The sequence below is a fragment of the Centruroides vittatus genome, unplaced genomic scaffold, assembly GCF_030686945.1.
Source record: "Centruroides vittatus isolate TY-2023 unplaced genomic scaffold, ASM3068694v2 contig_563, whole genome shotgun sequence".
NCBI classification, from domain to species: Eukaryota; Metazoa; Arthropoda; class Arachnida; order Scorpiones; family Buthidae; genus Centruroides; species Centruroides vittatus.
In genome coordinates this window covers 153,254-297,432 of record NW_027122334.1, presented here as the reverse complement: position 1 = coordinate 297,432, position 144,179 = coordinate 153,254, and the positions used below count along the sequence as shown (strand labels likewise).

The 144,179-nt window shown below is 28.2% G+C and overlaps 1 protein-coding gene and 2 long non-coding RNA genes across 4 annotated transcripts; 1 reads left to right on the top strand and 2 right to left on the bottom strand.

The window, feature by feature from the left end:
- The first annotated feature begins 11,814 nt into the window (after positions 1-11,814).
- LOC136978902 (uncharacterized) lies at positions 11,815-13,104 on the top strand. Its single transcript, XR_010881304.1, has 3 exons — positions 11,815-11,884; positions 12,842-12,931; positions 13,021-13,104. It is a non-coding gene; the product is annotated as an uncharacterized lncRNA (long non-coding RNA).
- Positions 13,105-20,850: 7,746 nt separating this feature from the next.
- On the bottom strand, positions 20,851-22,749 carry LOC136978899 (uncharacterized). 2 transcript variants are annotated; one of them, XM_067274734.1, is made up of 5 exons: positions 21,511-22,749; positions 21,381-21,448; positions 21,117-21,206; positions 20,948-21,038; positions 20,851-20,870 (listed from the first exon to the last, which is right to left on the bottom strand). In XM_067274734.1, the coding sequence occupies exons 1-3, from the start codon at positions 22,537-22,539 to the stop codon at positions 21,182-21,184; spliced, it is 1,122 nt and encodes a 373-aa protein (XP_067130835.1). In that variant the 5' UTR covers positions 22,540-22,749; the 3' UTR covers positions 20,851-20,870; positions 20,948-21,038; positions 21,117-21,181. The 2 variants fall into 2 exon arrangements, with proteins under 2 accessions (XP_067130835.1, XP_067130834.1); XM_067274733.1 differs by having other exon boundaries at positions 20,862-21,038.
- A 41,266-nt stretch (positions 22,750-64,015) lies between these two features.
- On the bottom strand, positions 64,016-142,529 carry LOC136978898 (uncharacterized). Its single transcript, XR_010881303.1, has 2 exons — positions 142,264-142,529; positions 64,016-64,613 (listed from the first exon to the last, which is right to left on the bottom strand). It is a non-coding gene; the product is annotated as an uncharacterized lncRNA (long non-coding RNA).
- Between the last annotated feature and the right edge of the window lie 1,650 nt (positions 142,530-144,179).

Genomic DNA, 144,179 nt, shown 5'->3' with positions numbered 1-144,179 from the left:
CGCAAGTCGTTTGCCTCTAGATGTTCATTCCATTCTCTCGTTTGGTGTTGCAAGTTGTCTCGAGTCTCACTGGTAAGGGCCACATCATCTGCATACGGGAGGGACCACGGGTGGGGCGCTTGTATATCAGCGGTTGCTGTGTTCATACACAAAATAAATAGCAGCGGCGACAGTGCAGATCCCTGAACTCCAACATTAATTGTAAATGGTCGTGAAATTCCCACAGGACACCTGACAGAGCTTGTGACATTGTGATAAAACATTTGGATCCACTTCACATAGACTTCATGGTTTCGCACTGCTCGCCAGATAAGCTCATGTGGGACCTTATCAAAGGCCTTCTCGAGTTTCAGGAATGCCATATGTATGGTGCGGTTCTTCTCCCGGTGTTTTTGAATAAGCATTTGTGCTGCATAGATTGCATCTGTGGTCCCGCAGCTCCTGCTAAAGCTACACTGATTTGGGGTAATGGGCACGATATTGCAGAGGCAATTGTCTAAGATGCGCTCAAAGATTTTTATTGTGTGACAGAGTAGACGGATGGGTCGATAATTTGTACATTCACTGACATCACTCTTGGCTTTCCAGATCGGCACTGTGATGCTTGTCATCCAGCAGGAACTGGAGGCATCTGTAATATGATTGAATAGTTCAGTAAGGGTTTCAGTGCCCATGTCCCCAAGTAACTTCCAGGTTTCAGCTGGGATGTCATCTGGATCTGTCGCTTTTCCATTCTTCATTCTTTGTATGGCGTGATTTTAACTCTTGCGTCATGTAAACCTTTATTTAAATGATAAGAAAATGTTTTCCACCTCTACGAAAAATCATAAGCTTTGTCTTTTTCGAATTAATTGTCAATCGATTATCTTGACAATATTTCCAAGTATGATCGAGTCTTACATTAGCGTAAAGAAGACAGTTATTTTCAACATGAGAAGATAGTGTTATCATAGAGCTTTGATCTCTCAGAAGGTCAGGAAGATCATTCAAAAACAAAATAAAAAGGTTAGGACTCAATGCTTCTCCTTGAGGAATCTCTCTATTGGACTCAACATAATCAGTAGAAAATGAAAAAGCTTCTATAAGATATCTTGTATTAGAGAAAAGACTTAAGTAAATTAACGAAAAACACAGAAAGACCTATACTCCTAAGCCTATACCATGACGGCCGGATGGCCGAGCGATCAAGGTGGCAGTCTACCGCTCTGGGGGACCCGGGATCGAATCCGAAAGGGTCGAACAATCCCCAGGAATTTTTCGGGGGGTGGTCCGTTCGGATATGTCGGGGCCCCGTCCCTCACCACCCGGTCGCCCCATTGTGGGCCTGGCCGAACCCATAATGGGCCGTCTATAAGAGGCCCTCTTAGTGCCCACAGGGCGGAAAGAGTTAAAAAAAAAAAAAAAAAAAAAAAAAAAGCCTATACCATAACAAATAATTATCGACTGTATCGAAAGCCTTTTTGAGATCAATAAAAGCAGTATATAATTTGCTTTGTTTCCTCGAAAGTGATATTTGAATTAGACCAATCAAAATAAACAAATTGTATTTGACACCTCTATTTTTAATAAATGCTCCTTGGAGGGGTGTAACAATATTAAACTCATTCAACCAATCCTGGAAACGATTTGCCATAATAGTTGAAAAACCTCTCTAAAAACTCTAATTATAGCAATTGGTCTATAATTAGTTGACGTCTGTCTACTTTTTCTCTTATAAATCGTCCTTAAAGCAATTTGTTTGTAAGATAAAAGAAAAGAGCAACTAGATTAAAAGTAATTAAACATATCCAATACATCTAGTAATATGAGGCGTGTGTTTAAAATAAGTACAGTTTTTAACTAGTTTTTAACTACAGTGCTACGGTTGGTGTTCCGCGAATTTTTGTTGAGTACCTACATTTGTTGGCTAGCCACAGACGCAATTACGGAAACGTTCGTTCGTTTTACGTTTGTTTGTGTGTGTTTAAAATGCCTCAGACAATTGAAAATCCCGCCGATTGTGATGTACGTGCGGTGATTCGTTTTCTTAATGCAAAAGACGTGAAAGCGGCTGAGATTCATCGGCAGATTAGTGAGGTGTATGGAAAAAAACATTCTTAGTCATGAAATAGTAATAAAATGGGATATAGCATTTAAAGATGGCCGTACTAATGTCCATGACGAGGAGCGTAGTGGGCGACCGTCTGTCATTAGTGAAGACTTGGTGCATAAAGTTGATGCAAAAGTTCGAGAAAACAGACTCTTTTCGATTTTTTCATCCAAACAAAAGATGTGGCAATCTCAGTAAGGGGATTGTTTTGCTTCATGATAATGAAGCAAACCACATGTGGCTCACGTGTGGCTCCACATGTGGCTCAACGAACCCGAGACCTTATCACATCATACGGCTGGGAACAACTTGATCACCCTCAGTATAGCACTGATTTAACGCTTAGTGACTACCACTTGTTCCTCCACTTGAAAAAGCATCTAGGCGGCCAGCGCTACGACGACGATGATGATGGCAAAACAGCTGTGCTGCAGTGGTTGGCAAATCAAGTGGCAGGTTTCTATGGGGATGGAATTCAGAAATTCATTGTACGATAAGTGCCTTAATATTAGAGGAAATTATGTTGAAAAGTAGATTAAAATACAGTCTTCATGTAAGAGTAAAATTGTTAAAAAATTGTACTTGTGTTTTTTTAATATAAAAAATATAAAATAAATATAAGTAAGTACCTTACTTAAAAAACACTTGTATTTCTGTAGAAAGGTATTTTATCATTTCATTCCTTATGTTATCAAAACCGGGGGCCTTAGATGATTTTAATTAATTTTCTGATTACAGTTTCCAATTCATTCAAAGTGATCATCCAAAAGAGGAACATTATTACCAAAGCTTAAATCAAAATAAATTATGTATTAGATCCAGCGAAATAATCTCACAAATAATTCAGCCAATCCGAGAGGATATAACATTTTCATATAGTTTCTTGGTTCAAAATGTATTAACTAATGACCAAAAAATATTTAGTATTTTTAGTCCTCAATAGATGTGCGTTTATTTTAGCCAAAATAACCTTTTCTTCGCCTTACATAGCGACTTATAGCTTTTATTTAATTTGCAGGTGTCGTCCAATAGATTTCTAATTTTATTTCTACGAAACATTCGTAATACTCGGTTCTTTGTTTTCTTTAAAAGTAGACACTGCAGATCAAACCATTGTTTCTCAAATGATAATAAAGAAATATTTTTCTTAACCATTCCACCAAAGTTAACAAAGTCGTCAATAGTTCATCATAATAACTCTGCGTATCCAACAGAAAGGTCGTTTTAACCGAAATATATAACGAACTGATCAGAGATAAATAATTATTCAATCTTTTCTATTTCCATAACGAATTTTTGGAAGTTTCTAAGTCAATCGAAAATCCAAACGATATTGAAATCGGAAAATGATCAGAATTAAAAATATCAAGAACTCTAAAATCTAATACTCTAATAAATTCACATTTACTGTTCTTAAAGACAAATAGTTGAATTGTAGATCGTAACAGTAAGTCGTAAAAAACACGCCAACAACCAGCACTTAATATATTTTTATAAAACTTTATTTGTTAAAGTATTTTGCATTGATGTGCTATTTTTTAATTCGTTTCCAACTCTTATGTACTGCACACATGTCATTTTAAAAATAAAAAACATGCATGCAAATATAACATGATGTATTACATAAAAATCCGAGGTTTAACATACAGATTAATATATTTGATTAATTAAATGACGGTAAATGAAATCAGATAAAGAAAATATTTTTATTTGCTTAGTTATACCTGATAGTTTCTTCTTCCTGATCACTACTTATCGAGCTAATATTGTATTATTATATTAAAAATATTAAAATACTGTATATGTTTCTTTACTCTGCCATTAATCGATATAAAATGTTTACAAAGAGAAATTTATCGATTGAAACATCTTTTAATAGTGCAGTTATAGAAGACAGTTGTATAAGATGCAGTCGCACATTTCATCGGAAACACTGTGCCTATTTTGCATATTAAAGCCTACATTTTTATATCTACAAAAAGTTGGAATGTCGGGAATATTTCCTCCCTCTTGTTGCTTGGAAAGGCATTTTATTAGTCGATTTTACGAATTATGTGTAACCATTTTCCATTGGCCTTATATTATTTATGGAATACACGTAACAATTTTGGCAGTAAAAACCGGTGAACCAATTCAATTTAAACTAAGAAAGATCATGGAAGACGTCTGGAAAGTACGATTTCATATTTTCGAAGCTTTAATAATATCACTGTATATCAGACACGCGATTATTATGTTCTTGTTCAATTTTAATCGCGGAAGACATTCCGTTCTGATCAAATTTCAACAATATTGGTATTCCCTCAAGAAATTCTATCCAGAAAGCATTTACGAGGATACTGCAAATCAGCTCAAGAAGTTCCAACAAATTTCAATAAAAGCATTGGGATATTTTCATAAATTCTATCTCATTCTCGAAATCTTATTTGTATTTTACGTACTATATTATTATAAGGATGATTCGGACTTCATTTCCTATATTATTGAAGTGGCCATCAATTTTTTCCCATTTTCTGTTGCTACTATAAATGCTAGCAGCATTCTTTTTTACCAGTTGGTCATTTGCAAAATTTTATGTTTGAAATTTAAAGAAGTGTCCAAACAACTTCAATTGCTGAAGCAGAATCCTTCTTTGATTTACAGATTTAAAGAATATCAAAAAGCTCACAACGAAGTTTGCGAAATGGTGGAAACGGCCGATCAGTTTGCTAAATATATAATATTTGTTTATTATGTATTCATGATTCCCGAATGCTGCTTTGTATTACATCAAGCTATAATTTTAAAAGAAGGAAATTTTTATATTCTTATGGTGGGATGGTTTATCTATTGCCTATTTGTTATTATATTTATTACTTTATCGGCAGGCAACATAGTTGATGCGGTAAGACTTTTCATATTTCAAACTGCTATTCATAAGTAATTAAAACTCTATAAGTTTATTTTTTTCTTTTAGTATTTAATCGGCGATTCTTTAAAATATTAATCATTAACTAATTAAATATTCTTTGTAGCCTATTAATACCTCGATCTTAATATAATGCACTTTTTACAATGCATTTTTATTGCATTTCTTAATAATGCATATTAAGATCGAGGTACAAATAGGCTACAAATAATAGTTAATGATCAATGTAAAAAATGCAAATACTGTCAGTAGTCAGTACGTTCAACTAGAATTTTTTCATACATACGGTATATACTGGATGATTTAAAATTTAAATATTTTATTTGAGTAGTCTGTACAGTACTTCATTGTATTGATATTTTTAACATTCTAGCCTACAGGTTTCTTGACCTTGGTTGTAAATGGCTTTAAATAAAAGAATATACATAATAATTTATTGAATTACAGGTCAGTGGAAAATATTAAAGACAATTTCTATACCATTCTTAAACTTTCCTATAAGAATTCTGGATAAACACGAGAATTGCAGAAACACAGCAAAATAATGCAATGATGAGAAAGATATCGTTATTAGAGATTTTTATTTTTCACGTTAAGGATCTGGATTAAGATGATTTAATAATTAAGCTACACTACTTAGCCTGCATTTAAGTATAGGACGACAAGAGCAAGATCGAAAACAAAAGCTTATTATTTTAAGCTTGTTTATCTTTCTAACAGTTCTGCTTTTGTTCCTTTTAAGACAAAAGCCAAGACGGCTCCTAATTCTTATAATTTCTTTCTTGATTCAGAAACGTTACATTCTTTAAACTCATGTTTTTAAAAGCAGATTAAAACTTTTCGCTCAGTTTCCACTATTTTACGCACTGCCAGAAGTTAAATATACATCAAGCTGACACTAGCGCCTATAATGACGTGATCTAAACCGTGCATGTTCTACTTTCGTTCTTTTCGCCCTGTGAGCACTAAGAGGTTAAACTACAAAATTTATACATGATTAGAACATTAAAATTATAAAATTAATCGTTCCTTGAAAGTTTTTGCAAACCTAACATAGTTCTCGTTTATTTCAATAATTTTATATACGTTTTTTAAATAACTCTTTCCGCCCTGTGGGCACTAAGAAAGCCTCTTTACTTTCTTTATCTGACGATAACTACATAATTTTGCCATTTTAAACAAAATATAAGTACATTGTTTTTTTAATGTGGCCGATAGGAATGAAGTAACTGCCTAGTGGCGCAATAAGCATTACGCTAATTGTATTTAATTATTCGTAAATAATAGTTTTGTTACTTCTTGTTTTTAGTTGTAATGTTTTTGTGGTCTGAGATTTCATGTTTGTGGGTGCGAAACTCATCAGGTAATTGATATAAAGCTCTGTAGTCTTAATTAGTACTGGCGACAAAACCGGTTGGCCGATTTTCAGTAAAACGCGGTTTTAGCAAAAACCGAAAACCACTTTTGAATAGACAATGAAATCGGTATCATTGTGTTTATTGGCATTATTGACATTTAGTTAGCACTAAAGGTATCCCTAGATTTAAGATGATTCTATATAACTGATGTATTATAGGCTACTACCAGAAAATTGCAGTGTAACATTACAATTTGTATACGACACCAATTTATCATCCTTGATTAAATTAAAATTAAAATCAGCTTAAAATCTAGCGTGAATTAATTAAAATAGTAGTATTCAAAATCTATTTGTTGAATACTTAAATTTCAACATCGAAGAAAAAAAAATTCGACACAATTTTTCATCTGAAAAGTATATTCATGTATTCAATCCCCTTCATATCGTAGGTAATTTATTAAACATGCGGTTTTGTCACAAAGAGGAAACATTCAGAAAATAAATTCTAGAGTAATTTCTCCATTTATTTATAATTATGAAAAGACAAAAATGGATTTAAATTAAAATATAATGAAATGAAATGAAAATGTAATGATTTTATTGTATGTTCAGAATGTAAACTGTGATATGGTTATACATCATATTAGACAGAAAATTGTCTGCAGAAGGATATACTTGCAGACTATTTGTATGTATGTAATTCAAGAGCTTCGAGGTTGTTATCAAATATATTATTTATTAATTTATTATCTCCAGGAACAAATTACGATAAATGTACGAACGTGAAGGCTTTAAAATATTTTTCCTTGCAGAAACGGGGGAAAAAAGCCTTTTTTTTTTTTTTATTCTTATTACGTGCTCGGCATAAAAGTAGGTCGACAATAGAGTACTAATAGGTAGTGAGGGAATTGTCGACGTATCCGGATCAAATATATGAGAAAATTTGAGGTTCCGATGAGAACCCGAATCAGGCTTTCGCAGATTAACAAGCCGATGCGTTTACGGACTTAAATATTTCGCTATCTAACACGAAGGCGGTAAAGTTTCCACTATTAGGCTAAGGGCGATTAAAAGCCCATGACATCAGAGAGTTCAGACCAAATCCTGGAACTGTTTCTACGGAACCGTAGATCTATATGAAGAATTTTTAAATTATATAAGATAAATATTAATAATTTTGTGTTCTGACTAAGAACGATTAAATTTAAATAAACGTATACTATTTATTTTTAAACAGTTTTTACAGTTTAGTTTTTCCGATTACACTTATCATTTTTCACCGTTGCAAAACGATAATTTCAAAATCCTGAGGTTTGTAAAAACAACGTGGTCTGATTGTATTTAGCCAATAATATGATAAGAAAAAAATATGTCGTCTAATGGCATTGTTCATACGAGATATATTTAATAAAAATAATAGATTTGGTGGACATGGGGTATATATTTGCATTATTTAGCCATTAATCCAAGTATTTAACCGAACTGGCTGTAAACATTATGAGATTGCTGTAAATATTTTTATAACTTCTTTTGTGATTTTCCTTTAGAGATTTTGACGGTTTTTTATCTTTGTTACTTTTTTTGTTAGAATTAATCATTTTTATTTTGTTTATAAACTTTTTGGAGATTACTTTTGGAATGTTTCTTCCGTTTTATTCGATACTAAACATACTTATATATAATATTTTCTAAGAACTTAAAATTTGAAAATTAAAAAATTTTGTTTAAATTTCTTTATCATCATGAATGGGGAGGGCTTGCCCTAAGCATAGGCCCTAAGCCTAGGGTCAAAATATGGCCTTTTCTATATTTTGTTTATAGGAATAAAATTTTTAGTTACGACTTTTTCAACGAATAAAAGACTGAGTGTAGGGTGTGGTTATTCTCAAAAAGCATATTTTTATTGCTCTAATGTAGACAAATCTACTAATATTGTATAATCACGAGAGAAAATTTATAGAAATATCTTTTATATAAAAACAATTTAAAAAATTTTTTTAATATAATAAATATTCACTTTTTTTACTACTTAATTCAAGATTAATCGAAAATTATGCTTATATACGGTTAAGGGTTGTTTTTAAATAGAACAAAATTTAATAGTTTTACAAAAGGAAAAATTATTTTTGCTTTAAAATTGACGCTATCTATCAATAATAAAATAAAATACATTTAATATATTTATATTTGAATCAATTTTAAATTCAACGAACTTAAAAAAAATTAAATGCAAAAGTTGATTTTCAGCATCATTAACTTATATCGATTTTATAATAAAATGTACGACCATTTTTCAAAGTAACCATTGTATCGTTCTTCAATATTAATGTAGGTTATATACATTAACCACTTATTTTAGCTTTTTATATGGAAATTTCACACAGAAATAGCATTTTGAATTAAGTGTTCTAAATATATTTATAATTCAATTCAAGTTTATTAGCAAAAGGGAAAGATTTCCTTGTTACAGGGGGTGATACATAGAAATGAAATTAACTAACAATTTTAGTTTACAAAGGTATTATATTAATAACAAACAATCATAATTTAAGAAAACCGTACAGTCATTTTGCCTTATATCTTATAGACACGAACGTAATAAGTAAAAGATACTATATTAGGACATTCAAGTTTTATAATAGTTTTTATTTACTATTAATAACTTTTATGTGATTTTTTAAAATTTTTTCCGTGATTTTAACAAAGTAATTATACATTTTATATAGATCCTTTTTATTGAGAAAGTTTAAATTTATTTTGAGTTCAAGAGGTGAACTACAGTTACATATTCGTATGATATCATATTGTTCACTCAAAGTCTTTTAGAAGGTGGAATGCTGAGAAGTCTTCGAATTGACATAAGCAACAATGGGTATTTGAAAAATTTATGTAGGTACAGTATTATTAACAAAGAGAGAGTATTTGTTAAGGCGTAGCTGGGTTATTAGTCGTTTCACGTTCAAATCAATTGGTTGCCACATGTATGGCTGGGAAGATGGAATTTCGAATAAGTTGGTGTACAGGGATGATGATTACTATGGTTTAAAGAAAGTTGATCTTTATTTATAGATCGGGGTATGGCAGAGTTTAATAGAAGAGTATAACCGTATTTCCAGTCCCGAATGATATCTTTAAATAATAGTTCTGATACGCCAAATGAATTCAGAATTTTATATAATTTGTATTGCCATAACTGCTTGTAATTTATGTTTTTGGGCTCTGCTTGACTATTTCTTGATGTAGAAAAGTTATATTATTGTCACTTTTGAATTTGAGTCTATAGTAAAATTTAATTATACTTTTTAACAGCAGAGGAAAGGACCAGGTACGATTTGTTTCATGTCGGAGAGCGTAACCGGGAATTGTTCTTTCTAAATGAAATAATTTACGTAGAAAATAGATATGAAAGGTCTCGAGTTTATATAAGTAATCCAGACTGCAGATAGGGCTTGCATAATAAATGATTGGGTTAATTATAGAATTATACAGTTTCATGTAAATATTTAAATTAGAGATTTCAGGGTTGAGCTTAGAAATAAAAGGTTGTCGATAATCTGCTTTACTTTGATGTTAATTCTTGAGATTTGAGCTTTGAAGGTTACGTTCCAATCAAAGACGACACCCAGATAGTTTACTTCATTAACTGTTGTAGTAGAGGCATGGCATATATTAGTTTCTTTTTCAGATATTTTGCTAATATTGCGGAAAATAAATAACGTTGGTTTTAGTCGGATTTATTACTAAGTGAATTGATTTAAAATAAAGATTTAGCTGGTTAATTTTTCTTTGTAATGAAATTTTGGTGGGTGCTAGTATTACTAGATCATCTGCGAATAATATGTAGTGAAAGATTCTGTTGTTTATTTCAATGCCATCAGTTGAATTATGGAAAAGTTGATCAATGCCGAGCAGATAGAAGTTAAATAAATATGGCGAAAGGGGATCACCTTGAAGAACACCACGGGAAAGAGTTAGTGAGGGAGAAGAGTCTTGCCTTGTTTGATCTTTATGTTATAATTTGAGAAGAGCTTTTTTATAGTAGTTGAGAATCGAGTACTTGCACTGCAGGCTTTTAAGTTATTTACTAGTAGGGGGATATAGATTGAATCAGAAGCTTTTTGTATATCGATGAAAGCAGCATCAAAGAAGATAAAGATCAAACAAATGATTTCGTTAAAATAAACATGAATAATTATCAAAAATTCATAAAATTCACCGAATGGCAGTTTTAATATTAATTAAAATAAAAAAATGAAGGCAGAAACAATCAAAACAGTCACCTTTTCATTCACTTTTTTATGTTTCGGAATACACTCAATGACGACCTGACCTTCCTTTTTAAGGCAATTAATCGTGGAATAATTTTAAAATTCTCTTAAAAACGTGAAAAATTATATTCAATTAAAAGGATAAAAACTTCTTCCGGACATCTTTCATTATTCATCCATCGGCATTGGGATTATTGCTTGAAATATCCCGTTCCAGTTTTGGAAAGTTTTTAACCTTTTAATCGGATATATTTTTTCACGTTTTTAAGAGAATTTTAAAATTATTTCACGATTAATTGCCTTAAAAAGGAAGGTCAGGTCGTCATTGAATGTATTCCGGAACATAAAAGTGAATGAAAAGATGACTGTTTCGACTGTTTCTGCCTTCATTTTTTTATTTTAATTAATTTAATGAGTAAGTATCATTCCCGTAACCATGAATAAATCATTGGGGACTATATTTATAAATGAGGAACAAACTGAAAAAAATTATATAGGACTATAAATAGGCCGAGTATTAGTAGAATTGCCTACATGAACACCTTAAACTTTATAATTTTTCCGCTTTTCCATGCTTGATTTGGATGATTTAATCTGCTAAAAATAAGTCTACTTTATCGAATAAACCAAGAGACGAGGGTTAAACGCAGGATGCAAAAATTAAGATGTAAACACGACAGAAAAAATGAGGTTGTGACGAGTGACTGGTATATTTCTCTTTTGCAGCTACGGTCCACGAGTATAAAAAGTAAGTGGAGTAAGTTCGCGAAAGCATATGTTATATATACTGCATACGAGGACTGCTGCATTAAGCTAGGGACTGCTATGTTTTTACTGGGTTTTGCCACCTCATAGTTCCGGCACTAGTAACGATGCCCATTTAAAAATGTTTAAATAATTTGCACTCATAGACTTCGACTTTTTATATTCGAAATAAAATTGTATTTCTTTAATTAATATTATTCATTAATATAATTTAATATTATATAACACAAATATGTTTTTAACTAAGAAACTTTTATTCTTTTAAAATTAAATTTTATAATAAATGCCATTCTTGTATAATTTGTTTTTTCTATTGATTACTAGATGGCGCTGGCTTATTTGCCATTGTGTAACTCATATAACAGTTATAATTGGAAAAATAATTATATTTAATTATTCTGAATATTCTTTCAAAATGTTTTCAGGCTGCAGAACCAAAAGAAACATTACATCAATTCACTTCAATAGAAAAAAATGCAAAAATAAAATTTCAGGTAGACTTAATACTGTAATTATTGTTTGTAAGAGTGACAAATGACATTTTTTCGTTCATATTTATTTCTGAATAGGATTGTGAAACATGGAAATTGCAAAAATGCAAAGTTTAACAGGAGATTTTATTCTTCTGAAACATGATATAAAAATAGAATGTTACTCAAGATATAATTAAAATGTAATTAGAATAAAATATTTAAAATATAATTATATTAATTAAGAGTAAAATTAATTTTGTACAACATCAGGTTTTTCTTTGTTCAATGAAGCTTGATATCATTGAAATTGCCAAATACTTCTAATAAGATAGAGGCCCTTAATGACAATTGATATTAATATAGATGCAGTTTTCATATTAGTTTTTGGGCTGCAATTTGAAGAAATTGTAGACCTATAAATTTCCACTGTCGTCCGTCCGTCCGTCCGTCTGTCTTTCTTTAATCTCGAGAACGATATCAGATAAATGAAATTCAAGAGCAGACACGGAAAGCCGAGGGGCAGGAGGCCCCGTTTAAGTATATATGAACTTTCGATGCGAACTAGAAACCACGTTATTTCAATTCATTATATTGTAAGATTTTTGAATATAACTAAAGTTTTATCGCTTCATTTTAAATTCATTACTTCTTTGTATCTCCGGATCTGTCAGATTAATTTGCATATATTAAAATTAATAATATTATGCATATTTTAATAAGTATTCCGATTAGATAAGTAATTTTATTCAATTTAAAAAACAATTTTATCTTAGGAGAACTTTGCCACAATACTGCAATTTCCCTGTTAAAATATTAAAGTCATACTTTAAAAATATATAAATTAAAAAATTAAATTGATAAAGTTAATTTAAAAAACGGTTTCTTTTAATTTGTAAAAAATTATTAATAATGTTACGAGAACGTTTTGAATATTTATAAATTTTGTGAAAAATATAATGTGGTTTAAATACTTTCCAGATTAGCATCTTCTTGGAGAGATTTAATGGTCCAAAAATAGGCTTGAGTTTCTTGAATTTTTTTGTTGTCACTAAAGGATTACTGACAAATGTAAGTTTTTTTTTTTTGTAAATAATAGTCTTTGTGATAAAAATTCTGAGATTTTTATTAACTTTTATTATTTTTTATTATTATTTTAGATTGCAAGTATGATCCTTACTTATCTATTAATGATCTTACAATTTCGTCAAATGATCAAATAGTCAAAATAAGAAGTTTTTGTTCAAGTGTTTTTAAGTATCGACGAAATGTTTATATCCGATAATAAAATTACTGTATTAATCTTTTAAAAATATCAAGTAATATTTTCAAGTAATATGAGAGAATTTTTTACTATAATGAATATTATTTTTATCGATGAAAATCTGTACAATGGAACCTATTTTTATCAGGAATCAGTAGATTTCGGCCGACTTTAGAATAAGTTTAGCGAAAATAAAAATCAATTGCGGCGAATGAAATTAATAATTACGCTTCAATTACATCCTTAAATTCATATACTAGATGATGAAAATGAAAGGAGTGAAACAATAATAATATTAATGACAAACAAAACAATAGTTATTTTATAATGCAAGTTTATTATATTTTCATTAAATGTATATACATTAATATAACAATGTAACAATATCAATTATTGATTTTTATTGTATACAATATTTCGGAATGCAAATGTGTAATGCAAACAGATTCGTCAAGGAGGTAGAGCGTGTTTTGCATGTTAACTGATCCCTTTAACCTTTTGTTTTTGAACAAATGAAATGCATAGACTGTCTCTTTATTAATAAAAAGCAGTTTTAAAGATTATATTTTCTGTCAGTAAAAACGTTAATTTTATAAGTTGGAGTCACTACGGGTCCCTACGTTTACTCTGGGCACGAGTAAAAATTCCCATTCCCCTCTCTGAACGGCCTTGAATGCAAATCGTTCTTTAATCCAGTTCCTTTTTTTTTTTTTTTTCTTGGGCTACAGTGCAGAAAGCAATAAATCGGAACACAAAAATTACACGCTCATCAGTGCTCGAGTACATAAAACCACTGAAACTGGTAGTAGGTCGCGGGTTTGCGCTTGAGTGATGTGGGATTTCCGGGTTAAACACACGATTTCTTCACGTGCTTACCAATAGGGGCTAGTTACCCATTTAATGTTCTCTTGAGAGGCATCCTCTTGGTAAATTACCCATGTGGTATGCTGTCTTCTTTTATCAATCCAGTCCAAAAATCACCCAACACCCATTCATCCCGTAAACGTTAAATAAAAATCGCATTCGAGTGTGCAGTTAAAAAAAACTTTCTAAAATTGAAGCTTAACACGAAGAATGCTAAATTAAAGTTTCGAAATTAAAATTAGATTATTTTTATGGAGAAATAAAAGTCGATACAATTAAAAATGAACATAAAATCGGGGTAAACGTTAAAACGGGATTCTAATTACATTAGAATAAACAAGATGAAACAAAAGAAATACGTATCATCTGTCATAACTTATTCGTACTTGCAAAACTTCAAATGAAGAAAACATTTAGTCTCAGAATATAATCTAAATATTACTATAAACCAACGTTTCTTCACTAGAATCCTGCAGATTTCTGGAATATCGTAAGTCGGCCATGTTATTTAAGTAAAACTTTTCAGTCATGTATACGGATATCATAATATATAATAATTGTTAAGTAAAAATTAAATACAAAAACATGGCCGTATTTATATTTTATATTTATTAAAAATAATAATTGTTGACAAAATTAAATTTCAGTAGACATATTTCTTGCTTGTATCTCCTCCTGTTAATTTTGAATTCAATTCAAATTAACTCCTGTTAATTTGAATTCTATTTACGAAAGAATTTTAAAAGTGTTTGCAGAATTAACATCAGTTAGAGAGAAGAATTGTGTTTTATAATATAAAGAAATACTGTTGTAAATTATATTTTAAAAACATATTTGAAGAATTGTTTAATGTGCTTCATGTAAAAATACCTATGGATTACGAGTGATGTAGGATTGATATTACAGTATTTTTCAAGATTTCTTAATCAAAATTTCTTCTTCAAATCTTGAAAAAATGATTTTTAAATACTGTATTTAAAAATTCTTGAAAAATAAAGTTATTTCCATTATTTATAATTTTTATTATTTATGCGTAAATTTCTCAATTTACGCATTTTGTCACGTAATAGTAAAACAAACAAATATTGAAAAATATATTTTTTCATAAACAGATACAAGTAATTCATTTATATCCTAAATTCAACAATACATATAATACACTATACGAGTAGTGTATAGATTAAGGCTGAGTTCCAATTGATTTAATGCAATGTGTAAACAGTTTCATAATTTTCTGCATAATCCCTTTTCTCCTTTATTTGGAACTTGGAAACTGGTGATTTTTCTACTTGATTCGTTATTTTTTTTAACGAATTAAGTACGAATTTCAACGAATAATTCGTTATTTTTTTTTTTAAACAAAAGCTTGTATGATAACATTATAATAATTTATTTTAAAAAGTAAGATCTGTCGCAAGAAAACCGTGATATAAAACTGAAACTAATAATAAAATAATTCTTAATATTAAAATTTAAAAAATTGCAATATTATTATAATGAAGACGGTTCTCTTCTTGACCAATAATCAACGCGTATTTAGTTATATTCTTGGTAATCGATATTAAAGTTGAACGGTCGCTTTAGTAATCGGTACGTTAATGCGATAGACTAAACTTGGTTGTATTATATTAATGTATGAAGTATTATATCTAAGTACTGTAAGTAGCAGTACATGTCGAAGAAATTTATTATGATTTTTATGAGAATTTTATTAAAGTTTATTTTTAATACTATAAGAATCTTAGTATTATTTTTATGTTGTTTATTTATAGTAGAAGAAATATTCTGGCACTATACTAATGATCTATTGATTATTACGAACAGAAAAAAATTATATTGTTATTATTATGTACATGAAAATACAATTATTTTCTACTTTACATAATTTAATAAATTTTTAATAAAACCAAAAACAACGTAAGAAAAATATAATTTAGAAAACAAAATTTCTATTGAAAATTTCGAAATTTTTGAATATTTGGTTTCAATTTCATTATATTCGAATGAAAATTTCTCTTCTCAATTTTATAAAATTGTAAAATAAGATTTGTAATTTTATAAATATTTCAATTTTTAATTATTAATTAGTCATTCGGGTTTAGGAAAAGAGATACATCGATTAATTCGAGTTATCTACATGTGAATTACAACATTTATTAGCAAACTTTTAAACTGACATAATGTAGTAATAGTAAACTGTAGAAAAATATTTGAAAGAAATAAAATTACTCTGCACGGATTTTTTGATATGATAAAAGTATGATTCAATTTCTTATATTGAAAATCTGCTGAGAATCATCTCGAATGACTTCCTAAAATTTGATAAAGAGAGGAAAAGTACTTTCGTTTTTTTTCCTGTGATATTCGAAGATTATTATTGGATTTTCTGCTTTAATACATACACGAAAGACATTTTTACTCGTCAAATTGCTGAAAAATGAATGGCTAACAGACATTAGAATTATTAAGAGATAATAAGCAGTGTTTAATTTTAGATTATGTTTTATAAGTCTAAAATCGTAGATCGATAACAAATTAAAAAATAGTCAAGAAATATTTTAGAAAACATTTAGTGTAAATCTGAAGTAAGGAAAATTATAAAGTATACTGTATTGAAAAGATAATTGGCAATAAAAAATAAGGATACTTTGAAACATCGTTTCCTTAAATTAAAATTTTTAAATTAATTATCAGAAAAGACAGATGATGGAAAAATAAATAAAGTACGCATACAAGTTAAAAAATAATTTATTCACAAGTGCTTTCATTTTCTACAATTAATAGTCAAGTGAATTCTATAATTCGACAAGATAACTCTTATGAACATATTTAAAGTTTTGTAGTTTAACTAAATACATTTTACATATATATTTACCTACAGTTTTAATAAATAATAACTGAAACTACGAATTTTGGCACATGGCATTCGAGCAGCAGTTAAGTCTGCAATGAGTTGTTGTTGCTTACTGTAATTGCTTATTTTTCAATTCGAATAATTTCACTTTATCTATGCATGAAAATATTTTAAACACAAAATATTTAGATTATTTTTAAAATTTTAAAATGAAGTAATCAATAATATATTACAATAATTAGTTTTTAAAATAACCTTAATAATTTAATGTATAGTAAGAAGTCGATTTGCTGTATTTATGTAGAAGTTTCAAAATAATTGACCTTAATTTAAGTTTTAACAAAAAACAGAGAGAAAAAATCAATAATTTCAAATACCTCATTTTATTTATATTTACTGCAATTTACTGCTATTTTATCTGATAAAATATTCATTTATTGCTCTCAAATTATTAATTTTTGCAAAAAATCTTAGAACTTAGTACATAAAATAAAAGTTTTGCTCATCTAATTTACACAGCGAAAGTTTTGATCATTAAAACTATTTATAAAATATAAATTTTTGAAATATTCCGCTTATAAAATCAAATCAATTTTTTTAATACAAAATGAATATATTAATATTTTATTATATAGTAATGCTATATTTATATGAAAACAACGTGAAATTATTTGAATTGAACTTAAATATAATTTGGTGAAGATATAGGTCTATTAATTAATATGTAAGTAAAAAATATAATTTATACTAAATGCAATTATAATATTGATAAGTGCGTAAATATGCTAACCAAAAAAAATCTAAAGTGTAATTAAATGTGTAATAATTAAAGATATATTACTACTATTTTTACAAGAAAATTATAAGTGAATATAATTATGTAATGAGAATGCTTGAAATACTATACTATATTATATTATAAAACTAGTATACAGCCTATAATTATCCTAAAGAATTAATATTTTTTTCCAATAAAATACGTGATAATTGATTATATTATTTAGTAACGTCAGTGCCTTTCAATATCATTACATTTACATAATAAATAATGTAATTTTTACAGTGTTAAAATATATACAGTAATTGTACTTCTAACAATGTTAATATAGAATTAATAATAAACAACAATACCGAAATAGGATTTTACATAAGGACAATTTTTTTAAAAATTTTATCTAAAAATCTGATATTTGATTAACAACATATAAAAATAGAGTACTAATAATAGTTTTAATTTAGAACAAATAGTTTTATTTAATGTACATTTTTAATATTATAGGCTATTATTTATCAGATTTTATATCAATAATTGAATATAGTAATTTTTTTATTTTGATATCAGATTTAATAAATTAATCACGCTCTCTCAAAGAATTTATATCAAAACAATTCGACTTAAATCACTTTATGTCGAAATATTGCTGAGATAGTTACTTACAGTCAGGCTACAGAATATTAATATTCATACTTAACTCTTAATTCTAATTATATAATACTACATAAAAGAATTTTTAATTTAGTATAATGTAAAATTCTGATTAAAATTACCGTAATTGATTCAAAAATATGTTAAGATCTTTAATAATGCTATTAAGAATCGACCGATTCTCATTCTAGAAATAAATATAAATCGAAATATCGATTTCTGCAAGACCTGTACTAAAAAATTTAAATTAATTTCCAATTTTGAACAGTCATCTTATAATGAATTTGCTTATTTATATACTGTACACGTTAATATAAACTAGGCTTATTTATTTAAACACGATACCAAGATAAAAATATTGATTTTGCAATGCAACTAACTTGTATTATATAAGTAAAGCTAGGACATTTAGGCAGTAAGATCATAGAAGTTATAACATATGAGCTATATAAGATATAAATTATAAAATTTAACTTATAACATAAGATTTTTTAACTATTTATATAACTTTTAATACCTAGTTCTAGCTGTAAATATAGGCAATCGATGGACTAACAGACTTATACATTATTAGATATAAGAACATTGTAGAATAAAAAATGTATTTAAAAATTTAATAATCTGAAGATGAATAAAGTATATTAGAATTTTAAAATTTTATAAAATCCTTATTTTTTATGAATTATTTTATAAATATAATAATAATGAATTATTAAGATATTTCAAACTAAAGTTTTTCGTATTTAAAAATTGAAAATGAAAAGAGAAAAAATATTTTTTTAATATATTTGAAATGTTTATGTTTAAGAAAGAAATAAAAAAATAAATTAATTAAGATAATGAGAATTTTAATTAAGAATTAGAATATTAAATTAATTAGATTATAAATTTAAAGCTAATTAAAATAAATTATTATTTTAATTTAATAAAAATTAATTTTATTATATTTAGAAAATTTAATCAATTTTATAATATTTAAATGCGAGTGAATATTATTATACAGATTATTATTAATTTTACACGGTATCTTAACACGTTGCTATTAATTTGCTTAATAATAAAGAGTTTAATCTGTTTTAATAAGATATTTTACTATTTATTCAAAACAGTTTCATTGCCATTTATAACCACATAAAAATATTTACGAAGTTCAGTAAATTATAAAATATTGAAATTTAGATATCAGCTATTTATAATCATTTGAAATAATGGTAAATAATGAGCCAAAATTATTTTATCTAACTCTTTTTTTGGCAGTAATTTTTTTTTTGTGCTGTTCACCTGAATTTGATACGTGTTTGTTAATGATGGGATGAGCGCAAAATGAATATTTCATGCGTCCTAACAGTGCTTTGTTTTCATTATCTCGAAACACGTTAAGCATCTCTCATCGTGACTAATCTAATAATTATTTTATATCCGAATAAAACTTTAAATTATCGCGTATAAAAGTGAATAGTAAGTTGTTTTCGGCATCTTGATATAAATATAAAAACATTAAAGTGATTAAAACTGGGGTTGTAAAAAATGGAACAGTGGCCTAATGATATTAATAGGGATGAGTGCAGAACATTGTAATGCGCCTTAATTAAAGCTCATGAAATTGGGCTTTCATCGTTGACTCAATAAGCTTGGAATTAATTTATGATTTGCTATCAACTAACTGAGAAAAGCGCAGGAATTTCTACATAAATTGTCTCTTGCCTTAAGATTTGAAGAATGTTTTTAACTTAAAAATATCTTTATAAATAGTTAATTATTTAGAATTATTTTTTACATTTTATATTTTTAGAAAACTTATTTTTATATATTTTATTTAATATCATTTTGTAACTTCTAATATCTTTTTTTCATTAATATATTATTTACACTACATGTTTTAAATGTGCTATAATTTTCAAAATAATATATTATTTTTTATAAAAGGCAAGATTAAAAAATTATAGGCGAATGAGATAATTATTTTTGAACTTATCATTAATCATTCACTGTTCATTTTAATATATTATTATTACCGAAACGAATGGTTATTGCATATTAAAATTAATATTAACAGATAAATATTTCTGATTTATATTAAATGTGCTAAAATTATTACACAAGCTATTAGTGAATGGAATTTAAAAAAAATCTAAATATGTAACATTGATTCGGCTTTATGTATAACACAGACCTTACTTTGATGAGCGATTTAAAGGATTTTTCCGACATAAAAATTAAAATAAATGAGTGAATTAATTATTTTATATCATAAAATTATTTAAAAATTAAAGAAGAATTAAAAATTTTTATAATAAAAATTAATAAAATATTATATTTACCATTGCCTTTAAATGACAAGACTATTATTCATAAAAATTATAATATTAACTTTTAATATGCTTAATTTAAAATGTTGAGAAGTTGTTTTTAAAGTTCGTTGTATATAATTAATGAAATAAAGTTTAAAACTTTTATGTTTAACGCTATGAAACAATAAGAATTACTAAAAGAACAAAAAGTTATTTTTAAGAATTGGATTTTAAAGCTATTTTTTAATTATTGTTGTTTTAAAGTGAGCTATTTTCTTTAAAAACGAAAACGCTGTTTACTGTAAATTTTCCTGTAAATAACAGTAAAACAATTTTAAAACAATAGTAGTAATCTATAAATATTTAATCAGCGCTATCTTCCACTTACTGAATCTTCAGATTATTTCGTAGGATCAAATTTAAGTTGTACTTCTGAATTGCAAGAAAATCAAGAAGTATGTAACAATAGCACTAAATACCTAAACCCAAGATAATTAATTATCATTAGTAATTATTTCGTTTATTATGAAAATGATGAAAAATAATAAATCACTTACGCTCAATACGACTCCTTTAGTTATAACGAAGAAATCCATACATGATACTCCTATAGTTGGGCCATTCAGTCTTTCCAAGAATAATGTAATCTATAAATAATTAATTATCATATTAAATGCCATTTTGATAATAAATATTAGGATTGAACACGTTAAAAATAACTCTCGTTATAACAAAATAATTATATTCGATTAAAGTAAAAGACTTTTCCTAATACACAATAATTGTTAATTATTAATAATTTAAACGATTACTATAAATACCTTGACTCTTTCATGCAAAGGAAGTTCGGTAGAGATAATCCATGCAGAATCTCATAGGGACGGTGAGCCTAGTAAAAATTTTCAATTAGACAAAATATTAATTAACAAACATTATTCAAGTGATACTTACTGCAGAAGATACGCCAGCAGCATTCAAAGAAGTCAACAAAAGTGTCATTACCAGGAGAACAGTGTGGATACCTAAGAGTACTCGAGAATCAGTCGATTGTTCGGGCGAGGTAAATTGGTAAAGAGAGATGCAGGAGCCAGGAATAAGGACCAGATACGTGGTAAAGATGTACCACCGCAAAAACTTATTGATAACTTTGACCATTCTGCAACCTATGAAATGCTTCACTTGCATGGGTTCGAACGTGTTATCTGCCGGTTTGTTAGCTCGTTGTAATTCGTAGAGATAATTCAACTGATTAGTAATCTCTTCGAATCTTCTGGATAGACCTTTGCACACTACGATAAAAAAGATGGCAGAAGACAGCCAAGAAGTGTAAGCGAAGTAGAGAGCGATTATCATCAACACGTAGAGAAAGATATGCCATACACTGTCGGGATAGAATCTTAGAGTACGCATATAATATATATAGCTTTCTGTAATCATAACTCCCACGATGACAAAAGGAAAAACGAAGTAGCAAGTGATTTTTTGGTAACGGGCGATCTTCTTTTCGGTTCTCTGCGGATCTTCGACACCGAATTTACTGAGCCTGGTTATGTCCCAAAACGCCCGATATGGCGTTAGTAATTTTACTCTGGGACCAGCGAGATTGAAGACCGTCGTCGAAAGAGCAGCTTGCAGATACGATTGAGATACGATAGTGTAAGATTGAAGCCAACTCTCTTCGCCACTCAACTCGGGTGGAAGATTCATCATTCTGTAAAACCATTCGGTAAAAGCGATCCATAGAATTATCATAACTGTCCTTTCGTAAATTCTCTCGAATTTTTCGTTATATCTGGTTCCAGGTTTGCTATCTATTTCATGAATTGCACCACTAACTCCAAACCATTTAGCCAACTTCATAGCTGGGTGGAAAAGACAGTTTAAACAGTGAATGCATCCCGGTCCTATGCATATCGCAGCATCTTCCATCTCCCTGTTGGGATGATAAATACTTTTTCCAAAAATCTTTATGTCGATCATGTTTAGTGACTGTCTTCTCGCCCGATCTTCCAGTTACGATAAGATTGCAGTCTTCGATACAGGAATCGTGGTTATGTAAACCTTGGTTATTGGTTGGATGAGATGTTCTACAAATATGACGACCGTCATCAGCTCTGACGTCATTCATATTGCTTTCTAAGATATTTTTTAAAACACCTTCTCTAATTATAGAACTTTTGAGATTCAAAATATAAAGTAAAAGTATAATACTATAATCACATTTCTAATTTATTTAAAATAAACGTATCCATATTAAAAATTTACAAAGTTTTTTTGATTGAACTTTTTGATTTAATACCGTAATATTTCAAGCTAAATGCAAATCCCATTATAATATTTAATTATATTTTTAAAAATTAACTTAATACTTTAATTTATTAAATAATATTTTCATATATGGATTATTTATCTGATCGATTTATTTGTGTTTCGAGATGATCGATTTTTACCTGTATCGAGCAGTATCCATGGTGATTCTATTCTAAATTTTTGTCTTTAAAAATGTAATTTAATAGAATAAAAATAAAGAAAATAATGATGTAGTTATTTTTATGTATATTAAAAATTATTTTTAATAGTAATTTAATATATACTTTCATAAAAATGTTCAATACAAGATTATTTCTTACTAATTAAATGTCATATGAAAAGTAAGCATTTAAAATAATATGATATTTTTAAACAAATAAAACCTAATTAACTAATTATAAAATAAAAAGTATTGCATAATTCAATACTTTTATTCGAATCATTTAATTACGCTATGAATTTTTAATAATAATTAACTGAATAATTAATAATTTAATAACCGAATTTTATTTGTGAAAATAATAAATAATTTGACAAAAATTAATGTAAGATTTAAATATAAAGTTTCAAAATAAGTCAATACGATATTTAAGTATGATTTACCGAAATATATATGGATTTTTGTACGTAGAGAAACTAAGCTTTGTAGCATCATCAATTTTTCTTTGGATGTCAGAGTCCATTTGTAAAAACATAAAGTCTAATATATCAAATACGCTTTATATCTGGAAAAATCATCATATTTATCTGAATAAAAAACAAGAAATTTATAAGGCGAAAATAAACCAAAAGATAATTTATTCTCTTCTTAAACAATGTTTGTTCTTTATCTGATATAACGATTCCAACTATCTTTTAAGCTTGGTATCACTTTTGCTCTTTATTGAAGAGATACGTAGAACTTTCTATATAACTAGAATTGTCAGAAAAATCGAAATAACAAAAGTATAATGAAATTAGCAGTAATGTAATGTAATAGTTAAGAAATAATCTTCTATAACCATAGTAAATTTATTATCAGAAGATGGATAAAATTACTTAACGTTTTTTCCGTGATTCCGACAAAAACACAGGAAAGAATAAAACTATTTTTTAACAGAAAAAGATCGATAAAATGTTTTATCTTATATGAAATACGATTTAATATATGAAAGTAATATTTTGAATTGATAAAAAAGAAAACAAATAATAAATATAAAATATATATTATTTTTAATGATCCTGTTAACTTTTGAATTAAATTTGCTTAAAGCAAATTCAATTCATCTTAACTAAAAATTTGCTAATTTATCTGTTAACAGAATCATTGAATTTAATATATATTTTATTATTATTATTATTATTATTTTGAAACTTTTTCATATTAGACAAAATATTCAGAACATAAAGATAAATTTAATATTGTAAGACAAATGACAAAAAACTGATTAACAAAATAATCGTTTTCTTTTTAGTTATTAATTTGAAAGTTTTTATTTAAATATATATTTTAAAAATTACTTATGTAAAATGTTTAAAGCGATAATATTAAACATTATGTACAGTACAGTGTGTTCAAATTTCTGTTCAAATAATATGTTGGATGGGATTACCGTCCTGTTGCATATAGAGATTCAGACGGGTCATCCAATCATTCCACATACGGCCTGACACGCATGTGTAATTCTGAACTTGAAATGGGTGACGTGTTCTGTTAATAAATGAAATTTGTGTCCTCTCTGTGAGTTTGAGAGTTGAACTCCTATCATTGAAGAAAATTCATGGTGTTATCAAAAAGTCTATTAATATAAACTTTAATTTGACGATGTCACAATGCCGGGCTGTAATTTTTAATTATATTTTTAATTTATTTAATTTAAAATATATTCTCTCCACCTCAAATTAGTAGTGGCTTCCCCCTGTACATTATACTTTCCTTTTAACAATACAGTCGTGCCGGTCTCGTTTCAGGGGAAAGGTTTTGAATTAAAATAACGTGACTTCCGGTATGCATCGGAAGTTCATATATAGTTAATAGGGTCCTGTTGCCTCTACCTGGTCTCGACATTCATCTATCTAACACCATTCTCAAGATTAGGAAGGACAGAGTAGGAATTTATAGATCTACAATTTTTTTCAAATTGCAACTTGTAGGTATCTTCTTAATGTTATTCTGTATATACTAAAGGTATCCGCTGATTAATCCTTCGATCCTACTGCGCATATCAAAATGCGCGTTAATTAAAATACGGTAAAACAAATATCAAGCAATGGGATCGGTTATTGTATATTTAAAAAACAATAATCTTTAAAAAATTGTAAAAATTCTTTAAAAATAAACGAGTTTCTAAAATTAACTCTTTTCTATCCGACTTCGAAAGAGCTAAGAACTGAGATGGACACCGTGGAAATTAATAAATACTTCTTACTTTATTATTCAACATCCATTGCGTTATCATTCAAAATATCCAAATGCATTTCGCAAAATTTTCCTTTGCCTCTTCAGTGGATATTACACCTTTACGACAGTATTACATTTATATTCTATCAAATTTTCCCAGCATGCATCTACAGATAATCCGGTATTCAGGTTGATGACATTTGCATAATTTTTTATACAATAATGTTCCGCGATACGTCTTGTTACAATATTTTCAAATTTATACAATATTTTGATACTATTTCTATTTATGATACAATTATTATTTTTACAATGTTGATACCATGGGGATTCACTTCGCTTCAGGCGAATTGCCGCTTCATGCTCTTTAACACGTTGTTCAAGCTGTCTTCCCGTTTCTCCAACATAGATCTTACTTTCTGGGCATGTACATATTAGTTTGTAGACGACTCCTGCTGTTTTCAAAGGGTCTTGTGCATGTCCTACTATTCCTCTGTTTACCACATGAATACTTTTGCTTAATCTATTTTTCTGTTCGCCCACTAAGTTGACAGAACAATTATTAAAGTTATTTTTATATTTTTCATAGAACTTTTTAATATATGGTATTTTAATGTATAGGTTTTTACTTTTTTCTTCTTTTACATTATATCTACTTATTGTATAACAATTATACCACTTACGTATTACTTGTTGAGGGTAATCGTTAAGCAGATATTTTTTAAACAGATTTTCAGTTTCAAGTTCTATATACTTCTGCAATGTCGTTCTGTTGAGGATTTTTCTTAGTTCCATTATAAAAACGTTTCTCTTTATACCTAAAGGACAGTATGATTTATAGTTGATTACTTTGTTATTATTACAGATTTTTGTATACTTACGAAACAGTAGTGTTTTTTCGTTTCGTGTGATTGTAACATCTAAATAGTTAATTTCACTATTTTTCTCTTCCTCGTAGGTGAATCTAATATCATTGTTTAAACTGTTCGCATAAGTTTCGATGTTTTGGGCTGTGGTAATATTGGAATCATATAGGATTAATATGTCGTCTACATACCTGGCGTAGAAGGAAATACCTTGGAACTGGAAAATCTTTTGATCTAATGATGTCATGCATATATCTGCAATCTTCGGGCCTATAACGGACCCCATTGCTATCCCATCTTTTTGTCGATAAAAGTCTGTAGAAACCGAAAAATAGTTATTTTTAAAAGCAAATTGTATAAATTCTAAAACGTAATTAGGTAAACTATAATTACTTAAACATTCTAAAATAAAGTTCCACTTAATTGATGGGTACATTGATTTTACATCTAGACTCATAAGTCTAAAGGATTCCTTATTTTGACCATATAACAAATGCGAAATTAGTTGGTCTGTATTTTTTATACTGTAGCTAGAATCTGGTATACATTGTAAATAATTTTTTATATAATGTTCTAAATTATACAATATAGAATATTTAAAATCCACAAGAGGTCTATAAACATTTCCTATTTTATGGGTTTTAAGTCTGATATTAAGTTGCGGTATACGTATCTTGTTAAAATCTATTATCTTTTTATATTCTTGATTTGCAAATTCTTTTTTATATTTCTTCATCAACTTCATTAATCCTTTTTTGATATCTTCGGTTGGGTTATTATGCAGTTGTTCATATTCATCAGTAGATACTATTTCTTTTTTCTTTAATTGTAGATCTGAATTCGTAATAATTATGAGTGCATGAGATTTATCTGCTTTTATAATAGAGAATTGTTTATGTAAAGACTTAACTAAAATCTGTTTAAAAAATATCTGCTTAACGATTACCCTCAACAAGTAATACGTAAGTGGTATAATTGTTATACAATAAGTAGATATAATGTAAAAGAAGAAAAAAGTAAAAACCTATACATTAAAATACCATATATTAAAAAGTTCTATGAAAAATATAAAAATAACTTTAATAATTGTTCTGTCAACTTAGTGGGCGAACAGAAAAATAGATTAAGCAAAAGTATTCATGTGGTAAACAGAGGAATAGTAGGACATGCACAAGACCCTTTGAAAACAGCAGGAGTCGTCTACAAACTAATATGTACATGCCCAGAAAGTAAGATCTATGTTGGAGAAACGGGAAGACAGCTTGAACAACGTGTTAAAGAGCATGAAGCGGCAATTCGCCTGAAGCGAAGTGAATCCCCATGGTATCAACATTGTAAAAATAATAATTGTATCATAAATAGAAATAGTATCAAAATATTGTATAAATTTGAAAATATTGTAACAAGACGTATCGCGGAACATTATTGTATAAAAAATTATGCAAATGTCATCAACCTGAATACCGGATTATCTGTAGATGCATGCTGGGAAAATTTGATAGAATATAAATGTAACACTGTCGTAAAGGTGTAATATCCACTGAAGAGGCAAAGGAAAATTTTGCGAAATGCATTTGGATATTTTGAATGATAACGCATGGATGGTGAATAATAAAGTAAGAAGTATTTATTAATTTCCACGGTGTCCATCTCAGTTCTTAGCTCTTTCGAAGTCGGATAGAAAAGAGTTAATTTTAGAAACTCGTTTATTTTTAAGAAATTTTACAATTTTTTAAAGATTATTGTTTTTTAAAATACGGTATCTTATGTTAAGTATAGACAGCTGGTAAAGCCGCGTAAATTAAAACTTCTGCCGCGTAAATAGACGGATTTCCTGAATTACTTTTGCCCGTTAATCAAAATCCCGCGTTAAGCAAAGGATACCTGTAAAAGATAGACTTAAAGACAATAAGGAGATACGTAATTTCTTAATATTTTATTTTCAAATATCGATATGCGTATATATAAGTAAATCATTATAAGGATTTATTAAACAGATCGTGCGTTGGAAATCTTTTAAATTGAATTCTTACGATATACTGTACAGTAATGTGCTGTATATAGACAATAAGAAAACATTTAAATTTTGTTTATTTAGCATGTCCAGAATTATTTCTTTTTAATTCATCGTAGGTTTCTGCCTTCTAAAATTAAATTTAGATTTCAATATTGAAAATGAACAGCTTTAATGAAATTATAACTTTTGTAATTAAGAACAAAATCTGATAAAGGAAAGAAATATTTAAATGTTAAATTTGAATTGCCAAAAATAAATACAACAGAGTTCTGATTGACATGGTAAAGAAAAAAACTTCTGATTGGCATACAGAAAAAGAAACTAAAATGCTCCGTCGAGTATATATATAAAAATTTTAAAGTAAAGTAAAATTTATCTTCAGTTTAATAGAAAAGAGCGCAAGAAAAAAATAAATAAATAAACATTTTATACAAAATTAAAATTTTATTTGATGAATTCCTACACAAGTGATATGCCTACAATACTTTAATAAAATATAAGTTTAAAATATGATATTTGAAACCAACATTAACACTCGAAAACACTTGATTTGGTTTATGTTTCAATGCTATGCTTATTACGTGCAATCGATACATGACATATGACATCGCATAAATTACACACTTCCACTAAATCGCGATAATTTAGGAATAGCCAAGAAATAAAACGAATTCAGAAGGCTTTTTAATTTTAACAGAATTATCGATATAATTTTTCGGCCCCCCAAAAAGTAATCGTAATATCCCGTTGGCAGAGAATTATTTTTAAAAAAGTTACAAATAAATAATCAAAAAATAGTCTAGCAATGTTTTATCCGGGACATATATTCGGACGCACTACATTATATATACTGTATTTATGTGGGACACATACTGTATATTCATGATCAGTAACGATCGGAACACCTGGCGTAAACTTGGCACAAAATTTCACTTTGTTCAGATATACTCTTGAATTATCTCTTTTTCTCGATTTAGACATTTGGTTCGATACGCACACTGTAAATTTAATAGTAGGTAATTCCGAAATAATTTAATAATACATAACCACTCGTGATTTTATACCGCGGAGACTTCTAGATTTAACAGCGATAGTTTCATTTTGTTAATCAAATTATATCTTAATCTGATATTCTTTTAATTAGGATTAACTAAATTTTACTGCTTACGTAACAATTAGACGACTTGTCACTTTATAGAATGACCAATTACACGCAATCAGTTATGTCACACGTAAAATTATGTGTGATTTTAAAGCCATAAATTTATATATTTACATAATATATCTTCGCAATACAAAGGACGAAGCACCATTCCAATTAAACATTCTAACAATACTAAATTGTTTTTATATATCACATTAAACCTAAAAACACTACATAAATATTTACATAGATTCTAATGCTTTTTTTATATAGACCATGTAATATCGTACTTAAAGTAGACGTTAAATAAGTATGAATATTGGAAATGATAATCAGCATGAAAAACTTAAATGGATAAAAACTATGTATAAACTAAGTGGATTATATTATCAATATCGATATTTTATGTGCATTTTGCGTGCTTTAACAAATTTTTCTACATTACTTTCTGTAACCAATTATATTATTTTGACAATTTTTTATGTTTGAAATGTGCGTGATCAAACTCAACATTAAAATGCGTGTCTGACGTAAGAAAAACTGATTATGTAGACCTATAAAAAATTGTTACATCGATTTGACAGATTAAGGTTTCAGAATTATTATAATTTATCGAAGTTATTTTTTGCGATTATTTTAAGCTAAATATAATTTAAATTTTATTTTAATTAATGGTTAGGTGTAGACTATTTTAAAAAATGCAAATAACAAAGTATCATTTTATTAAATAAAGGAATATATAATTCTCTTATTTTTTGTGTTGCTAAGACACATCATAACATTTATGAAACATACAAAACATTACATGGATGTAAGTAAATATAACATACATTTATAAAATAACGGATATCATTGTTATACAGGGTGCATAGGAAAGTCCCTTTAACCGGAAAATTCTTGCGAACGGAGAGAGCTACAGCTATGCAAGTGAGGTAACGGTATAGTAAAGCGACTATGCCCGACCTAATGCAAACGACAGCAGCCCCTAGTGGCGAAATTTGGAAGATAGGCAGTACAAATCGAAAACGAAAACAGATAGAGCAAACTTCCCAATTACAAAGTTTTAGAGCATCAATTAATTAGTACAAAACGACATGTGGTTCACACGGATAAGATAAATTGTCGCCTGTATACCCAAAAGTGTCCGAAAGCGATGCACGCCATTTTGTGTGACGTCTGAAAGGAATAGCCATAGGTATGAAGAAATACGCACAATTTATTGCATAAAATACGTACTTATGTCAATACAGTTTGATAACATCACACAAAAAACAACGGAAAGGAAAACTGTCACACAGTGATAACAAGTTAATGTCGAGTATGTTCAAAAACTTGTTATCACTGTGTAACAGTTTTCCTTTCCGTTGTTTTTTGTGTGATGTTATCAAACTGTATTGACATAAGTACGTATTTTATGCAATACATTGTGCGTATTTCTTCATACCTATGGCTATTCCTTTCAGACGTCACACAAAATGGCGTGCATCGCTTTCGGACACTTTTGGGTATACAGGCGACAATTTATCTTATCCGTGTGAACCACATGTCGTTTTGTACTAATTAATTGATGCTCTAAAACTTTGTAATTGGGAAGTTTGCTCTATCTGTTTTCGTTTTCGATTTATACTGCCTATCTTCCAAATTTCGCCACTAGGGGCGCTGCTGTCGTTTGCATTAGGTCGGGCATAGTCGCTTTACTATACCGTTACCTCAGCATAGCTGTAGCTCTCTCCGTTCGCAAGAATTTTCCGGTTAAAGGGACTTTCCTATGTACCCTGTATAAATATTGTAATTTATGTTAATACTAAAACAAAGATTTTTATTCCGTTTCATTACTTTAGAAACGGCATAATAATACGTATGCAGTATGTAATTTATTCAATTCATTGCAATTATTATTATTTTTTTTAATATTTACTAAAATTCAATAGGAAATTTGTATTATATTTGAAATTATTTTGAAGAATAACTGCAAACTTTTCAAAGATTAATTTTTCTGATTAGAAAAATGACAAGAAACAAAAGTTTATGTCTGCAATTGATTTCTGTTGTCGCAATATTTATGGGATAAATATTCATGTTCTACCGTCGATTGAACGAAGTATTTGAATATTTCAAATTTAAACAAACGAAAGTAAAAGTTTTAACAACAAAGTTTATGGATTTAAGTTTTAACAACTTGATAGAATATAAATCAATTATAAACTTGTAAATTTTATCACTTACATTGATCTAATGTCAGTTCTATTTATTATTACATTAATCTTAATATATGAGAGTCAATTCGAATAATATTTAGATTTAAATTAGTTCAAATGTAAACTCCATTGATTACAAGCAAGAAAGGTTAAAATAATTTAAATTCTTATTTTTGTAATAATAAAACTATTAGTTATTGTGAATATAGAAAATTTTCAGAAAGTAAAGAAAATATTTTTTTATTTGACTTTTTAAAGGATTTAAATAAATATTTAAGAGAAATACATAGAAGAAACTAAAATTTCTTCACTTTTTGTCACGTCCAATTACCAGAAACAATAGTCTTCCATTGCAGAGAAGACCTTTTATTAGAGATTATTAATATTTTTTGTTAATAGAACAAATGATTAATTTGGAAATTATTACTTGTTATAAGAGGAATAAATATAATTATTTTAAATGAATTATAAAAATTTAAGCAATTTATAATCTTTAAAAATTAATGTTTAAAGACACTTGACAGATTGGTGGATTAATAAAAGTTGATGAATTTTTCGCGATGAAAATAATTCAGAACGTTTAATCGATTTCTTAATTTATTATCTTTATTGCCGACAACAATTTAAAAAATCAGAAATATAAAAGAAACGGTCAAATAAAAAATTGTCAAATTATATAAATAATTCAATTTTTAACTTATTAAAAATGCATTTTATAGACTTAGATTATACAAAAGCAATTTAGATACTTCTCTGTAAAAAAACGGTAGAATATTTTTGTATTTTTATCTTGTATTTAATTATATTTTAATCGCACTTAATTTTTGCTTTCAATTTTACATTCAATGAAAGAACTCGTAAATTTTTATATTGCAGAACTCACCTTTACGGTCTAATTAGCTCCTGGAAAACCATTTTTAAGCGAATTATTGTAAACAGAATTCTGATTTTCTGCAGATTTTACGTGCATAAATTAAAGTTTTACTTTTGTAATTGATAATGCAATTTAAATTACATAATATTAAACAAAACTGATCAACAAAATGCGACATTTCATAATAAAAAATCGAAAATAGTCATAAAGTGGGAGATTTATTGTATATTAAAGTACAGATTTTTCTGTAATAATTTGTAGAAACGTAAATAGAAATATTCATATATAAATAATATATTTTATTATCAACAAAGTACAGAATGACGTATATTTTATTATTGATAAATAATAAAATAATATATTGTTATTTGCTACTTTTACAATGTAGAAGTATTAAACAAAGTTTCGAATTGTAAAACTGCCTATATATTGGAAAAATGAATTATAAATTAATAATCTCACAACTGGAAATAAAGGAATTTGTTTTAAATCCGGTATACGAATAATACTATCCAATTTCAGTAGCTTAAAGATAAAGAATAAGTCAAATGAATGCAGAATTTATCCATGAAATTGAATCATAAAGCAAAGAAGTTGAAATTTGCTTTCGTAATTTAGATTCTGGATTTTTCTGAGAACTGAAAAGATATTTAAAGCTTTACATCATTTTATGAAGAGAGAATCTTTGTCCAAATGGAATGTAAAATTTGCAATATAGAAAAATAAAACATGTCATCGGAATAGAAGACATTTTCAACTTTATTGCTATCCAGAAAGTAGTCTACTTAAATAATATATATACGTTTGTAAGAATGACTTGCTTGATGTTTTATTTGGACTGGTTTGTAGATTGTAGCTTCAAAATAAATCGATTGTCCTTTGCTCAGGGATAAAGGTACGTAATTTTTCTACTAAACCTCATTTTAGCTATTCACTGATATTTTCCTTTTTACTGAAAGTTTCAGGTATAAAATATAGAAATCCTGTTCTGATAAATATAAAAATTGGATTTATATGTCCAAAATAAGTATTTTTATACTCTAAACAATAAAAATGACATTTTTATCTTATCACTTTTCTAATATTTTTGAAGTGTAAAATAAGGATCGGTGCGAGATTAAATTAAATACAAGTTTTAAAAAAATTAAAGAAAGAGAAATTTAATTAATTATAAAAAAGTTGTCTTCTTTATATGTCTCTTTTTTTAAACAGGAGACATATAAAGAAAATTGAAATAATGAGATAGATACAAGTTCATTTCTTCGAAACAAAGTTTAAAAAATCAATAAATTTTATAGTGTGATATCCGTTTCTCGTCAGGTAAATAATATGAAATTGATTAAACATATGAGTTTTTAAAAGATTAATCTTAATTTGAAATATAAGATAAATTGGGAAAAGTTAAAATCGATAACATAACGTACAAGCTTACTACATTAGAGAAATGCGTAAGAATATCTGTTTTTGATTGAGTTCTAGGACTGAAATCACACGTACCACTTTTCTGCGTTTATTTTGCGGTCTTGCTGCAGCCAATTCTCGCAGGAATGGACACTCGCGATCACAGTTTCGTGGTCCATATCGACGGCTAGAACCACATGACAGAAATCTAGTACCAAAATGAATTTCGAAGAACGCCGAAAAAAACAGTGTCTCTGAAACAAAATTTTTGGGGTTCATCCGATTACAGAATATTTAGGTTGGGGAAAAAGAAATCCATTATTTTTACATTTATTTCAGGACTTTATTTAACATGGTTTGGATTGTCCAATTTAAGTCAAATATGCACCGTTTTGTTTTATAATTTGTTGCCATTTTAAAGGTAACTTCATAATGCCTCTCTCATAGAAGCCCTGGTCCCTATTGGCAAAAAATTCAACTAAGCGATTTTCACAATCTTCTCTTGATGCCAATTTTTTATCACTAAGGAAGTTTTGCAATGATAAAAAAAAGATGGTAATCGCTTGGTGCCAGGTCCGGACTATAAGGTGGATGCATCAAAACTTCCCAACCAAGCTCCCGGAGTTTCTGGCGAGTCACGATAGATGTGTGTGGCCTGGCATTGTCCTGATGAAAAACAACACCTTTCCTGTTGGCCAATTCTGGCCGCTTCTGGTCAATTGCTAGTTTCAAACGGTCTAATTGTTGACAGTAGAGGTCCGAATTTAATGTTTGACCATATGGAAGCAGCTCATAGTAGATGATTCCTTTATAGTCCCACCAAATGCACAGCAAAATCTTCCTGGCCGTTATTCCTGGTTTGGCCACCATTTGAGCTGCTTCACCACGCTTTGACCATGATCGTTTTCGCACAATATTGTCATATGTGACCCATTTCTCATCTCCAGTCACCATTCGTTTAAGAAATGGGTCAATTTCATTCCATTTGGCCAAGGCTTCGCAGATGGAAATTCGATCCATCATGTTTTTTTGCGTCAATTCGTGTGGCACCCAAACATAGAGCTTCTTTTTGAATCCAGCTTTATGCAGATGGTTTAAAACTGTTTTGTGGTCAATCTTTAGCTCCTGGGCAATGCTATGACTGCTAACATGCCGGTCTACTTCAATCATTTCCATGATTTTATCGACATTTCTGATGACAGGCCTACCTATGCGAGGTGCATCTTTAACACTGAAATTACCAGAACGGAATCGACGAAACCAAAATTGTGCATAATTGGCTGTGACAGTATTGGGACCATAAACATCATTCACAATTTCAGCCGCCTGGCTTGCATTTTCGCCTTTATCAAAGCAAAATTGTAAAACATACCGAATTTTCTCTATGGTAATTTCCATCTTTTACACCCTATAACTCACAACTGAATCGACCAATCGAAAAACTGTAAAAGAATTTTTTTAGTACAGAATGCCACTTTTCTAACGAACACAAGTCTCAACTTGTTTGATCAATACTTTATGAGATATATATCACTACAGCCATCTAGTGACAAAATAATGGATTTTTTTTCCCCAACCTAAGTGGGCAGATCATTGAACACGGTTCGAGATAAATTTGCTGATTATTTTCTAAATGAAAAAAAATTACAATGGCAGTATAATAAGTGCTAAGATACTGTGTTAAATTATTGAATAAATTGCACAATTACACACTCATTTCTCACTTTTTTTTTATCCTTCCTTTCAAAATTTTCATAAAATTTGGAACAAAAATATTTCACGCCTACGCTTTTTCGATTTGGTTGCTATAAGCAGCATTTGTATAGTCCCAAAGACATGATAAAGTTTGAATTTCTGCTATAAACAATTCTGTGTCTAAAGAATCGTTCCCGTCTTTATTTCGCGTCAAACGTTCACATGACCAGACACACGTGCACCTGGTGCGTGTGGTACTGTGTGAGTTACAATCAACCACCCACAGCAACAATTTTGTGGTGATACCGACCACACAATGCAACTGTCTCGAGCACGATTTCAGTGAGTGGTCTGTCTGAGTTACTATCGTGAGTTTCCATATTAATTCTTTATAGTCCACAAGCAACTACTGTTCCGCGGTTGGCGTGTGGTTTTGATGCAGTACATGCAAATTAAGCTAAATGATCTCAGGATAGATTGAAATATAATAGGTACTTTATTCAACAGCATTTACTATAAGTGCTATTTAAGATTTCAGAATTTTTATTATAATTTATACTAAAATGTTTTATTTGTCAACTTTAGTTCTTTCTCGGGCCGAATAGATAAACCACTGAACCCGGTAGTTTATCTTGGGTTCGCGCCCGACAACGGACTGGTCGATTACAGTTTTCCAGGCCTTTACACGTGTTTAACTTTGCCTTAATGAGCATCAGTTTCCCATAGAAAGTCTTCTCGGGACACACCTCTCTTTTGGCAGCTCGCCCATGTGTCGGATTGCATTATACCATTAATTCTTATACCATTAATTAGTTCTTTCTCAAACCGAAATACTTGTATAACTTTTAATAAACTAAATTCATGTTGACTGATGAAATATAAATGGCTCTAATAACATCTATACGATATTGAAGATCTCGTGAAGATTTAGTGATGTTGTTTCCCAAACTTCGTCTTGTTGAGTTGGGTTCCGTGTGTATCACGATTCGATATAGAAGATTCAGGTTCGATGGAAGGTACACCTCCACACTCAATTTAGAAAATATTTACAGTTTATTTACAAAACAAAATACGTAGAATGTACAAGTTCGACAACATAATATATATAGGACAACAAAATGTGATGTCTCACGTATTGGATTGGCTTCTGGGAACTATTAACCCATAAGTACCATCAAATGTTCTCCGTTTTTAATCCAAAAGTCGCTCGAAGTATAGAAAGTACAGAAATTACGATCAAGAAAACCTGGTAAAGATCGTATGAATCGTATGAATCTCTGTAATTATAGACCAATATCTCTGACAAGTTGCCTCTGCAAACTTTTCGAGAGAACGGTAAACAAACATTTGACGTTTCTCCTAAAAAACACAATTACTTTTTATCACACCGGAGTGGATTTCATAGGAACAGAAGTACCAGAAATAATTTAATAAACCTTGAAGCACCCATTCTCAAGGCTTTGGTACGAGGTCTGTCACTTAGTGTCTGTTTTATATAAACATATATATTGAGAAGGCCTACGATCGTTGTTGGCGCTTTGGAAAACTGTGATTTGGACAAGTTTGGATTGCGGAGTATTCTACCAATATTTATTAAAAAACTTCCTACAAAATCAAAGATTCCAAGTTAGGATGGGTCTGACCTTGTCTTTGCTTTTCATACAAGATGATGTTCCTCATTGTTCCACTTTGAGTGTGATTCTGTTCCTCATAAAAATTGACATCATAACTAACAGTCTTCCTCCTAGTGTCAAACACTCTCTGTATATGGACGACTTTCAGATCTCCTGTGAGTTTCGTTGAGAGACAACTGCAAACCGTAAAAAACTACATACATCATTGGGTCAGTAATAATGTCTTTAAATACTGTTAATACTTTGTGCATTCACTTTTGTCAGAGGCGTGATTTGCATGCCAATTCAAGAATTTACCTAAAAGTAGAAAAATCCCAATAGAGAACGAAACAAAATTTCTGGTGTTCTGTTTGACAGAAAATTGACTTTCCTATTCATTTGCTCAACCTAAAGAGCAGATACTTAATATCTCTAAACCTTTTAAAGGTATTAAGTTGCTCATCTTGGGGAGCTGACAAATGTCCCATATTCGGTTTATCGGGCCTTTGTCCTTTCAAAGCTGGATAGATGCGTTGTATGTCTCCGGACGAGAATCTACTCTTCAGATACTGGATCTGAATCCACCATGAAGCATTGCGTTTGTGCACTGGAGTCTTCCGGTCGTCTCCTGTTCAAAGCCTTTATGTGAATTTTTTTGAGCCTGCAGAGTCACTCAGAAGCCAAGTTTTCGAGTAACAAATGGACAGTCGAAATTTGTTTTATACTAACAGAAAAAACCCCACTTGCTGATTAATCAGAATCAATATTAAAAAAAGGGAAAAACAAATAAAAACAACGGTTCTGAGTTTTAGGACGACAAAAATGTGACTGCAATTTTGCCAAAAATTCCAAAATATCTCGATTTTTATATCAATATTACACAAAACATTGTATATTAAAATTCGTAATGTCGACAGTAATGAAATCCATCGTCTTGTTCATTATTTAGAAAATGATCAAAACAGAGCTTAATCAAGCGCCAAGAACATCGCACACGAGCTTTCTGTTGGAAATGTTCAGCTTCATAGTTATGGACATCGAATTTAGACATAAATTTTTCGGATTTTCAACTAAATAAAGATGGAAAAACGCCAAGTGTTTAATTAGTAGCACGATTTGTGTTTGAGAATCACATTCTTATCTCATTCTAACAGGGAGTCGGTCTGAATTGCATAATTGCAAGTTTTCGCTCTTCAAATGTAAAATTTTGTTCGCTGCTATGTTACGATTCTTATCAACACTTTTATTACTGAATTCTGATTTAGGAATAAATGCCATATCAAGTAATGGAAAAAATCCTGTTTTCGATTTCTTTCTCCGAAACTACTCTTGTCAGGAGAAAACAGCTATCCCTCTTTTATTACAGGTATCTCTTGCTTAACGCATCGACATTATGAGCATCGTAGAAAAGCGCATTATACATTATGAAAGAAGCTTCAAACTATGATTCAACGTCAAATCGGTGATCCCACAAGATGACAGTGGATGCGATCGTAGCTAACTTGGCCTTGGAAACAAAGAACGTTTCTTGTTTTCAATACCAAGTTATGATCAAGTTGTGGTGAACATACGATTAAGTTGCATGAGACAACAGACAAATATCTTTCATCAGTTTCTTTTTTTATTTGCGAAATAGGCTAGAAGTTATACTGGTTGAATATTCTAAATTATAGAGCTCGTGGACATTTTAGTAATGAAATTTGTCAAAATATTAGGTTAGAGGCCAAACCTTAACTTTCTATTAGACTTTCTAAAAGTCATAAATATGATAAAACAGCTTTAATTATTTATTAGATGTTTTATTTATATAATTTGTTATTGTCATTCAATCTTTTATAGAGTTTTTTAAAATGTTTTGTTATTATGTTATTTACCACTTTTGTTGTATTTTTTGTACATTTAAATAGTTTTACTTACACTTACATCATTAGACATACCATAACAGCGTGTACGGCTCTTGCGCCGAAAATCCAACTAACTACAGTTGCATTAACTCTGACAATTAAGGAAAAATTGTATTGCTTAAAGAAAAAAAAAGGTCTACTTCCAAAAGAACTAAAAATCAAGTTGCCAACATACTTAATTTGTGTCCTTTATTGATGCCTTCAATATTCTGTGTGAAAAGTTTTCTATAATGACTACCGCACGTTTTTCACGCCAGATATTGAAGAATATTCGTAAAGGATACTAAATAATCATAATGACAATTGCGCAACTTGCTTTCCAAGTTTTATAGATAGAATACTTTCGTTTGGACGGCACAATCGTATTTGCTTTTTAAAAATTGAAATCGATTCTTGAAACTTACAATCGCTACGCAATATTAAAAGACCTGATCTTTCTTTAAAAATATTTCACCAATGTTAAGATAAACTTTGTTTAAAATATAGTTTAAATATTTTAAATAAAAAGGTATCCACATCGGAATCAGAGCTAATCAGCCATCTTATTTCTTCGCTACAAAATGAATTTTAATTAACCACCCAAAATAGGCCAGTTAACTTATCTGGCAGTTTATCCGAAAAATTTGCACGCGTCCAACTGGCCATTAAAGAAAAAACATAAAAATAAACATGTCATTGTTTTAGTATTATTATTGGATTTATAGTTTAAAAAATAAGTTTTTGGGTATTATAAATATTCATTAATATAAGACATTTTATATATTAATTGAATTTTTAATTATATTAGTATGTCTTCTTGTTCACTAACATTTTTAATACATTTGTATTTGTACTGTATATGCATATGCGTGTGTATGTAAGTGTATTTGTGTGTTTATATAAAGATCCGGTTATCAGTTCCTATTAATTTTGAATTTGCTACTTATTACGATCTTACTGAAATTATGTCTTATGGACATTTTCATACACATATCGTAAATGTAAAAAATATTGAGATTATCGAACAGTTTATTAAATGATTTATCATTTATTTTTATCTTGAAGGATATATTGTAATTTCAAATTAAATAATATACTTTAATAGGTTAAAATGAAAGTATAAATACCTTTGTACTTACACTTTCAGATTACTGAAATGATACCAAATTGAATATAAAGTTGGATTTTTAATAGATCGATCAAACTTTTTAGGAACGTGTTTGAATATTATTTTATTCTTCAGAAAACAAAGATGATATAATTGATTCTAATATAATGACAACAGTAAAGTAAAAATGTTAAGTGTTTTTTCTCCTAAAGATCCTTTTTTTATGATGAATAAACTAGAATAAATGAAATGTAAAAAGTATTGCCATAATATACAGAATAGCAAGGACGTAAAAACTTTCGAAAAAAGTTAGCTGATATCTACCGTATTTTTCATGATTCATTTCCTCGAGATTTTTATTCCCTTTTCTTTGTATCAAGTTTCATCGCTAAACAAATATTGATTATCGATTATTCTTTTTCAAGTTTAAGTCTTCGTTGTTTTAATATCTAGTTCTATTTTTTATGGATCTTCTTAATATCGTCTATTTTTTCCTTATTTAATTTTATCAATTCTATTTATCTATATTATCATCGGTTGAATGCTGGTTTATTACGTTCTAAATTATTTGATGAGCGAAACTTTTCTTTAAAAGGTGGAAATATTACCAAGGTTATATCAATTTCTCCAGCTTACATCAATTCTTTTATTACTGAAGTTAACATTAGCGATATAAATTTCGGAATTTTTAACCCCTCAACATCGCTCTAATTTTTAACTTTTTTCCTTCTGGGTATTCTCCCTTTATCTCTTCTTCTTCAATCACCTTATTTAACCATTTTACAGGTGTAACTAGTCTCAGCGAAGTCCCTCAATACCATAATACTTCGAGCTTCATGAGTAGTTTTAAAATTTATATTAATATTTTAAAAATTACACATATTATTATGAAATAAAACTTTTATGCAATACAAAAGGAAAACTATCTAGAAAATTAGAATTTCATATTTTTTCGATTGATTTATAAGCCTAAAAATTATTGAAAGGAACCTTACAAAGATTCTGTTAATGTTACCCATGGTTCCAAAATGGCGGCTTGTCTCTGATTCCAGCAAACAGAAGAAAGGAAACAGTGGTGACGCATGTTCTAACCTAACCTAACCTATTCTAATAATTTGGTTGGTAATAATTATGGTAATTTATTAGAATAGGTTAGGTTAGAACGTGCGTCCCCACTGTTTCTTTTCTTCTGTTTACTGGAATCAGAGACGAGCCGCCATTTTGGAACCATAGGTAACATTAACCAAAGATTCTTTACTTAAAAGGTAATAGCATTTTCTCTATATTTGTAATTTCATTAATATTTTCATGAAATGTTGAAATAATAAATTTCAGAGAAAAGATCCAATTTAAATTTAAATGCTAGAACTAAAATATAGATTACGAGCAATTATTTATTGTGATATTGTCACAATGCCGGGCTACAATTTTTAATCATATTTTTAATTTATTTAATTTAAAATATATGCTCTCCACCTCAAATTAGTAGTGCCTTGCCCCAGTACATCATAATTTTCCTTTAACAATAGAGTCGTGCCAATCATCTATTAATTGCTTTTAGAGGAAGTTTTGAATTGAAATAACGTGACTTGTGGCTTGCGTCAGTAGTTAATAGGCCCTAATCTTTCCATATCTGTTCTTGAATTTTATTTATATAGCACTGTTCCCGAGATTATAGAAAGACAGATAGACAACGGACAATTTTTTTCAAATTGAAGTCCAATAAATAGCAAAATATTATCCGCTGCTAAAAATATAGCATTAACATCATCAAAATAAAGGAATAAAATTAAAATAATAAAAATAAAATAAGTGGGACATTTAAATAATTTATATTTACATAAATTTTAAATAAAACTTAAAATTACTAATTTTTATAATAACTTATCTAAAAGAATTATGAAACAATTCCGAAGATTCTGAAAATTCAATAATGAAAAATGAAAAATGGAAAAAGATTTTGATTATTTAAAAGAATTGAAACAATTTCGATTACTTTTACAGCAATGAGAAGAAATAGATTGATTACGAGATAAATTATATCAAATTGTATTTATAAATTGCTTTCTTCTAAAAAAAAAAGAAGGAAGGAATTCTTTGAATTTGTGTGTGAAGACAGCAAATGTAATATCAATAGAATTAATTTTTCTTATTCTTTTAAAGTACGATTAAGATTTTTCCTGTCTCTAACTAACAGATATCCATTTATTTAAATGTTTAATGCTTAAAATATTATCGAATTCGTAAATATCTAATATTTTTTGTACAATATTCATTATATATATAAGCTATATATGTCTGTGTATTTGCTACATTACAGACTATATTATACGATGAAGGTATTATTTGTTATTTTATAAAATATGAAAAAATATACACAAAACTTACACGTATGTATAAAATAGATATGATGCATTTTATTGATGACAGAATTTTATATTTCAAATATTTTTGGTTTTTTATATACGAAGTTATTGATATAAATGGAGAAACGTATAAAAGAAATCATATTCACAAAACAAATTCTGAAGAAAGATTTTACTGCTACATTACCAATTTTCCGGTACCCTTGGTTACAGAATTTTGCCGAATTATCCATTTTACCAGATCAACAGAGGCATCATAACGATAACTCAACAATACACCTCTGACCAATTTATTACGTCTCTAAAGCACAGTAGACTACGAGAAATATTTTGTGTTGTAAAAAATTGAAGAAAAAATCGAAAATATTTGTATCTTGCTAAACTACATTCCTAAAGCAAAATTCCTAAAAGAATTTAAGAAATTTTATTTACTGCTTTAATGTTATTATAACATTTTTACGAATACGACTTACCTAGTTAAAATATAAGTGTCCTGTTCAGATAAATACCATCTATGGTCATCGATGCTCTAGTCTTTCTGTGAAGTAAGATTTCGTAATTTGTCTGGATTAAAGAGAATTCCAGATAGAGAAGAATATAGGATAATTAGTGGTGTATCTGTATTATTAAAGTCTGCAAATTTTTAATAAACACCAGTTCTTGATAAATGCATAATTATTATTATGCATTTTCACTATGTTATATGTTATGTTCTTATGCTTTAGGAATGCTTTTCTATTAATGATATGTTCAAATTTGTATTATATTCAAACCATAATCAAGTGAATCCACTAGTATAGGCATATTAATTTTCATATAAAGATCAAAACTTCAAATGAAAATTAAAAATTCTCTGTAAAGATTAATTTTAGTTTATTTAACGTGATTTTTTACTAACCATACGTATGTATACATTTTATAACGTTTCTAGCTGGAGCGAGTCAAAGAGAGATGGTGGAAGTAGCTGGTCCTATAGGGAATTTTTACATACAACTTTTATTAAAAATTTTTTAAGGTAGAAGTAAAATATTCTAACAAGAATTCGTTCTCTTTTTTCCTGCTATTGTTTTAAGGGCAGCCACTTTCTTTTCAAGAATTTTTATAATTAAACTTTTTGAATAATTTTTAATTTCTTTTAATCTTCCTCTTAAAATTTTTTGTATCCACTTCTTAAACAAATAGAATACTAAATTTTATACACTAACTAAAATTTATAAATAGTAAATAAATATATATTTCTTTTATATCAGTAGTAATGTTACACGAAATCTTGATAATTACAGTATTTCGTTCTTTTCATAATAAAGGACGTTTTCCTTCGTTCGTTGTCTTGCTTCTTTCAATTAGAAGTTCAAATAATAATTTCAAAGAACTTATTTATTTCGGATTAGAAGAAAGGAATCAAGAAATTACATTAGACGTTGCTATTAATCATGTCTAACAAATCTATAGAGGAAAGCGTCTAGTAAATAATTTGCTTTCCACTTTATTTATTCTTATTACAATAATTTTTAATAAAATAAATGCATACAATAAGAGCTTCAGCTATATATAATTTATTGTATATTGTTATTTATTATTAATAGTGAAAAAGCATTCATGTTATTGTGAAATTGACTTATTTTATCATATACAAATAATAAATACTTATTGTGTATATGAGAATTTTTTCAAGTTTTTCTCAAAAAACTTCAAATAAAAAATTATAAATAATTTACTGAAGTTTGATTTGTAATATATATTATTTTAAAAATATTCAAATCTAATAAACTAATTTAAATATATTAGAGTCTTCGCTTCAAATTTATTAGTTTTTCTATCTTTCTCTTTTACGTCGAACATTCTTGAAATGATTTAATGACTCAATTTATTCTTAATTTTATGTATTTAAGTCATATTATCTTTTCTCTATGTTAAAATCGTAAAAATTTTGCGTTAAAAGAATTCAAAGTAGTAATTTTCATTCATGATTCATTCAAAAAAGATCACGATTCCTATTAAAAGGAAGTATGATCATATATTCTCTTCTTGATAAAAATCTATATAACTATTATGAAAAAGAATTTAAAGAATTTCTATCATTAATTATTTCATATTAAAAAGAAAAGCTTTCAGACAAAATTATTAATCGATTCGTCAAGCATTTTTAATTGCTTATATGTAAGAATTTTCTTTGATTATAAATCTAAAAAAAATTAAATTATATTTTAAGTTATTTTTTTCATAATGAACGTTGAAAACTTTTATCAATTTTGTTGGTAAAAGAACTTGATGAATTTTTGGATATTTTAGCAATTTTTTATAAGAATATTCATTACAAACTTATATACATTTTTAATTATTTAATATTATTACTTTAGTAATCATTTTTAACACAAAATTTATACTCTAAATATTCTAAAGTAGATTTAAACCGTATAAAAATATTACATTTAATACTGTTTTATATAGCATTTAAAATAATTTTGGTGTTTTTCTCTGAGAAATTCTTATCGGTATTTATTACGATTTGGAAAATTTGTATTTAATTAGACATATATAATTATCAATTTGTTGCAATAAATCTCTCTTTAAAGATTAAAAGTAAGTAGCCGTTATTGCGGAAATTAATTCGCTCACAAGTTTTGTTACACTTATTTCTTCAATGAAATACGTCAGATTACTAGTAAGAATTTTTAACACAGTATAAAATCAAACATGTAATTTACAACATGCTTATTAAGATAAGGTATAATTATGTGTCTACTATCGATTCTCGAACAAAATTTAGTTATATTTGGCGAAATTACAGAATTTTTAGTGAAAATCCCTTGGACTTCTGTAGAGTATTGTCTAGACCAGCGTTTCTCAAACTATGGTCGTGACCCAATATTGGGTCACGTTACAATTTTAATGGTTTCGCGAAATGATACTACCTTCCACGGAAATACTTGTAATAGTTGTATTACTGAAATATTCTCTAAGAACTAGGAACAATAGATGCATCTGTTAAGTACTGAAAAATTTTTAACAACTTTTTTCGTATAATTATAACTGTCATTTAGTAATAAAATTAAGATTACAGAATCTGTGTAGGTCTACACGAAATTCATTTATCTTATCTATTTTGATATTATTCGAAATAAATATTTTATGTAAGGTCGTAATCATAAAGCCATTTAAATTGAATGGTTTTGAAAATATTTCCTTGTTTATTCAAACTTTTAAACTTATTGTCATTGTTATATATAACAATAAATTATAAAAAATAAATTATTAATAAATTTTGGCATAAGTGGATCAATAAATAATTTTTAAATAATTTTTTTCCTGGTTTATTTACAAAATAAAATTGACAAAATCTTAAAATAAAATTGACAAAATAGCTTTAAAATAAGCTCATAAGCTAAAGAAGAGTTCATTAAGTTTATTAAAAAACTTGTAATATCTTTCAAAATAAAATAGACATTCGAAGAATTTTGAAACAGCCTGTTTTATTTACAATCGTCAATCTTACATTTTTAATATAGTTAAATATGAACAATAAAAACCGAAATTGATGTAATTTATTTGTTAAAAATCGATATTGGCCAGAACCGCTGATAATAGAAATGTATTTGATGTTACATTTCACAGGTAGAAGTTATTATCAATAATGCATTATCTTATTTCGTTATATAATATACAGTGATTCCAGTATTCCAGGTTTTTAAAACATTTTACATTATAAACATTTGAGTCGCGAAATCATTACAAACAAATATATTGGGTCGAGTGAGCTGGTATAAACTCATGAAATGAAGACTGATTTAGAGTAATCACAAACAATTCGAAAATAAAATTGGATTTCTAGTTATATTTAACATAAACATTGAACTGATAAAGACTTTAAAGTAAACAATTTTTACTTTATATGGAACTTTATAACACATTTTTACTTTATAAAGAATATAAAATTTATTATACTAATTATAAATTTTGATTTTTAGAATTATTTAGATCTAACTAGGAATATTTTAAATTTTATTCTAAATAAAAATAAAAATATATTTATATATATTTCAAATAACATAAGTAAATACACAATGAGATATTATTACAAAAGATTTTCCATGAAAGTAATCTTATTACGCTATAAAAAAGGATTTCATATTTCATACTTTCTGTCACCGCTTGTTACATTACACCATACAATAAAACCATTTTGAAAGGAAATGTTTCTTCTAAAGATTTGAAAGCTTCTATTTTCTTTCACTTTTATTTGTATTTTTTTTCCAAAGATTTCAAACAATCGTTTTAAAGATTTTTTTTTTTTGATAATGCAACTGATTGTTTAAAAATTAAAAAAATATTCCTATAAATTTTAGTGATAGAAGCAAAGAAACAAAACCTACAAAAAATTGATTTAATTTAGTTTTTAGCTGATGTTTATGAGATTAATAAATAGCAAAATTTCGTATAAAATATAAGAAAATTATTAAAAAAATTAATTAATAATCGTATAAAGAAAATTATTATTATTATTATTATTATTTTAGTTTCGCAACGTAAATGACATCAGTAATAAACTTTTTAATGTTTTTCTGAAATATAAAAACATTATTTATTTGCATAGATGCGTTGTAATTAGGGATTTTCTAACGAAATCTCGGGATCTCGGCTGTTAACCCGGGGAAATATCCCGGAAAACTCTTCTCATCCCGGGAAATTCCGCAAATTTTTTATAAGTTCACGTTTTTCTTATTTCGTGTTAAGTTAAGTAAATTTTGTAAATAGAAAGTATAATTAACTGAAAAACTGTCAGAATACATTTGTATTTATTAATTTTAAGCCTGCTTATTCGTTTTTTAAATTTTTGCTTATTATGGCATGTCACAGATCGTCAATATTCAATATGTAGCCTATTTGTGGTAAGACTCTAAAAATTCTTTACTTGTCAGAATCTGTAATATCTTGAACAATTGCCCCGATGCTGCCTTAATTTATAACCATGCCCAGTAACTTTAATAATTGCATTATGCCAGATTGTGCAAATTGAGCAAAGGTACAAACGAGTACGAAGTATGCAAGTATGAAGTTTTTCTTCATAAACTTTATTATTAAAGCCAAATGAACTGCCGAATTATCGGGCTATAAGCTCGATACAGCTATTAAAGCAGTCTAGGTAGATAAATCAAGAATACTAGACAACAAAAGAAGTACTGGAAATCTTCGAGGCTACAGGTGAAAAAACAACATAAAATCCGTCTTTTCTTAAATGCATTAAAAACGATTCCACCCACATCAATTGAATCGGAAAGGGCATTCTCGTTAGCAGGAATTTTCATTACTAAAATAAGAACCATATTGAGTGATCGGAGTATTGACCATCTTTTCTTTTTAAAATCTTATTATAAAAATTTACAATAATATCTTCTATTATGTTTTATTTACAAAAACGAAAATTACCTTCTAAATCAAAAGTTTGATCTAAGTTAATTTTTTTTTCTTTAAATTTTCAACTCAATTCAAAGGCATTTTTTTTTGTTGAGGTTGTAAGCAGTTTCCAACATACATTAATAAAGTTTTTCTATTTGTGAAAATTTATACATAATTCAAAGGTAATTTTTAATACATATTTTACACAGCATTATTAATATTATTATTTTGGAAGTTGCAGGACGTATTAAATTACTTAAAAATGAAAATAATTATATCATTCAATTTCAAAATTTATTTTAAATCTTAAAAATAATTAACTGTATCTCGGTATTTCCCGGAATCCCGGAAAACAGATCACTTTTTCTCGAAATCCCGAGACAAGCAATGGACCGGGAAATGAGAAACTCTAGTTGTAATACTGTTAAGAAGTAAAAAAGATTTTAAATAAATAAAAATTAAGAAATATTTTATAAAATTATATTATTAATATTTATCGTTTTTATCCTATAATTTTCTAATATGAATGTAGTTTATAACGTAAAATAGCAACAGAAATAAAAAAAATTTCTCAAGTAAAAAAAATATTTATTTTTATTTATGTCCTATTTTTTAAAAAAGAAATTAATTACAATTACTTTTATAATTTATTCCAAGTTTTTTGGTAAATTAATTAAACATTCAACAGTTTCAAACAGTTTTTGTCTTGATTTTAAAAAATAAGGAAATACTTAAGTATTTTTCTCACTGCATTTTTTATATTTTTTATATGAATTTCATTAACAATTAGATTTTAAAGTTTAAAAATAAACCATATTTTGCATAAAATAATTTTAACCTTTGTAAATATGTAAAACAAATCATTTAAATTAATTAAACATGATTAAAAATGATACGTAATGTAAAAAATATATATTAAAAGATAGTAAATAGCATAAATCAATTGTAGACTAATATATTACAATTAAATAACTTTAATCAATACAATATTATAATATAGTTTACATAAGTTTATAATAGTTAATATGTATATTATCATAAACTTATAAACTACATTACAATATACTATATTTACATCTAGTATTTTATCTTTACTACTTTTAAAAAATATATAATTTAAAAGAATTAATTATAGTGTGGTATTTATTGAAAATGTATTATTTTTATATTAAAATGTTCGAATGCCTTTTACAATTACATCTGAATTAGTTAATTAATTGTATTTATTACATTTAAAGTAATGCTGACTTATCTAATTTGCTAGAAAAATTGATAAAAATAACTAGTAACTGAATTTATGAGTTAAATGTTTTCTTTTAATCATAATTTTTTTAAATCAATAAAACCAATTGAAATGAGTTATTTCTTGGAATTAAAACAATATTTTAGTTGCTTAGCTCATCTTTAAAATTGGAGCGAAAAAATTGTTCTTTTCAGAGGAAGTTTTTTTAAAATTGATATTATAAATCAAATGTGCCAACTTCATAAATGCTTTCTTTTTTGTAAAGATGTTCCAAGCTTCATTCAAATTTTCACTTTTTTTTTTTACCGGTAATTTTTCTCCCAATAAAAAAGGAGTAATTTAGTCAAATGTGTCAAGTTCGATGATTATTTTAAGATATTGGAAATTCGACCAGACATGTCTTGATGGAAATCGTACTAAAAATTATTATTATTTTTTTGAAATGATTAAAAATTCCATTGGATTGACTTATGAACTATTGCAGTTTCATCAATACATTTAAAATAATAATAATCTAAACTTAGAAGATAAGTAAAAAAAGTTATTTGTACTGTGATTTTACGTTTATGATCATGTTAAATTAAATAGACCATTCAAATACTCTATATATGTAGCAATAGATCAATAACTATATAATATTAATATAATTTATATAAGCTATATCTAAACTGTTAAAATATTAACGTGATTATTATTTGTCAAAAATTACTTTTTGTAGCAACATCATAATATTCTATACTAAATTTATTGATATGAGAATAAATATGAACAGCTTTAAAAATATTATCATGAGAAAAGATTGATTTTTTAAAGAGAATAAGTATAGTAACGATGTTATTATTAAACGTGCAATAAACACAATACACGTGGTTTATTTGTTGTTTTGAAACCGTGTTGTACTGAATTTTTGAGAGTATTAAACACAAGATCGTGTTATTAATCAATTTCGTGGCTTCTTTTCCATCTTTATTTAATTGATACGGTATTTCTACACGTTACAAGTAAATTGCACAAAACAATATAAAAATATATGTATGTAATTCACACGTACCATTAACCACGATATGTCACTTGTACACTATAAGTTTGTAATATGCAAACTTATGGTGTACAAGTTGTAAAATATAATAATTTAAATGCTGTATACATTATTTCTTGTTTTAGTTGACTGATGAGGGGCCAAAAGCCCGAAACGTGTAGAAATACCGTATCAATTAAATTAAGATGGAAAAGAAGCCACGTAATTAATTAATAACACGCTATTGTGTTTAATATTCTCAAAAATACAATACAGTTACTAAGCATATACAATTAACATAGCAAATACAATTAAATAACAAGTAAACAAAATACTTGTAACAAAATCAAACAAAATTTCTGTATCAATAATTATTGATACAGAAATCTTCACTTTAGTGAATAAACTATTTAATTTTACTTGTAAATACGAAAGAATTGAGAATTGATAAGGGAATCAGGGAAAATGACTTATTTTTTGCTTTTGTTGAAAATATCAGGTGCAGTTTAATTATTTGTGTGCTTTAGATATAAATACCAAATTCTGGAAGGTATTTCGAAATTACGTATTCGCACAGAAGAACAAAAGATCAGGCTCTGTTTCTGTAATAATGAATTTTGTTCTTATACACAAATTAGGCATCTTACCTTGTCGAGGTAAGATTGCACATTTAATAATGTTACATTTACTCGTATATATTTTACCCAAACATTATTCATTTAATACACAATATTAGAGTTCTATCAAATAAGCCGAGTTGAACTACAGCTCAGAATTTCGACTTTCAGATGAGTTCAGCTGGAGTCCAGAATCGGCTCACAGCACACCTCAGTCCTTGAAATGCAAAATAAGGGGGATTTTTTTGTGTGTATGGTGTGTGGAGGAAAACGATTTTGTCCACTCTCTTTGAAGTTTAATACGTTCTTTGCTTTCTGTCGAAAATTTCTGAAGTTTTGCAGGGAAGTTTGTATATTAGGGAATTGATGCTATTAAACTTTGGTGGTTAAAACTCGAGGGATGGGGAGATAAAAGAGGTTAGATGTCATATTTCAAATAAAGTCGGACTTAATAAAGATTTTTACTCGTTATCACCATTTGCAATTTTTATGAAGCTCATCCCTACTTTCAAAATTAAGTCTTTTGCCATTTTATAATAATTAAAAGTATAAAATTTTTAAAATAAAATATGATAACAGATGGCGCTACTAAATGTTGCCGGGAAAATTAAGCAACTCGTTTTTTGCTTATTTGCTAAATTTTTGAATTTACATATATCTTTCCTTTCGTTCGATTTCTCCTATAATTCTGTACATTTCGAGTCTTTTGTAATTTGAGATATTCTCGGTCCACTTTAAATTATCCGGTCTTTATTGTACACGCTTTGCTAAAAATGACTATCCTTTATTAATTTTAATAATTCTCTTAATCTAAAAAAATTATTTATAGTTCAAGTGGGGTCGTTTTTATTAGAGTGCTCTTACTTTAATAACAGATAATTGAAAACATATCCGATGTGCTGGGCATTCGTTATTATTACAGGTAAAATTTAATTTAAAAAATGGGCTTTACTTTGAAAACACATCAGCTCAGCTTTCAGCTCCGGACCAAATTCACAGCTCTCCTGTCGAGATTTCGGCTCGGCTCAGTTTTTTCAAATAGCTAAGCTAAGCTGAGCTTTGCCGAACTCTACACAGTACAAAATTAAGTGTAAGGTATTGTTCATTGTAATTGTCTCATTGCTTAAGAACGCAGTCATTGCAAACGTCGATTTCTTCTGTGTACGACTCACAAAACCAATTCTGGCAAACTACACGTTTAATGTGATCGATCTAACGATCTAAAGTCGACTGGACTTTAGATCGTTTCGAATCACATTAATCCAATTGGAAAACCACACAGTCATTTTCATTGTTTGTTTGCCGTAGATTTGGTTGTTGTCCTTGTCTTTTTTTCACCTGTCATAATTTCTCATTATCCAAATGTCCTTTATCGGTCAGTACAGCTGCAAGAATGGAGACTTTAGAACGATAGCTAAATCATGCATTAATAGGTTTTGTTGCTTTATAACACATTTAAGTATGTGTAACAGTTTTACAGAAATGATTTACAGAAGTGAATTTCTTATTTTTTTACTGTTTGAAATAATTTTACAAGACGTTTTAGATGCTAGAATACAATAATTTCGATAAGTTTTATTAATGATTGCAAATTCTTTAATTAAGTTTCTGGGAACGATCCAAATTCGAACTCGATCTGGGTCTTCAGGGTCTTTCACGAGTTGTTCAATTTAGCCTTTTCTTCAGAACCTTCTTCTCAGTTTTTCTTATTTTAGATCAAGTCTACATTAGCATAGTTCAGTATATCCAGACAGAGTTCACAGGATTAAAAATATAATCCTATCAAGAAGATGGGGAAAAACACTTAAAATGACAAAATTTGAAGAACGATTTAATAATGTTAAGTTCTTATTGATTTTAATCTATAGATTTAAATTATTGATTTAACATTTTAATGACAGGAATTGTCATTAAAATGTTAAATCAATGTTAAATCATATTTGATTCCGATCATTCCGATGAAAACGGTCTTTTTTACAATAATATTTTTTTTTTTAAATTTTAAAGCTTGATTTAAAAATTTAATCTCTTCTGTTGAGTGATGAGGTGGCGTCTTGATAACACTGAATTATAAGTGAGCATTTTGCTTTTCGGAGTACTCATTATTTAATCTTTCATATAAATTTTAAGCATTAATCCTCTGCATTTTAGTTTAATATTTGATTAATCCATATATATATAAAATATTAATAATAAGACAAAGAATTATAAACTTGCTATTTTATATCGTTTATGATGCTTAATTATGTATTGCTTTATAATAAATAGACAAAAAAACCTATAAATAGCGCATCTGAAGAATCTTTGTCTATAAATTATCCTGAATAAATGCACTATACAAGATAAAGCATGTTATTTGAAAAATTTAAATGTAATAAACACATTACTACATTCAGTATGAATAAAATAATATTTTAAAATGTTAATAAATTGCTAATACTTAGAAATATAAAAGCATTTATTCACATTATATTAAATAGGATATGTAATTATTATTATGTTAAATTTTATTATTAAAATTATTATTATTCTAGGTAATATTAATGTTTATTTTAATGTCAATAAATTAATCTCGCCTAAAAATGTTTTATTATTTTTCTACAGATTGTGATTTAGAGAATCGTATTTATTCATCTCCTAAATTATTTATTTTCTTTCTATGGTATGATTTGAGATTATTTTGTACCTTTAAAATACATCTATCTATTTATCTAATATTTATATATAAAATATATAAATATTATATAAATGTTGCTTTACGATTTAAAATGTTGCTTTATATTATAATATAAAGCAACATTTAAATCGTTTTTTGCTAAGAGTATATTTATAAATTTTATACAAATTAAAATAGATAACATACGTAATTTGTGATAATTCTTTAACAGATAACAAACATCACAGAAAAAAATCTTAAGTTTGTAGATTTAATTTTGGATATAATTGTCATTTAATTATTATCACATATATTGTTATGTTAGTTTCGATATGCCCCGATCAAAATCATTATCGATTCTTTCTTTTCTTGTTTGTTTTTTTTTTTTATAAATATAATACTGGAATTGGAAGATAAACTTTATGTTTGTCGAAAGCAAATATGAGTTTTTCAATTTTTTAGCTAGAAAAATATCACAGTTTTGGCATTCCGTTGCAGAATTAACACGTGTTATCTCTCTTTTTCTCTTTAAAAAACTATTAAATCGTCATTTCCATAAATAATACTATTGTAGTAATTTTAAAAATAATTTTATAATTTACGTTTATAAGCCTGAAAATAAATTTATTTTAAAATTATTCACTTATTTTTCAGGAAAAGCAGGAATAAAAATCAAAGCATTATACCAAAGTAATAAAGAATATTTTCAGAAAAGAGAACAGTTGATACTGAAAATATAAAATTGAATAATATTTCAAATGATTTAAAGAAGAAATTAATCTGATACATGATTAATCTGAAACTATATGTAAAAAGAGATACAATATAATTATATGATGATTAACTTAAAAAGGAATGCAATGCAGAAGAAAAAATACAATACATACGAAGATATAGAACAAGAAAATGTGCATATTGAATGAAATGTAAAAAGAAAGAAAAAAATTATATACTCGTAATTTAAAAAAAAGTAGTTCCAGATACTTTCATTTTCAGGGTTTTCAGATAGCAACGAATTAATTTTAAAAAAATGGTAATATTAATTCAAGTCATAAAGACATTAAAATCACATTAGGCAAAATAATATACTGCAGGTATTTCAATTATAATAACAGTGGCGGATACAAGGGAAAAGAGGGATTAAGTCTTTCCCATTAACAGATGAAAAAAATTGAAATATATTTATTCGAACTTCAAAACGTTGTTTTAAAAACATTTATGATGACAAATATGATTTGCAGGACAATCCGCAATATAATCGTCGTGCAGTGGTATTAAACAATACTTAAAAATTCTTCAAGTATTTTAATTTTTTAATTTTAATTCGCTTCTTAAATAATGCATACAAAAATAAATATAAATTCTTTTTAACATAAAAAAATGTTTAAGACGATGATAATAAAAGTCAGCTTAATTAAATAGAAAATTTCATTTAACAAATAATTAAATAATTTAAATAAATGTATTTATAATTAATGTATATATCTCAGAGATTCAGTACAGTTTCAATAAATACAAAAATCTCTACAAAAATAATTAAGTAATATCCCGAGACATTAATATATTATTTATCCTGAATCCATACCCGTACAGACAGTGAATTCAGGATAAATAATGCATATTTTAAACACTAACAGAGATGAACGTAACGTGAAAAATAAGAAGACATTTTATAATAGATTCCATAATAAAAAAATAAAGGAATTAAAGCATATATTAATAGGATACTAAAAATATATATTTACAGTCGATAAGGAAACACATTGCAAATTAATTATGAAAATTTCAATTTGGTAAAGATTAATAAAAAAAAAAAAAAAATGTAAAAAAAGAGACAAAAATAAGAAACGAATTAAAAATAATTAAAGAAACCTTAAATTAGTAATAGTTTGGAAAATCTGAAAACTTTATAAAAAGCATAGAATGAAAATCCCAAGCAAAATAATGTAAAAATTTGATATGATAAACAAACGATGTGATGATATTACGGTTGTGGTAAGAGAATTTATTTAGAAAACCAAAACTACTTACAAAAATAAATAAATAAATAATATACAGATATTTTAGCATATAAAATTTAAATAATTATCTGAAGTTAAAAAAAATTTATTTAAAGAAATATATGAGTAATAACTAAATCGAAAAAATAAGCTCAGACAAGATTATAATGCAAAGAATATTCATAATAAAAATGACAATAAAAATAATACAATTCAATTTTTAAACAAAGTAAAAACTAAATAATATTTATTTGAAAATGCCGAAAATTTATAAATCATTTCGAAATAGGTAGATAATCAGCAGATAAATGATTTTTATAATCACTGTAGACAAACATGAAGGTTAATAGTTAATAGACAAAATAAACAAAATTGGAAAATATGTAAATTTATTCTAAATTCACGGGAAAAAGCATTTTTAAAATCACATTTTGATTATTTAATTACGAAAGGGGAGAAAAAAGGAAAATGTAGCAATAAATTGGAAATGTCAAAGCGAATATTAATAAAAGAAATTGTGCTCAAATCGAAAAGTTAAATTAGAATGAAACATGAAATTAGCAATGAATTTTAAAATGCAGTGAAAATGTATATTTTAATTGTCTCTTTTGATTTTGTCGGCCAGGAATAGCATATTAAATTTATTCATACATGCTATACATCACTTTGATGGGCTCAATGTGAGGATAATACGAAAATGTGAAAAGCTACTTCCGATAGAACGTAGAACGTGCCGAAATCACAAATTTTCCCTCAGAACTTTTGAGAGTTTTTTGGCGGGAAATTTCAGAAGCAGAACCAGACTCTCAGCTTCTGAGTTGCCATGACAACTAAGAAGCCAAGGCAAGGTCACGCCCGTTCGATTCGTGGATTTTTTTAGTTTTTTTTTTATCTCCTTTGATTTTAATGCATTTGACCCAACTTTCGACATATATTTCGAACACTCGCACACCGTAACAGCTGTTGATTTGAGTAACTCATTGTTTTTCAATCTTTTTGTTCAATAAAACTGTTTGCGTAACGAAAACAAGTTTTCCTTGTCATATTAAAAAGAAAAATATCTTTCTTATCATCGTATAACGTAACAGAATGTAAAGTTATGAACAGAATGTAAATAGATTTTTATCCTGTTTGTTATGTCTTTATTATTCATAGTTACTTCATTATTATATTAAACAGATTAGCAATTAAATAATTAAACATATATTGGAAAGCGTGCAAATTTTTTTAGCAGAAATATTAAAAACAGGAAAAAATAATAAATGATAAACAATAGAATTTAATTAAAAATATTTCGTATACGTTAACAAATATATTACATATATATATGCCAAAACAGGATATGGAATTAGAGAAAAAATAATGAAATTATCAGATGCTCTAAGTGATTTTTTGCGTTATTTCTTAAAAATCAGTAGAAAAATTAATTTGCGAAATATATGTCGGATAAAGTAACTTAAATAGAAGTATTTATGTATTAAATATAGATTTTATAATATTATCTGAAAATGTTTTATAAAGAATATTATTAAATTTTTTAATAAAGCTTAAGATATAACAGTTATATATGGAAAACACGAAATGTATAAAAAAATACTCATTAGATATAGATCGAACGGAAAAACAAGAAAAAGAATTTACAGTATATAAAATTTAAATAGGCAAAGAAATATATAAATGGTTCTAAGATAACTGAAAATCAAATGGAAATGTAGGCAATAAAAAACAACAAAATATATTGAAAGTCTAAAAAAATATAATGTGGAACATCGAAATTTATGAAAAAAAAGAAAATTTAAAATTTATGAACAATTGATTGTACAATTATAATACTACGTAATAAGATAATTGGAGTTCGGAAGTGATGACACAGAAGAAAAGGACTTACAAAACTGTAAGTAATAAAAGAAAATGTAAGAGATGTAGCCTATAGTATTTAGTTAAAAAATATAATAGCAAACTCGTAAATGACAATTAAAAAAAAAAGTAAAATACATCTTAATTTTTCATCAGTCTCTCTTTCTTTTTTATTATTAAACACTTTTATTTAACTTGCTTTGTATTTCCTCAAATCTTCCGACTCACATTTCATCCACTTTTAATGAAGACAGAAGTTTGAAAATGAGGACATACGTAAGTTTGATGATAATGGTTTTTAATGATTTTTTAGGAAGTAGTCTTCATTTCCATTATCTTTCCCATTCCAAAACCCGATAAACATAATCAAATGTATAATTTAATAATGTATGTGTGTGTATTTTACATTTTAGTGATGTATATGATGGAGATGGTCCCCAATCTGGAAAAACATGACCAATAAAACGTTAAAGAATTTTGTAATATATTAAAATTATTTTCAATTGGATTTTATGACAATCGAAGAATATAAATTAATAATCTACACGAGAGGAAAAACCGTTATTAATAATAAAATTAAGACGAGGCCAAAGACATGAAAAATAAAAATAATCTTTGTTAGGCCTGAAAAAATATTCAAAAACTATGAGGATAAATGGAAAATTAGAAGTAAATAGGATCTATTTAGACTACTTTCTCTAAAGGTTCTAGTTATTTGCGTATATTATTTAATTTACTGTAATTTACTTAATGTTTATTGCAATTTAAAATATTTAATATAGTTAAAATTTAAGCTTAAGAACAACAATACCTTCATTTATCATAATTCTTGAAAGTGCAATTTAAAGAAAACAGTTTTATTATTTTGTTTACGTATCAGATAAGCAAACTTCATTTATAGGTTCGCATCCGATTTTATTATACAAAGCTATTTTCTATTTTTTTGAAAAAATTTCTTGTAGATAAATAGGCATTTTAAAATGAATAAACTGAAATTTCTGATTATAATATTTTATGTATTACAAATGCTCTTAACGCCGTCATAAATGAAACCAATATTGTTAGTTTTCCAGAATCCCGATGAATATATATTTTTCGTAAAGAAATCATACATGTGTATATAGAATAAACATAGGCTACGTGTGTGTGTATAGGTAGCGTAAGTAACATAGATGTGTGTTGTATGTGTATTTTGTTCACTATAATTGATCACGTAAAGAATAAATAAACTTAAAAAAATTGTGAATTGTTGACAGGTGTAAAAATGCTTCTCATAAAAATAAATTATAGGTAATATATTACACATTTTGGAAGCGGCTGGTTTATCTTCTCAGCTGATTTTTCATTCTACTGAAATATTGGAAAAACTTGGAAATTTAAATGTGTAAATTCTGATCTGTTGTATTTAGAGAAATCTAGTTTCCACGATGGTTTAACCAAAAATATGATCAATTTTTGTCAAAACAAAACGAAATAACGAAAATTCATAAATTTTATGCTCGGGAGAAGAGAATTGCGTGATTATAAGGCCTATCTTCTAAGTTGAAGATTAAAGACAGTTGCTTCTCGTGCAATAATCGATAAATTGTTTGATTACCGGTAATTTAGATTAGTTGATTCATGATCTGTAGTGCTAATTTGTTATTGAACGTATTTAGTTTAATCGGTACACCCTTGTCATAACTGAAACCAAATTCGACTCATAAAATCAAAATTTAGTAGTTTAAACATTTTGTCTGGTTTTTAATCCAGATAAAGTCTAAAAGACTATTTAAAAATATGGATATTTTAAATGGTAATATACTGTATATTACCATTTAAAATATCTCTTTTGCTTTTAATCAGCACAACGCATAAAATTATTTCTAATATTTTAATTTTTATATTTTGCAACCAAGCCTATATTATGGTATGTTATATGTAATATAATATCTTATATTACTACTATTACCGGTATTATTTAATACAGGCAATGGTATAATACGTAAATGTAAATGTATACATAGTTATATACATGACAAAATATTCTTGGTTAAGATATAAATTTAAGTGGCAGCCTATAATTCATAGAAACTCGAGAAAAATAAATTCGATAATCTCGTTTGTATGCAATGTAAATATATAGTTTACAATGTATCAATTTGTATTTGTTCACTGGATCATTTTGAATTGCAACATCATTCAAATTTAAATTGTATCTGATTTACTTTAGCTTTCTGAAAATTGATTAGACTTAGAGAAAGGCGTTATGGACAGAGAGTTTAGAAGTCAAATTTGAAAGTAAACAGGTTTGATTACAAAATCTTATCAACGAGAAATAGTTTATCTATAAACAATTGATTAAAGTGAAAATTTTTCTCTTGTTCAGGAATCTTAATCCTGTACCATTCTGATTGATGGTCCTGATTGATGGTCCATCCTGTACCATTTCTGATTTCTATTTAATTGCAGAATTTTGTCGAAAATGAATGTAAAGCATTCTGACGAATGCTTTACATTCATTTTCGACAAAATTCTGCAATTAAAAATTATTAAATAGAAAGATTTACTTCGTTTTAGAATTTCAATAATTTTAATTATTAAATCTTTCAATTCTACATTTTAATCAATATTTATTGAAAATTTGAATGAATTTCAAGATCGCACTTAGAATGTAATGCTAATTTCAGCTCGTGCTTAATTGGTTCATTTCTTTATTTAATTGCATCTTTAATTGATTATCTATCATTTTAAAAATATTTTTTAAAGAAAGTAGTAAATTAATGGAAAAAATTCTGGTCACTTTTTGTAGCGATTGAATTGACAATTTCATTAATTTGAATAAAACATCTTTTCTTATTCGTGCTCAAAGTTCAGAATATTATGTATAAATGCAGAATTTTTTGAACACATTTTTTACAGTCATCAGTGGGCAAATGTTTAATACCACTGAACACCAGGGACCACGTGGAGTTTTCCAGGTTTTCTACACGTAGCTAACACCTAAGTAGAGGTCAGTTTTCCGTGAAGAATCCTGCCAGGGAAATGACTGGTAAGAATACCTTCTTTGTCTAATCTCCCATGTGTAGCGTTATCGCAGCTTTAAACCAAATCAAACAAACCGTAATTTTTACCTAAATATTCTTTATAAAATAAACAAAACGTATAAGTTTATTAAATTTGTACAGTTTCAACATTTCTAAACGCAATATTTTACAATTATATATACTTTAAAAATACTATAAGTGTACAGTACATAATTTAAGAGATTATGAAGTTTTCAGAAATTACAGCGAATCAGTGTTCAGTTATAGGCCTAATATTTATTTTTTAAAAGTTGAATAACTTTTTTATTATATATTTAACTTAAGAATAAATATAATATATAACATTCAACATTAACAATCAATTATCAAAATTTACTTATTCAAAACTTTTCAAGATTTAAAATATTACTATTGATATTTAAAGATAATCAGTTTCGGTACTCTTTAATACCCTTCAATAATTTCTATCGTAAAATCTTAACAAAAAGTAAAAACTGAACTAAGAGAAACTAAAAAGAACTAAAATAATATTTTCCCTGGCATGAAAGTTATTGCTTCCATCATATCTTCCGACTACGAACAAGTAGGGCACTTTTAGATAGCATAGTATCTAACACATTAGGCTATAAATTATAGAAATAAATGTGCCTTACCATCCGTGCCATCTAAAAATATTTTGCAAAGGAGAAAAATGCATTTAGAAATGTTTGATGTTTTCGTAAATTTTTCATCAGATTTTTTAAATTATAATGATTATTCCACCTGGAAAGTCATTGACAAGTGCAGCCCTATGTGTGCGTGACGTATCGTCAATGAAGATGCAATCTGCATCCATAGCACCTCGGAAAAGTCTCGCATGGAGTTCCAAATCTTTATCTCTGTACCTTCTTACAGTCACGGTCATCAGTCAATAAACGTAGAACTCAGTACGGCCATTAAGCATAATGCCACCCCAGTTCATTAATTAACACCATTTGCAAACTGGTTTCTTTCCACGATGATCTTAGCATTGTATCGGTTCTCCGCTTTCTCCAGATTCTGTGAGAATCATTCTATAGTCTGTACCTGGACTCATAAAAGAATAAAACATTGTTCTATTCATTCACAGTCCAATGTCGATGTTCTTGACACATTTTAAACAGACTTTACTGTGTACAGGAGTCAATAAAACGCAACAGACTTGGCGTCTGGTTAAAAAAAAAAAAAAAAACCACTTGCCCGAAGCCTCCTTAAACAGTTTGTCGTGAAATTCTAACACCAGTTGCAGGTGACTACAGCTACCAGACATTTTTCTCTTACGACACGCTGTTAACGTCGAATAGCATCCTGTTGAGGGATGGTAACTCTTAGATGTTCATTTCCTTGTTGACATGAAACTGATTCTTTAAAATTTGGATCTATACTGAACGTGACGCAGAACGTCATATAACTTTGGGCTACATTTCACATTTAAACGTATCTATCTGCTACTGGCCTGCTTTTGACTTTTCACTAATTCTACCTTTCAAAAAAATCTTCTACGTGGCGCCATTGTAGCATTATTACTATCAGTATCACACAATAAAACAATAACAAGTTCGATGGTTAAACCGCAACAGAAATAATTCCACCTGCAGCTGTTTTTTAGGGAGGCTGCAAATTTTGCGTAAATTTATGCTTTTTAATAAAATATTCGACCATGTCTTAAGTATTTTTATTGTGTAAAAACATTCAGATAAATTTTCCACTGTTTACTTTGCTCATTTTTTGCTTTATCTGTGGATTAGATGGTTATGCTTATTTTTAGAACGCAAGTATAATATTGTAAATATAGATTTATTTATAGTACAGTGTTTGTGGACTTTTTCCACCAAATGATAATATTTTGTTTTTCAATCATGTATAAAATAAAGAAATAGTATATTGACAAATTGAATACTTAATTAACGAAATGCATTAGCGAATATAAGTGAGAATCTTAATAGAATCAATTCAGTAATATCTGAAGAATAAATATTTATTTCTTACGTTTGACATTTTTGTCATAAAATGTTAAATATTATAATATTTAATGACAAGAGTTTGTTCAATTAAAAATTATTCTTTCAACACATCATAAAATTTTGAAATTTATAGAAGAAAATAACGAAAATGAATTTTTCAATTTATGAGAAGTTTTTGTTGTTTTAGAAGTGATGATATAGGCCAAATTCTAATTGTCAGTTAACAAGAGAAAAGTTTCTAAAATGTACTTTCAAATACGACGTAATTTACTTTTGTTTATAATTATTTACTTTAACAAGAATTTACTTCCTTTCCGATAAATCTCGGAATATTGAAATTAATGCTTTGTTTATCAAAAACACGAAAATTGCGATTTGTATCAGAAATATCTGCTGTAATTTTTGTTATTTTGTGAAAGAAAAATACGCAATGTCATCATTATAGTGTAAGTAAAAGTATAAATTCAACCTGTAGTTTTTGAAGTATATAATTTGATGTAACAATTATTATTTAATTAGTAGTTTAATATTAAAACAGGTCGACCTCTAAGAAGTTAAAAGTAATAAAGGTAACATATTAATAGCGAGAAGACAAATAAAAATTTTAATAACGAATATATTTTGCTAAAATTTAAATATTGTAATTGAACTTTTTTCAAATACAAGATTTCTTTATTTATATTTAAAAATTATGCATAAAATTATTATTTTTATTTTAATCAAATCTACAGGATTCTGATTATTTATTTTAGATGCGAAAGAAAGTTGTGAAATTTAAAAGATTGTTTTCTTTTCCACAGAATAAATTATAAAGAAAATAATAAAAACAACATTCGAAATAATAATAAAAAAATAAGAAAATTATCAAAAATATAATCTTAGATTTAATATTTCAAGACAATTTAAAACAGTGCAATTCGACCTATTGTAAACAGCGATAAATTATACGTTTTTCTGCTTAACTTGCATGAAAAGCAATAGAGCTGAAACTCTGATTTCGCGACTTTCTCTCATTGGCTACTCAAAAAGATAATCATTATCATAGAAAATAATCTCTCTTTTTGTTAACGATACTTAATGTTCAATAATTCTAGTAAGAACGTTCATATTTTAAATAACTAATTTACAATATAATGCATGGTAACCAGTATTCTGCGTTAGCTTATTCTTATAATCTATTTGTGAAGATTGAAAATTGTTAAGAAAATGAATATTTAATACATCCTTTGTATTATTTTTAAATTGTTAAATTTTACGACTACAATAATTTCTTTCTTATATCAAATTATCTCAGACAATAATCAAATTTTATTTATAAAATAAATACAATATTTTATACGAATATAATCGAAATTATTTAAGATATTTAAAAGAGATGTCATCAATTTATTTTACACAATTAATTTCTAGAAGTGAATTATTGGAATAATAGAATAATTAAGACATATAAAAAGTCATTACAATTAATTTGAAAACATGTTATGCATGAGAATTTATTATAGAGTTGAAAATCGTATATTTATTATTATAAAGATTAAAGTTTTTAATCATTTTAAAGATAAAACCAAATAGATTGGATTAATTTTATAAATATAATCTTTTAAAAAGAAAACTGTATAAAAATAATTTTTATCATTTTAAAATTTCACTAGATACTAGATTCCAAAATAAATAAATTTATCTAATATTCCATTTGATCATTATGTAGATATCATTACATTTTATTGAAAGCCTACATCGATTATATTATATGAATCTGTATGTAGACATAAATAGTTCGCATTAAAATATACTGCTTGAAACTCTTTCACATAAAATACAGTTTATTGCTAGAGAAATCACGAACTACATTCGCACGTATTTTGAATTGCAGATAAATTTGTATTCATATCAGGAGAATTTGTGTAGGGTAGATGATTGATGTTAGTTTTAACAGATTTGTAATCAATTAAAGATTCTAAACTGTCATTGCGGATGGGGGATGACTCTCGATGTGTTTTTGGACTGGAAGAACATATAAATGAATAATCTTCATCGTTTTGATCTGGATTCAGAGGCAGCTGGATAAATCCATCACTGTTCATTCGTGGATATTCACTGGCTTCACTGTCAGAAAAGTTATATGAATGCCCTATGTCGTCTTTATCCATTCGACATTTGCTTTTGTATAGAAGAAACACGGTAAATAATGTGATGATGCTTCCTAGGGTGGCAGCTATTCTTACACCAGTCATGGCATCGTACGTTTGGTAATATTCGTTTGCTAGACGCATTCTTTCTTCTCTCGTCAAATGTCTGGTTGTTGTTTCCGTGCTAGCATTTTCTGAATTCGAGCCATTTTCGTGGGTTACTCCATTAGTACTGCTTATATTATACTTCATCATTAAAGACCATTGTTTGTTCCTGAAAATAACAATTATTTTAAATAAGAGAGAGAAATTATTTTATTTAATAAAAGCATATATTACTTATAAAAAGAAAGAAATATTTTAAAATATACTTCGTAATAAAGTTCTAAAATGTTCGTAATTGAAGTTTTAGACTATTTACAAAAAATATAATATTTTTGAGTCTATCTTAATCCTTTTACGTCACCACAGAAGTAACAGTTAACATGGTTTTGTCTTCAAAGAAACCATGTTAACTGTTACTTCTGTGGTGATGTAAAACGATTAAGATAGACTCAAAAATATTATATTTTTTGTAAATAGTCTAAAACTTCAATTACGAAGATAATATATCCTGAGTATTCACGAAAAATTCTAAAATGTTATAATTTTAAATATTTTCCCTGAATATAAATAACTAATACTAATCTGACTAATTATTTATAATTAATTCTATCAAAATGTAGACATATTTTGTTTAGAAATATTGATATTTTTTAGTATAGAATACTTTATGAACTAGTACAGCATTCTATATTAAAAAATTCTCCAAGAAAATCATATCAAAACTTTTTAAAGTTTTCATATTTAATAATTTTCAACATCATTTTACGAATTTTTAAAGCACCGATTAAAGAAGTTGAAAACTAGATTTTGTCTTGAAACATTTATTATTCATTATCTCAATGAACAAAAAGACTTAAAAATGTTTAAAAAAATTATGACATAAAAATTATTTATTTTATACAAAAATTATAATTTATTTTTACTGTTAAACAATAAAGTAACTTTTTCCACAGTTAATACTAATTATTATATAGATATTTATTGATAAAATATCTTGCAGCTAAAAAAAGTATAATTTCAAAATTTAAAAGTAAATACATATATTTTAAGAGAAATTACATAAATAAAGTGCAAATAAATATAGAAATTGATAAGTAAATCATTAAATAATTTACTTACATTCTTGTTATTTAAGTAAATTAGTTAATAAACAATCCATCAGAATAAAAATATTACCTATTTAAAAAACATATTTTAAATTTGTAATTTTAAGTAGTATGAAAGGAAATCAATTCTACGAAAAACAGGCAATTATATTATGAATGACACCAACATTTATCTAACAAGATACATATGTAATTTTTTTTAAAAAATTATCAAAATGTTTTAAAGTAATAATTGGAAAAAATGAAAGCTGACAGCTAAGAAACAGCGAGTCAGCACAGAAGGCAGAAGGAAAGCTGTTGAAATGAAAGCTTCCTCCATCTGCCTGATTATTGATCGTTTTCCGAATATATCCTAGCAACAAGACAACATATCAGAAAGCATCAACAGGTGAAGGTAAAGTCAAATTGATATTTTATTCAATCAACAAAACAATTTTGTATTAAATCAATTATGACGAGTGTTAAATAAAGAACAAAGCAATACAATACATACATTTGAATACATTTATGAAGTGTTTAATTTAACAAATCACAGAATCGAATCATTTCTGATTAAAATCATAAATTTATAAAAATAGATATAAAAATTTTCAAAAAAAAATAAATGAACGGAAAAATAAATATATATTAATACGTGTATTAACATAACTAAGATTATTATTTATAAATCGAATTAAATAAAATAGCATATAATCACTCAAAAAAATAAATATAGCTCTATATATATATATATATATATATATATATATATATATATACATACACACTCGTATATCTAATATTCAATAATATAATAATCTAATCTTCACGTAATTACGAAGTTAAGAAAATAATTTGTTTTCTTAAAAATAATTTTTAGTGTTTTTAATATATAAACATAAAATAATTTTACTGTAATTTCTACAGAAACTATACGCTTGATTACTGTCCATTGGGAATTTCTTCCCTATTACAAGGGGGTTACATTTACATTGTTTACTTGTTGTTTACTTTACAATACTTTTGATTTTAATTAATTTACACCTATTTTTCCGCGAATACATTCCAAACATTTTTAATTTGAATCTTACAATTTTATTGTTCTATTTCATTAATAATAGCATATTTTAATACTTCATTAGTGTTAGTTTGTTTTGTTTTTATAAATGTCGATTATTTTACAAAAATAGTTATAAATTTTATATAAGTCTTTTTTACTCATTTTGTTGAAGTTTTTTTAACAATTCTATTAGCGAGTTGCATTTATAAGTTTGAGTTATGTCATAGTGCTAGTATACGCTTGATTATATTTATATACGCTATATGTCAGTATACGCTTGATTATATTTATGAAAGGAATAATCAAAGAAAATATTTACGACATTTGGAAAAAATTGCCTTTAATTTCGATTTTTCAAATACTAATATTAAGTTTTTATTTGGTTTTGGAGAAACGACCAATAAAAATTATTTCACTTGAATTCAACAGACTTTGATAAGAATGAACTATTCTAAATACGATAAAACTAGCAATCGTCACTTGACTATTACTTGAATTGTCATTACTAAATTCATAACAATTTGTTGTTCAATTTGAACAGTTTTTGGAACAATTATATGTGTTTATTAAGATATTTAAGAAAACTTCCATAATAATAGAAAAGGGAAATAAAAATAAACTCTAAGTATAGCAATACGATAATGAAAATAAATAAGTATTGATAGAATACCAAATTTATCAAAATAATTATTTTTACTATAATTCTTAAATATCAATTTTAATGATCTTTAGATTCTTAAAAAATTGAAAAATTTCATTAAAATTTTCCAAAATTCTGTTGAAAATACTACATGTAATTTCAAAGAAAATGTAATGGAATAGGTGTTACTGATTTTATCAAAGAAATAATTTTATATAAAAATTTCAATTCCGAAAAATATTTTCGGTAATAACGTCATATTCAATTTTTGAAACTTTATCATAGAATAAAAATTAGTAACAGAAGTACTATATTCCAATTGTATCAGTTAATATACTATAGATGTCTAGATTGCATTTAAGAATTACTAATAAATCACGGAAAACACCAAAGATGCAAATATCTCGTAAAAGTAACCAAATTAAGTAATATAAAAGTTAAAAATAATTAAGATATACGAGAAATGATATTCAGTCTTCTCTTTCTATTCAAGTCACAAATATGAATAGAATACTTTAAAAACAGTCAGCTATTTTTTACATTCACTTCAAAATTAGATTAAAAATACAACATAATTAACGAAGTACACGATTTAGCAATTAAGTTTCAGGACCGAATCATCAAAAGCATGTAAAAACCTCGGTATCTGTAAATAGCTGATTGCTCCTCTTCACAAACCCAACTATTTATTGTTTACTGTTCATACGTAATCGCGTTAAAGTTTTTATATTGTGCAAAAAAAATTGTCTTGTAATAGTAATAAATCGAAGATTATATTATTGAAATCCACTGCAACTAATATTGTATAAACCATTTAAAATGAGATAAAAGAAATAATATCATCATTGGATTATTATTTAAATTTTCAGCACTAACTTTTTAATGACTATTATTCATGCTTAATATTGTGCAGATTAAAGCTTTTGTGCAAACAATTGTATATGTAAAGGAGGAAAATAAAATATACGTTAAATGTTCATTAATTTCATTCACATGGCGTCCTCTTTACGGTGTGTTGCAGTTGATGGACAGTTTTCCACTCTTCACGGCTGTAGGCTTTTCCCAAGCTTGATCCAATCCATTCTTTGATGTAGTCCTGCTACGTTAGCCTGTTTTCCCTTTCTCCGCCTGCCCTCCACCATTCCTTGAACTGCAATTTCCATTAGTTTTCCTAAGGATCTACTTATATGCCCATCGTATGCTGTTTTTCTTCTCTGGATACTGACCACAGTTTCTTTCCATTTCAAATCTACTTCATTAGTTATTCTATCTATCCAATTCTTTCAATTCTTCTAAGATACCATATCTCAAAGGAATTTATCCTATTAACTGCCTCTTGGTTTATTGTCCACGACTCACATCCCTACGTAGCCACACTCCAAATCATTAAGTATTTTTAGTTTCAATTTTTTGCATACATTTCTATATCGTAATACGGAGGATATTTGTACGAAAGCAGCTTTAACCTTTTTTATTCTGTTTTTAATTTCATAATTACATCTGTTAAATGTTATTGTTGGGAAAAGCGCAATTGAAATCTACTGTTGAAACAAGAGTACAGTAATGATGAGTCATGTCCATGTTTTTACTGATTTGAAAGATTTTAGGGTAGATGTGAGGATCTTGATGTCAGACTCTTCGGACTGCAGCAGTTCAAATTCCAAAAATGACAGAAAAATTTGTAAATTGATTCTTTAAAGTTTTAGATGACTTTTCATGATAAAATAACAAGTTCATTAACAAAGAAACTGTTAGTAAAATTTCGAAGTACAGAGAATATTTCTTACAGTAAGGACATTTCGAAGGGTTAATTAAAAACAATTGGCATAGGATTACAGAACTTATCTTTTCCTCTTATCTCCTGATAACTCTCTCGTGAGCTATTTATTTCTTTCTAAAATCCTACCAAAGAAAATCTGTTTTAAGATACAAAAATTATTAAAAGTAACTTAGGAATCAGTAGAGTTAAATTTAAACATACTGAAAAAAATGTTTCGAATATTATTATGAGTACTCCAAAAATATGCAGTTTCTCGATATCAATATGAACATTATTAAAACTTTACTCGATTTATTTTATAAATATAATTTAAAATTAAAAAAATATTATTATTACGGATAATAATAAATAACTTTAGAGATAAGATAATTTATAAATATCACACATCATTACAGTTTGATTTTAATTTAGCTTTTTTGGTTTAGTGATCAATTTTGAAAATGATTTGGTAGTCTACTTGATCTATATAATGCATTATTTTGATTTTAATGCATCTAGACATAAAATTGTGCAAAATGAAACAACATGAATCACAACATCATTGTACATACATAACATCATAATCAACATGTTATTAAAAGTAAAATTGTCTTTTTTTCCTTTTATGTAATGACTTTAAATATCTAAATATTTATTTTCAAAATAATTTTGATAACAATTACCAAGAAACTGATTCTGTTTCTAACTTTTGTTAATTTTTGTAATATACTCCAGATTCTGAACCCATGAAGTGAATTTTACATTCTCAGCAGTTTTTACTAAATGACATTTTTGAAGAGGTTACATGATTAATTGTCAAAGCTTTTCCGGGACTGTAATATGTGTGTTCTCTGCCCAGATAATACACATCTTAGGAAAATATGCCCGAATCATCATAATTCCCATATATCACAATTGAATTGTTAACAATTATGAGGTAAAAAATATCCTAAAAAATATAAAATTTTTGAACCAGCTTTTGTTATATAAATCTAAAGAAATGTTTAATTCGAGCAATTGTTCCGACTTTAAAGCATCTTTTTTTATTTCTAAGAATGCGATGGCTAGTTTATATTGACAACATGCAAATTATCGTGTAATGGTAATAAAGTGACGACAAATAATTTTTATTGTAGCGAGCCAGAATTAAATGATTATACATCTTTTAAATGTTTGTTCGTACTACAAAATTCAAAACAAAAATTCCATATACACAAACATACAAATAAAATTAAAGTACACTATATAGATATCACAACAAATATATTAAAACAAGCTTTTCATGTCACCTTTTATCAACTTTGAAAAGTGCCTGGAAGAATCAAATCCGTAAAGAAGAAACTGCCTCGAACTCAATATGAAATCCATCAGCTGTTCTGCAACAATTCGTCAGAACTGCTGATAAGATAGATAAGAGAATTAACGTTTAATTCACATTTATATTGTGAAATAGAAAAATTTAATTTAGGTATGCTGATTCAGTCCATTTTTTCATTTGTACATTATTGAACAAAATCAAATAACCGAAAAGTAAAATTAATTTATTACGTAAGACACTACTTTTGACTTTATAAGTAGAATCATATTTTTTTCCAATGCATTATTTAAGCATTGGAGAAAAATATGGTCAATTCTAATTCTAAAAGGAAATATATCCCTATTTTCAGAATTAAATGAAGACAGAGAAACTTAATAAATAGTTCTACTGTTATACTAGAAGGATTAACTCTCCAGTAGCCGAATGGATAAAACCACTGAACACTGGTATTTCGTCGTGGGTCAGGGGAGCCTATTTCCCAATCACAAAGGAAACCCATATTTCATCAACAAGCAACAAAAAATTCATGATTTCTAGCTAACCTCTTCTGCAAGAGAAACTATTGAACGATATTTGTCGTATGCAACTTCGTCGTATGTTGACCAAAACCACATTCCTTGCTTTCCGAGGCCAAGTTAGCCCGAATGTAACCAGTGCCATCTTATGAGAGCGCTGATACGACGTGGTATCATAGAGTTTGAAACTTCTTGTATCTAATCTAGTTTCTTCGTAATTATTATCAGAAATATTTAAAAAATAAAAATTTTTAATAGTTTGTATCCCCCTTTTGATAGGCTGCTGGCGCCTCTGTCGTGAGTCGCATCTTGCAAGAGGGCAGGCCAGATGGAATTTTCCGAGTTTTATTTTATGTTAATGTTAATTTTTTATATGAGGTACGAAATATTTACCGTTGTTTCATTTTGATATTTATAACTTAGTCTGTTTTTTATAATCGAAAATATAATTCAGATTTAGAGAGAAGTTGTATCTGAAGTATTATTCTTGTTTTTCTAATTGTAAGAGATGATTCATAAATATTTCTTATTGTTTCACGAACTTCGGGTTCCTATTACGAGATAACAAATAATTGAGTTTATTTTACTCGATTTTTCGTATCCATTGCCATACCAAAAACATTTCTTTATAAGAACAAAAATGAAAAAAATGAACATTTTTACTTTTGTTACAACTGTTTTGAAAATTCGATTTAAAATGTTGATTGATGATTAATTTTACACACATAATTTGTATAACATTTAATCATTAATGAAAATTTATTCAAATTTAATATTTTATTTTTAGTGGTTTGATATAATTTTTTAAATGCTATCGGGATGAACAAGCAGAAAGACGAAATTTAAATCATCTGAACTGTTTATCTCAATATTTTTTCTGGACCATTTTCTCAATTTTGTTCTTTCCAAATAAAAAATCATTATTGTATCAGAATGTTATTACAAAAGAAAATACAGAGAGCTGTGTATGATGTAAAAGTTACACTCTTTTCTAATTTGTTACACTATTAGACTATCATAAGGATTCCAAATAGACTGTACCGAACTATTATCAATTATTAAAAATTATAAATAATTAATAAATAATAATTAGGAATTTGAATAAATAAATAAATAAATATATACATATATATCAGATTATATTTTAATTTCTTCTGATGTATTAATTTAATTTTGTTAATTTTTTCTATTTTTAAAGACATACAAAAATGTATATATATATATATTTCTATTTGTATTGCCATATACAAACTTTTTCTTTAAAAAATTAAAAATGTATGTAGATATTGTCTTAATAATGTCTTTAAATATTGTTTAAATTAAACATATTTTAACAAACATTGTTATTTTTAGACTAATTATTTTAATATACAGTGGCATCTTGTTTTACGTGGGACTGCTATACACGAATGGCGAAATGATTGGGTTTACCCTTGAATGCACAAGGCTAATTCTGACTATCAATGCATACACTTCGATTATTTTATTATTAAATTTGTAGTGGAGCAAAAGTAAGGGTATAAAAATTAGAAGGAATTTTCTACAGACTACTTTTGGAAAAAAAAAATGATCAAGACGAAACGAAAATACCATATTCTAATGCAGACAAAGAAATTTAAGGATATTTTAACTTCATGCACAATTACATTCAGAGAATTAAAATAAAATAAACAACAGCTTTTTATCGCTAAATTCTTCCAAAAGACGACCCGTACAGTAATTATGGTACTTATCTGATACTATTTGCGAATTTATGCACAAATTTATGCGAAATTTCGTTTTAGGTAGTACCTGCTGGCAAATACCTCCACGTTAAACAAAAATACAATGTGTAACTTTTAATAAAAGAAAATATTTTAATTTTTTAAAAATAAACAATATTATCACTACGTAAAAATATCTTTTTTGATAACTAAGATAAGATTACTACAAATTATAATATACGTTTTTTTTTTTTTGAAAAATTAATGAAGTTTGTTTTATCGATCTAACATAAGTTCTTTAAGAGTTTTGATTATCAATAATGGCTATTCCTTCGTAAAAAAATATTGATTGCACTAATTATATTTAAGTCACGTACGCTAAAGTTATATATTTAAAACAGAATTATCAAATAATTTGAATTAATCAATAATTTATGATATATTTTTAGAATAGGTTTAAATATTGAAGAATTTCTATTAACGGAGTCAGTACGTACAGTACAGTATATCTAACAATGAGAGCAACACATTTCTAAAACTAAAAAGTTAAAACAATATAATTTCATTACCTATATATATAATAATACATCATAGAAATGATGGTTTTTGAAAAATAAAAATATTCAAATTTTTATAAAACTGTTTATAAAATAAAAATTGTTTAAAAATAAGTTGTTTGGAAAATATTGCATAAAAACGATCGAAAAGTATTACTTGACAATTTAGCAATGCATTGACGACAAACTTGCAAAAAAGTCTTAAAATAAAATTGATAAAAATTTTCATCTTTTCAATTATGCGATGTAGCCAACACTTGTGAAGAATATATTAGCCGACCTCAAAATTTCACATTATATGCAACTCTGACTCGCAATATGCCAGGCCAGCGTGAATAATGAATACGAAAGAATATTTTTACTCAAACAAAACATTAAACAAAAAACTACGAAAGTGCAAAAACTGATTAATTATTATAATAGGAAAACATTGTAGAGAGAAAAAGAACCCAAAAAATAGCATAAAGATGCGATTCAAGCACATCCGAACGAATGATATTTCTGTGTATTTAACAAACACCTGTCTTGATATTTCTCAATTACAGCATCGCATGTGACGTGTCTCTTCCTAACAATTGATTAGTTCTTTTTTAAGCACTTTCTATTTTGTGGGCACTAGAGGAACTTCATCAAGGTTATTATTAATTTGATCAGGCCCATAATGGGAAGCCCAATATATAACAAGTCTCCAGTGATAGACTGGTATCTTTATTGCCTGACTATTTGATCATCTCGATTGATCAGTTAATATTGAATTATTTTCTTACTTTAATGAAATCTAAACATATGAAATGATAAACGATATCCCGTAGTATGAAAATCGTTATTTCTAGGTATTTGCCATTCGTTTAATATTTCTTTGCCTTGACATTCTGATCTATTCTTTCATTTTGTACCATTCGCTGTATTCAAGAACCGGTAACATCGCAACTTTTCTAGAGAATATTATGGTTGAATTTTTAAAACTGACAAATTTTTCTATGAACTACTGAATGATATTTGATATATATATATATATATATATATATATATATATATATATACTTTAATCATTATATCTTATTTTTAAAAAATTAAAATGGCATAAAAACATTAATTTTATTGAAATATGAACATTTATCATTGATTTTTTAAAATAGCTTTTAAGTTAGTCTCCTGCAGTTAGTACATCACAAATTAACCTTTAATTTGGATAATTTTTGATCGAAAAACAGGTATTACATCATTTATAATTAATTATCATGCCATTTCATTTATATCATATTAAACAATACATTTTGGCAAACAAAACAGTGACAGCATTCACCAAAAAATTAGCGATTAAAGACTATTAAAGTATAATATAGAAATGAAAAATACGTTAATAATAATAGGAGAAATACAAATATTTCAAATTTCAAATTTATTGTATTCAAAATTAACGGGAAAAGATAAAATATTTAGAATATCATAATTGAAAAAAATTGACAAAAAATTCGTTTATATTACTGATAATATACATATGTAAATAAGCTGTATAAAACTTGAAAACTGATTTTAATGACACATGAATGATAAATCCTTTAAGATTGTTTCATCGAATAATTTTCTATTTGTATATATCAGAGACAAAATATTATTTATTTAAAAACATTAAACAGTTCAATCAAAATTAAATATTATATTTGTATAAACATTAGAAATAAGTTTCAAAAAATAAATAATGAGATCAATTTTATAAAATTGTAAAAAACATCAAAAATAAATGTTTTTGCAAACGATTTTTATATCGATTTTATAAAAATGGTTCACCTATAAAACAATTGTATGAAAAACACTTCGATCCACTGTTAAGCAACACTCCAGTGTTATATTCCAATAGATTTTGAGAAGACATCTATTGCTTCCATCACATTTTAAAGATACTTCTAAAGTTATAATAGAAATGAAGTTTAAAGAATTTATTGTAACAAATAACTAGATATTTAAAATAATAATTAAAAAATTCGAAATAAACTGTTACACTAAAGGAAGCAATATAGTGGCAATGAAACATATTAAATTATTAAGACATTCAGTGCTAAATAAAGAAATACAATAGATGAACTTTGACTCAAATGACGTAAACTAAGTCTAATGAATTTTATAAACATTATATAAATAAATAATTAATTTGTAATAGACAAGATAAAGTCCTACCATTAAAAAAGTAAAAAATTTGTTTGTAAAATATTGATAGTACTTGAAAGTGTAAACGATGTTTTCTTCAAAAATTCTTGGAGGATACTTAAATAATTTTTGAAGAAAACATCGTTTACACTTTTATATTTACATATTACATCCATTTTCTAATGCTTTCACTTAAAAAAGTAAAAATCAACAAAAAAACTTTTCTAACAGAAGTAACATAAATGTATAATATAAGCTTAAGTTTTTAAAGTATTTTGTAACTTACAATTACTGAAAACTTATAAAATAATTTTATATTATATAAAAATTAAGTATAATATTAAGTTCGTCTTAAATTATTTTATATAAAATTTATATTATAAATTATTTTATATAAAATAATTTAAGAAGAATTATATCAGTAGAACAAAACACTGTATTACAATAGCGCATTGAAGTAAAAAGAGAAAGAGGTAATAAGAAAGCTACTTACTTTACTATATTAATTATGTTAACATATTATTGACAAATAATTTAACATTTAAAAAATTCGTTGTTAAATGATCTAATTTGGAATATTAATATTACTGATTGGAATAATTATATAATAATTTGGAATAATGATAAGAAATAGTATAAAATATCTTTTGTGAAAATTTATTTAAATTCATTACTAAATGACATTTTCAATGCATTGAATAAATTTGATTCAATGCAATTGATAAATTTAATACTATAGAATGAACTGCACAAATAATCAAATCATAAGTTTTTAAAATAAAATAATTTTCACCAAGCTAGTGAGATTTTCTATTAAACAAACGTTATTCTAAAAAGTAAAACAAAATTCTAATATTAAATGTTTTGATTACATAACTCACATTATCTATCATTTTTATTTATTAACAGAATTATATTGTATATTTTCAAAACATATCCAATATCATCGAAAACTTTCTATATTATAATATTAATAAAAATATAAGTTTTATATACATAATATTATACTTTCTAACGATTGCTGCATTTTCTATTGATCTATCTATTCTCCAAATAGAAAAACGCTTAGTTTTGAAAAAAGCACAGTTACTTTTCCTATAATGAAATCGAATATATGATTAAACAGTATTTTACTCCTCTCATCTATATATTCCTCGCAAATATTAAGCATATAAGTTTATAAAAATAATGTAAAACGTAAAGTTTAGATTACTTCATATATAGAGGCGAAGCTAGTCTACTTCACACAAATCAATGACCCGATAGCGGTATTTATTCGTTAAAATTGATAATGTAATTTATTTTATTATCTGACACATGCTTACATTATAAAATTCAGAGAGAAACAATTTTTTAAATCTTATTCGAATTAGAAATACATAGTAGTAATAAGGAAATAATAATTCAAAATATCAAGAAAAATTAATCTTTCTACTGGTAGTCTACTTTCCATTCTTCCTTCTAATTAAAAGAAACAGTCTTAAGACTTCGTACCATTTATCTAAAGATAATGTCTGAGGAAAAAAACCAAGAAATATTTTTTATGTTACAGAAAAATATGTAATAAATAGCTTTATAGATGTTATTATAAACTACGATAACAAATAACCTCTCGTGTTTATAGGAATAAAATTTAGCTTCTAACAATCTGAACATTTTCAATTATCTACTGAAAATTTAAAATTTTATTAAAATGATTTTCAATTTTTTAAATAATTAGATTACATTTAATTAATTATAAATATATTAAAATTTAAATTTTTACATAAAATGCGTGTGTTGACTGACCGTCTTTATCCATTTAATTAATTTTTCAATTAAAATATATAATGCAATGAAATCATAATAAAATTTATTAACCCATGTATCAATTATATTGTAATATTTAAAAAATAATCTACTTAATGTATACACTGTCTATGAAAAATTAAATTGACAATCTGAATACAAAACACACTTGTCCCATCTGCAGTTCAACTTGTGAGTAATAAATAGAATATCCCAAGCAGACACTGCATCAATATGCTGTGAAATGCCGTGAGATATAGAGATATCTGAGTTTGAGAAGGGCATCACTGTCAAGTGTCATTTAAATGACTTGTCAGTTGTTGCCACAACGACGAAACTATATCGTTTTAAATCGATCATCCATACACCAAATGTAACATGTAGAGCATTGAAGGAATAAGCCAAAAACTGGAAAACCCAAAATCTTGATTGATAGGAACTGTAGAATGTTGCAGAAAGAACCAAGAGAAACAAAACATAACTAACAAACGCTATAACAGAAATTTAAAACTGTAATTTGAGTAATTAGAGTTATTTTCATCAGTATGTTATTTATCAATGCTCACGCACTAGAAAGTGGAATGTCTACCATAATAATGGTAGAGCTTTCACTTATAAGCTGTAATCTCAAATACAATCAATCGTGGGTTTCGATGCACCGGAGCTGATCCACATCCAATTCAATAATGGTAATGTTAAAGCGTGTTGCATAATTTCTGTTTTCAACCTCTCAATTAGGCAAAAATGGTAGATGCATTCTTATTTTAATTCTTCGCAAAAATAAATATTTTCGAAATTTTCTTAATTTTAAAAAGAATTATTCCCTAAAAACTGCCCGAATTATGTTTGATTTGTTACAAATCATGTTCATTTTAATGTTAGAAAAGAACGTTATTCTTCTATTGAGAATGGCTAATATTTAATGATATTTGAAACTTTTAAATTTGAAATACTTTTTAGAATTAATCTTAGTTTTTTGATTTATTGAATCTTGAAAATATCCAATAAATCAAAAAACTCAAATTTTCAAATTAATGCACACATTTCTAAATTCGTATTATTAATTTACATCGTTTTCATGTGTTTTTATTTCTATAATTCCTGAATTTGATGATGTTATAATGGAAGGTTTTGCTAAAAAATAAATAGTATTTTATAAAAAATAATATTGTTTTATATTCTAATTTTTTCAAATTCATGCTTGAAATAATAATAATATTAGATTTATAACAACTTTCGATAGTTATGTGACTATTTTATTTTTAAAAATTGTTTATTGTAATTTTAAAGTAAAAGTATATACTAACACTTTAATATTGGAATTTAAAACATGATTTGTCTAAATAAATAAAAATATAATCAATAATTCCTTCAATGAAGAGGAAAATTTATAAACAATTAAATAATGTATTTTATTATGCTTTCTACGCCGTGAGATACAGAAGACATGACCTAATATACATGAAAGTGCTGGCTACCGACTAGCTAAGTCCGTCCTTGGTGGGATCGACCAAATCGAATCGATCTGTAAGACGGGGAAAGAAACTCACTTTGTCAGCTGACTTTCGACTAGAATCATATAAATGATAAGGAGAATCTGAGAAAATTCACGTGGAAATAATTCTCAAATTTACTCAATTCTTACAGAAGAAACTTTATTATTTCTTCTTAGTTTATTGAAATTTTAAAGCATTCAATTATTGATCATTGAGTTCATATTAAAAATTATACAAATAAATTTGAGTCTTTCCTATACTCAATTTTAACGAATAACAAACGGAATCAATATTTCATTAGAGACAAGAGAGTAATATGATCATATGAAAATCGAATTAAAATATAAAAATGCCAAATTTAATAACAATATTAAGAACATTAAACAAAATGATTTGAAAACTTTCATGTTTTTTCTAAAAGTTAGATATAACTGTAAATAATTGGATTGTTCGATTTTATATTCCTTATATTTATTAAATTTAATTTCCATAAAAATCTGAAAAAATAATACTCAAAACTTTAAGAAATAAATAATTCAAAAAGTTCAAGAAATAATAAATCGTATTCCTAAACATTTCATTCTATTCTTTGTGAAATTCATGCAATTTATGAAATCTTAAGTATAAAATTACATTTTAAAACAGTGAATCACTGTTAATAACATTAATACACTGTAGTATTGTAAGATAGAAAATTAAAATATTAATTTATAGTTTTATACATGTACACAATGTTTGAACAAAAATACCCGGAAATGTCATAAACTTTTTATTTATAAAAAATGATTCTACATTAAAATAGTTGCGTTCTAAAAAATTTCTTCTTTAACAAGTGAATCGTCGATTTGCAGGGAAATTCGCGAACTTAGCTATCCTTTTCGTAGATTATGGAAGTTGAAGGTCTATCCGGTCTTTCATCATTTTTGATTGAAGTTCTGTCTTCCTTAAAGTGCCTAAACCATTCAAAACATGTGATTCGACTCCAAAGCCTCTTCTCGAAAAATCGTTTTCAAAAGCTGACGTGTTTCTGTCGTCGTATTTCAAAATTTAAAACAAACTTTCACATAGACGCGTTGCTTTTCAAGCAATTTCATCTAAAAAAATCACCAGGACAAAGAAAACCGAATTACAAAAAACCACTATATATCTCGAAAGGAAAATCTTTTCAATACTAACTAACGACAGTCAACTCACAACTGATGATCACGTCATAACCGTAGTATCACCAGTTCCTTCCTCCACTTTCAAATTACGTGCATAACCCAGGTATATTTTGATTGAACCTCGAATGTATCATTACAATATTCTTATTTTGGTTACGTTAACTTTTTAAAAGTGTATTTCATTTCTTTAAATATTAAATGCAAGACCACTTCAAATAGTATGGATTACGTAGTCATGCGTGCGCCAACAAGAAAAATTGCCAAATAAAGATGGATGCCGGACAAACCTAAATAGGGGCCAGTTTCCCATAAAAGATCTCCCGAGGCATTCGCTTCCCGGGAGATCTTTTATGGGAAACTGGCCTCTTTTTAGGTGTTACAAACGTGAAGAAAACCCGAAAAATTCCATGTGGCCAGCCCATTGGCGAGACGAGAACCCACGACCAACTACCAGTGTTTAGAGATTTGATCCACTCGGCCGTCGGTGGGCTCGAGGACTCAAACATCGGATCTCTCAGAGTGAAAGACTGTTGCTTTTACCACTATGGCCGTCGTCTAGTAGTATACGATGAATACATGAAATAGCAACATCGTTTAATTTTTAACATTTTTTTGTTATTTTTTGTTTTGGAAAATTTTTAAGTGAGGTCTGAGCAGTGCCGTAACTAGGGCGGTGCCAGCGGTGACCAGGCACAGGGCGCAGACCCGGGAGGGCTAGAAATGACCTGGACCAAGTTTTGGGGCATAGTTACAAAAGCTCGCACCGGGCGCATAAAAGGCTAATTACGGCGCTGGATCTGAGATATATTTATTTTGCTCCATTAAATCGTCTAGTTAATTTTCAAGAAAAAACTACAAACCGGTGAGGAAAGAAAAAATTGTTTGGCTGAAAAAATAGAGGGGAAAAAAGTTGAAAAAGAAAACTGAAATTAGAATTTACCTGAGTAAAAGATAGAAAGGCATTAATTACTACTTAATTTGTGATTTGTTCGCTATTAAAAATTTTTTTTCATAATAAAGTGCGGGATTTTTTTTAACGAATCTGCCTTAATGAAAATAATTCTGGATTCGTAAACACATTTATGTGAAAAAGTAATAATATTAAAACTTCAAATCTGTTAATAAAAAGTTATTATTAAGTAATGGGTTTTAATGATTAAAATTGTAAGAAAATAAAAAGAAATGTATATATTGCATTTCTTTATTTTCACATAAATATTATTACTTTTTCACATAAATGTGTTTATTCAATATTTAAAAATTTATTAAAATATGAATAGTAACTTTATGTATCATTAAAATATTTACTTTCAAATTTATAATTTACTATTCTCAGGAAATAGCAAAAACTATTGTTGATTGAATGCTGCAAGACAGTGCACCACTCATATGCAGCACTGAGTTTCAGCATGTAATGTTTTACAGTTGAGTTTCATATTAATGCATCGAATTTGGAATATTTTATTAAAATAACGCATAAAAGCACTAAGTTAATATTAATATTGGACAAACCGGAATAAAAGAAAAGAATATACTAGAGCAATTGTTTTTAGTTTCTTTCCGATTCATATATTTTGGATTCCGTAATTGAATATTAAAGTTAATATTTAATATACACAACGAGAAATAATGTTTTAAGGTCAAACTGTTTCCATTGCTCACAGAGCTATTTCCTTTTTTCTCTGTGTAACAGTTTTGCTCATAATTGTGACGATATTGAATATAATCTAATTTAAACTTTTTACAATAATTATTCTTAAATTTTAATTAAAAAACAAAAGAAAAAAATTAAGAATATAGTGCTTAGTTCTTTGACCAGAGGCAACATGTCCCATAATTGTTACATTATTAATTTCAAGAGTATTTTGTATGTCAAAGTTGATTTGGTTTATGTTTAATGAAATTTGTCTTAAGTTTCTTTTAAGTAAGCAGTCTCAAGCTGAATTTTTAAGTAAGTTGAATGTAAAAAACCCTATTTTTAAAATGAAAACCAGTGTTCTAAAATATTTCCACTCTTTAAAAATTATATTAATAGGCCAAAAAATAAATAAACATGTTTGTTTAAAGTTATTAAATGAAAATTAACATAAAAGTATATTTAAAAAACAAAATAAATAATAGAAAGGACAATATTCCAATCATTTTCTTTCATTTCAACACGTATTTCATGTTTTTTAACCATTAGAATTAGAATAAAAGCAACGAAAACGTAGTTTTATAATTCTGACTTGCAAATTTCAATAGATACGTATTCAACTTTATTAATAATGTAGAACAATAAGAAATATTTAGTGATAATAAAATAACTATAGGCCTATATATATTGAAAATAAATTTCTTTATTTTATTTTAAAAAACTGATACAGCAAGGGTAGGAAATGAAAAAGTTTATAAATATATATTTAATGTTATTTTTACAAAATCACTGACAAAATTCTTAGGCCTACAGCAAAAATGTTATCAATCACATTTTAAGAGAGTAGAAAATTTATTTAAAAAATTTTTTATTTTTGTTGATTACTGTGATAATGCTTGTGACAAGCAATTAATAAAATGTTATAGCAATATATTTTAATTAATATTTTTGATTGAACTAGTGAATAATTATCCACATAAAATGCTTGATGTTATGTATTTACGTATTTTTATCGACAAAAATTTTCTGAAAAAAAAAACAAAAAATACAATTTAAAATCTCGGTTTGAAACTGAACGAGAAAGTAAATAAAAACGAAATATAATAAATAAACATTACGAAAGTATATTTTAAAATCCCGAAAGTGATTCAATATAAGTAATTATATGTTACCGATTGAACATTGCCTTCATAAAAATTTTACAAAATATAAACATTTATGCCAACGCTTTCTACATAACCTATGATCTTTATTTCCTTGTACCATTTTGTGTATTTTTTAAGAATTTTTTTATTTCGTTAAATTTACTTGTTATTTTTAATTGTATTTTATTGTATTTTTGGGTAAATTGTGTTATTTGGGGGTGGAAATCTATTGTCCATCGACAGTACCGATTAAATGTAAAATAAATAAATAAATAAGAAGTTTTTCGACAGAAAAAATTTGCATTTTAACTATAATTATAAGTCCAATGGTTTTATTTGAACAATTTTCGTAATCGAATAGTCTTCGACTGAACAATTCGAATCTGTAAAATTCGAATTATTCAGTCGAATGCTTTTTTAAACGAAATTTTTCTTATTTCTCAGATGTTTAACGCTATTATTATTTTGTAAACACTACATTTTCTATATTAAAAGCATTGAAATATGAAAGGCCACAAGAAAATTGACAATTTACTTGTGGCATTTCATGTTTCTATGCTTCGACAAATACAATACATTAAATGTAACGTGATACGCATTTTTATTACGGTAAAAAGTTGAAATATTTGCGTTTATTTTAAATAAGTATGCTTAAAACTGAAATTGTTATCAACTGTTTACTATAGAAATAAATAGACACATCATCTAAATAACCCGTTTAATTAGCATTTTTTTACTTCACTCGCGAAAACTCCCGAGTATCTAGTACAATGTTTTCTAACGGAACAAAATCGCACTTTTTCGGGCGAAAATATTTTGAGAAAAATTTTAATTAGACACAGATTTTTTTCCCTATGATTTTTTCTTTAAGTAATCAAACGAGAATGTAAGTTTTAGCACGTTTTAACGATTAAGTGAAAACGTACTGTAAAGGACGAATCACTCATATGGATCAATAGCTAATTTAAGTATGTATGCGTAGTATTATAACGCAGGCTATAAACCTTAATAAGCTTATAATATAATAATTACAAACACTACGTTTTACTTCTGATAGGCGATTCTCGGTTTTCGGACATTCTAGTTTCGAACAATTTGCTCTTTTGTACACGATGCTTGATGCTCTTAAATCACGCCAAATTTGTACTTTGGTATATTTTCGAATAGCAGGAACACAATTTCGAATTATTATGAGGTGGCGCTTTCTGCCAGGTTTCGTTTATATTTATTGCCTTGAATAGTACATTTTATAATTTTTTTAACTCTATGGGAACAGAATTCCATTTATTACTCGACTCGACAGTACTAAGAACACATTACGTCCGAAAGTGGGATTGCTTGTATTTATACAAGAGGTCGAGACCATTTTTCAACCAAGAGCTAAATCTGAATAAAAAATAAATAAATAAAATTTGGAGTTGATGTAAACTTATCAAATAAGCAAGCATCTTTTTATAACTGTTTATTAACAAACTTACTAAGATAAATATACAGTAATACCTCGACTTACGCTACCCCGACTTACGCGAACCCGGAGTTACGCGATTTTCAAATCTCGTCGATTCGTTTTTTATTTGAGCGCCACGCAACTCTTGATTACTCACTCCCTCCACACTATTGTTCAGCTTACATGTTCGGACATGTCGCGCGGAATCGACGCATAACTACAATTTATTTTGTGTTATTTATTTCTGTGTTTGTTATATCTACGGAGACTTGAGAGACTCTACTATGTCATCCAAACGAAGTAAAACTGATTCTTCTGCATTAAACAAGAAAAGAAACACTTTATCTTTGGAATGTAAAGATAACATTATTAAAGACTTCGATACAAAAATGAAAATTTGTGAATTGGCAAAGAAGTTTGATCTACCGGAATCGACGGTCAGAACAATTATAAAAGGTAAAAAAAAATTCTCGAAGCTGTGAAAACATTGACAAAAGGCCTGAGTTCAATTGAAAAGTGGTTACAAATTTTAGAAAATATAGACTCCAACGAAGAGCGCATTTCTTCTACAAAACGAGAAATAAAAAAATTATTAGCATGCTACGAGGAAATTTTGAGGGAGAAAAAAATTCTTTGAGCCATCAGACGAATTTGTTAGATTTTATGAAGCTTTCTACATCAAAATAACTTCGGTTTACGATTTTAATAATATAATTTGTTATACATATGTATTATCTAAGATTTTATTAAACATTTTTTTTCTAAATTATTGTTTTCTTTAGTCTCCTGTCCCAATTAAAAATAATTTGTATGTATTTATATGCCCCGACTTACGCAAATTCGACTTACGCGGTAATCGCTCCCACCTATCGCGTAAGTTCGGGGTATTACTGTATTAGCAAACGCATTGTAAAAACTTCATTTATACAATTGTTTTGGTAATCAAAGAAATTGTAAGAAATATGGGTTTCTAAATATTCTCTATTTTTACAAAACTCTACAGAAAATAGAATAATCACATATTTATATTACAGTAACTTACGCTAAATATGCTAAATAAGATAATCAAAAAGTAATTTTACAAAGCCAATGACATAGACATGTACTTTTATTGCGGAAATTAAAACACAGGATTTATTGCAAGCACCAGTATACTCTAATTTTAAAAAAAGAAAGAAAGGAAAAGAAAAAACACCCGATATTAACAGGCTGGGTGATTTTACAGAGTTTAACGAGTTTATTCATCTGACATCAAAAATTCCTATCCCCTTTTCTTTAACTATCCAATCACGACTGCTTTTACTTCTTAATCAGTAGCGAAACGGCAATTGCGTATGTGTTATAACAAATGTGGCAAATATAAGTGAGAAGGGAAAAACAGGATTGCATAGCGGATGATGAATTTCTATCAAACCATTTGCAGTAAGTTCATAATTCGGTGTACTATAGATGGTCCGGGGTTTTCATTGAAGAGTATAACATCTCGGCTGAAAAGTCCAGGACGTTTTCTCCTAATGGTTTACTTCAAGCGCGTTGCAATACGCAGAGGCAACAACAGTATTTGTTTGCAAAGTGGAAACTCTGCAAAAAGTCCACCAAAAGCACACTAATGGATTTCTAAAAAACGGTAACCATAATCTTTCCAGTAGACAGTGTGACGCTAAATTTTCATAATTTTTTTTTTTTTTTTTTTTACAAAAAAGAAATGTTTCCATCCTGTGAAAGCGGCATTTCGGATGTGCATGAAATGTCTCGCTACTTTTAGTTTGGTTTTATAGATATACGGCAACGCAACACAAGAGAGATCTGCGAGAGGGGAATGGGGGGACTTTTATGGGAAACTGGCCTATATTTAGGTGTTACTAACGCGAAGAAAATCCGAAAAACTCTATGTGGTCAGCCGTTGGCGAGGCGTAACCCAGGACCAATGTTCAGTGGTTTTATCCAGTCGGCCTCTGGTGGGTATCGCTGCATTTAACGATTCTCTGAAGTAAGTCGTCAGACCTTCAGAAAATCAAAGAAACTGTTTTTTGTCTGTAATGTTCCAAGAAACTCAAACATGCTATCATTCAATGGACTTCATTGTGGGACGTTAATGCACGCAGACTCCATCTTCCAAAAATCTAACGATAAGGTATCCCACATTAGTTCGTTAATTCTTGAGGTATTGTTTTTTTGTTAAGCAGCTTGGATACTCATTGAAACTTTCACCACTCTTGTCCACTTACAAGCATCTGATGACATTTTACGACTCTTGAAGGGGCAGTCCTCTAGACACTGAGGGTCGGATGACAGAGCTGTTTAAGACGTCAGCCTACTGCAGTGGAGACCCGGGATTCAATGTGGAGCAACGCCAAGAATTTTCCATGAGTTCCAGACATGTCCGTCCCTATTGTCCTCCTGGCTTAACTTATAATGAGCATGAAATAATCCCTCTTGATATCCATAAGGTAGAGAGTAAAAATATGAAAAAGGTCCTTATACTGTATATCTCGATCAGCTGACAATGGAATTCATTAGGTAAAACCTTTTTGGCCCACAGAAATCAAATAACTGTTCTGACTTCTTTGCTAGACTACTTTTACAACTTTTTCGTCATTTGAAAAGTTGGTTTTCAACTGTATCGCACTCATGCGTTATTCTAACTGCTTAGTTTGCCAATCTAAATCATTAATCACTATTTATATTGTAGTTACACTCGACAGTGTTTTGGTTTTTAACTGTGGACTGTAAAAAGTTACTTTTGATCACCCCACAATATTCACGGACATATATTTTTTTTATTGCCTATTTTAAATCAATAAAAATAATTTTGTCTATTTTCTTACTTTTAACAACTTAACATGTAGTTCCAAAATCTTTTCCAATAAAAAGTTACACTGTCAAATCTTACAAAATATAAATTACATAAAACATTTAAGCAGCTGTGAGTTTAACAAAATCGAATCTACATTATGGTTTACTGCCTCTCGACCTTTTGTTATCACACATTTTAAAAGGTTCTAGAAGTCCTCAGTCGTAACTTGACAGAAATTGTTCTGCATTCTTTTGTGAAGTTTTGCAGTGGAAATAGCCTCCCACCGTTTTTTATACATTTTCTGTATTAACTGGTACCAAAAATCGTTCGATTGGTCTCAGTTGGAGTATATTAAGCACACGTTTTGAACGAGAGTGTACGGAATACCAAGTTGGTCAAAAGTAGCTATTTTGTCGAGTGTACTAGTATGTTGACATATTTGGCAAAAACATGTGTTGTCTATTCGGATAGTGTTTCTTAAGAAGGAGATTAATATCTTCTTCACGCACTCCGTACTATATACTTCCGTGTTAATTCAGAGTTTAGATTGCTCGCAAGGACTTAAGACTACTCACACCAAAATCTTTCTCGGTAGTTTTGAGCGATATTTGAATTTCACTTCTGAGCATTTATTGTCACAACATAAACTTTTATTTCCCGCACATTCAGAACAATCAGTGTAAAATAATACTCTTCGTCCATTACAACATCCAGGTTGTTTTTGGGTCGCAGATCTTTCTTGGTTCAGTCGTTTACCATGGACATCTGCACGGGGGGGGGAGACGGGGCACTTACTTTTCCTTGGGATCAAGTAAAAAATCCACAAATTATAATCGTAAAAGTGATTGAAATATGTAACCTTATATATCCTCGACCATTTGATGCAATAATCTATTCTATAATCTACTTGTGAAAAAGAAAGTCCAGAAAATTAAATAATTAAACAAAAATACATTGATATAATTATTTGTCTCCAAACTCTGCTTCACTGGAAAATTTTCTGTGGACGCCCACGGTTATCGCGGAAATTGGGTGGAAAGTTCAAACAAAATTACCGCCTTATTACCTTCTTACCAAATAGCATAAGTTAGCTGCTTATACTTTGCTTCACTTGTTTTAATCTCTTTTCTTCAATTTCTTTCAGCTCTAGATAGCGTTTTCTTCTCTCCCACTTTATTCATTATATCATACATCGTGGTTTTGGAAATGCCCGCACTTTCAATTAAAACGTGGTAAACTGAAAAGTTTATCTTTCATCCAATTTCTAGTATAAAAATTTCCAATAATTTTTCTACGTTCGTTTTCTTTTAGGCCTTTCATTTCTAAAAGTCGAATGATTAAAAAAAATCATTCGGAATTGAATAAGCAACTCACGTACAACAGTAAATCTGTACATTCAATTTCTTATCGTGCGCGCGAGTGCAGAGAAAATGGAGGAAGTTATTTCGAACTTTTAGTTTACACACTTACATTTGCTACAGAAAAAATACTATTAAGATGTAAGAAGAGTTTTTTTTGTTTTTTTTTTTTTTAGCTATTTAAAAGTCTTTGGAGCTCACGTACAATATACGTGAACTAAAATTGCTTACTAAATAATACTTTTAATTAATAATTTAATTTACACATTTGAATATTAATAGAGAAAAATCTGAAAACACAATATTGATTAATATATTTTTCAAAATTTTTCATTTATTCAAATTTCTGTCGGATGAATTAAATGATTGCGTTATAATTTAAATGCTAATATTAATATATTGTTATATTTATTTAAATAATAAATATTTATTTATCAAACTTGTTTATATTAAATATTTATAGATACTCTATCAAGCGTAATATGAATACCTCACAGTATAATACTTTTTATGAAATATCAGAGGAAATATTTTAATAACAAAAAGTATATTGATAAGAATTAACTTTTTATCTTTTAATTTTGAGCAATTGTTCTTTTTCAACCTAAAGCATTTGTATTAATAAGTGTTTTTTTTCTTTATATATAAAGAAAAAGAACAATTATTAATACAAATGTATATATACAAATGTACTTATATATATATATATATATATATATATTTATTTATTTATTTAAAATTCATTACATCTACCTACATGTGATTTCGCATATGTGTTTAAAATATAATCTACCTATTGCCAGTCTCACTTATTATTTTAGAAAAAAAGATAAATAAATAAAAACTACTAACTTTTGTAATTTCATTAACATTACTTAACGACTTTAACATCTGACATAGTTTAACATAAGCATGTAAAATAATTTTAATGGCTACTTACTAATTATAATTTATATAAATAACATATATTGTAAACTTTTAATAATTATTTGGATTAAATTAGATTTGTTTACAAATACTAGTAAATGACGAATTTAATTTAACGTGCGAAATAGAATCGACTGGCATGTATAAAAAGCAGAAAAAATATATCAAATCCAAAGAAATAATAAATAATGTTTCGGATTATAATCGAATCCGAATTTTTTATTACGATAGAATACATTTGCATGAAAATTATATCACGGAAGATTCTTATTTACATAATTTCTTACAAAAATTTATTTTTTAAATTAATTTTACCTCAAAGTGTTTGCATAACTTGTTTAACTATTGTATTGTGGTTATTATAAACGATTTTAAAATATTTAAATACCATCTAAATAGCGAAATATTTTTGAAGATCTTTGAAAAACAATTATTTATAAACGAGCAACTCAGCTCGTTTATAAATAATTGTGAAATCACAACTTTTAATCGTATTTTTTAAAAAAAATCTAACAATGAGTTGTTTAACTTTCCCGGCAACATGACGCCATTTGTTATGCTATTTTATTTTAAAATTTTTAAAAATTTTTAACTATTATAAAATATCAAAATGCTTAATTTTGAGGGTAGAGATGGGTTTTATAAAAAAAAAATTGTAAATGATAATAACGAGTGAAATCATTATTAAGTCTGACCCAACTGGAGATACACACGATCCCCTTTCATCTCTCTACCCCGTCGACCTTTAACCACCAAAATTGAATAGCATCAATCACTTTGATACACAAATCTCCCTACAAAATTTCAAAAATTCGACAAAAAGCTTAGGAGTTATTAAGCTTCAAAGAGGGTGAACAAAATGATGCCCTCCTACACAACGCACTAACATCCATCCATACATACAGAAAAAAACCCCACGATATTTTTTGATTTCTCAATGTTAAAAGATGTCCCGAGTCCAAAAATGTAAAAATCTGGGGGGTTCATTTTTTGATCGATCGTCATACTTTCCCTCTTTTATATATAATAGCCGGAAAAGTAATAAGCTTTCCGTATCTGGTCTCGATTTACATCTATGTAACTCCGTTCTCGAGATTAATGAATAAAGGACGAACAGACGGGCCACAGTGAGAATCTACAGGTCACATATATATATATAAATACAAATAAAAATTTGATGTCTTCACACATCCTTCACAACCACAGAAACACAATTAACATGAGCAGAGTCGATCTTTTGAAGCTCTTCCCTGCTTACGAATATGTAAACTAATTAAAAGCTCCTCTAGTACCGGATTCTTGTAAAAATATTTCTTGAAAAATTTCTAATAATTTCTTTTAATTAATTTATATATTTATAAGCAGAGAAGAGCCTCAAAAGAAAGGTCGATTCTCCTTATGTTAATTGTGTTTTTGTAGTTGTGAAGGATGTGTGAAAACATCAAATTTTTATTTGTATTTAGTTTTCAATTTAAAATATGTTTTATCCTAGATTTTTATTAATTATATATTTATTTATTTTCACAATAAAATAAAATCAAATAAATTGTTCGGTTTTAATGAACTAACCAATGATCGAAAATCATGGGAGTGACTCCGCGCCAAGTGAAAAATTCACCTACAGGAAATCAGAGTTGCCGAATTTCGGGGGTCGATTTCTTCGCCCCAAACGCTTATTGTAATTCTGAATACAGCATTTCATTCGAAAGATACTTGTTTTTGTTAGGTAGTGTACGAAATTTCAGGTTTTTCTATAAAGAGATTGCCGAAATATAAGCAATTGAAAGTGCAAAAATCGCCAAAAAAAGCTGCATTTTTTCTTCTTATCTTCATTTGACACTGTAGACGCCCCTAGAGAAAAACTATTGGGTATAGAAATTTCAAATTTTAAACTTAAGCCTCTTCTGTTTTCAGTAAGATGCTGGCGATACTTCAGGGTCAATAGGTCCTAGTTCACGAGGGTTCCCATAGAACAATTTTCTTTTTATCGCTTAATTTTATGCTTGTAAGGGTAAAATTGCATTGAAACGAATAATTTTCATTCAAAATGTTATCCAGAACAACAAAAGCTGAAATTTATGCAAATAAAATTTTTTATAATGATTTTACTAATGGCATATTGAAAGCGTTCGGTCGCGTTCGAAGCAGTATCCACAAGATTTTTACCTGTATTTAATGCCTTTTACATTTCGCTTCAAAACGCTAAACTTATTTTTACCAAAGAAAAACTCCTAAGAAAAAAAATTCAAAGATCTAATAAATTAAATATCATAACTACCATAATACAGATTATGAAAATGTCATACTTAATTAAAATAATTTATCCATAATAAAGAGCGTTATTTAGAACGTTACCTATTAATTTCGATTGGAAATATGTAATTTGTGGTGACTAACTATAACATCTAGAAACTATCTTACAAGCTATTCCTCCATTGAACCTTCTGAACAATTTTTTCTCCACAACATCTACTTTCATAAAATGAAACAATTTACCAGTTTCCCTAGATGTAAAAATAAATTCATCGATCTTGCTTTTTCCAACGAATACAATTACTACCTTTTATTGATACATATCTAGAAAATTAATTATCTGTACTTCAGCAATTTCATCTCCTAGTGGGAATACAACATGCTCTATTCTAAGTAACCTACTGTATTTTTCAGAACTTAAATAAATAAAATTCTTGATCAACTACTCCAACTACTATGATAGTGATATCAGGATTATTAACAGTAAACCTCACATTACAAAATGACTTAAATAAATTATCATCTATACGACAATATCTAAACTTCTCAATTAACTTCAATAAGATCGTTACTATATTTTTTGCCCTTACTAGATCTCAGCCTGATTTCACATTTAAAATGAACAATCATGATATTATAATAGGTAAACAGTATTTATAATCTACGCGTTAATTTTGACAATAGGCTTACTTTTAAACACCATATTGACAATATTGTAAATGGTTTGGCAGTACGCAGGAGAATGCTATGGAGAAACTGCTAACGTATATCCTCTAAAACAAGTATCTTACGTTCAATCTCTATTACAAATATCTAAGCACTAATTACTGTCCTCCTATCTGGGCCTCTTATACTCTAAAAGACAAAGTTACAAACGGAATTTCCAAAACCTACCTATTATTAAACAAACTTTAAAATTTACCTTTTACTAACTCTGATGTAGCACGCCCTCGTTTAAGTCTTCCGCGAATACAAGTCAGAGTTTTATATTTCGATAGAGTAATTGTAAATTTTTTTAATGGTATTATTCACCTTTCTTATTTTAACATACATATACAGAATTCTAATTCTCTTAACTCTTCTTGTTTTAATCTCCTGTTTTATTTTTCCGGCTGTTATAACATAACATGGGAAAGTTTGTAATTGTCTCAAATTTTTACTTTTCCATCTATTATAACATAATATTGAAATCCGTTACATTTGACCCTCCGACTTTTGAAATCTAGACTTTTTGAGACCCACTGATCCCAAAACAGTCAAAATACTGATACCTGGGAAGGCGGGATTTGTATATACTTGTATGTGTTGTGTGTGTGTTGGCGTATATTTCGTTTAATATCTCAGGATAGAATAAAGATTAAGAAACGAAACTTTGCGTGATAATTTTTATATAAGGAGTATTGATGCTATTAAATTTTGATAGTTAAATTTTGGGGTGGGTAGATAGAGGGGTCATGTGTCATATCTCCAATGGAGTCAGACTTAATAAAAATTTTACTCGTTATAGCATTTTCAATGTTTTTAGATACTCAACTCTAAACTCAAAATTAAGCCGCTTTGTCTTTTTATTAAAAAGGCAAAACGGTTAATAATATTAACCGTTTTGCCTTTTTAATAAAAAGACAAAGCGGCTTAATTTTGAATGTAATAGATAGCGCCACATACAATTTTAACCTTGTGCTAATGTGCCTAAGTATTTTTTAAACAAAAATGTTTTACGCATAAAACGTTACACAACTTGTTGCTGGATGTTTTCAGACTTTTACTATCTCAAAGAACATTCTTTTACAGATTTCTGATCTCGACTTTGTTACTTTCCCAGCTGTTATACAGGGTGTATCAGTATAGCGGTTACAAACTTTCAGGAGAGATAGAGTACACCTAGACGATGGGAAATCACATAGCAATGCATGGTCGGAAACGCTTTTCTGGCGCGGTAGTGACTACACAAAACACAAGAAAGGAAGGACATGAACAGGGTGAGAAAACATATTTATTATTCTTAGTAGAGCAAGAATCAAAGAAGGTGTTCGAAATTACGACCCCCGGCCGTGGTGCAGGCCTCAAATCTCCGGTGCATTGAAGATCTAACGTTGTCGAAAATACCAGGCGTGTCCCGGACTTCCCCTGCAGCTGCCACGATGCGTGCAACAAGTTCCTCAGCACTGTTAATGGGAGTTTTGTACACCAGTGCCTTGACGATCGCGTACACCAGCCAAAGACGTCCCAGCATTTTTGCTGTACTAAGAATAATAAACATGTTTTCTCACCCTGTTCGTGTCCTTCCTTTCTTGTGTTTTGTGTCGTCACTACCGCGCCAGAAAATGTTTCCGACCATGCATTGCTATGTGATTTCCCATCGTCTAGGTGTACTCTATCTCTCTGAAAGTTTGTAACCGCTGTACTGATACACCCTGTATAATATATACAGGGTGTGTTATGTAAGTATATTATAACAGGGTAAATAAAATCGTGCCCCCACACACACTAACCTCCATACATACAGATAAAACCCCCGAATTTTTTTGCATTTCTCGACGTCTCAAAGTCACGACACTTTATTGATGCCCCCTACCCCCAGAAAAACATATAGTAATATAATATATAGAATTTACTCGTAATACGACTATAATAGAAATAATAATAGAATGTAGTGCTTACCTTAAAATATCTATAATATATTACGAATAGTTACTATTACCTTCATGGCATGAAGATAATTGATTGATAATCGATTATCATATCCTAATCAATTTCTTTAATCGATTTTCATTTTTTAGGTAACCGCCCAGCACTACTTCATACCCCGGGCGCCCCTCTGCGCGTGGCGCTCGGGGCATGATAGACCCCTTGCTCCCCCTCGCTACGCTACTATCTGGGGGGCCATTTTTTTGTCGGATCGCTATACTTTCCATCTGTTATATTATAAAAAAGGGTAAAAGTATATATTAATATATAATATATGTTATATATTAATATATACTTTTCCTCTGTTATAGTATAACAGAGGAAAGTATAGCGATTCGACAAAAAATAGCCCCCCAGATTTTTACATTTTTAAATTCAGGGGACCTTGAGAAGGCAAAAAAATTCGGAGGTTTTATCTGTATGTATGGAGGTTAGTGTGTATGGGGGGACGATTTTATTTACCCTGTTTGAAGCTTAACAACTGCTGTGCTTTTGTCGAAAATTTCTGAAATTTGGCAGAGAAGTTTGGTTATTAGAGGGAATGATGTTATTAAATTTTGGTGATTAAAGATCGAGGGGTGGAGAGATAAAGGGGGTCATGTGTATCTCCAGTAGGATCGGGTTTAATGACGAGTTTACTCGTTATTAGCATTTACAATTTTTTTTTTATAAAACTCATCCCTACCTTCAAAATTAAGTTTTTTTGCCATTTTATAATAATTAAAAATATAAAAATTTTTAATAATAAAATATCATAAGAGATGGCGCCACACACGTAGTATTAAACGTTGCCGGGAAAGTTAAACAACTCGTTGCTGGATTTTTTCGTTGATAAATCAAAAACGTAGATGACCTACAATATCTTCATTGTTGTAAATACAAACGATATTACAAGATAGCTAGATATGTATTATAATTTTTTTTTTATATTATTGTTGTGATTTTATATTTTGATTTTTAATTTTGTTTCATTTTGACGCAATTCTATTGTTATTTGGAGAAGGCTGATTTTACGTAACCGGCATTGCCTTGCACAACTCTTGTAAATAAATAAATAAAAATTAGAAAAAAAACTTTTTACATATTATTATCCTTGAATGTTTTTCTAAGATTCATCCTTAAATCTAAATTATAAAGCAGAGCAAAAATTAAAGATGTTATCGTTATATAATGGCAAGCGTAAAGGTTATTAGCATTAAGATAACTAAGTTTATTAAATGCAATGGTTCATTAAATAGACTTTAGAGTGTTTCATTTATCGTTCGAATTTGAAATTTCAGTTTCTCAAAATTACATTATTCCGGATGATGCTCATCGGCTTCGTTTTTAACAACTAGACTATGTCAACAGTCAACGATTGATAACGCTTCTATTATATGAAAATGGTGGTAATAATGTAAAAAAAAATAAAATTATTTTTTACATTATTACCATCATTTTCATATAATAGAAGTAATAATATTGAAGCTTTAAGAAGAAAATTCAATATTAAATTTATTTTAAAAAATAATAAAAACACTACGACATTATGGAGTTTTTAATTTAACATCTTCACAAAAAAATAATGTTTCGGTTTTACAAAAGTATTCGAAATCATTATTTTTATGACTTAAAAACTATCAGTTTTTTGCATAATCTTTTTATTGCTAAGTTCCTACTGAAAAGAAGATATCATCAATGACTAATCAAGATTTGGATAACAGCTGTTGTTAATATCAGCTAACAGTAAACAGTTTGACCGGAATATAAAGATCTGTTTATTTCTTTAGTTATGTTGCTACAAAAGGATATTGCTCTTTAGCAGAATAAAAACGTAAAATATTTTATAAAATATATTACAGTATTAAATAAATTAAGCAGTGAGGCAAGGGATAAATTTCATTCAAATTGAAATTTTTGAGAGATTAAAATAAATATTAGTTTTATATATTTTTTTATTTACTTAAATAGTATTCATAAAAATATTAATAGTCAATCTTTGACAATAAATTTATATTTTAAATAATTTAGAATTTTACAAAGACGTTAAAATCCCGAATCAGTTAAGAAGATTTATGAAACTGTGGTTACAGATTAGGATTTTGATTTTCTGTTTAAAATCAAAATTTAAAATCTATTTACCTTTGCATTCATTTTAAAATCTTAATTATTTTTAATAATAGTTTGATATTCAAATTTTTTGTCCAGCATGTATATAATATAAAGGTCATTCGACTTTCAAGTACAGTAGTTTCAATTTGGAATGAAGACTTTCCTTCTGAATTGCATACTCAGAGAACGAAGATCAAGTAGAAGGTAGAAGAACGGATTTTTATCAGAAGAGTGTGTGACGCCAACCAAAGCCTTCCGGTGAAAGAGGGTCACATATTAAAAATTTCAATTAAATATGATTGAAGAGAATATTGGGTGTACATATTGGGTGGCGCCAACGCTCCAACCGAAGTCAACGCCACCCCTGAAGACATACCATCGTGGGTCCTGGCATGGAAGGTGCGATTCGACTCTGCTGTTGACGAGGACATGCTGGAGAGAATACTAGAAGACCTCATCTACCTGCTGCGTGACATGTGTAACGTACGCCCAATTAATCTGGACCCTCGCCACCGCAACAATCGACAGCCGCCTAGACAACAGGATATTACACAGAACGCAAGCGAGATCCAGAAACTATATAGAGCGAACAAGAAACGGGTATTTGCTGCTGCTACTGGGGAACGTAATAGGTACTGCAGCATTTCGGAGGAATTAATAAACGAACATTTTACATCCTAGGCTCCTCTCCAGCCACTTTAGACCAGCTCCCACTAGACTCCTGCAACCACCTGAATCAGGGAACGACCCGCTGGACCCGCCATTCACACCGGCAGAGGTAGCTGATCGCCTACGCCGAGGTAGGAATACCGCCCCGGGACCTGACAGCATCCGTTACATCCATTAGCGTCGCCTCGATCCTGCAGGCCACATCCTCTCGGCCATCTTCAACGCCGTAAGGCGTACTGGTCACATCCCCTACGCCTGGCGGATGTCAACCACGATCCTCGCCTACAAAAAAGGCCCCCCGGACGAGATCCAAAACTGGCGCCCGATTTCGCTCTCTTGCACGCTGGGCAAACTCTACACCACCTGCCTCGCTAACAGACTCCTGAAGTGGTGTGAGTATAACAATAGATTATCACCATCCCAGAAGGGTTTCGTTCACTATGAGGGCTGTCAGGATCACAACTATATCCTGCAGACGATTATCCAAGATGCCAGGCGCCAGAGACGCTCTTGCCACATCGCTTGGCTCGACCTCTGTAATGCCTTTGGAGCAATTCCTCATGAAACCCTGTGGAAGAGCCTTGCTTGGATAGGCCTTCACCCTAATTCGGTGGACACTATCCGTGCCCTGTACACAGGCGGCACCACCCGCATCAGGACCTCCAACGGCTACCTTCCTCCTATTCCCATCCTCTCGGGCGTCCGCCAGGGATGCCCCATTAGCCCAATACTCTTTAACATCGCTCTGGAGGTGGGCATTAGGCTAACATCCTCGCTGGACAGTGGCTACAACCTCTATGGAAGTAAATTCAACATTCTCGCCTATGCCGACGACGTCACCCTGATCAGTGAGACAGAACAAGGCCTCACCGACCAGCTCCAGCTCATGGAAACCTGGGCAAACTGGGCGGGTGTCCGCTTCAACCCAAAGAAGTGTGCCTCGCTTTCAGTCAACGGGAAAACCCACACCACCGACAGCACAAGATTTAAAATTCAAGGTGAGTATGTTCCCTGTCTAGGCCCAGATGATGTCTACAGCCACTTAGGTGTACCTACAGGCTTCGCCACGGGCTGGACCAGTCCGAATTTAATCGACTCCATCCTGCAGGATCTAGAGAAAGTCCACAACTCCAAACTTGCGCCGTGGCAGAAGGTCGACGCCGTTAATACTTTTTTGATTCCCCGCCTAATTTTCCATCTTACTTTAGGTACTGCCTCTAAAAAGGCAATGAACAAACTCGATCGGACAATCAAAAACCACGCTAGAAAATGGTTGAACCTGCCACAACGCGCTAGCCCGGAACTTCTGTATCTCGCCAACAACCAAGGGGGTGCAAACCTTCTTCCCTGCAGCGCTCTTGCGAACGTGGCACAAATTTGTCACGCTGTCCGCCTCTTCAACTCCAGAGACGACAAAGTCAGAACCACCGCCGTGAACGCTCTCACCGCTGTAGTCCAGAAAAGAATCGGACGGCCACCATCTCCCGAGGACTGCTGCGTTTACTTAAATGGCTCGATGGAGAACGAGTTCGGCGGCAGCTCAAAGGACATTAGATCAGCGTGGACGCGCATGAGAGCAGCCAGCAGACGGCTATGGAAATGGATGCCTGTTCAATGGATCCCCGGCGAGAACTCTCCAACCCTGCTCTACAATGACGCCCCCATCTCCAAAAACAACTGCTCTAAACTCCTCAACTCCCTGGTAAGGATCAAACACCTAAATTCTCTTTTACAGAAACCCGACCAAGGCAAGGCCTTCCACGTCACAGCAATGAATTGGGAGAGCAATCATTTCCTCCGTGATGGAAAATACACCCAATTTGCAGACTGGAGATTCGTCCATAGAGCGCGCCTCAGCGTTGTCCCGCTAAGAGGCCACAAGCGTTTCGGTAACTTTACCAAACGATGTCGACGGTGCAACCACACCAATGAGACGCTGGCCCACGTGCTATGCCACTGCCCGTTGAACATGGTGAGTATTACCAAACGCCATAACAGTGTCCTCCATCGCCTCGTTGCTGCTACCGACAGAGGGAATGCCCGATCCTACGTCAACCAAAGAATTCCTGGATTCCACCAAAACTGCAGACTGGACTTCGTTCTCGTCAATGACCAAGCCAAAATGGCCACGATAATCGACGTTGCGACACCCTTCGAGAATGGCAGGAACGCCTTCGCCAGAGCCCGGGAGGAAAAGACCACGAAATATCAAGACCTGGCAAACTTCTTCCGAGGTAAAGGCTACGACACGTACGTAGACGCCTTCATAGTGGGCGCCCTAGGCGGCTACGACGTCGCCAACGAAGCTACCCTCAGACGCCTCGCAATTCACTGAAATTACGCGGGCCTCATGAAAAAGCTCATGGTGAGCGACTGTATCAGGCACAGCCGCGAAATCTACATCCGGCACCTGGAAGGAGGTAATAACAGACGCAGCACCCACCAAGCTCCACCACATCACGACTCTACAAGACATTAATTGTATATTCTGATCAGGCTATGTGCTCTTGTATCCGGTAATATCTTAATTGTATTTTCTGATCAGGCTATGTGCCCTTGTATCCGGTTTCATCTTGCTCCTCGGTGGAAGCCCGTGCTCAGTCCTGTGGCATATTCCTTCTCCGTTTGGATCGAAGCCCCGGTACCGTCGGTGCCGTAATAGTGCACCTGGCTGCGGTACCAACATGGGACGGGATCGGGCATGGGCAACCGCTACTTGAGGATGCCTCTCCTTTGCGCTTTGGCGCACTGTCATCTCCCATCTCTCTCTGTTTTAGCTGGCAGCATGTGCCCTTGTAACCGCGTACATTTGTACCTTTGTATTTTGTTTCAGGCCTGCGCCCTTGTTAACCGCGATTACCTACCACTTTTTGTACTCTTGGAGCACTTCCCTACTCCTCTGGAGTAACTTGTAAATCTCGGGCCCCAGCCACGAGATCCTTCATTTTCTTTGGCTCTTGTACATATGTCTGAGCCTCACTCTTGTTATCTCAGTCACCCAAGTGACTTTGCTCCCATTCCGCGTATAGCTGGCTAAGTGCCCGTGTTACGTGCTTTATATATATACCACTTTGCTTATTTTTACTCATTTTCTTAAATACCATATTGTAAATTTTATCATTTTCTAATAAAAGGCTTTTAAATCTGTTAATACTAGTGCATTTGATAAACGTCAAACAATCTCTGAGGGAATTAGTAACTAGTATTTTAACTTCCGTTAAGTCTCTAGTCTCTCGGAATATTCTTCACCAACTTTTCTGTGTATCCCATTTTTTATGCGTGTTCTCTTTTTCCGTCACTCATGTTTGACCAGTACTAGTATTAATTGCTAATACGATTTTGTCTTTTCGACAGTTTCTTCTCTTAGACGTTCGATGATTTAATTCATTCCGAAGATTCTCAATGAAATTACGGTCTAGGCTTTAGGCCGGCCAATCCAATGTTTGGATCCAAGTATGCTCAAACCAGTTCGTCACAACGCGAGCAACATCAACATAGATAAAACCATTGAACATTAGTAATTGGTCTCAAGTTTGCGCATCCCTAAAGGGAGATTTCCAACGTATCTAATACCTAAATAGAGGCAAGTTTCTCATAGAAAGATCTCCCGAAAGGCACTTGGTAGATCACCTAAGTGTTGTTATGCTTTATTCCATGAATCCAATCCAATTAATGAAGGAAATTCTTTGACATTTATACCTTTAAGTAACTATTTTTTATTGTTTGGCTTAGCATTCTTAGGCTAGTTGTCCAAGACTATTGTGGGCCATGAGATTTGTATTTTAAAATAAATAATTTTCTGTGTGTTTATATGTTAGGATGTCTGATACCATCCAGTCTAATGCTCCAAGAACATGAGAACGAATTTGAGTTTTATTTCTGTAGTTACTATGTTTAGTTACTACAAAACGTGAATCACTAATTATCATAACCCATTCCATCTATCTGATATAATCTGATGGCTGACATAACTTAAGGAGTAATATAAAGAGTAACAAAAATATTTCGTTTACTTTGAATTTGACGTATATTAGTCGTTTTCAACACACATGTATGTAGTATATATATTGATTTGTGCAATATAATTAAAATACGGAAATCGAAAAACTAAATTGCTAACATTTAAAAACTTGATTGGATATTACGCAAAACACTAGCTAAAATGATTAGCGTTGCTTGAATTATTTACAAAATTTCTATATAACACTTTGGAGCCAATTAAATAATGAACGTTGAATTGAATGTGTATTCTGATTATTTAATTTCAAAAACAAAAATTGACAATAAGTTTTGAGAAAATTAAATAACTTGCAAAAATATTTATTTGTAAATTTTGAAGATTTTGTTCTGTCGTATGTAGTCTTTAACACGGATCTGTTTTAATTCATTATTATATTAAACGTCAAAACAACTTCATTACAATACCAAATTGTCTTATTTATTAGCTTTCTAAATTGTTAAACTAATAAATAAAACGAAAACATTTAGAAAATAAATAATTCTGAAACTACATTCGAACATCTAATTAATTAATTTCACAATAACATTATTTTTAAAGAACAAAAACAGATTGGGCTGATGTTTTCGCTTTTGGCTTCTTATAACTTTCAGCATAAAGATCTTAGTTTGATAACCACTGAAAATATTAATAAAGATAAAGATCTTAGCTGTTTTGATGAATGAAAAAAGCTAATTTTCGACAGCAGAGAGTTAGCCATCAGGAAATATAACAGAAATTAACATTTTAGTCTCTATTTATCTTCTTGACTTCATTAAGGAAGATATTAAATAATCATTCGTATAAACCATTCCTTTATCAATAGTTTAATGAAAGGGACAATTTACGTAAATAATTATGAAATAGTAAGCATATTTTGAATAACGATCACTTAATGATCGTAAATATTTAACGTATTTAAAGATTATAAGCAACATTCCCCAATTTTTGCAATATTTAAATGTCATTGCATTGCCTGCTATGAATTACAAAATAGACAGCAATTTTTGATATGTCGTATTGAATTTGACGCAGAATAAGTTACGAATTCTGCATAAGAAAAACATTTTAAGCTTCTCTCTTTCTCATTGAAAAAGAGTGACAACAAAATATTTCTTTAAAATGACATTTCAGATTCAAGGATACAGAAATTTTAAAAACCCGTTAAATATTCCGTTTAATCAGAATATGACCCGTCAATTAATTTGACAGGTCATGTTCTGATTAAACGGAATATTTAACGGGTTCTGAGTAGTTATAGTATAAAATTAATAACCGAGAAAGTTAATTTATTAACTAATTAATTGTTTTATTAACTCCCATTAATATGTATATAAGTTCACACGAAATCTTAGGGGTTTTATATTTCAAAAAATAATTTCATTTAATTAAGGAATTAGCACGAATTCAATGAGAATATAATATCTAATGAGAATTATTACCAAACAAATCATTTGTATGTATTTTACACTTTCAACAAAAGTACCAGAAAGGGAATATAAAAAAAGCCTACAAAATGGATTCCTACAAAAAAGTTTAAAAAAATATATAAAAATGATTATGAAAGATATTCTCGTTTTTTTCTATTCTCCATCAGATTCAAAAGAAATGGAACGATCTGTTAATTTCGAAGATAAATATTTGAGAAATTCTAAGAAATAGGCGCAAAAAGTGCACATTTTAAACGAAAATGAGTTGTCGAGATATTAATTATTTATTATTAAACGAATAACAATTTTAAAAAATTTATAGATTAGTAAAATAAAGGAATTCTTAAATCTTAAAGTGTAAAAATATTCATTATTTTCATTAATAATACTGTATGTGTAAAATTTCTCACTTATTACCGGGAAGAAAATAAAGAATAGATGTAAAGTTAATATCAAAAAGCTTCTCTAAGATCAAAAACAATATTTTCAGAAGAAATAATTACTCTGGATTAAGCGAATCGTTTTAAATGTTATTTATTTTCATTTATTTAGTTATCTCAAAAAATTACAGGCGATATCATTTGGGCAATTAACTGTCGCCCTTACACAACAAAATATTGAAAAGACCCGATAAAAATAACAATAACAAATAAAATTAAATAAATATCTACAAAACGAATACATAATAAACTATATAACAATTAATTAAAATAAGGTAATTTTTTATAATATGCTTTAAACTTAAATTCTAGCTACAGTTTATCCTTTATTCTTAACGCGGATTTCTGATATCGGTAAAAAAAAAAAAATAATGATTTAATAGCTAAGGCTGAAAAATAGAAAATAAGCAAGGAGTATTTTTAGTGTTGACCAGAGGGATACGAATGTAGCAATATCGAGGAGGAATATCGAGGAGGAAGTAAACCATTCAAATATTTATAAGTGGATATCTAGTCGAAATATTCAATTTATAAAAATTATCCAAACTAAATCGTGCAACTTCCAGAGAATCTGTAAAAGGAAGATTAGCATGTTTATTAAGTAAAAAATAAATTTTTTCTGTTTCAATATGAACGTTGTTTAAATAGATGAAGGCGCAGAAGCCCAAATAGGCAGAGCATAGTCCAAGGTAAATTGTATATAAGTAAAAAAATAATATTCTAAGCGTATGTTTACTAGAAACGAGCAATTATTTATTCTGACGTTGTCACAATGCCGGGAGGCAATTTTTCGTCACAATTCACTTAAAGTTTAGTAGTGTCTCGCCTCTGTACACCATACTTTTCCTGTTAACAATGAAGTCATGCCGGTCATGTATCTAATGCCGTTCTCGATATTAAGGAAGGGCAGACAGTGGGAATTTATAGGTGTACATTTTTTTTTTTTTTTTAAAATTTTAGCCCAATTAATCTGAAATTACGCCAAAGACAACCACTATGAATTTACAACTTTCTGATTAAATTTTTTATATGCAGCCCAAATGGTAGCCTTGAATTAAATAATATATCAAGATCGAACACCTTTTCGACGATTTCAAGTTTATTATTATTATCAATGAAAAGATTTTTAATAATTGAGATTCTCACAAGACTATAAATCACCATCTTTGATTTTTCTGTTTATTTGTAAGTGTAACTTTTTAAATAAAATGTTAAGTTTATTAATATCACATTGTTATATATGATAACTATTATTGGCAAGATTAACATCGTCAGCATAACCATTAATAAATGAAGAAAAAATACTAGAGTCTTGTTTATATAGGCAATAAATTATAAATAATAAATTACTGAGGATTGAATTTTGAGTAATACCAATCAACGGTGTAAACGTTGAGAAGTAAAAATCAGAAATTTTAATCTTAATTAACGTAAAAGAAAAAATTATTAAGCTAAACTAAAACTATTTCATCAATATCAAATTCAGAAGATAATTTATCTAACAAAATATTCAAAATCACAGAATCAAAATCTTCGTAATATCAATATATGCTACATAAGTAGATAGTTTTAGCTCAAAATTGGAGAAAATGACATTTTGAATTTCAAGAAATCAAAAAATCAAAATTATCTGTAGTCGAACGGTTGTTTTATGCCTAAGTGTTGGACTGGACAGATATGGGAAATTATGAGAAATACATGTTTTATACAGATTTCAAATAATTTTAACGTAGCCGGTGCTAAAGAGATTGGACGATAGGAATTAGGCTCCTTTTTCGTAACAGCAGTTACGACTAGAAACGCCCACTGAGAAGGAATACAACAAGATCAAAAATCTGAGGAAATAAATGAAGGAATATACTGTAGAAGGAGATAATGATGTCAATTTCTTATAAAAATAAAAATAAAAAAAATAGAAGGTATACTATATGGGCTATATGTAAATGAAGCCAATAAATTTATAGCATCAATAAGAACAGAAAAAAGAAAATAAGTAACTAGAAGTAAAACCTAAACAGTTATTACACAGCCAGCCGATTATATATTACTAAAAAGTTAGTATTCATATAAATTGGTCTTAACGTTAATACTGTGTAAAAATTGATGCCATTTAACCGCGGACCAAATAAGAATATTAATACGAATGTTATTACATGAAGAAACATTGTGAGTTTTGGAAATAATTATATAATTAGCGCAATGATTTGATAGGAAATCTGAAGCAGAAGAGGCAATAATTTTTGAATGAAAAGAAAAAAAAAACCAAATCCAAAAAAGGATTATGGTGTAAAGGAAAATTAACATGATGTTTACGATAAAATTATGTATTACTCAAAAAAGTTTTCTGAGGCATCTAGAAAGAAGTACGAAAGAGACAAGGTGCTACAATATATTAATTAAATTAAAATCAATCATAATGAATAGTATCAAAATCATTTGTATTCAGAAAAGAGAAAAGGAAGAGCTCAAGAAATGTAAAAATAATAAGAGGGCGTAAACAATAACAACAGTGCACCGCATTTAATCTATTTGAATATCAAGATTCAATATGAGCTGTTAATATAATTTAGTTAATAATATAGTAGTTAAGAAAAACAATCATATTTCCTCCATCTCGTTTAACAGATCGGAATGAGGAAAAATAATTAAACCTTAACGAATCAATATCGTAAGAGAACTGTGTTTTCCAAGTTTCAGTAAAAATAAATAGATCATAAAATTCTTAAATAAACTTTAACAAAGAATAAAAATATAAAATATCCTTCTTAATGAAGCGCACATTTTGAAGAAAACCCCGAAGCATTTTAAAGAATAAAATTTACATATACTTAAATCAAATATACTCTACCAATGCAGTATTAGTGCACGAAGAAGAGGAGCAGAGTTAATTATGTACAATTACAAATAAGTAATTAAAAAATAGAAAAATTAAATAGAAAGATAAAAAAGTACTGATATGATTTCAGACTTAAACCTAAATTTTTTCTTGTTTCTTTTTTAGTACCTAAATGCTAGTAATTTTTGTTTATTATTTTTTAAAGATTCATTCATGATCTTCTACTTTCGGAAATATCCGAAAATTGTTTAAATAAAAACTTATATTGATAACGAATTTTATCGCTTTTTTGAAATTCGTTATACGATGTAAGTGATAATGCTTACAAACAAGTCTAATCAGTTAAACCATGATCAACTTGTATTCAAGTTCTGTGAACATGATGGACGTGGATGCAAAACATATTAATTATGTTTTTTTTCTACAAATTAAATATAGGTGGATTTTCAATATCTAAAAATTTTATAAAATTTTTTTCCTCTTTCTGCTTTTAAATTTTTGAAAACATTGTCATATTAAAGAGAAGGATCTAGAGAGGGGAAAGTTTATGAATCTTCAATTTTTGTTTCCAACTTTGAACATGGAACTTGGGGTCCCGTGTTTAAAGTTAGAAACAAAAATTAGAGTTTAATCGAAACTTTCACAAGCTGAAAGTAAAAACTGTGGCAAGGAATTGCCAATGAATCTTTTTATTTAATTTAAATGACAGAGAATTTCTGCAGTTTTCAATTTTGGGCCTGACGGAGACAGGGCTTAGTTTTCCATTTAAATCGATAATAAATAAGATTTACCCAACAATAATGGTATTTGAAAAGCTGGCAACAAAGGCTTCAGATCGAGGAAGGCCATTAAGAGGTCTTCTTTGTATAAATGAGAATTTAGGAAATGCGGTTCTGTTAAAAACAACGAAATATTTAATCGTTACAAGACTAATTTTTGATTAAAATAAATTCTCAATTAATTTGCAGAATTGATTGATAATTCTACAATTTTCGAAATCTAATTATTATTTTATATTATTTGCATATACCTGTTTTTAATAATATATTGGCCAATCTGGAAGATTTAATTTCTAGTTATTCTGTTGATCATGATCTCCTATTATTAGGTGATTCAAATGCCAGGATTGGCACGAAAATGGACAACACTTTTCATGGGAATATTATTTCCAATTCATGATTATCAAAAGACGGTTTGGTTCGATTGGTTTACAATAAGCGGGGTGATCAGTTTATTGAATTGGTTAAAGACTATATTTTATATACAATAAATAGTCATCACCCTCATGATTTCCCAGCTAATTTTACATGCATATCAAAATTGGGAGCGTTAGTGATAGACTTATTAGTATTGAGTGAGGCACTGATCGGATCTTGAAGATTTTTACGTTTCTGAGGACTACAGGTCGGACCATCTTGTGATAGTACTAAATTATTGTTTGATAACACAAGAAAAGGTGATGCTATTCAAAGAGAACAACAGGAAAGGTTGACATGGAAAAAAGAAAAAGTAAACTTGTTTACTCAAACAGTTAGTAACTTGTATACAACTGTAGGAGCTATTGACAATATGGGATTAACTTATTCATTAATCATTAATTTGGAAATCTGCTAGGTAATGTGGATTAGTGACATAACTTGGGATAAAAAACATAGTTGGTTTTGGATGGTTTGATAAAGACTAAAATTGAGAAAAAAGAAAAAATAGGGCATTGCAGGAGTTTCGTAGATTTTGCTCGAATGAGAATTTGGTTAAATATATTAATTATAAAATAAGTTTTCATTCACTACGTAAAGTCAAAAAGAAAACATATTGGACTAATATATGAAAACGGTTGCAAACTACAAGATTGTCAAAAGACTATTGGAAAATTATAAATAAAGTGTATTTCAAGCGGACTGCAGGGAGTCAGATTGACAAATAGATAAGTTTTTTGAAATTGAATTTTAATAACAGCGGTCTCGGTGTCTTGACGACTATAAATTATGATAATTCTTCTGCTCTTTTGGATGATCCTTTCTCATTTGACGAACTAAAAACGGCAATTTAAAGATTGAAAATGGGTTTCTCTCTCCTAGTACCGACGGAGTGAAAAATAAATTTATTCAATCATTGCCGAGAATGGTCTGTTTAGAAATTCTTAGTTTGTTTAATAAAATTAAATAGGCGGCGGTTTCCAGAGATATGGAAGAAAGTTTTATTAAAAATGATTTACAAGAAAGATGAAAGATTTAATCCATGTAATTATCGTCCAATAGAATTGTTTAGAAACCTGTTTACTAGTTTATTATCGATTCGATTAATAAAATGGTTAAATGAGCATAATAATATCTCAATATTTCAACATGCCTTTGTTCAAGGCAGGGAAACAATTTATAATACTTTCATTCTTAACGATTTAATTCAATATGTGTTATTGAGGAAAGAAAGAAAATTTATTCACTTTTTTTGACTTAAAAAAGGCATTTGATAATGTTAACCTCAATTCGTTGTGGAAAAAACTTTATAATGTTCTCTTTATAACTTTATAACTATAACTCTTCAGATCCTTTATTATTTTGCTTAGAAATTTGTTTTCTATTACTAGTTATCAAATAAAAAGAGATATGGTTAATTCTACTTGGTTAATATATACTAGAAGTTTACCCAGGGAGAACCACTAAGCCCTTTGTTGTCTAATTTGTTTATAAATGATCTTCCAGAGATATTTCATTGTTTTGATCTTTCGGGTTTTTACCTAAATGTCACAGATGAGCTGCATTGTCTTCTATATGCAGATGATGTATTGTTACTAGCAGACTCTAAATCATTATTACAGAAGAAACTGATTTTATTATCTCATTATATGTTGAGAAATGGTCTTTCTATTAATTTTCAGAAAACAAAGGGATTGGTACTTGGTAATGGAGGAAGACTTCATAAAACCAATAAAATTTATATTAACAATGTAAAAATTGATTTTGTTTTTATTTTAAATATTTAGAATTTAAGTTTTTTTTTCCTGTGGAGCTTTTAATTATCATTTGGATAAAATAGAGAAAGATATACTACAGAAGACAAGTTGTCTTTTGGCACTACAGACAAAAGTGAGGATGAACTCTATTTAAGTAATGTTTAAACTTTTTGACGCTATGTTAAAGTCTAAATTGACATATTTGATTTTAGTTTGTGTTTAGATCTTATTGAAAAAATTAAGAAGGTTCAATTAAGATATTACAAAGAGTATTTAAACTTGCGTGTTTAGTGTCTTTTTTGGTTCTGTTGTAAGATTGGAATTAGAGAGAACCCCATTTGAAATTAACATTTGTAAAAATATTTTGTTGTTTTGGTCTAAGATTATTGATCTTTATTATTGTGTTTATGATTCTTTATTGAAGAAGGGAAATTCAAGTAAGAGAAGTTGGGTGTTATCAATTAAAACATTTTTGATAATTTAGGCTATTCTTTCGTATTTTCGAATCATTCACAGCTATAGTTGAAAACTTATTTGTGCGATAAATACAAACCAGATATGATCAATTATGGAATCAAGACATAGCTTACGCTTCACTTCAGCGATACAATATTTATGAAAGAAGTACAGGTTGGCAGGTCGCCAATTACTTAAATTATAACATTGGATTTCCTATGAAAAGTTTGTTAATGCAATTACGTGTTAATAAATACCGGATTATGTTGAGTGGTCAGTATATAGATATTTCTAAGGGGTATTCTTGCCCATATTGCATTACTAATTACAATTGTATATTAATGCAATTTTTGCGTCCTGTTCAGTTTTATAGAGAAATTATCACTGGTGATTTTTAATGAATTATTTATATGATAAAAATATGTTTAAAAATATGTTATATAGATTGTATAACTTTTTCGTTAAATCCTTGTACAGCTTGTGTTAACCGCATTGTTTAAGTACAATCAAGTAACTATTATGTGGCTGCCTATTTATTAATTTTGTTTTACTTTCCCCATTGTATGGAAGTACTTGTACTTGTATCAATAACAAATAGATAAATAAAATTAAAAAAAAAGAAGGAAGGAATGAAGATTTTATTGCTTATCTTCAATTCACTTCTTCGTATTCTTTAATTACGGTAAGACATCACGAATTCTTTTGACACAGTTTTTATATAATAGAGAGCATTGCTCAAACTTAACGTAGATAACAGCTGTATTTCGATTTTCTTTAACAATCGATTTCACTAAGAGATATACGACGAGAATACATCTCACAAATCAAAAATCGAATTACTTCATATCTTAAATCAAAACTTGTTAAGACCTTTTTCTCGATACTCAATACCAAATATACCTATTTTAAAACAAGAAATGTTGAACATTCAAAATTTCATAATTTAGTTGATAAATAATATTCAGTGTCTGACGAAATGTTACTGAATATCATTCTTTATCAATGTAACCTTAATTTATTTATATGAAAATTACGTTTTAAATCAGAAGACGTTTAAAACGTATACAGTATTTTAAAAAATGCTTGGAATTGAATTGAATTGACGGAATAAAATAATGCAAGACATGGATGATCTACCGAAAGGGATTCCTCCCTGGAGGACTTCTATGGGAAAACTGATCCCTATTTAGGTGTTATACAGGTGACGAAAAAGCTCTATTTGGTTTCCCATTGGAAAGGCCCAAACCTGCGACCAATTACCAGCGTTCAAAAATGCCTACAATTTCTATCATTTGATAGAAATTGTAGGCATGACACAAAACTAGACAAAACTATTATGTCATTACTTGTTCATTATAGGAAATATTACTTTAAAATATTTTATTCTGAGAAAGTGTGGAATATAGAACGATTTACAATTATCAGAATTGAAAAAAATCAGAAACATCGATGAAATAAAATTTATTACAAAGTTTTAATCAATAAATCTTTTGTACCAGAAAAAACATTTCGATTTCTACAAAGTAACAAAAGAAATATTGATGTTGCTTATTCTTTTTTAAACATTTTAAATATTTTTATCATGAAATTGTTCAGTTTTATAAGATTTATAAAATATTTAACATAGATTTTTTTATTTTGTTTAAATCTTTATTCTAAACAGTATATTTTTATCAACAGTTTTGATTTTTCATATTAAAAATTAGGAAATTACCATAAAATACTTAAAAAGTTATTAAAAGTACACATTCTGACGTTTATCTGAAACAAGTGTTAAATTACGAAGTTTGTTATAAAATACACGGATCCGTTGAAATGAAAAATACTAAAAGATATTAATTATAAATTCATTTATAAAATATATTTTTAAGTTACAATTGGTTTCCATAAGATTGTTTTAAGTTAAGTTCTAATTTGAAATTTTTAGTCAGTTTAAACTTTTCACTCCTCTATTACTAAATATTTGATGTATGATAAATACTTATCTTAATGCAAATAAAATAAATCATCTGTTAAATTTGCTTTTGCTATTTAGTTGCTATATAACTCTACATTTTAAATGCTATACTCCATGCTATATATATATATATATAGAATTTGTATTCATGCCATTTTTACCCATGCTATACCATGGTATAGCATGAAACGATTTAAAAATATTTAATTTTTTGAACATTTTAGATAATGTTCTATCTTTCAACTATAGTTTAAAATAGTCAAAATTAATTTTATTTACTCAATGACTTCAAAATAGTAAAACATATTTCATTTTTGTGAACTAAAGAAAAATATCCAGCAACAAGTTTCTTAACTTTACCAGCTGTTAAGAGATTTTACTTAAAAAAAAGTTTTTTACATTATTAAGTATAATAAAAAATTGTGAATGCTAATAGCGAGTAAAATCTTCATTAAGTGCGACCCCTTTTGAGATATGACACGACACTCCCTCTATCTCCCCATCTTCTTGACCTGCAAAATTTATTAACATTAATACTCCTATACACAAGCTATCATGTCAAAGTCCTGTTTATTAATCTGTACCCCATCCTGAAATATTAATATTAAACGAAATGGACGCCAATACACACGAAATTTTTTTTTTAAATTTTAAATTTTATTTTTTTGGGTCTACGAGGTCTCAAAACGTGAAGATTTGAAGATACTCAGAGGATCAAAATTTGACACGGTTCCAATACCATCCCGTGTATACATAACAGCCGAAAAAGTAAAACTGAGATGGTGATGATGTCCACGACACAGGACAGTTGTAGAAAATTTCACTTGACAGAATTTATAGCATTTAAACAAAGATAACTACTAAACATAAATATTAGTATTATATGGATTAAGTTGAATAAATTATTTAAATTTATTTCTGGTTAATAATAACGTTTTAAGATGCTAAAACCACGCAGAAGACGTATTTGCTTAATGTTGTTCCGAAAAATTCAATGATAAAATGTACATTATTCACTTTCCATTTTTACCTTGTCATAATTAATGAAAATTTATTAATTCGCTTGAATACTCAGTGCAATTTATATTAACTGATTTGAAGATATACTTCTAACAGTATCTTGGAACTAGACCTAAGAGAACAGAGAAAGAGCTTTCAGATTTTTTCATTTTTTCATTATTATAAAAATGAAAATCTTAACTTCACCCTTAATTTCTTTTACAAAATTAGTTAGCAAAATCTTCTTCAAATATAAATAAAATCTAGAGGAAAAAATAATTGTTAGATATTTCTTTATTATGACAGAATATAACTTATTCATTTCAAGTATATACCCGAAGTGAAAGTAATATAAACTTATGAAATAATTTTATTTCATAGTTTGGTAAAATACCATTTACATTAATTTTGTAAATCAAGTGAATATATATTAAAAATCGCTCTCATCAGACTGAAGGTTTGAGATATTTTCAACAGAAATTTTACATTGCATTAGGATAGAGTTCGATATAAATTTATCAATTAAACATATTTTTTTTTTTTTTACAGCCCGTTGAAATGTAACAAAATTTGATTGTCTATATAATGACTGATATTGCAGATAATCCTATTCACTTTTCCACCTCCAGCTAATGAACAGATAAATGCTTTAATTCATTTACGATTCCTATCATTAAGAGTGCAATCAAACATTACATTATGTAAAGTTGTTTGTTAAATATACCAATTCACTTGAGAATGACAAATTGTATTAAGTTCAGTGTTAAACTAAATAATAAGTTTTGTAGAATGATGACGCTTATACAAATGTGAGATATTGAGGATGCTTTATGAATCAAAACAATAAAAAACGCATTTTTTAAACAAGTATAAGAAATTTCTTATACTACGTCTAATTATAGATTCAATAAAGAAATTGTGACAACTTGTAATTGTTCCCTAACATTAACGAGTAAGAGAGATGCTGTTGTGTGTGCCAGCTTGCTTTGGCTTTTATGAGACTGTATTGCTGTGCCAATACAAATTAAATGTAAATGTATTGATACAGTAATTATTCAGTGACATTTCTGTTGTAATCATTACTAAAAATAAAAAGTCAAATAAAAATCTTTTCCGATACTATAAAAGTTTTTTAAATAGTGATATTTTTACGTATTTTGCGAACTACAGTGCCGATTTTGCTCCATCTATAAGAGCATGGTCTTTTATATGCGTGGAAATAAATAATTTTTGGCCAAAAAAAAAAACAAAACACTGTTAAGTACAGTGTTGTATAAGTAATATAAAAATTCTTATTAAAATTTGAATCTAAAATTTTATTTCAAAATTTAACAAATTAATCTATATATTAATTTAATAACCCTCAAATACTGTCCAGCTTCGTTTGAGGGAACGGCTGAGGAGTACAAATATGGTTCGAATATCAAATGAAACCTCTTGTCTTGTAGATGATGCCGCCGAAGAAAGATTTGAGAAAGATGCAATGGGTCTTTCATGACGGAATGACAAAGACATTGTTAAGTCTGCAAGAACAAACATGTCGGACGTTCGCGCTCCACCTAGCGATTAATCTTTTTTTCTTTCAGCCGTTACAATAATCCAATACCCCTTTCCAGCTATTTTGCTAATTATGCATTAATTAAAAAACTTTTACATTATTTTTTAAACATTTATAAATTTAAACACACGCTATCTATTTAAATAGGCCTAATAAAACAAGTTTAATCGCTTTTATTTTTGAACTAAAACTATTTGAATTTTTTAGAAACTGTGATGAAAAACTATGTATTGGTAAAATAAACGCATGAGCTTAGTGATTGTATTTTAATTGAATTAAACCGGATTTCGACGGTTTTGCTAGTATTCATGAAAAGGAAAATTCATTGAAACGCTATCAAACGAATAGCATGGTGTAATACATTGAATATTGAATAGAAATAATTCACATACTTCTTTTTACTAAATAGAATCGTATTTGCAAGCTGTTGAAGTAATTGTTATTTGAATTTTACTGTATATCAACTGCCATTCCTCAAATTAAAATTTAGATATAGAATTGATAGAACCAAATTTTAGTTTTATCGTTTTTTCCAAACAAAGTATTAAAATTTTTTCTCACGAAAATCTTCAAAGTTAAGTTCAAATAATAATATGATCAATTTTCTCACGAGGAATAAAACCAAACGAAAAAGTTGATTACATTTAATTGAGTGAAAGCACTTTTTGAAAAAATTCTCTTACTCGAAAGCTATCAGATACAGATTTTTAACAATTTCATAATATATTGTAAAATCAAAATTAACGGATCTTACTGCGATCCACTCCATTTTCGGCATGTTCGCAGATGTTCCGCATAGTACATCGTGTCGACATCGCTGGATGGTACTTAAGACGTGCCCAAAACGCTTGGCAAATGTGTGCATCGACAAACTGAGATAGCGCTCGCTGCTCCAGGATACGGTCTGTTCCCCAGCCGTTTACTGGCGATATTCAGATAACTCTGTTCTCCGAGGCATTTTCTACGTTTCTTCGAAAATTCGGCTGCCGCGAATCGTCGCTGATAGCATTTATGGTCTTTATACCACGAAACTGGGTACTAAATGACTAGATGAGTACGAAAACTTATTAATTTGCATATATCTGTCACCTCTAGCGACCCTGCAATTTTCATATGGCTACGCGCATGTGGTGTTGCAATTTTTTCTTTTGAGGAGTGCAATGGCGTAGATAGGGTTCTCCAGGCCCAGTGCGGGACCAGATTTGTAGGCCCCCGAAAAAAATTTTAAGCAGGGGTGTCCTTTTTTCCGTAATGGTAATTGGGAACGTCCAAACAAAAACAAGTATTTTTTTTCTGTAAATTTCGGCTTTTGAATTTATTCCGTTAAAAATATTGTGTTTAGACGTTCAATTTCCTTTGTTTGATGAATGATGCGTTAGGTATTTTTTCGTTTTGTTTACGTAAACGGACTAAAATATTTTTGTGTAGTGGTTTATATAGTGTAAAACTAGATTACAGTTTAGTTGCTGGCTTTCCTGTGTAATAGGGGATCCAGCAGCTTGAGCAGCCAAATACCAAATTTTGCTTTGTTCTGATTGCCGTGAAAAATTTTTCGGGTCTTTTTCCTGTGATTTTGGAGCCCCTATGGGTCTATCGCTTTCCAGGGGCCCGGTGCGGACCGCACTGGAGGAGTGTACATATACAAAAATATTCTTGGAAACAGTAAACAGTTATTTATTTGTTCTGTATAATAATAACTTGAAAAACAAAAATGTTAAGTTATACATAAAAACGACACTTTTCTTTTTCTGGTACATTGAAATCAGAAATTCTATAGTTTTTCGTACAGAATATTTAACAGTTTTCATAAATAATAAATAATTCTTCCTAATACAAACAATGTAAAATATAAAATTCAGAACAAAATATTTTATTCATCGTGAAGAAAAAAATGATCACAAAAGTTCATTTTCAAGTTTACATTTCCATTGAATAATATAATAGCTCGTTCTATAATTTTTTATACTGCATTTAGAGTGAAAACAATCAGTAGGTAAACTGATTCATACTCGTACCCAGCAGAATTAAATAAAAAACTTAAATCAACACCTTAAGAATCTGCCTTTAATAGCCGGAGAAATATTTTAATATCTTAATAATATGAAAGTAAAAAAAAAAAAAAAAAAAAACTTAGTTGTCAAGAACTTCGAAACTTTGGAAAACTGTTATTTATAATTATGATAATTCAAGAATGTAGCGTGTCATTTAAGGTACACCTATAATTTTACACTACCACATAGTTGTATATACATTTTACAAAAGCATATCTTTATAATAATTTTTTTTTAATTTAATGAAGAATAGCTTTCGTCAAAAAGATCGGTTGGTTTCAAGGAATATGACAATGCAACATATCGATGCCAGGGATATCTCCCGGGACGACTTTCTATGGGAAACTGATCCTATTTAGATGTGTTACACTCGTGAAGGAAACCCGGAAAACTATATGTGGCAAGCTCATTAATGAACCTACGATCTACTTACTACCGGTGTTCGGTGGTTTCATCCACTCGGCCACTGGCGGGGCCTCTTTTTCATCAAAACGAAAAACATAAATAAGATTGAGTTTATTGTATTGACCTAAGATATCTTGATTATTCCCTCAGATAATATTGATTTATTTAGTGACCCACTTATGTATATAATTATTATCGGAATGTATAAGGAAAAATGCTCTGATAATAAGATAAATATTGACTAACGATGTATTAAAAAAGATTTTTGTCTTATTATTTTAGATATGCCTTGCGCTAAAAAGAAAATATTTCATAATTTTATTATAGTTTATATATAAAAATTAACGTAATGTATTAAATAAATCCATTATATACTTTTTATTTTATTAAATATTATAGCCTTTCTACTCGATGTTACAGATTTAATATAATAAAAAGACTGCATTGAATTTTAAGAATTGGTACACGTATCATCTCGCACGCTAGTACAGATTGATCTATAAATAAAAAATTATAAGCCCGGAATTTCATGACAGAGTCTGTTCAATGACCAGATTTAAAAAGCTTTACTTTAATGAAATGAATCTATTTAACAGAATTTTTAAAATTTATAATACGTATGAATTAAATTCATTAAAGCAGACATTTCATTGAAAAAATAATCATTTAATAAGATTTAAAATTGGCAATATAATGTAGATAAATATATTTATCTAAACTCAAATTTGCTTATCATCGCATTAAATGGATATTTATTCGTAGCGTTACAAACAGCTTTTGAAAAGATTTCCGAACAAGCTAAAAAATTTATAGAACACGTGATATTTGAGATTTCACTTCCACAAGGAAAAAACCCGCTTCTAAATGCGAGGCGCCATCGAACTTATAAAGCGCGTCAGTTTGCTTCGGAACTTGCGTCCCCAGAAAAAACTATCGACAAACAGTATCTAGAAGACTTCTTTGTTACAAGATTAATTGTTAGTATCTGTTTGAGTTCGCTCAAAAAAAGACTCAATTTAATTGATGTCAAAAAGAAATTTTCACCGATAATCATCAAACTGATTATCGGTGAATTGCATAATTTGTATTTTTCATTTAATGGAATACTTTCTTCTTTCGTGCAATATTACATTAGATTTATATAAAAAAAAACACTTTGCATGTAACTTTCCTTACAGGAATTTTTTCTGAGTTTGTTTCTTTATTTTTGATCGTTAATGTATTGTTATAATTATATATCGTAAATGTATCGTTTGATCGTTATAATTATTTCTAAATATTAAAGCGTTTTATGCAACGTAATAATTTTATTATATAAAGACTGAATGATTAACAGTTACTATCATTAGCCATAATATTGAAAGAGAATTTATTATATGATATTGCAATTTATGCAATTTTAGTTATCTGTGTGAGTGTAACTGAAAATTAAGAAACAGAGATCGGCATTCTGGCATTCTTCTAAAAAAAGAAAGAAAATAGAGATTCTTATAACATTAGACAAGGAAATTTTAAAAATTTTAATTGTTCAAATTTAATCATTTTAAAATAATAACAGAACAATTTTGCAACATTTATTGAATATATTTATAAATAAACCGATTAAGGAAATCCAAAAACAGAAGAAAAAGGCCTTGAAGTATCACAAACATCAAAAATATTCCATAATAAAAATTCAAATTGCACATTTTTGGCATATTTTAATTTAAATGTACTTAAAAATACAGAAATTCATTTCTGGCTCATTTAAATTCAATCCGTTTTTTAAATAAATTAAATATATATAAATAAAATTCAATAACAATACAAATCCATTTGATATTTGCAGAGAGAAGAAAATATACAATTTAAATATGTAAGAGAAATTTATATTTATACAATACAGTATTATTTATAGTATATTTTAATTAAAATGTGATTAAATTACGATACAAATATTGCATAACCTGTGATTTTATATTATTAGTTTTTAAATAAAAATTTTTTCAAATTGGCTTGATATGGAAACTTTGAAATTCAGAGTAAGTTTTTTAGAACCGATATTTTTTATTGACTTCAACTATAACTTTAAGCGCATTCATACTATGTTTTTCAATGTAATGTAAATCAGCAATTACAATAAGTTGAAAAATGTATATTTAGTTGAAAAAGGTAAATATCAATATTTTCTAATAATTATATTTGTTTATGTGTAAGTAATAACTATTTACATTCAAATTAAAAATTTATGGTTATTTTATCCTATTGTTATACTTTAACTTCAACAATATTAATATTATCTCGAATTCAAGGTTTAGTAGTATCATATTTTCGGAAAATATTGAAATTTCCGAAAATGCGATACTCTTAAACTTTATGAAAATTATTAAATAATCTAATTATAAATTTACTATAAATTATAATATCAAAACCAAAGACTTAGATTTGAAGTTATAAAAGTGTCTTAGAATTTTTGGAATTTTACAGATTGGAAAACCAAAACGTTAATTTAATATAAATATTGAATTTAATTTTATTTAGGATACTGTAGTTGAATAAATTAGGTTCAATTTGAATTTTGTTTTCGTGATACGATTTAATTATCGATCTACATCAGTTACTACAGATACAATTATCTTGTTTTTATAAGGCTGATAACGAAATCTAAACGTGAATAGAATTTAATTTATATATAATCTGATAAATGGCGTGCGATAATAAAACAGTGAAGTAAGTATTTCCCGTAATTTACTTTCAAAATGACAATTTTACAATAAGCTATTTAAAAGTAAAAGAAGATAAAAGCATTCTTTCGGAATGTTTTACAGAATAAATGGATTTCTTTAAAGTTACTTATTATTCCTTCAAGCTTTTTTTTTAAATTGCTCTTAAAAGACAATTAAAAAGAGTACTAAGAGGGCCTCTTTTAGCAAGCCCATAATAAGTTCGGCCAAGCCTACAATACGACGGCGAGATGAGAGACAGGACATATTAACTCCGAAAACTTCCCGAGTAGTTTTCGACTCGTCCGAATTCGATCCCGGGTCCCCCAGAGCGGTAGGCTGCCACCTCGACCGCTCGGCAATTCCTTCAGCTAGATTCGTTTCCACTACAATTCCTGAAGACAGAAATTGATTACTTATACGTCTCGAATATTACTGTTTTCATGCCGCTTTTCTCGGCCATTAGAAGTACGCCAGAATGAACAATTTTAATGAAATGTCTGCAATAATAGATTACACACAAACAAGATAGGAAATAAATGGGTCTTAATGATGTCGATAATTTAACAACATAAATATAGATTAAAATCACATCTATTAGCTAGTCTACTACTCAAGAAATCTTATATCATGCATTACTATTCAATGAAAAATTATGTAAAATAATTAGTTTTTGTCGAAGTAATGTAAAACTTAACATATTTAAAATAAATTATTTTATACAATCATGCTTTGAAAGCATTAAACTTAAAAATTTATTTGTTTTTAAAAATCTTTCAGTATGAGATGAAGTTGCTTATCAACGTTAGTTGCTTATCATCTCATACTGAAAGATTTTGTATAACGTCTAAAAGATTTTATATGAATGGTTGGTAGAAACTCAAAATCCTAAAATTTAATTATCAACTGCAAAGTTAAAAAAATTATTTTATTCATAAGCAATTTGTTTCGCAATGAACAATGTAAACCGGAAAGAAGTAATTTTATGCGAAAAATAATTTAAAAGACCAGAATAAAAATTTTTAAATTTTTGTATAGTTCGTGCAAAAAAAAAGTATATCTAATTTTTCTCTTTGTTATTTTGAAACAATGATTGATAAATCGATAGCCAATAAAGGAAAGAAACGTAATAGTAACTTCTATTCTTATAACTGATATGAAAAATGCATGTTCGTATAAGTTTTTCACCGCAATCATCATAAAAAAATAATTTAAATACCACTGAATGGACAGACATTTAGTCAGATCGCAAAAAACTATATAGACAAATCTATAAAATGTTTGACAAAGTACTGCATTTACTGACATTTTTGGTCTATATTCTGAGTGATTGTCTGTGATATTCGGTAATATATGAATAGATCATACGTTTTGAGCACACTTTTAAAAATGAAAATAAATATATATCACTAAGCTCTACAAAACCTTTTTCTTTAATATAACTAAGTATATTATCGATACACTTATATATCTTTTAATGTGATTATTAAGTCTTTACAATTAAAGTATTTAAAGGGAACATGCGAGAAAAACACTAGAATTTCGTTTTTTTAACGAGAATCGATCGAGATTCTTGTAGAAGTTTATTCCTTTATGCTAGATCTTCTATTCTTATTTTTAATACATTTCTGACTTTTTATATTGTGCTGATGTGTTGCTCAACTAATTTCCGTATATCGGAAAATGTATATTTTTGAACAACGAGATAGAAAATTTTCGATAATACCTGAATGCCGAAAAAACGAAACTATTTCCTATTGTTTACTCTAGATTTATATTCTCTGAAGATTACACTGTCTTTTTCTTTTTCTTTTTTGAAATTGGAATAAAAATACAAAAAAATCGTGCCGTTTATCTTGGGTTTTCTGTATTGAAACATTCCCCTTTGATTTATATTGTTTCATAGTAAACTGAATGTAGCCTATAGGTTTTCTTTTAAAGCTATTTCTCGTATTTAGAAATTTATAAAGGTTTGCTTAGACAATTGAAATTTTATAGCAATAGAAATTTTGAGAATGTTTAAAATACTAACTTAAAATATATATAAAGCATTCAATTCTACAATTTGAAATATAGTTTTATAAGGTTTTTTTAAATCAAAAATGTCCTTTTTAAACTTGTCAACGTAAACAAAATTTTAATATTCATTTAAATCCAAAAAACAACAAATACATTCTTACATAATTTTTTCGAACAACGGAAAATAATGTCAAAATATTTTATAAATTATAATAATTTCGCGAATTATCTTTAATTTTTTTCCTCGTTTGTCAGTGATGTTAATTTATAAAAGCTTTCGGAGATATTTTTGATATTATTTCATACGTTAAATTTTAGACAGATTTTCTGTTTACAAATTTGACGGTCGGATGGCCCAGGTTGTTAAGGTGCAACATATCGCTGTAGGGCACTGATCGAATCCGTACAGTCAAAACACCCCAGGAACTCGTGAACGATCTGTCTCTATTATGTAGGGTCCCATCCCTTACCAACCGGTCCCCATTGCGGGCCTGTCCGAACCCATGACAGGTATGGGAAAAAAGGCATTCTTAGGACAGTAAAAAATTTTTCAACGATTATTCTCTTATTGTGTGCTTACAAGAGTCATTCTACTCCTGGATTTAAGTCTCCCGTACAAAGTTATGTAATGGATGAGCTACTCAATTGTGTATGGGCATCTGGTTCAACTGTTCGATGAACAATACACATTTTGTTATAATTTACATATTTTAATGACAATTTTAATATAAAAATGCGAATTATAACGAAATATTTATTGCTCATAGAATAGTTGTGAGAGGTGACTGTCCTCATGTGAGCCGCTCATCCACTACATAACTTTGTATGTGAGACTCTCTCCGAAAGTAGAGTGACTCTTGTGAGCACGCAAGAAGAAAGACTCATAGTTGAAAAACTTTGTACCGACCTCTGATTAACTGTATCAACTCATTATCTAACTCTTCTTTTACAAAATTAATTTACTTGTATACATTATCTGAAGAGCATCATAATTAACTAATTTTATATTTATAAAAAATTTTTAATTGAGATTTGAAATCGTAATCTTCACTAGTTTAAACACATTGATTCCGAAAATGCCATTACTGTTTCCACAATACATACAGTTTTCAAGTTACTATATACTCCATCACATACGTATAACATGAGAAGCTAATACAGGCTAGAAATGAAAGTAAAGCATTGAAGAATTCATAAATAATATCTAATAATAATTTATCAACTCAGATTGTCTTCTAGCATTAGCCAGTTACTTTGCACATTAGTAGATAATAGAGCAAGAGTGAGCTCGCGTATACTTTTGTGAAATATTTAATTTTCCTATTACTGAGAAATATAAATCACACGAGAAATATAACCACAAGATGTTTTCAATAGTTTAGAGGTTTGTCGTCGTTGTTTGACTGCAGTAAATTCACAATATACGTAACGAAATGTATCTGGAGAATTGACGCAAGTACACCATTGTCGTTTTATTACAGATGATATGTATAACAGCCTATGTTGTTTTCTTCGGCTTGAACTAGAAGCAATCATTGATATGCAAACTCTCCTTACTTATAGCTCAAACCTCTGCGAAATTAACGGTCCTGTTGCAATCTTGGCAGTTGGAAAAGTCCTCAGCAGCACTGATCAACAGTGACAAAAGGATATGTTACGCAGACATTTGATAGTCAATAACTCGAACTTCAAACGGGATAGGCAATTTCCGATTTCTGAACCTTATTCAGTATATCCAGTTTAGTAAAATTCGCACTCAGCATGTCTGTTACGAAAATCATGTAGACTATTGTAATCTACTAACGCATCAGAACTTTATTCCACAATGCTTTTATTACAAATTTTCCATATAATTTTTCTTTCCAAATCAGCCATAGTCGTCTGTATAATTAAACATTGATTCACTTACCACAAATTTAATAATAAACAAACACTCGTACCATATAAAAAACTTAAAACTTTACAAATGGAGTCTCATATTCAAAAAACTTTAAATTGTATTTAGTGTTTATGTCTGTACTTTTAATTTTGATAATTATATTAACTGATTAAACTTTATAAAGTTAAACTAAATGATGAGAAACGAATATTTAAAATATGACTTATATTAGTGATAAAACTCAAATATTTTTACTATTTACAGAACATCAACTGGTTAATGTAATTTAAGAAAAGGTTCTAAAAAGGAAATCGATTCATTTATTTCCAATATTGGTTTAAGCTGAATAGTTCCACAAATAGAAGCGTGAATCGATGCATAAAGACTGAATAGTGTCAATCACCGGCTGGAACTATAAAGTTAAAATTATTCTATGATATTTTTAGAAAGAATTTAGTTAACTGTTTCTCTTATAGAATTCCAAACAACCGAAGAGAGACGACACATTATAATTTTATCATTTTAATCATCAAAAGCATAAAATCATTGTAATATTCCAATACAATGCTTTCAACACAAAATTTGTTTACTTTCTAGATACACTACTATAATGTAATTATGTATTTTGAGAAATTTAAATAAATATGCAGTATTCTAAAAATATTAGTATTTAATATGTAGTATAGCAAACATATTAAAGAATTCATTTGATACATTTATTGATAATGATGTATTATGTAGCTTTAAAAAGTTTTATTCTTAGATAATTTTTCGATAATTTCTTTATTATTTTTATAATCAATGTTATGAATAAAATATTTTATATATTCCTACATTTATATACAAATTAATTCAAATCAAATAAATTATATCTTCTTAATTAACATTTGAGCTTAGCATAACGATTTGATTTTACTGCGCTAACATTATTTACTTATACATTAAACTTAATGTTAAACTTGTACGTTAACTTTCCATTCTTATCTGGTTATTCAAAAGGCAGAAATGTAATTTATATATATAAGCTGATGTGCCAGAAAAACAAGAGATAGCGGAGTAATAACGAGTATTTCGACCTAATAATACTACACGACTACACGACTTGGCATAAAGTCGATGAAGTGATGGAACCGGTGGGTGGGTATAGTGGGCCAAATCATTGAGACCGATCTGCATAGTGCCCTAAAAGTATACGATCGGGTTCAAATCCTACGAGCGAGATGGTCAAGATTGAACCAGGAAGTAATAGGAATGTCCCAGTAACCAGTCCCGTGTTACGCGTGTACGACGTGGAGTAGCATTGGTTTACTGAAACAACATATCTCCATAAGAAACAGTCATATTATAAAAGGCAAAAATACGTTGTACCGGTAATGGGAACCTGTTAGCACAGACTGTAAATAGTTGTCCAAGTGAGCTCCAACAGAATGTACCCCACATTATCACAGACATATCATTAGTCTCTACGATTCCTTGCTGGCATTTGTACAAGAATTTCATGGCTTCATGTGGTTCCCTAGCCATTCTCAATGCTTTCCCGACAGACAATTTCTCAATAACACATTTTTCTCTACAATACCCTACTTTTCTACCCAATTTCCCTACTATGGTATTTAGATCATTTTTCTGACTGGGATAATTTTTCAAGAGAGATTTTCATTATTAATAAATTGCTTATAATGTATAATATTAAATAATAATTAAATTTTTATACATGTACAGCAGTAAATTTTTATATCTTTCTAACATTGCACACCTGCAGGACAAAAGTTTAGTTTACTTTTGACTTGAAGATGTGCATATCAAACAACTACCACAGTTCTGAAAAGGGAAAATACCGGAAGATCATTTATTGAAAACTTTTATAGCATGCAGAACGTATTTCATTATGATAATTAAGACTACGACCGACCACATGTAAATTATGTAAAAGACAAAAGAATGTCCCCTTAGATAATAACATAAAATAAATTAGCCTCAAATAAAAAGTCAAACCCCAATGTGTTTTAGATAAGTTCCTGGTGTAAATAAAGAAAAGTGAAGAAGCCGTTTTGAATAATCTACGTTTGTGATTTCAGTGAACTTTAAAGTGCTGGATTATTATTTTTTAAATATGATTACTTCATTATGTATACTACAAGCTACAAGCGCCACAAATTTTATTAAAAATAAAACACATTATGTTTTCAGTAGGCCGTAACATTAAATTTTTGCTTGAGATAAAAATTGTTAAAAGGATCCCTACGTCCATTCTATTTTCATTTTTATTTTTAAAAACAAATATCCAAAGAATTATTACAAATATTACGCAGAACGGTTAAAAATTTTCGTTTTATCGATACATTGTAAAGACTCCAAAAGCTTTCTTTGGACCCCTAAATACTATCTAACTGTGCTTAATGATAGTTACTGGACAGCAGTGACGACTGGTGTCCAGGCGCTATTCTTTCTATACTGAACAAAATGTACTACTGTTTATTAGAACAAAACAGTAACGAACGACAAATTTGCTGAAAATGTAAAAAATCGAGAAATATCCAATTCAGGAAAATGACTATCATGAAATAATTGGGAAAACGTACCAAACGCATACACTGATTGCTAGCTATGGAACTCCATGGAATTAAGTGTCCCGTTTAATCAACAGTCCGCTGGCAAATGAGTCGACAAGCATCAGCGTTAAAATGAAACGTAACTTGCCTCAATGCTGTCCGCCGTTTGGTGGTTACAAGCCTGGGATGCGCTTCGTTGGTGGTTCCGATCTGAGACCACCTGTCTGTGTCCCATAAAATTAGCATTTATGAAATGACACAAAGCTGTAAAACACAAAAGAGACGAAGTTCTGTATAAAGAAAGACATTAGAAAAACAACGAGAAAGACGGTCTATTAATTAATTTAATCGAATATTACTTTTGCAAATTTTATTTTTATTTTGGATGTTTTTTTTCGCATTAATAGATTTGTTGCGATGCACAAAATGCATGAAATGTCATACATTTTGTGCATCGCTGACTTAACATATTTCATAAAATTAATTTCATAGTCTATGAAATAAATATGAAATTTGGAAATTTTCGTGTATGTTTAGGTATTTTTCTAATAAATGAAACTGAAAGAAAAATTAATTATAAATAGGTGGTATTATTATTATAATTAAAAATTACAAATAGATTATACAATGTGTATCTGAAGAAAAGGTAAATACTTCGGAAGATGATTCTTCATAACATGTAATATAAAAGTCCCCAAGAGCCGTGTCCAAAAATGAACGATTTCAGTGAAAAATAGACAAACATCAGTAGACGTACCGATAACCTTTCCACAGATCCTTCACTGTAGAACACGTCAAATGTTACTCCCTACACACAACTACAGTTGTGTGTAGTAGGTGAACACCTGAATGCAACCCTGATACTGGTCATTGAATAAGACGGCTGGCCCAATTCCGTGGCCACCTAGATCTTCGAAACACTGAGCTGGACTACTGTAAACGCGGCTGGATGAAAAATGAAGCGTATCGAAATAAAGCAATTCCTGTGATCTTATTATCCGGTTTAAAATGCTGCCACAGTTGTCAAAGAGGATAGTCGGATTGATGGGTTGTGGTCACGCAACCACATGAGCGATCTGTCAAAAACGGATGCCTTTCGGAATGACTTTATACAGGAGACCGGTCCCTATTTAGATGTTAAACACTAGCAGAAAACCTAAAAATCTTCCCGTGACTAGCCTGCTGTACTTAATAATAAATAATACCTGTATTTGATAATAAAATAAAAATAAAAAATATTCATCAATCACACGGTTTATTATATGCATTCCTTTGGATATTCGGATATAGTGTTTTCAGTATATATCATTCAATTTACAACCAGACAAATTCATACTAAAATGATCGTACTCGAGCATTATTAACTTAACGTTGTATTCACCAACATTTCAAATAGAGAGTTTCGTAATTGGAGATTTCGAGCAGGTACGTGGTTTCAAAGCTTACAAGTTAACAGGCAATGGATTACAATGATAAAAGGAACTGTACTAATTTCGAGACTTAACTGTTATTAGAATTATAGTAGACCATGTCATAAGTGGACTCGCCGCATGCGGTTTCAGGTTTACGCTATTTATAATTCGGAAATAAATAAATATATATATATCAATGAAAATTCTTAATTGCGCTCTAAATTCTTCACATTTTTAAGATGATGAAGCCTCACAGCATATCGTTCAGTCACGCTCATTCTCGTTCTGAGAGCGTTACTGTTATTCATTTCTTTGTTTTGCGGTAAACACTGAGACTCGCATCCATCTTTGTCCAACGACTCCAAAACGCAAGGATAATGATGTTGGTAGTTCTGATAAGCCAAAGAAAACCATTAAACTGCCTACTTAAAACTCCATCTAAAGTAGATGGGAAAATTAAAATTTTAGATTTAGTGAAAAAAGAAAAGATCTGCTTCCGAAATTTTTAAAAGTTATTTTTATGATTTATGTTATTATGCTGTTTATTGTTACTACAGAGTTTGTTTGCATTACTTATATTAAAAAATGTGCATAGGTATGTTATTATAAGAAATACTTAATAATTAACAGGGGTCGCAATTTTACGCGAATTTCCGCTTTTGCGAGAGACCTTGATCGGTATCGGACTTGTATCGTGTCCTCACTGTAGTTGCAATAAATAAAAATATATTACAAAAAAAATCAAATGCAGTAAAAGGTATAGAGTCGGAATATAACAGTCATACGAAAATTGTAACGCCATGAAATGTAAGCAATTGTTTTATTACAAAAACTTAAAAACTAAAACAAATAAAGATTAAGGGAAAGAAACGATAAAAAATTTTTAAACTGGAGATCAGGTGACGATGCAATCATTTACGATGTAACTGCTTATTTTCAATTTTGTGCAAGGGCTTAAAAGCATTATTAAAATCGAATATGTCCAAGTTGTTTTAGGAATAATGCAAACTGCGCATGTGTTAATCCGTAATTCGAAAATTACAGATTAATCGATTTAAATCTAGAATTAATGCACGGCGAAAACAGATTTTAACTAAACTTGCGATTTAAATCTTACACTAGATTTAACTCGAGATGGTGAATACAGTCGTTAGAGCAGTGTTTCCTAGCCTTTATCAGCTAACGACTTTGCCCTAACAATCCATTTACTATCGCAACTCTCATTATTAAAACTCTAAATACAAGAGTCTCTTTCTTTTTTTAGGAAAACGTCAAACAATGGAGGGGCGAATCAAATAAAATATTTAAAAGTTTTTAAAATAAGAAAAAAATAATCGACGAGACTATAAAGTATAACACTTAAGCAACATACAGAAAATAGGGTCGAGCACAAATTCAATTTCAAACTAAAACGAGCAATTATTTATTGTGACATCGTCACAAGGCAGAGCTGCAATGTTTTGTCATAATTTTAATAACTTTTTAATTTAAAATATATCATCTCTTCATCTCAAATTAATAATGTTTGCCTCTGTACATAATGCTTTTCCGTTAGCAACAGAATCGTGTCGGTCATCTATCTAACTCCTATCAGGAGAACATTTTTGAATTAAAATAACAAATTCCAGTTTGCATCCGAAGTTCGTATATAGTTAATCGAGGTTTGCTGCTCCCAAAGTTTCCAAATCTGTTCTCGAATTTTAATTATTTAATTTCGTTTTCGACATTAAGAAAAGACAGCGAACAGACGAACGATAGTAAAACTTTATAAATCTACAATTTTTCAAATTGCAGTCGAATGAAAAACTATTTTTAGAGAACATTAATAGTTTCGGTAAAAGATGGATATTAAATTCCTTCAACGATGCAGCCAAAGATTTATCTCAAGTAAATTCTGCACAGTAGTTCGTCGATTGTCCGAAAAATCGATTAAGCGAAACAGACTTTAGAGAGAACTAATTCCAGAAATTACGAAGATTTTACATAATAACGATTCGACAATCGTTATTACTTAAAATAACGATTGTCTGTAGACCCGCTATTCAGCTATCTCGTTATCAACACTAAAAAAAAAAAACAAAAAAAAAAAAACAGGTAAAATAAGTAACTTCTTTCAAAAAGATTGTAATAAGTAATTTTATGTGAGTACCGTATTTTATTTAATATTAGCTTTACTATTATGTATTTTTATTTTGAATTCGAAGTTTCATTATTAAAAAAAGGTCTAGTCTTCATTGCAATATACATATTGCAATGAAGACTAGACCTTTTTGTAATAATTAGAAAATTTTTTTCGTTATTTCTTATCACTTGTTTTAACCTTTTTCTTTTACTGTTGTAAGCCTACTCTACTAGAATTAAAATCAATATTTTTACTTTAACTTTCTATTCTTTCCCTAAGAAGTGCGATCAGTTATCCGAAATCGTCTCTTCCTGATTATTTGGGATAATCGATGTTCTAATATATTGGCAAAAATCAATGAAGTTTTCTACCAATAAGACTCTTCATTTGAAGCGAACATTCGAGGACGTAAAGAAGATTAATTTTGTTTGTCGATTTCGGATATTAACACTTTAATTGATTCAATTAAAGCGTTAATTTCGTTTGTCATATCATATTTGTGTGAAGTGACTTTTTCCATAAATGTTCTGATTAAAACGAAGTTTTAAGAAAATATTTTTTAACGATTTCAAATTTATAGCTTCGAATCACGCATAACAAAATTAATTTAAACGAATAAATACAGATTTGACATTAATCTCCTTAGATCTATTATTATAGGTTCTTTCTTTTTAATTGTATTTTCTGTTCAGTTTATGAAATTAGGAAAAGTTCATTAAGTCTAAGACTTAGTGAACTTTTCCTATATTAAAAAACAACTTCCCTGAAATATATTCGTGATACCCTACGTGAGTCGGCTGGAAACCACTAGATTATACAGGTATCCCAAGGATAAAACCGATTTAATAAAATCCTGGTTTCCTTAAATGACGAAGTGTTGATTACGCAAGCTTCAAATAAAACTAAGTTTTCAGTTTCTTTGACTAACCTAATTTTATTTTGTTTGATTTGTCCTTTTCTCCAAAACGAAGATTACAATGATTTACTTAGTGAGTTGGCCGATTTTACATAGAACGCCCCGTAGTATATAAATACGAGTATGTGAAAGATTATTCATGAGTTTTCTGAAAATGTGTAAGAATCTGAATACAGTGGTACCTCTTCGAATGTTAAATTCGACAAAAATTCGCTTCGTAGTTCGAACAACGCTTCAAAGTTCGATCTGAGCGCTTAGTGAAAAAATGCACTGGAAGAGTAAACTTTTTTTTAACTATTATAAAATGGCAAAAAGCTTAATTTTCAGGAGTAGAAATGGGTTATAAAAAATTGTAAACTCTTATATCGAGTAAAATCCTTATTAATTCTGACCCTATTGGAGATACCACCTTTATCTACCCACCTCTTGGCTTTTAATTGTTAAAATTTCACAGTATCAATCTTCCTCATACACAAACTCTGCAAAATTTCAGAAATTTTCGACAAAAAGTACAGGATTTATTAAGCTTCAAAGAGGGTGAACAAAATCGTGTCACACACACTGACATCCGTAGATACAGGGAAAAAATCTTGGGGTTATTTTTTGACCGATTACCATACTTTCCCTCTGTTATACACAACAGTCAGAAAAGTAAAAATTGTGTAATAAATTTTTTATTCCTCTATTTTTCCTTTAAAAATTCTATGACATTAAAGTTAACTTATTGAATACGACACTGCTTAAATAAGAACACTAGAATAATATATATTAATTAAATGATTTAACGTATACTGGTAATTACTGATTATTTTTCTTAATAATATTCTAAATAAAATTTATCCCGATGAAATTATATTTCACATTTGTAGCTTTTTACAACTATAGAATGGTATCGTTTAAAAAAGTAATATTTGACAAAATTTCATTGATTCGTCATAATTAAGACTGTGTTTTAAAACAGCAATTTTTTTACACAATAGAATATTCCCAAAACCAAAAATTACGTAATGAACTCAAACGATACCAAGACTTCTGCATTCATGGAAACTGAGACGGAATTTTTGGTTTCTAGAAGAAGCATTTTGTAGAAAATTTTATTGTTTGCTTGTTCTATTTGAAATTCATGCGAATTTACCACTATACTAAGTCGTCTTGAAATCTCTTACAGCAGGGAATCTCGAGTTTTCTCACATGGAAAGTGCAAGAATTCTTACATTAAGAAATGTCATTTTACTTAGTTCAGTGATGAATTATATAAAATTGTAACAAAAAGTAAGTATTTGAGATATGGAAATTACCTCTGAGATAACATAAAACGTTCTCATATAACGAAAACTTATTTTTATTGCTTCTGAATACGTTGCGTGATTTGCACGGATAAATAATTTTCATAAAATGTTTCATATTCTTTGTGACAACTTTTAGGTAATTAATTCAACTCTCATAAGAGAATCATTTATTTTTCTCCACAACGTTTTGCAACATTTCTAATTTTAAAAATTCTCCTGTACAGATATCGAAATATTTAATTTTTAATTATGACAAAACTGTAAATATTATTATTTTTTATTTACTGAAATTGATCATCTACTGATGATCAAATGTCAGTAAATAAAAAATAATAATATTTAAATAAAATAAATATTGCATTTATTAATTATCTAAATGTATTATTCATACTTCATAATTATTGTATTTTATAACAATGAATACCTTAAGTTCTAGATGCGATACATAATTACAATATATTCTAACATTAATTGCAATATATATAACTGTATATAACTTAAACATACAGTAAAACTTGTCCGAAACGAAACCTTAATAAATCGGAAACCTTCCAAATCGGAAAATACTGTATTTTGGTTTTCGTACGAGTCCGGTTTACACAGGTTTCACTGTATATAAAAATGCATTTCTGAAACTCGGAATCTCAAAAACAGTTTATTTCTCTTTCTTTAAACTTTTATAAAATATAAATGTAAATAACAATTATACAATATCCTGTATGTTATCATATATGTCATATACGATTAAATCATATTAAAGTTTATTTTAGTAAAGAAAATTTTGTTAGGTGACTGAAGGAAAAATATTTTCTTTTAATTCAATATAAAGCTAATGTTGATATATAAAAAGTTAGTCATAAAAAACCAAAAATATAACGCGCTTTGAGAAGCTGTAAGAAATATAATTTAAACAATAATAATTTGTGACAGATTTTAGACAGATATGAAAAATAGTATTCACAACGAAGTAAAAAGAATTTAGACAGAAAAGCAAAGCATGAAGACACCAGATGGTTTAATATAACTGTATGAAAACAAATATAAAAGTAAGAATTCAGAGAAAGATATCTTATTGATTAAAAATGAATCATTAAAGCATTTACTGGCAAGACTAGCAGGTAAGCCCGGCGTTGCCCGGACAAAAAATAAGAACAAACATTAAGATTATTAGATTATTTCATACTTCTAACCCTTCTATTATATTACATCATAGTATTTGGTTTATATAATTATAAAAGCTATCGCACCGAGTGACAAATCTAACACCTTTAAAAAATTTTTTAAACTGTGTACAATAAAGGAATAAAGAGTTTGGTCATTTTAGTCTATCATTGTGACGCTTATCGCGATACTCGGATGGTACAAAATGGCACAGTTTTATTGGTCAAGTAGATAGCATTTTTTCTAAAGTTAGCTCTAACAAATTGTTTCATTCACAGCCGAATATCAAATGGTAATCTGCCAACGAATCAAATTTTGCGAAAAACGGCCTAAATATTTGAACTCAGCCCCTTCGAAAACCACTTAAATCATATTTTATGCTCGCCGGTAACCTTGTATTATGTAACTTCCTATTCGAATGCCACCATACCATTGGATCCGATAAGAAGAAAGGAGCGTCGTAGAAGGGGGATGAAGTAAATTCGACCAAAAGTAGTAGTTGACTTCCTCCTGGGAGAGAGGATGATCAACGACTACTAATTAATACTGGTCTACTATTAATACTTGAAAAGTAATCCGTGTTAGATAGGTTGTGATGGCCCCGCACGTGATCGAAGTTGTTAATCTTAACGTCCGAAGGATTTGATATAAGAATAAATTAAAAAATCTTTTTAAAATGCGAGAATTGTTGCTTTTATGTGATCCCGTGAAACTGATGAAATCAGGTTACAAAAAGTAAAGCTCAGCAAAAAACACGTAAGTAAAGGAAAGTTTTGAAAGTTGTGGCGTAAGCATACTGGAAGCAATTTGACAGTAAGACGCAACATGTGAATAAAGTGTACATTACACAAACTACAACTACAGGAAATTTTGAATGAAGCAATGTCGCCATGATAATAAATAAGATAAGAAAGAAGAGGACTTCGAGAGAAGAGCACGGAAAGGACTTCGAGCTCTACTTTGCGACTTAAAATCGTTTCACGTATATTAATTTGGCTGAACGTTAGGACATCTTTCAGCAGTATCAGTACGAAGTTTGGGGCAATGGTTTATGACAGTAAGAAAAGATGAAATCAGGGGAGGGGCGGAATGTCCAGGTTTCGTGGTAGTTAAGTATGTCCTCGTAAATATCACGTTTATAGAAAAATTATTAGAATTAGTTTAGTTTATTTGGTTACGGCTACGCGACACGTGAGCGATCTGTCAAGGAGGATGCGTTCCAGGAAGACTTTTATGTAAAGCTGGCCCCTATTTAGTGATACGAATGTGAAGAAAATCCAGAAAACTGCACGTGGCCAGTCCGTTGGCAATGTGCGAACCCACGACTGACTACCGGCGTTCGGTGGTTTTATAGACTCGATTATTGGAAAGTACTTATTGGGCCGTAATTTGAAAAAAAAAATTGTAGACCTATACACATAAATTTCCACGTTCCCAAGTTCCTTAATCTCGAGAACGGAGTTAGAGAACATGGAGATCAGGTGTGCGTCTGCCTCGAGGCTTGTGTATCGGTAGCAAGGAATCATACAGTAGGTTTTTTAATTTTGTTAATTATATCAAAATCTAATACGTATTCTGAGTAAATGAATGTTTAATTTTTTACAAAGTATATAATTATCAAATAAACTAATAAACCACTCAACAAAATTTTATTTGAAGTGAAGGGGGCGATGCTACGTAACGGTTTTATTGAAGGGGTCGACGATTTGTTAGAGGTTGAAAAACACTGGTCTAGATTAACTATATACGAATTTCCGGTTTTCACCGAAAATCATGATATTTCAATTCAAAAATTTTCCCCTGAACGAAATTAGATACATAACCGGCACGATTTTATTGCTAACAGGAAAAGTATGATGTACAGGATCAAAACACTATTCCACGCAGGTAAGTGGTATGTTCTACCTGTTGCAGTAATGGTGCGTCTATTTCGCGTTATATCATTGTCGCAGTAATTAAGTAAATATAATATATATTTTAAAAAAAATTATATCCTTTTTTGTAAGAATTATATATATTATTTTCTTAAATTTTGTCAATAGATAACGCTACATGTAAAGCCAGCAAATGAATGTAGACAGAAATTAGTTGATATATATAAATCCAATCAATATTTTGGGGTGAGATGTACTATACGACATTAGAAGTATGTGAAAACATAACTGTGTCGTTTCGTAGCAATTGGCCTTTCGACCAATTGCTCCGAAAGCGTGCATAGCGAACAAACAAACAAACATCTCATATATATATATATATATATAGCATTTACTGAATCACCGAATCAATTTTTAGAAATTTTATTTATATTTTAACATCTGTGGTGTCTTAAGGATATTTTCAAACAATGTATTTCCAAATAGAATTCCTATTGTTCTCTGCTATCTAAATCGTTTAATAACTGAAAGAAATACCATTAAAGTTCCATCATTAAACACCATTTGTTTTCATTCTTTGAAGACAAAGCCATGTTCTTACCAAGATCTGGATGAAAAAACTTATCTAATGCAAAATCTTACAAGTATATTTTTCAAGAGAAAGTTTGTAATTTATTTTACTATTGATATTTTAACAATAAATTCATTTCGGACTGTGTAACGCCAGTTAATTCCTGTGTGTGTCTCCTATGCAAATACTAAACGAATTAGCAAATTTAATCAACGTTAGACGTATTATATTTGAAATTAACGCATGTTAATATAATTTTAAAGTAATACACATTTTAAATTTCACCATTTTCTCTGTTATAGTAAATTAAACATAAGTTACGTTAAATATTTTAATGGTTTTTGTTGCTTCTTTTATTTATTTATTTTTTGTTGTTGTTATTGAATAAAATTTGGGTTTTGGTTTTAAGCTTGCTTAATTAAAGATAAGATTAAAAAATTTAACTTATTGATTTCATGGCGATTTTCCTTTATTGTGAGTATTACCTTTACTATTGCAAATTCGACGTTTATTTGCATAATATTTGGGGAAAATATTGACAGGTGTCTTTAAACGTTATCAAATTCGATTTCGAAAACTGAAGTAAAATGACAGAGTTCGGAAGTCACGTGAACAAACATACTATATCAATAAAGGATTATAGACATGATTAAAAGTGTTCAATAGAATCCAGATTCTTATGTGGGAATAGTCACTTAATTGAGATTCAATTAGACTTTGTATATATAATTGTTTGCTGAGAATAAATAGGGTATCATTTTATTAACATTCGACAAAACTACTTTTAAAAGTAATTATATACTTCCATAACAAGAAAACGTTACGTATTTCATCGAAATCTCTTTAAAAAGATTTATATCAAGATAAGAGCTAATGTTTTTTAATTCACTCATTTACAAGAATTATTTTTTCAAATCTAATTTTTAATACAGTTATCTTTGGATAGAATTAAATAATTAGCATATTTAAGTAGCACCACAGATCGGAATCATAAAATACTTGTGTGATTTTCTTGGCAAGTGGACTTCCAAATTCATTTCATGAAATATCGTTAAATTCGAATTAATATATTATAGATATTTAACAGATCTTAGTTTTAGTCCAACCTGTGCAATTAGGCAAACAGCTACTGTCCTATCTGTCCAAGTATTCCTTAACCTTTATGGTTTATTGTAATGTTTTACTTCGTTCCAAATCAATACTAAGAAGTCTCAGGGACTTCTATAAATATATCCAAGTTTTTCTTTGATCTTTTTATCTTTCTTTTGCCGTTTATTGGTGTATATTTAATCGTAGTTTTGGAAGTCGGCAACCTTTAGCTTTAAAATATATATTACTGTATAGTTTTTTCATTCTAATAAATAGTAATAATATCATCATCATCGATAAACATCGGTGCTCAGTAATTATATCTTGAATTCTCGTAGACTTACTCTTTTTAAAATTTCTTCGTTTCTAATACGGTCCGAATATCAAATACCTACTATTTGTTTTAAATAAATGTCTTGGTGAAAATATTTAATTTTTGTATTAGTTTGTCTTCATGTATCATGTTTCAAATTCTTATAATGCAATTGGAATGATAATGGATTTAGAGTTTAGTTTTAGTGTCAATGTTGACTGTCTTTAACAATAAATTTGCATTCGTTAAAAGAAAAGTACATTGATACGAAGTTGACCAATGTACAGTACGACTCCAAATGAGCGTCATCAGTATTGGATACCGACATTGTGAAAGTGTCAAATTTTATTGGCTGCCCTTCAACAGTTATTGACAGATGCATTTGGCAGCTAATCTGCATAATTTTAATATTCTCGTTACTAACTTTTAGTAACTTATTTTTCCTACAACTTGTTCCAGTTTGGTCAATATATTTAACAAATTTTTACAAGCAGATATCATTTAAATACAAATATCACATAAATTTGGCTTATGCAATATTTATAATTTTTGTGACCTGTAACAGCGTTTCCTAAACTGGAATATGCACAGTCCCAGAGGGGCCGCGAAACGTTTAAAAATATCTATAATATTCGTTTATTTTTTTAAAAAATATGTTGATAGAATCATTATGAGTTTCGTTATAGAATGTTACTTTTAATATGATTACAAGTACTACATAGGTACAGAATGCGTTCAATCCCATCTCTACTTCACGTTTAAAGTTCTGCGCGTATGAATTTCTGTGTGTAGCAAATTGATACTAAATAAAGTCATTATTATATATCTATATAAAAATAATAAAGGTTAGTTGAATTACCCATAAAACTTTAGATTTTCTTTTCAAAATACTAGTGTTTACATATATAAAGAATCACAAAATACGATCCGCAAAACATACGTAGCCTACATCGGAGACAGCAAGCATATTTAAAAAAATTTTTATTGTTTAAAAAAATTATAGATGTTAGTAATTTGAAATGCTGATCAATAACTTTAATATATGTGAAATTTATGAACTCTAAATTTCATCAACAGAAAATATTTATGATATGTTGCAGATATTTTTTATTAATAGCAGCGTAATCATGTTTATTCTTATCGACAATAAATATGATTTCTACTGACGGCAACGATAATCACATTCTCTTAAAAAATTTTTCCATGACTTAGACATATTAATTATTTATATTTATGTTTATACTGTTAATTCTATCGAAATTTTCTTATACTTCATTCCTTGATATAATTTACGAAAACACAACAATTGTAATATGTAAATTTATGAATAATGTTTTATATCAATATAATTTGTATCAATAATTTATTATTGAATTAAAAAAGTAAATAACGGTAAAAGGGCAAATAAGTAATAATCTTGTTTCAACATTTCTTAGCTTACAATAATTCAGAATGATAGTTTTTAGATTTCCAATTTAAATTTAAAATGATTTATTATAATAAAATATATCGCACATTAATATTTTATACACATTTTAAAAAATCTGTTTTTCAATTCAAACGTTTGTGTGTGTCTTCCTTTCATTTGTACATTAATTGATATTTATATTAATATATAACAATTTCTGCTATAATGTAATTTTTTATATCGAAATTTTAACAAATTTTTCTTGAAAGTAAATCGAATAAATTAATTCGACATTTATTTGATTATGAAAGCAAACTAATTTTTAAATTAAACAAAACAATATTAGAATGAATATACATATGTACAGTATATAACTATTAATCTATTTATATTTTGCACTTTGATTTTTTTTTTTTTTTTGATAAAATACAGAATATCTATTATCTAAAGTAATTAAACTCTGCACTGTTATCTTGATGAAAATTATAAGCTATTTAAGCTTACAGTTTATTCTTTAAATATTATACCTAGTCAAATGATGATCTGTATTTCAAAGAAATCGTTCATAAAAATAATTAAAATTGTTTTGATAGATTTATTGTTTTAAAATAGATACATATTCTCTAAATACTGCAGATTTTGATTATTAATTTTTTACTAAATATCCAATATTTAGAAGAAAACAAAAATAATTGAACTCAGTTATAATATATTCATTCTATTCATCTCTATGTAATATTAAAAAAAAATTTTAAATATTTAAAATTAATAGTAATATTAAAACGATATAAAATATTTTCAAAACAGTAATATTTTTACAAATATCAAAAATTCTTCAAAATTCTGAATAAATTTGTATCATAAATAAATAAACATGTAACTAAGAAAGATTTGATAATTTTTTCAAATTAAATTTTTAAAAATTCATAGGTAGATTCAAAAAATACATATATTTTTTATGAACTTTTTATGAAGTTTTTAAATAGTGTTTCTCCAGTTTCAAACAAAAAATTAGGACAAGCTTTCTTCAACTAATATAACAACGTTCGATTTTATTATTCTGTTCAGTGACGAGACGGATCCAGAACTTCCCAGAGGGGGGGAGCTAATTCAAAGATTTAAAATATTTGAATAATTATAAGTTCCTTTTATTAATATGTGCAAGGTGATTGTATTCCGATAAACTATATTATAAACTATATAAAAATAACGATTGAAAGTTCGAACAAGTTCGTTTAATTTTTTTATGGGGAAGGCCCTATAGACCTCTCCTTTGATCCACCACTGATTCTATTTATTATTTTGCCATTTTTAATTTATACCGAAAGTAAATTTGTTGCTCTAATTGATATAAATTAAGTATAAAGTATTGTTTAAACTCATGTTAATTAACTATTAAGTTTTTGATGATTATTTTCAGCTATTCGTACTGTTCTTTTAATATTTAATAATACTGTTACTTAGTCATTCAAATTTTACAAAATTTTTAAACTTATCGTATTAATTTTCATTTTTCAGTTGAATTATATATAATTAATAAATTATTCTAAAAACTACAAAAACAAAATTAAAATTGTTAAACAAGAAAAACAGAAATAATTTTAAATGAAAAGTCACATTTTAGTCTTAAATTTTCTAATAAGTTTAGCAAGTTTTAAATATTAATATAGTAATAAAATATATTTAATATTCGATATTTATTATTTCTATTAAATATAAATATGAAATATCTGCATTTTATGGTTATAATTTAAAACTTTTGTAAATTCTATCAAATAATTTTTCATTAAAAATTTAAATATTTTAAAATTACATAGATCATTTATATAAATTTCGATTTATCTTCTTTTCATTTTTGATTTTCGCTGCCCTGCAGTATTAAGAGGGTCTTTTACTCAAGCTCATCGTAAATTCGGCCAGACCCACAACGAAACGGCCAAATGGTAGAGGACGAAGTTCAACATTCCGTCAATGTATTTTAAAAATATCTGAGCCCAAAGGAGATTCGAGCTGGAGCCTCCCAAAGTAACAATTAATGTTTTTGTCACCTTCGTCATTAGGTCGCTCGACATATCTTTATTTAACAAATTTAACCTTGAACATATACTTATTTTATAAATTTTCACTCACGTTTAGTAAATTGAAGTTCTACAGAAAATATTTTTTGCAATTTTTATTAACGTAAAAAAGCAATTAAATACAATATACCTATTAGTTGCATAATGTAAAATAATTTAGCGCATTGACTTTACTAAAGTCAACGCCTTAAACTATTAATTAAAGTCAATGCCTTAATACTAAAATTAATAAGTAGTCAAAAATTAATTTATGAATTAATTGAAATTTTCGGAAATGGAAAACTTACTTTTTAAATATTAGAATTTACAATTCAGTTTAAGAAATTTTGTCTTATACACTGAAAATATTGATTACAGCTTAACTGAAGTGGTCAAATATAAATTTTTCTTACTAATACTTTTTACAATTTACTGTTTTATTGCCGGATGTTTTAAATAATTCGTTTATATAATAACAGAAATAAAAAAGTTGCATCGAAACAATCTTATATTTCACATTTGATACTATGAATGAAAATCCTGTAAAATGAAATTAGTTATAATTTAATGATCTCATTTATTGAAAAATTTAAAAAATCAAAATTATTTCATTAATGCTTAATTTTTTTGTTTTTAACTTTTACTTTAAAAATCTAAATTTACAAATAAAAGTGTTTGTTGTACAATTATTTATTAAGTTATTTATTTGTTCTACAGTTTAATTATAAAGTTCATTTAAAATTTATTAAAATATCAATTTTATAGATGATTTTTACCACTATTTTATAAATTCGATATCTCACATAAAAATAATCAATTATCTTCCAATTATTTATAAAATTAAATTGAAATATTATTCTTCGTTATTAATAAATATCATTAACGAGATAAGAATGGTACAGTTTATGACTATGAAAGGATCAATATTGAATTTCTGTAGTGGAATTAAAATAAATTCAATTCCACTAAATAATAATTATTCCAATTATTATTGTAAGCCTATTTAAAGATTAAGATATATCTATTATTTATATCGAATAAATTCTAATTTGTTAACATTTCGGTGATTTTTAATATTCTTGAATATTTTACATTTACTAGACGATGAAAGCTAAAATGTTTATATATATATTTGAAGAAACTAATATATGTTACGATTTATAACTCCAATGCATTTTACGCATTGCCGACAATTTTTGAAGGAAAAAAAAATTATTCAAGCGCATCGAAATAAGAATGCTTTTTATTTAGGAAACTTAAATGTTATATTAGTCTTTTACACTTTATTTTTACACTATATGGATTCTACTTCGGGTTATATTGATACAACAGATAATACTTTATTAATTATAAATTCAAATATTAATTATAAGTTTTACCGATTACCGATTCTTAAAATCAGAAGTACTAATTTCATTTATAGTCTTATTTTTTATTAAAAAAATCGATATTATTAAAGATTTCTTCTTATATTCGTTATGAATATCGAACAACTGATGTAAATTACTGATGAGATTATCTTTTTTAAAATTCTGACTTTCTACAGAAATTATTTTTACACACAAAATATAAAATTTTCTGTAAAATTTGTTTAAAATATATAATTTTATGTATTATTACGTCAAAATTAATTTTATAATTCTTAATTAAACAATTATCAAAATAATTCTATTATAAAATTAAATGGTACAGATTTTGAGTGAAAAAAAATTAAAGAAAATAAACAAATGATGCAATTTCTAAAAATTTTTTTATATTAAATGTAATAAGATTTAATACTTGATATATTAAAAAGAATTAAAATTTTCTTTCAATTTTATTTCTCAATATTAAATTCAATATTAATATCAACGTATTTATAATTAACGTTTAACCAAATATAATACTATTTGGTTAAACATTAGTATATGATAAATGGCATATAAGATCTAATAATAAAACTGATATCAAATTCAATTAAGACTTCGAAAAAAACTGCACAACAGTCACAAAATACTTGGAAAAATTTCCAGGTTTCAAGTAATGCTATAAAATCGCTTCATAAAATTTGTGGAAATTTTAAGTAAAATTTCATAATTACTTAATAAATGAAGTTTATTGTTTATCGAGACAGATAATGAGAAAACATGATAATATATATTTTAAATTAAATTTACCAGTTGAGTACATTTCTAATTTTAAAATCTTCTGCAAATCTTAAATAAATCTACCATTATAATTGATAATTACAACATTTACAATTTTATAATATAATTCACTCGATTTAATAAATAAATTATCTTAAAATTGTTTGTAAAATTCCTTTTAGCTTTTAATTCAATAACATGATTTTTTTTAACCATTTATTTTTAAATAGAGAAATGTTAGCGTGTTGTCATGGTAACTATACAACAACGAGCTCAAACCCTTTTATTATCATGTAAAGATTTCTTTTATTCCGAACACGAATATGAACCTTTTTCTTATTCATCGCAATTAATTAATTTGAATGCAATTTTTCACTAGTGTTGAATACCAAATCGGTAAATACAGGCATTTCGAATGCATCGATTTTTTTTAAATTTATAAAGATATATTTATTAATATATCGAATATAAAGGAAAAATTTGTTTCAGTCTTTGGATAAAAGGTCGACGTATCCCACATCAATTGATGGCGTGCACGATGTACTGTACACTTTACACGTTGATATGAACCTGAAACACGAACTTTTATCTAAAATGTTATAGTCAACAGACACGATAAATTTTTAAAAAAAAGAAAAACAGAAAAAAGAAACCCGATAACGGCATTAAGCCTTCATCTTCAATTGTAATAATTAAAAATTTAAGATAATGTCTACCATTTGTACGAATTTTCGAGGAGTTACAATTGTTTACGTCACAATTGTTTACGTCACGTGACTAGGGAATAAGTTTAGTGGGATCAAGTACACGACGAAAGACAATCCTGTAAATTCTATTATTATTATTGTAGTTTATAGTAATTATATTTATTAGAAATATGCAGAAATTCGACATTTTAAAATATTAATCGATTTTTACGTTACTTAACGATACCATCTGTCTATTTAGATATGTTAAATTGTATCAAATATTCTGTTTAATTAAAGCCAACGAAATGCACTTACCTTAAAGAAGTAAATCTTTTTAGATTATTAGACCAATTTAAAATGATATATTTCCAACGTTTTTAAGTTATTATAACGATTTCCTAAGCTCGTTAGTTTCAATTGTTATTCTGGGACGGTAGAACGATGTCGTCTGCCGCCGTGCCGGATGGCAGACGATGCTTTAACTCGTGCGCATGCTCAAAAATCAAAATTCCAGATCTCGTTTTTATTGAGGTTTCATTGCGAGATTTCAACAAGAATCCATTTTTATCGAGTGTTTATTAATTTTCGAAAAGAATAATATATTCGATTTTATTTTTATTATTATTATTTTTTTAATTTATTGATGTATTAATTAAAAATACAAAAATAATTTTATTAAAATAAAATATATAAACATGTTCGACCTAATTTATTATTAAGTGTAAATAGTAACATTTTTTGAAATCTGCGTATATAATGCTGTATATAAAGTTACTTGCCGTATATTAAAATTGAATTACTGTATACAATGAAATATAGAAAAAAAAAGCTGTAGATAAAGATTTTTAATTTGCTTACTTTCTTATTTTAAGAATCGCCGTAGGAAATGTCAAAATTGAGACACAGTGCTGCGGGTAATGCTAAAAATGCCGGTGGTAATGCTTAAAACGATGCAAGCGCTGCAAAATTCTTTCCGTTTTCTTACAATTTCTTATATTTATGCTAACCTAAAGAAATAATTCATAACAAAATTTTTATACTTTTATTGTGAATTATTTATTTCGCAAATATTAATTAGCCTTCTAATGTTTTTGTTTTGATCGAAAAATTAATTTTGGATTTATTATATATTTAACATCTTACATAAATGAGTGTTTACTTTGTGCAATAAAATTAAATTTTAATAAAAAAAACGTTTCTTTAATTGTAACTTAACTTTTATAGTTGTTTTTAGTAAGAAAACAGTTATATCAATAAAAATATCAAATGTCTGCAGCCAAAATAAATAATTATAAAATTTTAATATAAAAATATTATTTTATAGACTTTTAATGAGAAAATAAATTTCGATCTATAAAATATATTAAAGTCATTTTTTTTTGGTTTAAAAACTTATTAATAAATTTGTCATTCACTTTAACAGTGACTCTATAGAAGCTCTTCTAATATTTCTTAAATAATAAAAAAATTTAAATTTATTCATTTACGTTAAATTTATATTATTATATAAGATTTCTATTCTTTTTAAATAATATCATCATTATCTGCAGAAAAATAAAATTTAAATTACTTTGAATATTTCTGAAATATAACGTAATTTGAATTTAAAATTTTTTAAAATGTATTTAAAATTATTCACATTGTTTTTTAAATATTGCTGTAGTTAATATAATAATAGATATAAAAACTTTCAGTGATTATATTTAAATTTTCTTAGTTTTTTTTTTGTTCTAAATTAAAATTCGATTTTACATGTGACAATGATGCTGTAAAGGTTAACAAGATAATACAGAAAAAGTATGATAAAATATATTAATTTTGAAAATAAATGAAAGTTTCTTTTAAATTTATTTTCAGTTTTTCAAAGAAATATTATTTCCTATTTATTTAAATTTAAATTTAAATATATAAACTAAAAATTATTCGTATTTTTTACGTTGTTTATATTTTATCAATTGCAATAAAACTTTCAATTAAAATATAAATAACATTGAAAAATGAATCAATTAAAACGGCTTACTTTAATCTAATCGATAAAATTATAAGAAATGATCATAAAAATAAAAATATAATTCAATTTCTTCAAAAATTATAATTAAACACATACAAAATATTTAAGGGGTATCTGTTTCTTTGTATATTAAAAATATATTTTATATAAAATGTTTTTATTTATTTATTTTGTCTAAATACATTTTAATTTTAAAATATTTTAAAACTCATATCTTATC

Bases quoted from the DNA above. Each gene is read 5' to 3' on its own strand.
- LOC136978899 (XM_067274734.1), bottom strand. From the start codon at position 22,539: ATGATCGACATAAAGATTTTTGGAAAAAGTATTTATCATCCCAACAGG. The intron at 21,449-21,510 runs GTAAGTATCACT...AATTTTTACTAG, and splicing joins CTGCTGGCGTATCTTCTGCA to GCTCACCGTCCCTATGAGAT. The intron at 21,207-21,380 runs GTATTTATAGTA...AATTATTTATAG, and splicing joins CTTTGCATGAAAGAGTCAAG to ATTACATTATTCTTGGAAAG.